The following is a 144,179-nucleotide window of genomic DNA, read 5'->3' as shown; positions in this document are numbered from 1 at the left end:
TTTCCATGGCAGCAATACCCAGAGCCCATAGCAGCAAAGGGCACACCTCCAGTGGAACTGCAAAATCCACATATATAACCCTGCGGAGCCTTGCTCAGTTTTAGCTACTTGCATTCCTCTACTGCAGATTTGACTGCCAAACAAAGTAAATGCGAAGGCAAAACCAGTGCTTAATTTGAGCGAGTGTTTTCCGGTGCTTGGCGCAAGTGCTTACTGGCAACACCGGCTCTTATGATAGTCTGCCACATGGTAGCACTGTTTGTCTAGTTTGGAAATTAGCACAACAACAGTTGTTTATTAATTCAACATACATTACAAATGACTAATAACTATCGCCAAAGCCATTCTTATAGATTTGAGGGTCTGGAATAGTCAGAATAGTCAAACTTGTAGGAGTGTGATGACATGTAGATGTGTTGATACTGTAACTTGCAGCACTGACAGAGGCATGGGGCGGTGCTAATGGAAGTGTACTCCTGACAAGGGCCCTGGCATTTCTTGTTTTACAAATTAAGCATGGGGCCAAACAAATTACATGGCGCATTCCCAACAATTGCCTGACCTCACTCTAGTTCTGATTGGCTCCGAGGGCTGTTAAGGCCCCGTCATCCACACCAGAGTTGAATAGGGACATGGTTGTCTTCACTAAGTTAGCATGAGCACGTTGCAGCTTGCCTGCTGCTTTTCACACATCACTACACACCTTTATATTTGCAATAAGTTCAATGACTGCTTTCACATGAGAACTCATCACTGTGTTCATTCTCTGCTTCTTCCTGGGATTTTGACTGAAAACTATGTGCAAGGTCGAACAACATTGCCCCATGTTATTTTGTTCTGGCCAGACCTTAGCTCTGAGACAAAACATACTGATGCAGCTGTTGTTTGGACGGCGTACTTGTGTTTTTAGTGAGGTACACGAATAGGTGACACACACTTTGAGAAGGACCTTTCGAAGGAGAATAGCGAGACAGTACCTATGATGTGGATCTACTTTCTATAGTCTAAGGTATGGGGTCTGCTGCCAAAGCCCAGAGATCTTCTATTATATGATACTACTTCATCTTAGCAAAGGGAGGGAGGTGAGGCACTATAGATTTTACTCCATTGTCTTTTTATGATGACATCTCCCTTCATGATGTATGGACTAGCTGCTATGCTGACTGTAATTATACAATGCATTTTCCTGCTTGTTGGGGCACATATACTGATGTTAGGGCACATTAGTTCAAATAAATATTTCAAACTGTTTCATGTCTCTGTCAGATCTTATTGTGGACAAGTACAAGAGTGTGAGCGAAAGGGTGTGTCTTGTTACTGTGATTCCTGAGAGATCTGGGAGTGTTGTGTTCTGGGGTGTCTAATCATTTGTTTCTCTGTGAGTAAGTAGGAGAGCAACTGAGACACTATAGCTTGTCGGTCCTGGGATCGTAGGTACTAAGGTGGTAGGAAGACTCAGCCCCTATACACCAAATTCCCATATTCCTGTCCACAGTTCTATATTTGTGCAGAATCCCTGCAACAATTTTAATCATTTCAAATTACTTGTTTTAACTCAATTATTTTAGGAATTTTAAGATATGTGTTTTCATGTACTTATTTATAAATTTAGCGCCTCTTTTCAACAAAATCCATAGCGAGGCAGCACAAGCCATTTTGCTGTGGTGAGCTGCATAATTTTAAATGCACAGGGAGGCATCATATTTACAACAATGTGATGTATCCCTGTGCTTTGCCCTGCACTGGCGCACAATTGGCTGCCATACGCCAATGCAGGTACCTTTGTAACATGGTGCAGGGTGCCTACATTGCGGGTATGATTGTTTTTGTGCAGGAAAAGATCCCTTACAGCACAAAAACAATCACTGATATTGTTTTCCTCTTTCTATGCATGCATTCTGCAGCACACATCGAAAGCTGGTGTGAGCAGCCTCTGGGCCTCATTTTCTTGGCCATGTGCTGTGACTGGTCAAAGTGGCTGGTCTTGTGGACTAAGCAGGCAGTTTTAAGCATGTATCTCCCATCAACAGCAGCCAGTTTTGAGAGTGCAAGATCGGAGTTATGTGGTCAGATTAATTTCACAGCTGAGACAAGGCGACCAGTGGCATGTATTGACTCTTTCATTGGAGCAATGTGAGATTTAAACTTGAATGGCATTCCCATAGTCGAATCTTGAAATGTATTACCATTTTCAATCTTGGGTTTATAGAACGGGTTTGACATCCTTGATACCTTTATGCTGGTGGTTTGCTAATCATTTTACCCCATTAATGAGGGTAAGGAAATGTTGTGTTATGTTCACAGTGAATTATAGGGATTTGGAGTTCGTAGCCAGGCTGCCATGGAAGTAGCTTGAGACTAGCCATTCTTTGGTTCTCTTTCAGATGCATTAGGTTGGAGGAGAGGAAACTCAGGGTCTGATTTAGATCTTGTCAGTATTACCCATCTTGTCCCAAAGCAGTGATCCCAACTATTCCGTCGGACTGATAGCGGTCCGCCGACCGAATTTAGATGTTACGCCAAAAGACAGGTTCCTGCCGCCACATTGGTCTCCTCTTCTAGCTAGCAGTACTCCGTCACCATCAGGCCAGTGGGATTGCGCCAAGCCGATTTAGATGGTCCTGTTGTGCTGGTTGTGTCCTGGTGACACAGTCCTGAGGTTGTATGACCTTTCAACGCATGCTTTTACCACGCATGCCTTTACAACGCAGGTATTACAACGCAAGTCGTTACAACGACTTGCGTTGGGGGGCGCTGGATAGTGGAATAGTTTAATTTTCTATTCCAACTCCAGTCCCCGTGGATAGCAAGGAAGGTGTTGGATAGGAAATTTAACTATTCCCTATCCAACATTTCGTTGTAAGTCCTGCGTTGTAATGGTAGTGCGTGGTAAAAGTTTTGTTGTAAACGATGCTCCGCCAGTCCTGAGAGACTCACAATACATATATATTGTGAATCTGTCAATATGATTCGCTTTAAAAAAATATAAGGCTGTGCGACATTGTTGGAAATTAAGACTTCGCATCAGTGGAGCACTGGATGTTTTCCTTTCCTGACTATACAAACTACAGAAAAATAAAAGATGGAGATCAGATTGGAGTGAGCGATTATCACACGGACAAGGGATGAGGCCATCCTTGGAATACGTATTAAAAGCGTGCCCAGCATAAAAGAGGTATAATTCAATCGAAACCTCAGCAGAAGGTATCTGTGCTGGGGATGCATTACAAAGGATAAATATGTATAGTCAGTTGTGTTTATTCCTGGTGCTAATAAATATTCATTGACCCTAAATTTTGTGTAATTGACTCCTCTCTTGCTCTAATATGTTGATCCAGCAATAAAGCTTACAGTTCAGACCTTGAAATGATTGTGCAATAGATTATAGTTTGGGAAAAATAATGGAATACAAACTGCTCTTAACAAATTGAAGCCACTTTAGTTTAGATGAACCATCAAGTTTTAGGCAATCTCTCAATATCATGTGATAATTTCAACTCTTCCCTTCCCCACACCGAATGCCACAGAAGAGGTGGTGCCGAATGGATCTGATCTGTGATAAAAGGAACATCCAGTTTGAGGTGGGAATTATAAGAGGAGCATTACTGGGGAACATCTACCAATCATTTTTAAAAGTGATCCTCAGTTCATTGTAAAGCGGAAATGCTAGTGGTTGCTCACACAGCTGCCCCATCAGTGGCGACTGATGTTGTTTTGGCTTCATATATCTTTTCAATTGTGACCATTGGTTTGATCCAAACTTTTTCATGAACCTAAAATAAAGCCCCTTTGCTTTTTTTCCATCAATATCCCCCTATTTGCAACCATATTTTGACATGTGTTTTTGGAATCAAATAATACCCCCAGGTAACAAAAAGTATCCACCAACTCCAATTTCCTCTCCTCAATGTGCCACCTAGAGAGTTATTTTGGTCTCTCTCCTGCCACAAGTACAAAGGATTTAGATTTGTTTACTCTAAAATTTAGGTTTTTCATAAATCTGGTGTATGTCTCTATTAGACTCTGAAGTGCAATGCCAGTCCATGCCAGCAGCACTGCATCATCTGCATAGAGCAATAGGGGCACCGGAGTAGTATTAATGGTGTGAACATCATTAGTAGACCCAAGAAAATACATCAGTAGTAGACCCAACCTAAGCGGTTTCCATACCATTTGTGTATAATGAGAATAGGAAAGGGGCGAATACGCACACCACGGGTCATGCAAAAGTGTTTTGCACTTTCACCCTCTCTCTCAAAGCGAACACAAGCTGTAGCAGCAGTTTACATCTTGCGGATTAAATTAATTTCTATTATAGACCATTGTTCCACATGGGCCACACAGTTAAATGCAGCTGACATGTCCACAAAGGCCATATAAAGATAGCCTCCCTTGACTGCGGTGTACTTGGCAATTAGCAGGTTTAGGTTGAGGCACTGATCAATCGTCCCTTTTCCTTTTTTGAAACCGTACTGGGTTCGAGATAAAATATTCCTTTCCTGAGCCCAAGCCTCGATTCTATTCAAGAGCAGGCGACCCATTCATTTTGCTGTAGTGTCTAGAAGTGATATTGGCCTATAGTTTTTAGGTGAGGGCTTATTCCCCTTTTTTATAAATTAGAATAATGACTGACTGTTTCCTAGAGGAAGGGACACTTGTTATGGCTACCGTATTGAAGACATTGTTAAGAAGCGGGCCCATAACTCTTGTTTAGTTGAATAGAAATGCACTAATACCCCATCAGGGCTAGGTGCCCTGGGTGTACTACATTGGTTCAGGGCAGTTTTTATTTAATCAAAATGAAAAAATAGATTGATTTCAGATGGAAAAACCAAGGGCCCAGATGGCAATGGGGCACTCTCCCCAGGGAGTACAAAAACCTCTTGAACGTAAGCCACTAAGGCCTCCTTATTGCCGTATGTGTCAGTAGCAATATCTAATTCATCTTTAAGAAATAGAGCATTAATTATGAGCCAGAAGTGCCTGCTGTTCTTTAGGACTGCTGCCTGGTTACATTTTTGTCAGGCTTCCTCTTTCAGGACCCTCATCCTATTATCTCTTGTTGCTTTATACACAAGAAATAGCAGTTTTAGCAATGCCACTTCTCTTGGCTTTTCTCTCAGGGCAGAATGAAGATTCTTGATGGCCTTTGGGCAGGCATCATCAATTCAACGTGCTACACCCAGTGCTTTGCAAGCACACAGGCGGAGAAGACTGCTGTGAAATTTGGCTAGGATTTGATCAAATGCTAGTGGGGTTTCCATAATTGATGGAACAGACTCTAAGCAGATTGAAATTGTCTGGGCCTTCTTAGCAATGATATTAGACGTAAATTTAATTGTATCAATTTTTCCACATTTCAGCACTATCCCGTTTTTCTGTGTAATTAAAGGCTTTGGAAATCGTTTTTCAGGGGAAAGTGTACTAGAGCCCCAAAAAATTTGCAGCTAATTGCAGCATGATCAATAAATGTGTAGAATTTGGTCTCAGTGTGGACAACCTGATTACTTAAAGATTCAGAGACCAGGCTATAATCAATAGTAGAATTAGAGAACCAGGAGGAAAATGTGTGATCTACCTGGCCCGTATTGGTGACAATTGAATTTATTACTTCTAGCATGTTGACCACTAATTGTCTATTTAATGCCTTATCATAATCATTATGAAGAAAATGGCAAATTGGGTCCCCAAGGCCCTCAACCAGTCCACAGACTGCAGAATCAGCTATGTTGCAACTGTGAGGGTTAAAATCGCCCAGCAATATTATGTCAAAGGAGCTATGAAGAGCTTTCATGAGTTGTTCTATATCTTTCTCAAGTGCATCTATGACTATGCCCATGTTACCTGCAACATTTTTATTATAAAAATTACTTAAGAGCCAGTCCCTCTCCTTTTGTGCTTCACATAAAAGAAAATGATAGCAGGGCGAGGTCCTAAAAAATGCGATTACCTTAATCCTTGCTGTGGTAGCTATTATGTTGCTCAAACGACCGGCTCTGGATTGCACCGCATCTGTCTGAAAGGTATGATACCCATTTATGTTAATCTGCTTCATTTGCCATGTTTCCTGAAAACATAGAACATCAGATTTGGTCACATGGATAACCAGGAAATTACCTACTCTCAATGTAGTAATTTCCTCCTGAATGGGAGAGGTACCAATGACAACCTGAAGATTGTTTGTGTGGAGGTTATTTAAGGGTTCAGAAAGTCAGTCACATGTTTCAATATCTCTTTTTAATTGAGAAAGATGGATTGACTAGCATATGTCTAGAATTGGGAAAAAAATTGGGGTGGTTCTCGCTTGCGAACTACAAATATACCTTTGTAGTTTCTAAAAAAAGCACAATGGCAGAGAAAATATCTGAGCACAAAATGTGGCGTATCAGGCAATATATTCAATAGGTGCTCAACTAATCATTGGCTATTAAAATTGACAACTATGCAGTCCCCTCCGATAGATTTTAGACCATGACCCAGCCAATTTACTCGTCTGCCCTTATTGATATGTTTGCATAACTTTGGGTTCCAGATATGGAACTTAGACAGCCATTGTAAAACCTTGTCCATCAATTGCTCCGTGGATTCCTGCTAATTCAGCTTCTATTCAGGGGTACTGGCCAGGATAATAGCAAAAGGGCAAGCCGCAGGAGGCAATTCTAAGCTACTGCCCGGTGCAATGTTTTGAGTCTTATGAGAACTCACTGAACCATGGACTGGAACAACAGCAGTTTCACTCGCTTCATTTCCATCAATAGCAATTTAATTTAAAAATTCTTTATTTCAGCCTCTGTGGCCATAAAAGCACAGAGAAAAATAAAATACAGCACAGTTATACATATGAATCTTACAAAGATAAAATGTGTCTGCATTACAGAATTTAACAAAATTCTGGATGTATATATTAAAAAAGTACTACTTAAAAATACACATTTTATAACATTTAAAAAGGAAATAAAATTATGAATACGTTTTATTTACAATAATAAGCTTACATTATCCAATTTACCCGGATTTTAATATGGATAGTGTGTCCTTTTAGGGAGACCTAGTAGGTGCCTAATAAAAGAGTTCTCTTTCTTAGAGAGGGGATCAGATGGTCGATGGCCCCAGATTTCTGCTCCATATCGCTCCCCTACCTTGGGCCTTGTAAATTTCCATTGCTGGACCGACCATTTTGTGGATGCACTTCCTAGACATCTTTGCTCTGCCCCCGGCTTTCTGAGCCAGCTTTAGTCTAGCCTTCTTAATTTGTGCATTCCACTCCATTTCATCAGTGAATGTTATGCCTAAGTAGTCAAAGACAGTCACTTTCTCAAGTGGTTTCCCATCTAAAAGAGGGTTTGGTCGTGTGGTGTTACCTGCATTAAAAACTATAAATTTAGTATTTAGTGAATTTTTCTTCAAATCCCTATTTTTCCAAAATAGATGGAAAATATCCAAAGCCCTCTGTATTCCCATTGGGGACCTGGATAATAAGAGGGTATCATCGGCGAACATCAGGGCCGGGACCTTGTTGTTCGCCAGCCTAGGGGCAACTGTGTCCTTTCCAGCAGTCAAAACCTACACCAGACTATTGATAAATAGGCAAAAGAGTGTCGGGCCAGCACGCACCCTTGTCTTACTCCTCTGTCTATTGCAATGGGATCAGTCGGCTCACCGTTTTTACCGTACCTAACATGGGCGTAGTTGTGTTTGTGGTGCCTCTTCATCTGGTAATAGAGGTAGGGGGACCCCCAAATCTAATAATATGGACCACAATTTGTCCATAGGGACCAGATCAGAGGCCGTTTTTAGGTCCACAAAGATCAGATATAGGCTGCCTCCCTCCAAAAGCACTGTCTTCCAGTACAGAAGTTGCAGCCTGAGTCTCTGATCTATTGTGGACATCTTAGCTCTGAAACCTACCTGGTAAGGGCTAAGTATAGAATGTTCCTCCATCCAGCTTTCCATTCGATCCAATAGCTCTTGTGCATATATTTTTTGGGTGACATCTATGAGGCTTATTGGACGAGAGTTAGCGGGGAGGAGTGGTGAGCTCTTTTTATGAATTGGGATAATCTCCGCCCCCAACCATGACAGGGGAATCGGCATTCCATGTAGGATGGCGTTAAACAGGGTCCATAGGTAAGGGGCCCAGATATTAGGTTTGTTGCTAAAAAGGTCACCTGGGATCTTATCTAGTCCTGGTGCCTTTGAGGGGGATACCCTTCTCAATGCACACATTATCTCATTCAGGGAAATTTCTATGGCCGCAGAATTATGGGACTGCAGGTAAGTACACTCTAGTAGCTTGTCCTGCTTCTTCCTCTTCCCTTGCATAGAGGGCTTCAAAATGGATCTTCCAGATTGCTGCCCCCAAATTTGGTCCTGTTGCCAATTTACCCTCTGTGGAGCCAGTATTGACTAAATTCCAAAAGGACTGCATGTCCCTAGAATATAAGGCAGATCTCAGGCTTTCCCATTTGTCTACCTCCCACCGTTTTTTTGCTGTATTAATGATGTTTTTATGACCTATCCGCTTGTCTTTCAACATGGAGTGATCTTTAATTGTGATAGCTAAGACTAGCGCTTTCTTATATACCAGGGGGATCTTTTTTCTTAGGTTTTGCTAAATGGAAAAAAAAGTTTGCCAAATCACACACTAAGCCTTGATGCTCGGGCAGTTTCAGAGGCAACAATATGACTAGATTGATTAGTGGCCTCAAGGTAAGGGATGACAATTTGGTAAAGGGATGATACCTTTTCCTTGGAATTGCAGAGAGCCACGCATTTAACTCTCCTCCTGCAGTTAGTTAAGAGTGGCCTGGATCCAATTGGGTGCTGATTCACATGAGTATCCATGGGACAAAGCGTTACCATCTATAAAGTCAAGGCGTTAAGATCGTTATCATGACGGGGAATAACCTTAAAATCAATCACCCGATGCCAGGATTTTGTGTCCAACAGGATATAATCCAGAATGGAGGAGCAGCCCGGTCTGTTGTAGGTATGGTTTTCCGGGAGTCAGATTTAGTGCGCCCATTACAAGCCCTAATAGAATGAGTCAGTGCAAGTGTATTCATTTGGAGTACCAATGCTGGTCTTCCTCATTGCGTTGTCCCCAATTAAGTCTTTCAGGGGTTCATACTGGCAGTAGAAATCACCAGCGAGAACCACCAGGGTATTATCTGGGATAGTGTGCAAAAAACTCCTGTCTATCGCTAAGTGGGCAGGAGTAGACATTGATTTTAGCAACTCTGATCTTCGTGGGAAAGGTCAGAATGACACAAAGTATATCTCGTGAAGATGTCTCAGCCTGTTTTGCAGTGCAACCCAGATGCACTGCAATCCATGAGCAAATTCCTCCCGCAGGTCTACCCCTTTCCCCACTGGTGGCTGCTAGGCAAAAGGTTGCATAGCCTAGTCTATGGGTGCCCTCCCCGGCCCAGGCAGATATAAATTGCATGAGTGAGGGCTCCCCACTCTGGATTTCCTAATTACAGGTAAGGCCTGCAATATTCCACAATAAAACATGAAGTTTAGATAGATTTCCTAGTGGCGGATTTGCGTTAGCAGTAGCTGCTACAATCGGCTTAGGGCTATTCCCATTCCCACCAGACTTAGTGGGTATAATTGCTGTGGTTGACTGCCCATGGGCTATAGATATTTGCACAGAGTTCAATGATATAGGTGGTGTGGTATGGTTATGGGAAGACCCCTCCATCCCCTCATTTTGGATGCTTTCCTCCCTGGCAACCCTCCTTACTCACCGTATTACTTTCTGTCTAACGCTAATGGAAGTCTTGTACAATTTCCTCCCATTCGGGTGGTTTCCCCGATAATCCTTCTGCAAACTTAGCTCTGATTTCAATGGCTGAGATGGTTTTAGTCAATCAACTTGTTCCAAGGGTGCAAATTATTTACAAGCGGGAGATTAGAAAACAACGAATTCGGTTGGTCTTGCCCCACAATGGAATTTTGCTTGCGCCAGTGTCTGGGTCCTACCTCGCAGACTGTCCACGAGCTGCTTTCTGGGATAAGTCTCGGGGGATAAAAATACCCCAATGGAAGGGGTCTTAAGCCCCTTCATGACTTTGATGGATTCCGATTAGGAGGGTCCTTACAACCTGGGGATTGATTATAATAATGTTGCCAGGTATGTGTTTTATTTTTGGGCCCAAAAATCTTACCCTGCGGTTAGATAAAATCTCATTTTCATCTCTATAAGAAAATTGAAGTTGATTTGACAGCCAGAAAATACATTTGTTTTTTAAGTCATAGTGCGATTCCTTTTGTCCTTTTTTGAGTTCTGGGACTTTAGCTAAGATCAGAACATATGGCATGGAATCTGGGGGGGGAGATTAATACACGGTAAGACTGGGCTACCCTCTAGTGCCTCTGTTCTTAGGTCCTGCCCCACAGGGTGCTCTATACTCTAAGCCTGGGTTCTGTGTATTAGGTTCAAAGTGGGCTGTTTCTACAATGGGTCTTTATTTCCTTTGTTTCCTACCATCCTCCCTACCCCTTCTGGGCTCTTGGCTTTGTAGGCTAGTAGCCTCACTTAACTTGCTCGATATATTTTTGTGGGCGACCCCATCATCCCTATTTTTCTGAATTTGCGGGGGCAGGCTCAGGATAGATTCCAGGGCATGGTCTTTTTCCTGGTGGGCAGGGGAGGCAAGAGACATACATTGGTAATGTGGGACATCTACCCTAGAGTCTACTATTCCCATATAAACATCTAATAAGGATGTGAGTTTGTCAACCCGAGAAGTCAGAGTAGTGAACTCCTCCTTAATTATATTTCTAATTTCCGAGTGTAGATCCCATATCAAATTAGACACCCACAATGGTTTTTCTGTGCATTAGTTCACATCCCCGCCTGACACTTCCCTCTCCAAACCCCCATTTTTTACATGATCTTTAGTGCCCCTTTTCTGAGCCCTCCCAGCTTTCGTAGCAGATTTAATATTCCCTCTCTTCCATGATCCAGGAGGAGGATCCTCAATATGCAAGATCAAGGGGGGTACTTTATGTACCAGGGCCCGAGTCCTAGAATGGGCCCTAAAGGAAACTGATTCTGCAGATTGTTGGGCTGGTAATATTTCTGGGCTACACAGGGGAGGAACTATTGATAACCGTCTTTCAGTTTGTTCAATTTAATTTGTAACTACCCCTATAGCCCCCTAAAGCATCTTGTCAATCGAGGTTGGCTGATGGCTTGTTGGCGATTGCACAGTTAGTGATGTTTTTTTCCCTAAACAGGTACGTCTCCCCATTTTTGCTGTCTAACAATGATGTATTCTTTCTTATCAATATCCTTTATAGCAAATAGCAGTACAGTACTTGCGGTGGATAACGTCCAGCCAAGGGCTGCTGTGTAGAACACAGGGCTCCCAAGCAGGAGAGGATGCATCCAAATTAAAGAGGCATCAATAGCAATACAGTTACTAGCAGTCTCCTCTTGCCCCAGGTGGCTGCCTCCTGACACAACCGGAAAAGACTTCAGAAAGTTATTCGTACCTGTTGCCTATTGATGTTTCCCAGGGCTTCCAGACTCCATGCCTGAATGGATTGTAATGGGGGAGTATTCACCAGAGTGGATGAAGTTAAATGGATAGAACTCTCCTGCTGTGGTTGTGTTGAACGAAGCAGATTTTCCCCAGATATCCTCAAGCACTGCTTGGCGTTAGTCGCCTCTAGTTCAATCATAGTTATCAAATAAAGAGGCGGGCGCTGGAAATTGGAAAGCAGGAAACGGATTTATTCTTCGAAGGAAAACACGTCGGGACTGACGAACAGGGCGTCGTTTCGAGGTCCTCTAACTGCATCTCTGTGGCCTGGCCTTTTATATACAGTTTTATCTCTTTATTGCAGTGTAACACATTCCTGACATTACTTTGAAGCATCATAAACCATCTTTGGAATCCCCGCTTCAGGCCCGTTCCCACACATATCAACAGTACTGTACCCCCACCCCTGGTCTCAATAGGTGATTGCTATCGCCCAGCTGGGCATTCCGGCAGGAGCTGAAATACGCACAATCGGTCGGATCTCATGGGGTTGTGGCATTGATTAATTCCGGCTCCTTTGATGGGAGGCGGAATCCTACTGTTCGGCGGCAATAAACTGTATCCGCCGGGGTTGGTTATGGCCTGGGATTGGATCGAACAGCCAGGTGCAGGGGAGGAGATTATCGAAGGGCCCGTTTGTGCGCAAGGGATGAAATGGCATGTGGGCTCGACACGGGAAGTGGCTCCGGGGCAGGGTCGCGCTGAGAATGCTTTATGACTCTAGCATGTGTGCTTTGGGGCTGCCAGCGCGTGGGGGATGATTGCGAGGTCGGGGAGACGTGCAGGCGATCGGCAATGCTACGAACTGGCCACAGTGTCTAAAATGGCTGCCGCTTACGCGCTCGCAAAGGCCTAAGTGGGACAAGATGGCGTCGGTAATGTTCACATCGCAATCTAATATTTAACAGTTGGGATTGGGATTGGCTTGAATTTTCCTTATGCAATTTTCCCTGCCCCAATTGCACATTTGCTGATTCAATATTGTGAAGAAGCTCTCCTCAATTTTGGACAGCCTGGTCAATAGGGGCTCTAAAATGCCATTGAGTATCTGTTCCAGCTTTTGGCAGAATGCATCTCCAAGGAGCGATGCGTTTATAGTGAAGACAGGCCCCGTGTACAATCCTCTAGGTGAAGCCATGGGAGTGTTTTTGCACGTCTTTGTGGGTTTAGCCACAGGAGCTATTTTAGTCCTCCTCCTCTTCCTTTTGCCCCGGGGTTCCGCTAAGGGGCTACCAGTAAGCCTAGGAGATTTGGGGTCAATAGGCAGAGCCGGCATACTGGGTGCTGCATTATTCATAATCTGCTCTTTTGTGAAATCACTTGTTGAAAGGTCAGGAATTCCCACAGGAAATCTTACCTCTTCTAGAGAGAGGCAGCGCTCTGTTATCACAATTTCCTTAGAGAGCACATCCGCTGCTCTTGTCAGGAAGGAATCCACTGTGTTTATGATTTTACCTCTCGGCTTGAGTGCTCTCAACCTCCTTTTCAACATGCTTTGAATTAGAAGTGCCCAAAACAAATCAATTTTTAGAAGAAGGAATTAGAGGGGTGGCCCAGCCCAGCCTCCTCCTACTGGTGCTGAAGGGTGTGGACGGGCCCGCCCTTGGGCCGGGCTTTGCCCTGGGATGGCCGCAGGCCGGCGCCAAACTCTACAAGCACAGGAAATGTTGGAAAGACAGTCCCCCGGCGTCTAATTATGCGGCACCGGAAGCAGCAGAATCATCAGCGGCCACGTCCATCACGGGCCGGCGTCGCTCTGTTAACTGCATTCCTCACCTCCACAGGCGCAGGAAATGTAGGAAATGCAGTCCCCCGGCTTCTAATGATGCAACACCAGAAGCAGCAGAGTCATCAGTGTCCACTTAGTCATTTGACCAGAGACAGGCTGTAGGCACCAAGTTGCTAAAGCAAGAAAACTTCTAAAAGCCAAAACAACCTTAAAAAGGGGGTTAGTTTTACTTCAAAACATTTTACTGAAGCCCTAGTTAGTCAATACACTGGACCTGTGTGTTCATATCATAACTTCTTTAGCACAAACCACATTAATTAAGCAAATCAGTAATAATAGTGAAACCTTGATAACATACATAAGATAAAAAGAATCTTGATGCTTTTCAACAAAAAAAAGCATTTCTAATACATTTGTACATTTAAAGACACACAAGACTTATTTAGACCAGTCCTAATTTGATCCAGAGGCTCATATTCTGGTACCTGGAAACACCTGACTCACATAACAGGCAATCGGGTTCCAAGCTATCTATTATGGGTAGAAGATGATGACACAATTTTAATCTGCAGTCCATATAGATTTATAGTGGCTGGACTCTCTGATAAAACGAGCAAACACAGGTCATTAAGGATTCTCTTCAGGGCTTTTGGGCTTATTATGGTGCTTTTAGTTCTATAAAAGAATGTACATAACACAAATTTATAATTTGTCCTCACCAACCTCTCTCATTGAATTTACGTAAATCTGCTTCAAAGGTGCATATTACCTTATATCTTCAAAAGGCAACTAATCCCAATTAAAATATTGTTCGGGGCCGAGGTGATAGCTGAGTTTTCTTGGTGTATCACCACATGAGTTTCTCTATCTGAACCTTAAAAAACAAATTATTGTCACTACATGGCCTGTATTTTATCTGAATGTTGTCTGAAAACATGCATATAAGGCGAGGATTTGTAAAGTCCGGAATTCACATAAGCAAATTCTGTATTAATGTAAGATATATACAGACCAACGCTTCATCTGAAATTTCTACAACTAAGGGCCCGATTCCAATCTTGTTCGAATGCTTTCCGTACAACTCGGATTAGGGAAGTCCGACCGAAGGAGTACGATGCATACGTATGCATCTGGATATGATTCGATCGGACCACCATTGGCTTCAATGGGAGCCTGTGTTCCGAACATGAACACAGGCTACCATTGAGGAAATGGATGGTGGGGATAACCTTGCACCCTGCGGCGGACACTCCATGCTGCCTGCCACACTGTGCATGGTTGGGAAGAGAGGACCTATGAGTACCCCATGGGCTCAAGTCGGAAGGCTACGGGCCCCCAATGACAGATTCTGGCAGCCATTTTCTTCTGGGCAAACCAAACCGGAAAGGCTGTTCAAATCATTAATCGTACTCGATGGCTCAGAAACCAAGTTCATAGAGCAGTACCTTTCGGCTCTGGAAAGGGTTGATTTCTCCAAAGGCCTTCCGGAACCGATTCGGTCAGCCTGGATGGTTTCCAGGTGTTGTACTTGGTGGTCGAACTGGGAATGAGTCTGTTGGAAACAAGGTTCAGTATCGGGTTCGGCAAAGCCTAATTCGGTTCGGAGCCCTTCCGACTGAGGCCGGACTCGACCCCTAAGAATTTTAGACCAACATGCACAAGGAAACTGCTTTTAATTAGCAGCAGATTAGACGCTGGGTTCGCCCTCTCCGTAAAGGGTGAATGCCTCAAGTGCGTGATTGAATTTTTAGAAGTAAGAGGTTCGGCTCAAGTACGGGACAATTACTTTGTTTACTGATATGCACGACTTGCTTGGACCTCCATGTTCACTGCGAAGCGGATGGTGGAGAGGCCCAAGTGCACGTCCATTTTTGAGGAAAAGGGAAAGGCAATCAATTACCTATTGGTAGGTCAATTATATTTTGGTACTTGTAGTGAATTTGAGCTGACCGTCTGGTATTCTGATGTTATAGCTTGTTGATTTCTGACATTTCGTTGAGACCTTGACTTACTGTGTTGAATTTCATGAGAAATAAGCCTCCTTTTTCATCAATAGGGCAAAAAGCAGGAGGTCAAATGCACACTCAGAACTCTTAATTAAATGCCAATTGCGACAAATTATTTCCTTGAAATTATTAGTTTGAGGGCAGAAGGTGGACACACATGCCAATATGGACAATGGAATCTTGTGCTTTTTGATGAGTAATTCTTCTCGTGGTGTAGCCCATGCATGTTTCATAGAATGTTTGAGGAGCTGGAAGGGATACTCTCTCTCTTTCCATTTCACGCGAAACATCTCAGCGTGGTGAAAATTGTCCTTTTTTCTGGGGCAGTTTCTTCGGATCCTAAGAAATTGTCCAACAGGGAGATTCTCTCGTTGGTTCCTAGGATGCAAGGTGCTGTTCTTATTGGTTGGTTTTCAATGTAGTGTAGTCAATATGATTTTCTCATTCCAAAAATGTCAGACAAGTATTGTCAATGTTCATGCTGAATTGTATATCTGGGCTTCTGTTGTTTAGCCAGTTGACAAATTCCATCAATTGTTCAGCGTTTCCATCCCTTAGGCCAGAAAAAGGATTGTTAGTATAAATGTATTTGTACTCAAAGAGTGCCATGAAAAGGCCTGCCATCTCCATTGCAAGGGGACATCCCATAACTGTCCCTTTTCTTTACAGGAAGAATTGATCTTCAAATGTAAAATAGTTCCTTTTGAGCGCAAATGTGACTAGCTTCAAAATAAATCTGCTGAAACCCAATGGGGCATGGTCTTTTGTATTGTGCGATTGGTTCTAAGATGGAATCACACTCCGAAACAATCAGTTGACCTCGGGGGGTTTGGGCATCTTTGTGTAACTTAGGTAGGAAGTACATCACAGGAACCCGTGGGGTCTTTTTTGCAAATATTCAAATTCTCGCGGGCCAAGACCAATCTTTTCTACGAAACCATCTTGGAGGATTTTAACAAGCTTTTCCTGCATCTGTTTTGATGGATCTTGGGGAAGCTTCTAAAAGTGAAATTTTCAGAATTGTCATTTAGAATACCACTTCACCATGAATTTGGATTTTAAATTAGGAATCCAGCGACACCAAACATGAACCAATCATATCTTCCCATTTGGAAATGATGCCTATAGAATGTAATAATGTAATCCCAATATTTATCTTATGAGAGATATAGACCTTGCACTGGTGAAAGACACATTTTTGAGTTTTTTACCACCAGGACACGCAACACTTAAAAATACATGTCCTGCGTTTTAAATACATTGCACCCTGCCCTCTGGGCTGTCCTGGGCCTGCCCTAAAAATACCTTATATGTTTTAAAAAGGTTGTGTTGGGTCTGGCAAGAGGTTTAACTTTCTAAGTCGACATGGCAGTTTAAAACTTCACTCACAGGCTCTGCAATGGCTAAGTTAAGGGGCTATTTAAGTGGATGGCACAATTAGTGTTGCAAGCCCAGTAGTAGCGTTCAATTTACAGGCCCTTTTTACATGTAGTGCACTCTACTGGGGACTAATAGATACATTAAATATGCCAATTAAGGGTATACCAATCAAACCATATTTAGGGGAGTGACCACAAGCACTTTAGCACTTTTCAACAGTGGTAAAGTGAACAGAGTCCTAAGGCCAGCAAAAGAAACAATCCAACAAATTTGGAGGCACGTGGGCAAAATGTTTAGGGGGAAGACCACCCTAAAGCTGCCATTCATATGTGAGCATTTTTTAAGATATGACTTCAACAACTCTAGACTTTCCCATCAAGAGCCATCCGATCATTCAAGATGCAGAGTGACAGTCTTGAATGCCGCTCAGAAGTCAAGTAGGAAAAGCAGACATGAGTCTCCATTACCCATGATTGTAAATGCATTGTCAGGTATTTGTAGAAGTGCTATCTCAGTTCTTCAACCTTCTCGATACTCTGATTAACACTCATTAAGCAGATTAGACACAGCTCTCAAGGATTTTGGCCAAGCTTGGGAGTAACAAGGCGGGTGGTAATTATTGTGGGCTTCTGGGTCATCAGTTGTTTTTCTAAACAGAGGAAAAATGTGCCCTATTTTTTGTCAGTCATGAAAAATGCTTAGTTCTAAGAAGCACTTTATAATGTTAGACCATTGAGACATTAGGGTGTTGCACATCTCTTTATCTAGATTGACAAGTAGTGGGTTATGGAAGAGACTAGAGGGGTTAAACTTAAAGATGCTACTTTTTTAAGTTCAGATTGGGTAGTGCCTATAAAGTCTGAACAGATTTTAATGGATTTGCTAGGAACAGTGGAACTAGTATTAATGGCCTGTACAGGATGGGATGCTTTAAAAGTTTTGATTTTGATATTCATGGAATGTGCAAATTCTTCACATTTCTTTTCTGGTTCTGAAGGTTATTTAATGGTAGTGGATGCTGCTTTTGATTTGACTGTTTCAAAAAGCTTTCTAAGTCTATTTTCATCTGACTCGATCTGACATCTATTCGACTGGGCTTTTGCTTTGAAGACCTGTTTTTAATTGAGTTATCTTGTGCCACGAAGACGGTTATTGTTTCCACTGGAAGGTGTTTGTCACCATGATCATTCAGGCAGCCTGAGGTGTTTTTTTTCAATTTAATTCTTGGTATACCATTGATGTGCTCTTCTCTTAAACCATTTTTCTCTAAAGGGTACAACATCATCTTTTTTTTAACACATTATTGAAGTGAGTAGTCACTTTGCTTACTTCCTGGTGTTCAAAGGCGTGGGAAAGCATGGTTGTTAGGCATGCTTCCAGGTCATGATAGTCGATGTGCATAGTATGGAGTCTAGATGTCTGTTCACTTGGATAAGGCACATGTCCTAGAAGTGGAGAAGGTGAGGATGAAAGGGACTCTACAAGTTTGCTAACTGATTGTTCAATCCCTTGTCATCTCACACCTGGATTATTGCAGCATTTTCTAGGTGAGCGTCAAAATATCTATCTTGTACTAACTACAGGTCATTCAAAATGCTGGTGCTTCTTTTCTCCCTCCTAAAATTCTGTTCTGCCTCTCAGCTCCTAGGCAAGCTCCACTGGTTTGCTGTTGAGAAGTGTATGAAGTTTAAAGCTCGAGGGGCTTATTTCTGAGCCCTTGCATCACTTTTGCGCCACCGGTGCTTCACTTTTTGTGACGCACCAGCTGCGTACAAAATGCACCATGTTGCGTCATATTTACACAGAGACGAATCTAGGTAGATGCGTCACTTTTTGAACCCCTCCACCACATTATTCCTGCGCCATGTATAATGTATGCAGGGTGGCGTTCCGACGCAAGTAAGCCTCGTAGAAGTGGCGCAGTAAAATCTACGAGATTTCGCTGCACCACTTCTAGGACGCGAATGCATCAATATCTTACGCCTGCCTCACAGCAGGCATAAGACTGACGCAGGCCTTTCACATGGGGGTTGCCCCATGTGAAAGGACACTTTGCTGGAGTTGCGTCACTTTTGTGACACACCCCAGCAATGCGTCACTTTTGCGCCAACAGATATGTCGGAAATACTGACGCATCTTTCACTCCTTGCGACATGGTGCATCATACACTAAATATGACGCATCTTTGGTGTCACGAAGAGGGCGCAATGAAAAGCGACGCATCAATGTTTTCATGCAGCGATGCGTCACTTTTCATAAATGAGGCCCCTACTCTTTTTCCATACAATCCTCTATAAACAAGGAGTACCAAATCTTGCAGACGCTCTTTTTGAGTCCTGGCTCTATCCATATGAAACTCTATGCCGCCTCCACTAGAAAGATTCAAAAAAGCTTTCGGAAGCAATTAAAGATCTGGTTGTTCTCCTCCTAAATCCAGCTTGCTTTTCTTTTTCACTGCTGTCATCCAACCTGTGACTAGCGCCGGGAAGCCCCCTTCTGGTGGAAGCCGTGCACTCTAGAAATCATTTTAACATAACATTTGTAGATCAAAGTCAACTGCAGCTGGATCTGTAATGAGGATGATTTCTTTTTCCACTATAATCAGATCTAATGTGGCCCATTTGATATTCAAAGAGCATTGGGTCAAGTCATTCTCAGTTAGGAATGATAAGACTTGTCTTTGGTACCCCCCAGTGGATGCTGGAATCCCCTAGAAATATACATGCTGGTGGTTGGACATTATGAGTTGTGCTATCGTGAAGTCCATAAATTGTTCCTTAAATATTTTGTCCTCCCTTGGAGAGAGGTAGATAATGTTGAACCTGATGGATTTCTGGGCCCCGAATTTCAGATCTATAGCAATGCATTGATAAGTTGCGAGAGAGTGTTCCCGGACTTGTTTACAGGCAATGAACGTTCCCTTGCCTGTTCAAGCATGTGATGAAATACATCAATGGAATAAGGAAATCCATGACCGTGAGGAAGTACTCATTGAGACATGTTTCTGTCACTATCATAAGACCTAAATCTGAATTTGAGAGAGAATTTGTGATTTCAATGTTATGTTTGATTGTGGATCTCTGCATCATGTAGTTTTTATTTCAGATTGTAAGAGAAGGTGCGTTCATACAGCGTGGAGGTGTGGAGATCTTTCCTGTAATGTTGTCTTGGAGAAGCTCTTTATGTCCCATTTTGGGATGACATTTGCTGCTTGTACCAAACTAACAAGGGCAAATTCATGTAACTTCACAGAAACCTGTTTTAATTCCAGCCACTACTTCAAGCTTGCTTTATGGTAGCTAAGCCCCCTTTCAAAAGAAAACAGAAGCGTCTTTCCCTTTAGGTTAATATCCCTGTTTTTGCACCTTTGTTTTATAGATTGTTCTCCAGATATGAATACATTACAAAGAACCTTTCACTCGAACTTATTTGTATCTAAGTCCTCTAACTTTACATTAGTGAAGAAGAAATCCCCACTGGCCTCAACATGCTCAAAATATTTTTAAGAAATTTACATTTTCTTTTTCCGGAATTCCTACATACAAATTCAAAACATTCCTTCTCCCAATTCTGTCCTCACTGTCTTAGATTTTCTTAGATAATCCCATTACCACGTGGACACAATGCAATTTCATCCTTTCCACTGCTATCTCACACACTTTTCCTCCTGACCCTTCTTCATGCAATGTATTCATTGCACGTGAACATATACATCCTCTTGTTTATGTCCATTAAATAGTAATTTTAAAAAGTTGGATCAGTGTTCTATGGTAAGTTTTGTTTAAGTTTGAAAACTGATGGGGTTTGGACTTGGAGGAAGGTGCACATCTGGATAGCTTTTTGTTTACAAGCTTGAAAAACCTTACCAGCTGTGATCCAAGACTATGTTCAACAGGTTTCAACACCACAACGCCGAAACTGGGAAAAGGTTTACTGAGCCATTCTCACGACAAAACAATGCATCAGGTAAAAGACTGGGAAGTACTACCAAGTACAGTAAAGTAGAGCACTGCATGCTTACAGTGTGGGAAGACACTTTTGCTTATGTGCAGTTCGTCTGCTCTCAACTAAACTTCGATATCACTACATTGCATGAAAAACTAGTCTTCCAGCCTCCACCACAGTGGAATGCAGCACTGATGCACTGCCACAGTGGAACACAAGCCCAGCAACCAAGCGTTGTTCTGCCACTGCAGACGACTCTTCAATCATCATCAAAACACTTTATTCGATTAATTAAAATCATAAAAGACAGGCAATATCATACATTTCAAATATATACAATCATGATACGAGCAGTCCAGAATTAAAAATCAGAAGTAAAAACACCTTTTAAAATCAATCAGAATTACATATAATCGGTACTTTCTTATTTGTAGTCCGCATTGCAGCCACCAAAAAGCTAGCCACACAGAAAATAATACGGGTATTACTTAACATCTGTAAATAAATAAGAGCTGGTCTAATTTGTAAAAAGCCTGCTTCTCTTAAAATCGGTTACAGATATTTTTCCCTACTATCTGAATAGAGCCCACATATCATGGTAAAGTACAACGTGTCTTGGGTTGAGGTATTATCGCAGTTACAGGGCATACAACAGTCTTGGTTACCCCAAGATAAACCAGAACCCAAAGAGAATTGGATTATGTTAAATCTAAATCTAATCAATAAATATCTATGGTAGGGTTTTGAGACGATTCTCAGGTACGGCTCCAAGGAGGGGGGAGATAATAACACATTGTTTGCTCTAACTACTGTTTTTTTTAATTCCCGCTCCTCACGTTCCATCCATGCCATGTCTGAGAAGTAGGACTTAATCCACATCACATCTGCCTTTAGGATACCTCCTGGTGAGGTGCAAAGCTCTGGGCGACCGAGGCGTAAAAACGTCGCTCTTAAATATTCCAACCAGGGTACTTTCTTGGCATTGTGCAGAGCTATTATATCCCTCAGGATCAGGTGATTCAGTGTGATTTCCTGATTTAGCCAGGTTTTAGCCAAGCAATTCAGTGGGGCTACCTTCAGTTTGTCTGTTATATATCCCAGCCCTACCTCCGAATGGATTGAAAAAGTAGGAGTGGACTGGGGCACTGTCAGTAAGTATCTCAGAAATTTGTTTTCAACTACTTGAATCCTATCCTGCGATACATAACCCCACAAGGAGGAACTGTACATAGCAATGACCCTTTTGCTGCAACTCCATACTCAGAAACAAGAAGAGAGAATGGCTGCCAGATGAGTTTGATTGTTGCCTAGCAACTAACTTCATGGTTATCAACTGAGTGCAAAATGATAAAGCCACCCATCAACATCGCAACTTGGAAATTACAGCTATGAAAAAAGCACTCAGGGTGATGCATACACCTAAAGAAAGATAAAATCCAATTATTACAGCACAATTTAAGTGACAAATGCAGAGTAAGACGTGCACACCTTTGCAATGAGTTATATAGATATTATTTGAATGCTATTCAAGACACATCCATGAAGATTTGACAAGAAACATTGACAATATTCTATCTAGAGCGGTTTTTAGGCTACACCCTATAACAGACACCTCAAGTGACTAACAAGCATATGATTCACTGTGACACTCTCCTTTTCCTGTGAAAATCTACATTATATGCATAATTTTACCAACTTAAAGAGATACTTACCATCTTTAGTAGCAGCAGTCATTGTATATCATCATGCAGTATGTAAGTCAATCTCCTCCTCAGCCACCAGACAGGGCACCTGTATCTTTTGAGGGAAAGAAAACAGTGTTACTTAGTAACCTTGAGGAAATATTAGTGTTCCAAGGGAAAGTTTATGTAGCAATCAAATGTCTTAACATTCTAGGCTGGTCTCATCAGGGCATTTTTTCGACATAGTTATTAGACAAGGAGCAAAAGAGCAATTATTAGTGATCAGAGAAGAGAACCTTTGATGCTTGTTGATTAGATACCCAAGAGTGTTTTCTCAGGTGTTGGGGAAAATATCTGGTTTCAAACATAAGATTAATGTGAAAGCAAGAGCAATTCCTGTAAAACATTATGAAGTGGGTCTTTTAGCATTCATAATGACCTTGAGAGAGACATTGAGAGTCTTCACAAGAGAGGGTTCATCCGACATGTATAGTCTTCTCTGTGACTTTCACCATTGTTGGTAGCACATAAGAATAACAGTGATCTCCACATGCATGTGGATCTAAGTAGTTTAACTGGCGAAATTTGGGTAGACTCTCGCCTTCTTCCTACTATAAAAGAAATTTGGCCACTTTAGAATTGGCAAGGTGGTTCTCAAAGCTCGATTTGGCATCTGCGTACCATCAAGTTGAACTAGTATCAGAGTCTTGACATTATACAGCTTTTGTATCTCCTGTTTGATTGTTTCATTTTTGCTGCATGTCTTTTGGGTTTGCTTCATCGGTTTTTCAGTGAATGAATGAATGAATGAATGAAGTAGCATTTAAAAAGCGACTTGTTACCCGAAGGCATCTCAGCGCCGACAGTAACGCAGATACCGATGCCGAACATATCAAGGGAAAAGGAGAGTTTTCAATTGCTTATGGAAATTCAGGTAGTTTGATTGTGTACGAATATGGAGGGGGAGGAGGTTCCACATCTTAGCAACATTGTATGAAAAAAGGCGACCTCCGGGGGGCAAGATGGCGGCCGCGTGAAAAGTGCGGGCGTCACTCTCTGGAGTAATATGCTGTTAGATTCGGAGAAAATGGGAAAAGACCGAGAGTAATGAGGTTTTTGAGGCCCTAGGACATCCAGTATCGGATATATTGCGGCCGCGTGAAGAGTGCACTCATCTACGGATTACATGTGGCTGGACCCGGGACGCCAAAGATTCTGGCTACGCGCTGTCAGACTGACGGCTTTGGAGCTCCGTAGCGGAGCTCACCTGTGGACCTGGCGGGCGTGGTCTCCCGTGAAGCCCGACTGGAAACAGGACTGCCTGCTGAACGCCGAACTCCTCGGAACTCACAGCAAAATCATGCCGCCTCGGAAGAATGGTGCTCCGCTGGTGCCTGTGGTTAAAGCACCCGGAATATCTCAGGGAGATGCGGCATCCACGGGGGCTAAAAAGGTGGCCTTAATAAAAGAAAAGTCCTGCATTCCGGACAAGCCCGATAAGCCCGTGGGAAAGGCAGCGGTGAGTAACAAGAAAGGGGCTTTGCTGAAAGGGAAATGTATTGAAAAACCTCCAGCAGCAGCACTAGGTGCTGGGGCCAGAAATGACGGGGCAGTTACCACTCAGGCATCAAAATCTGGCAATATTCGAGGCAAAATCCCCGTGGTCCTGGGATGTGTTCTTCTAAGCCCATAAATACTAAAACTATGACTAATTCACCGTCATTCACTGCCGGCCTTCCTCCTATCTCTACTGCTATACCCTCACTGGAAGATGGTAGTGAAGAATGCAGTGACCCTACCAAGCTCACCAGGGAGGAAATTGGGATTAAAGATCGTCAGTCGCTTGAGACTCCTGTTACCCCTAATGTCGTCATTGGAATTGATACCGTTAGGGACCTGCCTCAATCCTTTGCTTCAATTCTGACTCTGCCTCCTTTTTCCGAACTCCAGTTGGAAGGCGGTCTGACACAGACCTCGGTACAGGTAGTATCGCCGATACACACGATGGGGAGAGTTTTTTCTCTTTGGCAGAGGAATCAGAAATGGAGGGCTCCACTGACTCTGAGAGTCTGGCGGATACTTCAGGAGAAGATAGTGGGAGCCCACCCACCACCGCGGATACCTTAAGAAGGGCTATTCCTCATCTTCGTAAAGTCAAGAAAAATACCTCTGAAAGTCAAAGGCGATGTGGAAGCAACTGCTCGGAAGCCAGTAATAATCTACAGTGGGACTACTCTGCGGCTGCAATTAGTTTAGCTGGCACGGGCGGCTGTCCCGACTCGGGGGCCGCAATCCGAGGAACGGGGTAGTGAACCTTTACAATCTCCCTCAAATGCTCAGATCTATGCGATGCTCAAATCTATACAATCTGAAGCGTGCCAAGAGCACAAAAGAGCACAATTAGCAACAATGAAAATTCAGGGGGCCATTCGCAAAAATACAAAAGCTTGTGCAGAGGTGATTGCCAGGACTACAGCCTTGGAAGAGCGTATAGTGGGTTTGGAAGAAGGGCTTGGGACTGTTGAAGTTAAGATATCAGCTAATGATGAAAGATATACAGATGTACTATGGAAATTGGAAGATTCAGAAAATCATCTTCGGAGAAATAACTTGCGTCTTCTAGGGATCGAAGAGAAAGCTGAAGGTGAAGATATAAGGGGATTTGTATTAAAATTGTTTAAGGCTGCTTTTCCGGAGCTTTCTCATTAGTCCTGGGAGACCGAGGTACAAAGAGTCCACAGATTCCCGCTGTTTTTTAAAAAGAATACTGGCCCAGACATTAAACCTCGTGCAATATTAATTTTTTGGGGACATTTTTTGTTGCGCCAAGCTATTTTTGAAAAAGCGAGACCAGACTCTAAAAGATCGGCGGAAGGCCATACCTTCTTTGTACGCCCGGATTTCTGCCACGCTACGGTAGAGAGGAGGTGGCGGTTGCGAATGCTGATCACTTCATTTAACAAAAAAAGGGTGTGAAGTCTACTTGATGAACCCTGCAAAATTGAAGGTTATTTATCAAGGGAAGACCAGAGTGTTTGTGTCAGAAATTCAAGCGGAGAATTATTTAAAGGAACTTGCTGATGGCTAATTGTGTGTGTTGCTGAATTTGTATATTTTGATATCTGTATAGCAACTGATGTAGGAATTCTTTACATAATTGGCGCTACATAATGTCTCATATTTAGATTGCTTTTTTTTTCTCCTGCTTGTCCTTTGGGAGTGTTGAATTTCCGATAGGGCCAAATCTGTTTTCTCTTCTTTTCTATTTTTTCTCCTTTTATTGTCGGTATAAAAGGATCCAGGGAGTGACCAGGGGCACAGGATACGCGGGAGGCATCACAAGGGTCTGAGGACCTTTTTTGCCTGGTTGTTGGGGGGAAGGGGGCGGGTTTGGCTGGGGAGGGTCGTGTGCAGGGGGGGAAAGGGAGGGAACGAATGGAAGCTCTATGGGGGACAGGAGTAAATGTTTTTTTCTTTTTCACTTAGGCTCACTTTTAGTCTTTGGAGCTATATTGTTGGAAATTTCTTTTGAGGGTAGTGAATATTAGGATAGCATCCATAAACATCTTTGGATTAAATGATCCAGTCAAACGGCATAGATTTAGAGAAGATATCCGCTTTCTGAGGCGGATATTATTGGCCTACAAGAGACCCATATAGAGTCAAACCGCCATAAACTCCTTGAATTTGAAGGATTCCAACTGGCGGCTTGGACAAGACTGGAGGCAAAGACCAAAGGGGTTGCTATCCTTATCCGTAGGGGGGCTGTAAATATAACCCGTTCTTTGGTGGATGAGTTTGGACAATGGGTTATCATACACCCAGAATTTCAAAATCTAACCTTTTCACTCTGTTCTTCATACGGCCCGGTGCTGGACTATCCTGCTCTTTACAATAAGCTTAATCTTGAATTAGCTGGGTGGCCATCCCCGTGTATCTTATGTGGGGATTTTAATATTAATATTGGGTGTGAGCTTGCTATCCAGCCAGATCTTGGATATGTAGGTCGTAAGCCAAAAGTTTATAAATCTTTGAGGCAGCTCCAGGAACTTCACGGGCTGGTGGATACATGGGCTTTGTTTAGGAAGCAGGATCCAGGGTTTACTTATTATTCAGACCCTCATAAAATTCATTCTAGATTAGATTATTTTTTTATCTCTTCTACTTTGGTACAGGGGTCCTCAATTTTTAAATATCCGAGAGTAATGTCGGATCACAATCCCTTAGTTTTGGAGGTAAATATTCAATCTAAGTCTAAGAAACGGAATGTTTGGACATTTAATCGAGGTTTGCTTAAAGATAGACACTATGTGGAAGCCATGTCACTATGGATTGTAAGATTTATTAATGAGAATATTGGCAGCACTAATATTCAGAATGTCTGGGATGCACTCAAGGCAGGGATTAGGGGGGAGACCACTCGTTATGGCTGGGAGAGCCAGAAAAGGGAGAAAGCTAAGTTAGAGCAGCATTACGGGAGACTAGAAGAGGCTGAGAAAATACTTGTTAGTGAATTATTGAATGGAGGAAATGGTGATCGGGCACAAGTTCAGATTATAATTATTAAATCAGATATTGTCGCTATCTCCCAGGCTAAAGCTGCTAGTAAATTCCTTGCCTGGCGCTCTAAAGTGAATGAAAATAATGAAAGAGCTGGGCAAATATTAGCTGCAAGAACAAGAGAAAAGATAGCTGCCACACGAATATTGAGTATTTTGGATCCAGAGGCTGGGCTGGTTACGGATGAAGAGGCTACCGTTTTTGCTATTCAAAAATTCTATCAGGCTTTATATGATGAGGATATTGAGGATAATGGTGAAATACAGATGGGGATCCAGAGCTATCTTGAGTGCATGGCTATGTCGGCTGTATCAGAGGACGAGTTGAATATGCTAGATATGGAGATTAATATTGAAGAACTTGGAATGGCTATAGATTCAATCCCGAGTGGCAAGGCAGTAGGTCCCGATTTTTTGCCCGGGGAGTTCTACAAGACTTTCCGTACTCAACTAATTTCGGTAATGCTTCAGCTTTTTATTGGTGTTCAAAATGGGAATGCCCCCCCGGTTCTTGGGGGAATGCGAGGATAGTCACTTTTTTAAAAAAGGGAAAGGACCCCAGAGATACCGGCTCTTATCGCCCAATCACTCTGATCAACTGTGACAATAAAATATATTCTAAAGTGCTAGCCAATCGATTAGCTGGGGTAATTAAAAAGCTGGTTTCTCCGCTACAGCATGGCTTTGTCCCTGGCCGGGAAACTATAAAACATATACGTCGCACCATCACGATGTTCGATTATACCAAGGTTACAGGAGACCCTATGGCTGTGGTTCTGCTTGATGCGGAAAAAGCTTTTGATAGGGTCTCCTGGCCTTTTTTAAGGGCTGCATTACAGCATTACGGCATTGGCGACAAATTTATCAGAGCTATCAAAAGCATGTATGTCCATCCTACGGCCCAGGTTTCGGTAATGGGGAATCTATCAGCGACAATTCATATACGCAGAGGAACTAGACAGGGATGCCCATGCTCCCCCTTATTGTTTACGATTTATATAGATCCTTTAATTCGGAAGATCTATGATGATGCCCTAATCAATCCTGTGATATCCAAAGGGGGAGCAACTAAAATCTTGGGATATGCGGATGATTTCGCTATTTTAACTGATTCCCCTCAGACTGCTTTACAGCGGATAGGCCTCCAGACATCTCGTTTTGGCGCATTATCGGGTTATTTGCTTAATGAAACTAAAACTCAAATTATATGTAAAAATAAGGCTAATTTTATAGACCCTCGTATTATTAACGATGCAAAATATTTGGGGGTAGAGATTACCTCAGAAATTGACCAGATTGTTGAAATTAATCTTAAAGCACTAGTGAAAAAATTAGATTTCGATGCTCGGCGGATCAATAATCTACCCTTAACTTTAATGGGTAGATGTAATGTGGTGAAAATGTCCTTCTTACCAAAGATTCTATACTGTCTTAGAGCCATTCCTGTATTGATCGATCCTATTTGGTTTAAAAAATTAGATTGGATAATCTCATGGTTTCTCTGGGCTGGTAAACGCCCCAGACAAGCTTTGAAATTTATGACATTATCCAGAGAAAGGGGAGGCTGGGCAGTACCCAATTTTCAGATGTATTATTGGTCCATAACACTTCAACATATAGCACCGATGTTAGGTTTTGGCTCTCTAGACTGTCTTGATGGGTCGATTTATCATTTAATAATGGGGGAGGAGGCACAGGGTTTTTATTTAGGCATATAGATTTAGCTTATTTTAAAAGGGTTAGGTTTAAAACTCTTCTTGCAGCATTTAAAGTTTGGACGTCGGTACCAAAAATGTTTTGCATTGGGCGGTTGCATGTATATACACCGTTTTCTATGAACCCTCTTTTTCCTGAAATTTTTAAGGATGCCTATTTCAATGAATGGTTAGCTAAGGGGATCATTGGGGTTAGGTATATAATGAAGGATGAGAGACCTTTGTCTTTTGAAGCAGTTAAAGTTAAATATGAACTAGGAAATAGACAGTTCTTTAAATATTTACAGGTTAGAGATTTTTTTTCTAAAAGGTCTATCTCTTGGGAGCGTATTCCATTGGTAGAAGCTATTAATGGGAATCAATCAACCATTTCTTCTATTTATAAACTATTGAGAAATAGGAGACCAGATGATTTAATTAAGCACTTTACTTATTGGGAGAGAGGGCTCCAAGCTAGTCAAGGGGCCTATGAGGATTCACTTTTTTTTAGTTCATCCGTCTTTATCTCCGCTAACCTGCAGGTCTAATGCTACAAAACCTGGTTTAACTTGTATATAACACCGTCTCGTATTCATAAATGGGGAGGGAATGTAGGTAGTAATTGTTCCCGTTGTGGGGAATTAGCTGCAGACAGTATACACATGTTTGCCTCCTGCCCCTCTCTAATTCAATTGCTGTGTAAAATGGAACAACGCCTCAGTCAAATTCTGGGTTTTACAGTTGTAATGTCTTCTCAGTTAATAATGTTAGGGGTGTCTGAACAAAATATGTCAGGATCAGAACGCAAGCTTTTATTTGCAGCCATGACAGTGTGGAGATTATGTTTGGCAACAGTATGGTTTGATCCTGTACCGCCATCGATTCATGTTTGGTTTAGTAAATTCCTATATATTTATAAATGGGAAAAATCTGTATATAAAAGGAGAGGGCTTAGGGCTAGGAGAGAGGGAGAGCGAATTTGGAAACCTCTAAGGAACTGGATTAATTCAGAGCAACAAGACTCCTAGCTCTCCATTATGGTTTCTGTTTTACTCCAAAATTCATATAATTTTTTCTTGTCTTTATGGGCTATAAATGTAACACTGTTCTTTTTTCTTTTCTGTTAGTTTCCCGGTTCCCTGACTGGACCCTCCGGGGTGGGGTGGGTGGGAAGGGGATAAAATTTGGTAAAATTGTGGATACATGACATGTATGGAATTTTAAGGTTGTTTTTTTCTTGTGTTTTTGTTTTTTATGATTGGTTTACATGCCATGTTTCCCAATAAAAAATGTATTAAAAAAAAAAAGAAAAAAAAGGCGGCGTCCACTTCTGGTCCGTTTTATTTTTGGGACTGTTACCAAATGCTTACTTTCTGATCTCAAGGTTCTATTGGGCCGATAGGAATGGATCATGGAACGAATCATCGGGGATCCTTCTCCAGAAAGTGCTTTATGTGCAATCCACATGGCCTTAAACTGGACTCTCTCCTGGATTGGGAGCCAGTGCAGAGAGGCCAGAGTAGGTTTATTTGAGAGACGTCTAGGATTATTCAAGGGCAGACGAGCTGCGCAGTACTGTACGGGCTGTAGTATTTTGGTCGTAGAATATGAAGCTCCTAAATATAGAGCATTGGCATAATCAAGCCGTCTCAAAATCAGTGCTTGTACTAGCAGCCTTCTGGCTGTGAAAGGTAACAGGGGGAGGATCTTTCTAATCATCCTCAAGAGGCCATAGCAGCTGGCTGCTACTTTCGGGGCTTGTTCCCTAAAATCAAGGTTATAGTCAAGCCAGACCTCCAAGCTCTTGATATATTTTTTCGGGGCAGGGGGCAGGCCCAGACAGTTAGGCCAAAATAAATCTATATTGGGAGGGGCGTAATTACCGAGGAGAATAACCTCAGTCTTCTGCCCCATTAAGCTTCAGACATGAGCTATCCATCCATCTGGAGACTTTTTCTAGGCAAGGAGCTATGCCGGGTCCCGAATTGTCATATTTATTGAGGGAAACAACCAACTGAGTGTCGTTGGCATAGGTGACAATCTGAGCCCCAAATGGAGTAACTATTTCTGCCAAGGAACTCATATATATATGTTAAATAAAGTGGGGCTCTGTGCTGATCCCTGACGAACTCCACATGTAAGTGGCAGTTGTTTTGAAGAAATTTCATCATCAAAGACTGAGAAGAATCTGTTTTCCAAGAAGGACTGCAGCCATTTCAGGGCTATTCCAGTCACTCCTACATTCCTGAGTCTACTAATCAATAGATAGTGATTCACTGTGTTGAAGGCTGCGCTGAGGTCTAACAGAATAAGTGCTGTGCAGCCTCCACCATCAATGATTTTCCTAGTTTCCTCCACTATCGACAGAAGTGCGGCCTCTGTGCCCTGCAGTGATCTGAATCCTGTCTGTGAGGGATGGAGCTGGTTGTTCTTTAAATAAAGGAGAGATTCCCTTAAACTGGACAAAGAAATACTTAAGCTAAAAAGTCGAAAACAATACCAAGATTCATGTGTATAAAAAGAATTCTTACAGTTTATTGATAATGCAAACAATTAAAAAAGTGGACAGTAAAGAGACCACTCACCACTTATTAAAACAAGAAAATGACAATAAAAGATACACTTAAATTTCAATATTGACCAGCAAAATTGAAACAAAAAGACAAAAAAAAGTAAGACATTGGATTCGTACAATACTGGGTGTATATTCGTACTCGTATTTTTGACACCTAAATTATGTATTCTATAATGTAGTATATCAACAAAGATGTCCGAGTTGTGAATTATACTAAATGGTGGGTCGACGCGTTTCGGTGGTTTTCCACAATATTCTCCACCTTTGTCAAGACTACATATAATATCTGTCGTCGTGTAGGGGTCAATAAAATCACCCTTAGGGTTTGCTTTTTGGAAATTGATGGGTATCAATTGTGATCCAAATCCAAATGCGGTATATCAAAGAGATTTGCTAGCTTCATGCATCCATTTAATATCGTAAAGTCTGGCTAAGAGTAAAATCGTCCTGGTGTTGGGACATTAAACGTTGAATGTGGGCATTCCGAAATAATTAAGCCCCATAAAGCGTTCAGTCTTCTTTCCTTGAACTATTAAAACCCAGAGGCGCCTGTGTCATGTCCTTGCGGTATGAGCTTATGGTCCTCGATTCAAGCGCAGAGGACTGCCTACTTCTCTGGTTGTGTAAGGCCCGTTTGGTTAAAATGCCAGGGGTGCTTTCATCATGTTTGTACGATGAAAAGGGATATTTCCCTGATAAGAAGCGAGATACTGCCTTCTTCTCTGGTTTACCTGGTTGTTCTTTTCCAGGAATGCAGAGAGGACTGAGTTCACATGCTTCTCGGCTATTTTACTTTACCCGGTGGCAGAGATATAGGTCGATAATTTGGCCATTCTTCCAGGTCCAAACTAGGTTATTTTAACAGAGCTTTGACCATCGCCTATTTCCAAAGCGGGGGCACAGTTCCCCTCTGAAGAGAGGCATCGATCAAGTCCAGTATGACCGGAGAAATGGTCTCAACGATCTTATTTAGAATGGTTGGGGAGGCTGAATCTGTTGAAGGGCAAGATTTTAGGTGATTCAGAATCTTCTACAAGGAGATTCGGTCTAATGGGGGAAATTCCTCCAACAGGTCCTGTTCCTTTACTATGTCTATTGGTGGTTCCATCTGTTGGTCTATTACCTGAGGAAAGTACTTATAGACAGTTTGTATCTTGGCAGAAAAAAATTCTGCTTTCTAGTTACACTGAAGTTGGGCGTTGTCTAAAAGGGAATTTGCCGCCGATACGATTCTATCTTGGTAATAACAACCTTGAGCGGATTTTATTTCAGATTTGTAGAGTTTTATGGCTTCCCTGTATTTAGCTTTATTGGCGGTTGAGAAGTCCTTTCTCAATCTCCTTTCCATTATTTTACATGTTTGTTTGAGTTTCCAAGGTTTTCGTGAGTACCAGGGGTTTCTATTGGTTCCTGTTTTTATATGTGTCTCTTTTTTGGGAAGAACAATGTTGAGTGAGGACTCCAGCCATCTACTGAAATTGTCATTTGCAATAATAGGATTTGGGTGGGATATTGGTCTGGTGTTCTGCAAATTTGTCACCCATAATTCCAGTGGAAGTTTTGACCAAATGCGGATCGGCTTTTTAGTCGCTGGGGTACTAGTATCCTGCACAGCCCAGGTAAAATGGAGTAAAAAGTGGTCAGACCATGACAGTGGAATGGGTTTAGAGACCAAACGATTTTGAATGTTAGAGAATATATACTGTCCAGCAAGGGGTTTTCAGAGTGGGTTGGGCCAACTACTTTTTGATTGAGCTAAATGGCTGCTAACCCTTCAGCCAGTTCTGACATCATAGAAAATTGTGTATTGTCAAAATGCATATTAAAATCTCCCAATAATTTAAAATTGGGAAGGGAGCTGGTGAGGTTGGCTATAATGTCTGGCATAGTCTGACAGAATTGGCCAAGAGGGCCTGGAGGACGATGTATTAAAATACCTGAAAAGGTACAAACATCGGATAACCTGATCGAAAAAGAAATACTTTTGCAGTCGGGTATGAGATTTGTGGTAGTATGGCCCTTAAATTCACTTTTGTGAATAATGGCAATACCCCCTCCTCGACCAGCGTCTCGATCAACCCTATGAATTACATGGTTGGATTGGAGCACCTGTACAATAGCGTAATCTGTCTCTTTGTTCAACCATGTTTCCGTTAGGAATAGTATATCTGGTTTCTCATCTTCTAACATGAGATGGATTTCTAATGCGTGCTTAGGGAGGGAGAGACAGACCTTTCGCAAAAAACTGAAAACGCACCTATTCCCGAAATAACTGTTCCTCCTCCCTCCCTCTCCGTACAGGATAAACAATCTCCTTACAGCGCGGGGATGCCCTTGGGTCACCAGGCACTATACAAATCGCTAAAATAAATAAAATAAATAAATAAGTAAAAACATTGAAAGCTCCTTTTTAACAAGTAGGATATCAGGGCTTCGAGAGGAGGGGCAGAGTTTAAAACCACAGCAAGGACATTGTGTGGTATTGTTATCAGGTAACATGGAGTGCATACACTTACTTCTAGGCACTTCTCTGTAAAGCTTTAACTGCTTGGTGGTTTAGTAGTACCTTCCATTATTTAAACCGGCAGGATTCCTGGCAATAGGTCCCGGTCGGGCACAGACTGGCGCAGACGGGCTTGCCATTGGCGAGCCATCGGCGCGCCCGCTGCGCTGTCCTGCCATCGGCTCCTAATGAGGCCGACTGTGTGTGTGTGCTGACCTGACTAACAAATTGTCTTCCCCCAGAGCATTGAACACAGCTCCTTGTGCAAATATACAGTCAATATTCAGGTAAGAACAGTTAAAAAACTTAAAAAATTAAGCGGTCACCAGCAACAACCTTATACTTAATCTACTGGGTATTTGGTATATGCGCTACTGCGCGGCTGCGTCATCGGCTCCTAAAGAGGCCGACTGTGCGTGTCGGCGTCACGGAGCTAGAGCACGAGCTGGAGCCAGAGCTAGAGCTCTGACCTGACTAACAAATTCCTTCCCCCCAGTGCATTGAACACAGCTCCTTGTGCAAATATGCAGTCAATATTCAGGTAAGAACAGTTAAAACTGTTTGCGTCACTGGCTCCTAACTAGGCCGACTGTGCGTGTGGGCTTCACGGAGCTAGAGAGTGAGCTGGAGCTAGAGCGCTGACCTGACTAACAAATTGCCTCCCCCCCAGAGCATTGAACACAGCTCCTTGTGCAAATATGCAGTCAATATTCAGGTAGAACAGTTAAAACAGTTTAAAAACAAAGCGGTCAACAGCAACAACCTTATACTTGATCTACTCGGTATTTGGTATATGCGCGGAAGATTGTCCACATGTTTAAGGGGATAAAAGGCGAAATGGCTTTTTAGGATGATGTGCTCGTATATGCACAAGATCGTGCAGCACTTGACTGTATCTTAGAGAAAGTACTAACAATGATACAAGATGAAGGAATTTTACTGAAAAGAGAGCAATTCAGAAATTCAGTTTCCTCAAGGGCAGGGGTGGATTTATAAATTCAGTTTCCTCAAGGGCGGGGATGAATATATAAATCATGTTATATCTGAAAACAGCATTGAGCTCTGAGTGGTGGAATCAATACAAGAGGCTTGACTTCCAAAAGATAATACTGGACTGAAGTCTTGTTCTTTGTGAATTTTATGTTTCGTTCATACCGAACTATGCTTGTCACTCATGTATCTGCTTAATATGGTAGCCAATGTGTGTTTGATTGAGTAAAAGAAAACTTGCTCACCAGTAAGGGTCCGAGCGTATTTGACTCTTCCGTCCCATGAGTTGTAACAGTGGATGCCAGTGCTGTTGGCCTGGGAGTGCTTTTTTTTTTAACAAAAGAGAGTTAAGGAGGAACTCATAATAGGATTTGTTTCACAGGTACTAAGAGAGTCTGTGATAAAAAGATATTTATTAGCATACAAGTGTGCTATAGCTAATTTGGCCAAAAGCAGGAATCCAGTATTTGTAGTAATGTAGTTCTTAAGCCCAACCCATTTATAGTTAATGGTTCAACATTTGTGATAAATATAACTACACATATTGCTTGGAAATTGAGCAGGAGAGTTGAAAACCTTTATATTTACTTCCATGATGATGTATAAACGAGATATAATTTAGGAAACCTAGGGCTAGATGTAGGTAAATAGGTTTTACCGATTCTAAAATACCGAATTTTACCGATTCGGTATTTTAGAATTGGTCAATCCTATCTAGGTAATTAATCGGTAAAAAATACCGAATCGTTAAGATTCGGTATTAACCGAATCGGTAATTACCGATTCGGTATTTGGCATTCATTCTTATGGGCCTGGAGGCACATAGGAATGAATGTCAATTACCGAATCAGTAATTCCTGATTCGGTAAATACCGAAAAATTCAAGGGTGGCAGGGTGTCATTTTGACACCCTGTTGCACCCCTGATTAGTGCTGGTGTGCACATGTGGCATACATACATGCCCTAAGGGCATGTATGTCTGTCACATGGCACAAGTGTAAATGCACATTTATGCATTTACATAGGAATTCCTTATTTACCACCAACTAATAGTTGGTGGTAAATAACGAATTCTTAAAGCCTAACAGTGCTTCCTACATCTCATTTACTGATTCGGTAAATACCGAATCGGTAAATGTTGATTCAGTAAATACCGAATCGGTAAATACCGATTCGTTATTTACCGAATCGGTAAAATAGCCTCCTACATAGGAAAAGGCTTTTACCGGTCGGTAACGGACGATTTCGGCTGTTACCGCCCGGTAAAAGCCTACCTACATCTGGCCCCTAGTTCTTGTGTATATCAGTCCTGATTGTCCAAAATAAATCAGAAACCTGCACCCACATGTTTTCAACCTTGTGTGTGAGCAAATCTCAGACATTTTCAAATTCACTAACGTTTTGGTGATGGAGCACCGCTGGTCCGGATAGGGAAGAGATGGGGCGGGGGTCTCCCCGCCACTGCTTAGGAAGGAGGGAGGGGGGCGGGAGAGGCAGGGGGGTGCTGAAGGTGTGGGGTTAAAGTGTTGTTAAAAAGAGATCCAATTATGCAATTAATTGAGAGATCCGAATCTGTGATTACTGTTACATGCACAAATGGTAGATACATAAAATGTTATTATCTCATGCAGCGGGCACAATCGCTATGTTGATTGCTAAACTAGCCAGAAAAGTGTTGGTGTTCAGTTCAGAATGTACACTAGCAGTATAGTGCAGACATAAAGCTTCAATAATTTAGTTTCCATTCTTTACAAGTGTATAACTAATGGTCTAGCAATATTCAGCTTTGGTTATAATCTGGGAGTAAGAAAGATAAGACGATAGTGAATAATAATCTGAAGGTAGTCTTTGTTCAAAGTTAACGGCCTTAATAACAAAAGGAAAATGCGGGCTATTGAAGTTTGGATCAAAACAGAAAGCCCATCAGTGATCCTAATCCTGGAAAATCATATTTCGGCAGGAAAATTTGCGGAATTCTCTGTGTTTAAAACCTGGGAAGTATACAGGGGCTCCTGAGGCACCACGATCTTTATGGGGAAAAGGCTAGATGTTAAAGTGGTTCATTTTTCCAGCGATAAAAATGGAATGTGGTGCTGGGAGAGCTGCCTGGTGGGGTTAACATGCCTTAAGTTTGTTAGTGTCTATGCGCCAGTCGAAGAAAATGCCATGCCCTATGTGGAGGTATTCCAATCTTTATTACAAAGTCCTGGTGAAGTAATTATTGGGGTGGACTATAACTTTTTGCAAAAATTGACTCTTCAGCTTATTAAAAAGGCTGTTGAAACGAAAAATCTTTAGTTATCCATAAATATCTTAAAATCCTACGTGTCAGGAGGCGCTGAATCTGTCTCACTGTGCCCGGAGGTGTGAGCGGGTGTGCCCAGGACAAGCCCGTCAAAGTCCGAAGGAGGCTGGGCTACCCCTTTGACCATTGTTTCGCCGTTGTGCAAGCAAGTATATTCATTGATTACCCGCCTAAGGATTAAGGTACTGTTTATTTCCATCTGACAGTGGTAATTTTGCTACTATATTATCCATTCGGGACTTTGCATTTGAAACATCTCTGTGTGCCTTTTTCAAGTCCCAGAATAGAAAAGCAAAAGGATAAGGAAGATGGTGCGCAGGCTATAAAGCAAAAGCTGGCGAAGAAGAGTAAAAAAGCTGTGACCAGTACTGAGGGGTATAAAGAAGGGGGCGGGGGGCTACTTGACCGCATTGACAGTATTTTTTTCGAATGTGAACGTAACCTCGTATCTCATACATCTTGCACCCAGCACACAGCACGCAGCCCATATACAGTATCTTTAATGGCCATAACATGGGACCTTTCAATAGTGAGAAAGATGGGAAAGCACAGACAGTTGTTTATAGTTCTAATTCGGACATAGTTGAAAATATAGCCATAGAGGGGGTAGGGACTGTAGATGACCTTTCCATCTTTCAGTGTAGTAACAGTTACGCTCCATTCCAAGATAGTGTGGCAGGGTATGCTCAGACGTGAGTCCCTTGCTCATTTTGCCACTGTATTCAAGCAAGCCGGGCTGAAGACGGCTGTAATGCAAGAAACCGGTCCTCGGAAGCTTGTTAGCTTGTTTCTGGTCTACGGAAGGCATGGCTTGGCAGTTCGGGCTGGACTGTTCCTATGAGGCACATGGTCAGACTGATTTGCATATAGCCATGTCTGAACTGGGGTGGCAGAGTGGGCTAAAGAACGGTGATGGATCAAACCCAGATCTTTTGACTGGGTGTGAGTGTTTGATTGGTTCAGATGCTCCGTCCATCACCACCCCCTTTTGTACCACTCCAAGATACGGCAGAAACTCTTGATAAGTCATTTGAAAATAGTAGCGAGCCAACCAAAGAGGGGCTCAAGATCAAAAGACGAATAAAAAGCAAGGCAAATTTAACAACTAGTCCCACCCCCCATAGAAGGGGGGAAAAGGACCATTGCAGACAAACCATAGATACACAGACAAAAAACACGCTAGTAGCGATCCCCCTGTGCCGAGCTCACTATTAGCGCAGTTACTGAATCTGACTAAAGAAATAAAAGCACTTAAGGTAATTGTGGATCATCTTTCCGAATCCTTCAATAGGGTGCCTTAGGAAGTTCAAATACTAAAAGATACATCAGGATGTGAACCGCTTATCATGGCATATGACTCTGGAGGGCAGCACAACACACAACCACTGGCAGAGGGTCCCTTGGTCATTACTAATGTTGCAGGTGGTGATAGCGCCAGCTGCACAAATCCAGGAAGGGCTAAAGGAGCCCATAGCGTTCTGAATGGGATGGGGGGGGTGGACAAACCAAATAGGATGGTGCACCTAAATCCTCTAGTTTCAAAACTGGCAACGGTCCCATCAACAAGCACCTCTTTTCCTCGAGCCGATGCAACCCAGATGTTCTGCATCATCTCGTGCGTGAATTCACGCCCAAAGAGATATCTCAGAATTAAGTTCTCATCATGGATTGAGGATCTACAGAATCTCAATTTCTCTCTGCTGCTTTTAAAAATACACATTGGAACACTCTCCCCTTGGCCATTGGCCATTGTGGGGAGGGTCTCCTTGATCAAGATGTCTATTCTTCCTATTCTTCCGCTGTTTAAATTCTTATTTTTGGCTATCCCATGTGTTTTAACTGCATCCTTTTTTAGGGTTTATCAACCAACAAACAATACTGCAATTAAATATACAACTTGACAATGGTACGACTACTAGGAGCTCAGTGCGATTAATATACAGGTTTGAACAAACAAAAAAGTAAGGAAAAGAAGAGAAAACGAAAAACAAACCCCTTCCCATCCTTGTTCACTGTAGTGACCATAGATCCAGTGCTCAGACATGCGTCGCTTCGCGTTGGTCCACTGAGCTATTGGTTTCTGGTAAACGTAATAGGCAAAGGTAGTTGGGACATGTGAATTCACGGAACTCCTGAGTGAGCAGTGTTAGGAAAGGCTGTCAGAGATTTCTAAATGCCGAGCCCCTTCCTGCCAGTTTTAGGGTCTGCATCCTTTTTTAACAGGTAGAGTCCATTTTCATATTTTTTTGCTGCGAAGAAAAAAAATCACCCGGGATTGTATTAAGCACTTTATTTTCTGGAGAAAGGTGGGTTGGCGCCCCCCAATCTAAGAGATATTTGCATATTTTGCACAGTACATGTCCAGGTTTAAAGCAAAACCCCACATTGGAATATTTTTCAATTTTTTTATGCAGCTGATTTGTACAGAATATCAGATAGATAATGTGATAAAAATTGTAAAATCACCCAAAAAAGTCCGATATAAGGTTATGCAGTGGTTATTTCGGAAATACAGGTATTCTTTTAGAAAATATGCTATTCCTTATATTGACACCACAACACCCTGTCAGAACTTGCTATGGAATCCGGGACTAAATTACCACCGCAAATAGTCCAAAAGTGGGAAAAAGTAGGGTTTAGGAAAATATCAGACTTTCTACTGACAGAAAGATGGCTTACCATTTCAGAAATACATAAGGTAATTCAAATAGATTTTCTCCTTCTTGGCTCTTATAGAATGCTGTATAAAGTTTTTAGGATTTTGGGCCAGATAAATTCTAGTAAAAATACGGTATTCACATTACTTAAAATTGACAAAGATAAACATTCTAGTGAATGGAATAGATTTCTGGCTTCTTTAAAAAGTCCAGATCTTACTCAGAAGGCAAGTGAAAAAAGGGGAAAACACGAAGGGCCCGATTCACAGAATGAACTTAAGACTCAATCCTAAACTTACTACTATTTTGGTATTCACAGAATGCACTTATTACATTTGGCATTCACAGAATGAACTTACTACTTTTGGTATTCACAGAAGTTAGGATTTTGTCTTAAGTCTGTCTTAAGTCTGTCTTAAGTCTGTCTTAAGACAAAATCCTAACTTCTGTGAATACCAAAAGTAGTAAGTTCATTCTGTGAATGCCAAATGTAATAAGTGCATTCTGTGAATACCAAAATAGTAGTAAGTTTAGGATTGAGTCTTAAATTCATTCTGTGAATCGGGCCCAAAGTTCTGGAAGTACCAGCTAGGGTGTGGGAGGAAGTGAACAAATTTAACTTTAGCATGCTAAGAGGAGCCAATTGACGGCGGATGTTATTTTTTAGTAAATGGCTATTATACAGAACCTCACAATTTATATCACAAGTTAACCCTAACCTGCCGAGTTACTGTTTTTGTTGGCTCATGGGCCTGCACCCAACTGGGTTAATATCATCGAACAATGACCTCTTATTCAGAGGTTCTGGAATTAAGTATTCCTATATCTGGAGACCAAATTCCAAATTAGACTGGTATCTAGCACCTGGTTGAACATCTTGGGATACGATCCAACAATCTGCCTAACCATCAGATGGGCAAAATTTGTCGATGTCATAATGCCGATTGATAGAGCCCTCCTGCTCCAAAAATGGTGCACACAACAGGTTCCAACAAGAGGGCACTGGGTGCTAAAAATTAAGCAAGTCAGAAATAGCGAATACAGCTATATGCAATGCACAATGGGGGGACTAAGAAGTTTGATAACTTATGGGGGTGGGTTTTTGAGTACAAATAAGGGGCTTGACTGCCATATTGCTATTTTGCACATTTTAGCTCTGGATGCACTTTACGTACTCGGCACTGTCTATCTTAGGAGGTTCCTAGAATTATATATTTCATGTCTCTTTTTGTCGCGTGGAATTTTTTTGGCTAGTAGCATTTTTCTGCCCAACCTGGTATTTATCGTGTATGGTGTATTAATCGATGATCAGTGCATGAATAATATTTATGAATAGTACCCAACTGATGTATTGATATGTATATTTTGGATCTCAATAAAAACAACAGTCTAGATAAGACCTGAAAACCTGTGGCAAACAAAGGTTTCCAGGCGTACTCTGAAAAGGCATTTGTCATTACATTTCTGCATAAAAAAAGTGTCTGTGGAGAAACACTTCCCCCTAGGCACCTATGATCCTTGGGGCATGTTCCTTTTCACTGCCCATCCTGGATAAAGGTTCATACTTGTATGAGATAGGAGTAAATCTCCAAACTTGTCCATGTTAGGTAGCGGTCAGAGGAGATTTCATGAATAGCAACAAATGTGTAGGTTCAAGGTAGTCACAAATGTAAGAGGCATTCCTGGTCTGTACTGCCCTTCCACACATTCTTGCTCATAGATTTCGTTACATGAAAATAATAGCATACTGTAGAGCTGTGTGAGTCAGAAATGACAAAACCCTTTTGGCTCTTGATGGACTCCGTAGACCTGTGATGTAAGTGTGAGGGTGTCGGGAAGTGAATGGAAGTTTAGAATGTTAATGTTTATGTTTACACACTGATGAATAACGATGTGTAAAACTACCCTCTGTGTGTGGCATAGTCATTGGCGAATGGTTAGGCAGGGGAGGATGCTGCATCTGGCAACGAGATAGGGGATAACTAACCTGAAGTCCAACAGTGCTCTCTCAGAGAGTTTGTCGTGGTGCAGCAGACTGCTCGTCCATGTCAAGTGTGCCTCAGTTGTAGTGCAGAATTGGCATAGGCATATGTAGAGTCTTCAGCACAACTCCAGCCTTTATAGAGCATTTGAAGACAAAGAAAGTGTCTACATCTCATTGGCCGAGAACTGAATGAGTAGGCTTTGAACAGAGGTACTGTGTGCTATGTGTGCCTACTATGCAACTTAATGATATACATCGACTACGGCAATGTGCTGCTCTTAGGCACTACGGAAAAAAACCTAAGACGAATGCAAGTCCTCCAGAATACTGCTGCTCGGTTAGTGTTGAGACTCCCCAAAAGAGCAGCATCCAGTCCAGCCCTGGCGTCACTACACTGGCTCCCAGTCAGAAAGAGAGTGCTGTATAAAGCACTCCTAATCTGCCACAGGATTGTTTGGCATAAAGCACCGTCCTATCTCTCTGACTTGGTTCAGATCTATGAACCTACTAGAGCATTACGCTCAGTCGGAGTAGGGCTACTAAAAATTCCCCGTGTCAAAAAAGCAAAAATGGGTGGACGCTCCTTCAGACGGCTGGCAACCAGCAACCGGAACAAACTCCCGGTCAGCTTAAGGCTAGAAGGATCTGAAATGCAGTTCAGGAAACTCCTTAAGACCCACCTGTATAATAACTAATCCTTCTGGCTAGCCCGCTTTCTGCATCTTTCTCTCTCCGTAGCGCGGGGACACGCCGAGATGGCGTCACCAGGCGCTTTATAAATCCCCTTTATTATTATTATTATCGTACGGAGTGATAACATGGAAGACGGATACAACCAGTCTTTTTAAAGAGTAGCATATAGCAACAGCTAAGCATGAGTTAAAGATGCAATCAAATGTGCTGCGAAGCAGAGATCAGCCAGGTGTCAAACAGTATGAAGAGATGCCTAAACGCAAATCCATTTAAACACAAAACAATTGTTTACTTACCAGAGCTGAGTAAGGACAGTCATCATACCACCACACTGGGTGGAGTGGCCACAGAGGAAGAGCCGGGGTTGCGTTTACGAAGCTGTCCATATTTGTAGCGGTGCACCACTAAGAATGTAGGGTGGGGCTCAGAACAACTCAGCAAGTCAGTGAAGATTTAAAGCCGAGAGAGGTGCTTAGTATCATGAAAGTATTCAGAGGCCACGCTTTCTGTCATTATCAAAGACGATCCTGAGGCCGGCATGTCGCAAGGCCTCAGAGATAGTTTACATAAACAAGATTACCAAGTAGCTTCAGAAAGAACCTTACTTTCTACATCAGGAAGATTTACCAATGGTTACGATGTCGTCACCTTCTTGAAACCACCATCACTATTCGATACCGCCAAAAGCAAAATACTGGTGACAGATGACCTGCTTGGATAGAGACATTTGAAGATTTCATTGATGCAATAGAAGAAGCTGATAACAAAATGATGATCAAATATCTTAAGAACCTTGCTAGTGAAGATGTAAAAGAAGTCATAAAGAAAATGCCACAAGCTGATAAAAATTACATACAGTCTAATCAAAATAAAAGCAGCCTTGAATCTCAAGTTCAACCCAGTGACAAAGATAGATTGCAAAAGGTAGTTTCTCAGTTAAGAATGACAAAAAAGTGAGTGAAACCATCGATGAATTTGTTGAGTGACTGGATATCCTCATCAAACACAGTAAGCTCATTGCATTTAATGATGAGGAAGCTATACTTCTCAGAGTTATTGATGGATGCCTGTCAGATTCCTTTCGATGACGAATGCTGGATGACACTCTTAACGTGTAGCGAGTTCTCATGGCTGCCAGGGCTGAAGGGTGTGCTGATTGACATGCAGCTGACATGGAGGCCAGAGGTGCCCAAAGTGAGGCAGTCAGGAACATGAAAAGTAAGCCAAAACACTAGGTAGAGGGACATATAGTGATGTTGTCCCCACCAAAAAACAAGTTGTGCGACACGGTTAGGTTGTTGTTTCTACATAAAGGCCATTGTTGCCCCATTGCACAAATTTGCGATGGCTGTGGGAAGGCGAACCATTTTGTGATGGTTTGCAAAGCAACAGAAAAGTTAAGTGTGTCGCAGTGCGAAGACAATATGGTTGCCCGTATTCTCCACAACCGACTTTCGACACACGCCCACAAGGCCAAGTGACAACACCCTGTGAGGCAAATTGACACCTAACGAAGTTGATCGTTATCTAAATCATAGTTGAAAAGTTCTTGAGTATCAATATCAAGTGAAGATGAAGATTATGTGTGTACCAATACAACAAAGGGGCAGCCTGAAAAGGCAAATAAAGGGCAGGCAGGCAGCGGAATCAAGGACACTTCAACATAAAGAATAAGCTGCCCGAACAGATACACAATGGCTCTGAATAGAGTCCCAATTTTAGATCATCAGTCTTGAGCCCAACCAACCAACAATAGTTAATACATCCGAAGCAAGTAGGTAGACACAAAAAACTTCATGTTTATTTGGCTTTCACATAAATGTAGACATTAAATTAGAACACAATTACATTAACATAATAAATAGTCAGTGGATTCAATCCAAATCCCACACATCCCTTCATTCAATCCTATCCAATTCACACATGTTCACACATTCATTCATCCAAATCATATCAAATTGCAATTGCCAGTTGTTAAATATGAATCCGGTCCCGTGGAGTCTCAAAGGAGCATAGAGACTCAGATAGCAAGGTTGCGGGACAATCTTGAAGCGTCAACACGCGTTTCGGTGTATGGCCAGATCTTGGGCCACACCTTCCTCAGGGCACAAAGCAGTCGGGAGAGAGGAGAATTTTTTTGAGAGACAACAGCACAATCTGTAATTAAGAATTCAAAAATGTATAAGTCCTCTTCATGTTCATCATTTTCTCCTTTAAAAGATCAATTTAATAATCAATACATAATTCATGTTTATCAAATGTATCTGGTCATAGGTAACGGGCTCAAGACTGGAATATAAAAGCAATATTTCATAGAAAATTTCAAAGAACGAGGGAACCTGGGATCTAGACGCTCCAATGACAACAACATAGTATAAGAGAGACAAATATGAATCATACACGACTTACAGAACTAGTTTGTACACAAAAGATGTGAAAAAACATCACATTGTCACAAATTTGGGAAACCCCACCCCCAATCCCCAATGAATCATGGTCCCACTTCCATACTCCCTCGCAAGATAAGTTAAAGAGTTACTCTTTTTTCTTTTTTAATAATAAGCAAAGGGAGAAAAAAGACAACCTTATTTCAAAAAAGAAGTGTGTAATGTTGATGTTCACAGCAGCGAAACGTGCACATGTGGGACTGATAGCATGTGAAGGAAAACATACATCAAAGATGAGTGGACATGAAAAAGCACCAACATCATTCAAACATTGTTCGAAGACTACCCTTATTATAAACAGGTGTTCCAAACCTTTCATTATCAACAGAGGTGCTTCAAAACATTATGCCTGAGGAAAAATACAATGAACTATGTTTATTGCCCTGACTTACGCCATCGTAAACTAAAGTGTTCACATGGGCTGCATTAAAGCCCTTAAAAAGTCAAGGTTCTTTTGTAGCCAAGCTGAAACACAAGAAAGCAAAAGTACAAGCCCCTATTCATGTACTTCAAGTTACGGCGCCCACGGCGTGTTTACTTAGTTTCAGCACAGCTGTTGATATGGGACTGATATCCGTGAACTATAACGTGAATGCTCATCACAAAATAGTATGTCAGTTCCCTTCATTGTTTCATGGGTTAAGAAAACTCAAGACCATGAAAGTTCAATTAAACATTAATGAGGACATCCGTCCTATTACTCAATGAGACAGATAGATTGCATTTCATTTGCAAGAAGCAGTTCAAAAATAACTTGAATCATTACTTAAACTTAATATCCTTGAGTAGTCTGATGCCATGGGTTTCTCCCACAGAGGCAGTACCCAAAAGTGACAGTGAAGGAGCTGTACACTTCTGCGGCAGGCTAACAAGGCAATTGAAAGAGAGAGACATCCAGGGGGGGAATGGCTAGCCAGCCATCATGGCGGACGTGATCTGTTAGTGCTTCATCCTTAGACCCCTATTTCTCCTGATAATTCTCCTCCCGAGGTGTGTCCCACATCCACGCTGTGTGGAGACGGTGTGAGGACGTGGCGGGGAGCTCGTGGGGCTCGGCAGTCCCCAGGTCGGAGCTGTGGCAGCGGGGCCCATGCACAGACAGAGGCAATGCGGCCCTGGCGGAGGAAGTCACGAAAGGTGCCCTGGGATCAGGCGACCGTTGGTGAGGCCTGCGCAGCTGCTGGAGTGCTGCTGAGGGCGCCGGACATTGCTTTGGGCCCGTGCGCCCCTGCGAGTTAGACCGAGTGGTGCCCCCCGGAGGATCGATAGGCCCCGCGGTCCTGCGTTGCTGGCAGCCACCGCTGGGCGAAGAGACGGGGTGCGACCCTAAGCAAGAGGCGGTTGGTGGGCGGCATCTGAGCGCCTCGGACGAGCCTGGGCCTGTAAACTGGGCGGGCTGACACGTTTGCTGTGGAGGAGCCCTGAAGATAGATGCCGAAGTGCGGGACCGTGCAAGCGGTGAGTGCGGCTGCCCTCAAGCCCTGATAGAGCCTGGGACGTGTGCTCCCTGTGGCCTGGGACCTGCGGAGACCAGTAGACCTGCCCTACCTGTGGCGCCGCCAGACTTCTGAGGTGAGGAGCAGGACCCGGGGTGGCCGAAGTAGGGCCAGCAGAGGTGCCACCACACGAGGGTGGGTGCCCCAGAAGACGTCTCGCGGCGCCAGGCGAGGATGCGGCGGACAGGAGCGTTGCTGACGGGGCCTGAGCCTGCAGCCTGAGCAGACTGTCACGGCTGCTGTGGGGGCGGGGGGCAGGGGCTTGAGCTGGAGAAAGGAGCAGCTTTGGAACGGGGCAAGGCGGCCCCTGAGACCTGCCGGAGACCGGGCCCTGCACCGCTGAAGGAGTGAGGCTGGCTGCAGGCACCCCGTGGAGAGGAGCAGGACCGGGGGCAGCCAAGAGAGAGCCCATGGAGGTGCATAAGTACTGGGGGAGATTGGCACCCTACGGCAGTGGCAATAACCGTGGTGGAGCTTAGCTGGTGTGGTGCCCGGGGGCACGGGCGAGACTGTTGCTCCTGCACTGGCCCCTTGGGAGGTGGCCCGCACCTAAATTTTGGCGTCCCTGCAGCAGAGGCACGGCCTGCGATACCGGTGAGGAGCCAAGCGAGCGGTGGGGAGGAACTGGAGAGTCCGCCCCCCGCAAACTGGAGCTGGCGGTCAGAACTCAGGGCTCATATGAACTAGAGGTATCACATTGCACCTGGCAAGGAATCTGAGTGTGCAGCCTGCTAGGGCCAGATTTGTGGCATTGTGGCCTGAACATTTACTGAGCGGTGTGAGGGAAAGGCACACTGATGAGGACTATGTGACTGTGGCCTGGAGCGTGGGTCCCTGGGCGCCATGTTAGCGATGGAGCCATTTTGAAAAACACTGCAGCTAGAGTGGCATCCATCCAGTGCGAGAGATACGTCACCTGCAGAGGGGGCACTTGCCGGCCAAAGAGGTCCTGGGTATACTGTGTTCCCCTCGTTGTGGTACTGCAGCGCCCGCCGGCCCGAGGGCCCCGGTGGGTCGACGAGGCGACACGAGTGGGGTGATGCCTAGTGACGGCGGAGAAAACGTAACACTCCTGTGCTGTGTGGGGGAAGGAGGGCTGCCACCAACGTTGTCCCCGAGTTGATGTCAGGCGATCCGCGACACGGATCCAGACAGCGGCGGTGTCCCCCTCAAGGAGGGAGCTCCTCCTCTTGCTGTTGGCACGACCCCCAGACTGGTGGAGTGACTCCCCTCCCCTGCTGTTGAGGAGCGACTCAGACAAGGAAGGCCCATGGCTGACTGCTCCCACCTGCCTACACGAACACCCGCGGATGCCTATGGCGCAACAACTGACGATGGGCCGGCTGCGGGACAAATCGCAGAATAGATGGCAGAAGGTGGATGGTCTCGGCCCTCTCCCGGGGCATCAGGGTAGCACCATGGAACCTCAGGCGGCGGCCCTTGTGGCAAAAATGGACTCTGTGCTGGCAGCAGTGGAGCGGATTGGCACTACCCTGGAACAAACAAAAGTGTCGCTGGAAGCCCGGATTGACAAAGTCACGTCAGACCACTCTCCTTTATGCCGACCACCGTAAGCTGGCGGAGTCGGTTGCTGTGCAGAATCAGACACTCCAGGAAATACACCCTGTGGTGCAAAATCACACTATAGCGCTCCAAGACATGATTGATCGGGTTCACGTGCTTGAAGATCGCATGGAGGATGCAGAAGGGCGCTCCTGGTGCAACAATGTCCGGTTGGTGGGCCTCCCAGGGAATGAGGAAGGGGTAAACCCAGAGCAGTACATCGAGAACTGGTTGCGTAAGTTCCTGCCTCGGGGGGTGCTGTCACCGCACTTTGTGGTGAAAAGGGCGCACAGAGTACCAGCTCAGAAGCCCCGGCCGGGGGCTCGGCCTCGCCCGTTCCTCTTCAAACTCCTTAACTACCATGACCGCGATGTGGTGCTACGCGAAACCAGGAACCTGGGGAACCTCACGTGGGAAACAGCCAGGTGATGTTCTTTCCGGACGATACACCGGCAGTTCAGAGACGGAGAAGCACTTACATGGCGGTGAAGCGTCACCTGCAGGGACTGGAGTTGCCTTACTCCTTGTTGTTCCCCTCCCGCCTCTGCGTGGTCTCGAAGGAAGGTGCCCGATTCTTTGATGCCCCATCAGATATATGTGACTGGCTGGAGGAGACGGGTCAATGGAAAGGAACGCGACCCACAGGTCCTGAGGAAAGTGGCTGGCAGGAGAGGAGATCTAGACGACGTAGGCACCGGGGGACTCGCCGGGACACAGGCCTTTGCCCAATCGCGCCTTGCCCAGAGAAGATACGAATGGAGCGACAGGAAGCTCTTGAGGATGTGGTGCAGTGAGCAATGTCACCCACCTGGAAACGCAGGCACGAAGTGACCCAGGAACAAGTGGTTCGTCATCTCCGTCCACTGTGTTCTCCGAAGACCTGAACATGCCAGAAGTGACACCCCAAACAGCTGACCAGATCATGTGATTAAGTAGTGCCATGGGCGCCCCCCAAGGCCCATGCCGCATAGCATTCTGTACACTGCATATCTTCAAGCTGCCCACGCGCACGCTGCTGAACTGTGTTATACGCTGAGCGCGCCATTTATTGCCTGATGTAATGTATGAGTGCTTTTGGGGCTTGTCTTGCTGATATGAGGCCAGGGCGCGCTGCGTAGATGTTGCGCCTCCGGGCCTCCGTGCCAGTGGTCCTCACCGAACCTGCACTACTGACCAATCTGTGTTTCACTACACACCTCGTGCGAACACAGGAAGCTTCAGATAGGGGCACAGCAATGATTGGTTGCTGACATCACATGCACCCCACTAGCCATCAAGCTGGACTAACAGTTCATTACTGGTGGTTCATATTGAGGTTTGGACGTATGCCCTGTTGGGAATTCGCCCCACTAGTTGCACTGTTTGCAGTTGTTTTTAAGTTTCTAATGCGGCACACATACACTCCCTTCCCGGAAGGTACACTTGTCTTCCCCCCTCCCGAGGTGGCTCCCCTGCCCCATGCTGGTGTGACACACCCGGACACATGACGCAAACTAACATAGTGACTTGGAACATTTGTGGTATGCACACCCCGTCAAAATGCTACTCCATCTTTTCCTACCTGCAGAGACACATGGTTGGGATTTCCCTCCTGCAAGAGACCCACATGACCCAGACAGAACTTGATAAACTCCGTAGATGCTGGAGGGGGCAGATACCTGGTACGGTCTTCTCTGCACATGCACGGGCACCCTGATATGGGTAAGGGCGGGCGTCCCCTTCATTTGCAAGGAAACAAACCGAGAGGGCAGGTATTCACTGGTGAGGGGGCAGCTGAATGGTCAGGAGGTCCTCCTAGGATCGCTTTACGCCCCGAACACAGACCAGGCCTAGCACAGTTGACCCAGGTCCTCCACCCATACGCTGGTCTTCCCTGGCTGCTTGGCGGGGACTTCAATATGGTGCTGGATGTAGAATTGGACAGGTCCTTCCCTCCCCTCCGGGCTGCTGCAGTAGTGTCCAATGCGCAAGCGTTCCAGAGCTGGCTGTCCCATTGGGAGCGGCTTGACATATGGCGTGTACAGCACCCATTAGAAAATGTCTATTCCTACTATTCGTCAGTCCACGATTTGCATGTTCGGTTGGACAGAATGGTGGGCACCCGATCCCTGCTCCCACTTATTGTGAAATCAGAATACCTGGGGAGAACATATTCCGATCATAACCCTCTGTGGTTTCAGATTACTCGGGAGGCAGACCATCCTACCGTCCCCACGTGGGGGCTGCAGCCTGCTGTACTGGAGGATGCGGAATTCCGCTCCTCGTTAGGCACGGCCATCCTCGCTTACTTTGATGCCAATGAGGGGACTGCGAGCAATACCATGGTTGAGTGGGATGCACACAAAATTGCTGTTAGGGGGCATTGCATGGGGGCCACGTGGAATATACACAAAACACTCTCTACCTCTCTGACGCACATGGAAGCTACAGTATGAGCGGGAGGGGGAAGCCACGGGTGGGCATTCGCGCACGCTAGAAAACCTTCGCACCAGGCACGCGGCGCTCCTGGAGAGATTAAGATGTCACAAGTATGCAGCACAAACAGCTACAACGTATGCCAGGGCGGACAGGGCAGGTCGACTGTTGGCTTGGCTGACACAATGGGAGGGACATGGTGCCCCGATAGGAGCCCTAACTACATCAAGGGGAGAGATGGTGTACACGCAGTGCGAAATTCACCGAGACTTGACTGACCACTATACACAGCTGTGTAGGGCTCGGGGCATCGGCCCTAGGCACATTTTGGAGGGGTTCTTAGGCTCTATCCGCTTACCTGTGACCTCTGTGGAGCAGAAGGACATGCTTGGTGCACCCCTTATGCTGGAGGAGGTCGGAGGTCGGAGAGGCAATTCGGTCTATGGCATGAGGGAAGACCCCGGGGCCGGATGGCCTGCCTGCCGAATACTAAAAAGAAAAGCACACAGGGAACTCCTGGCGCCATTACTCCACAAGGTATACGCTACGGCGATAGAAGAGGGCACATTCCCCCCTCTATGCTGGAGGCGTTCTTGGTTTCCCTGCCTAAGCCTGGTAGAAACCCTACAGTCCTTGGCTCATATCGGCCGCTGCAATGCTCAACGCAGACTATAAGGTCTTCGCTAAGATACTGGCGGAACAATTGGCACCGGTGGTCCCTCATTTAATACACACGAACCAAAATGGGTTTGTACCAGCGAGGTCCACGTCCTTGAATCTCAGGAGGTATTTCAGAGTGCCAGCTGAGGCCTCGAGGGAATGGCCTAAGGCGGGGTGCCTGATCTTAGACCTAGAGAAGGTGTTCGATTGCCTAGAGTGGGGTTACCTATCGACTGTCCTGATGTGCTATGAGCTTGACCCCAAATTTTTGCAAATGGTTGATCTTTAATACAAGAACCCCGTAGTTCGAGTGCGGTGGGCCGGGGCACCCGACAGGGATGCCCCCTGTCCCCGCTGCTGTTTGCGCTGGCTATCGAACCCCTGGCTGCGGCCATGGCGGCGACCAGCTTGGGGCCCCTTAGGGGCAAGTGGGAGATGGACTTGGGGAGGCCGCTCACCGACAAGGAGTGGGAAAGGGTCCTTAAAAGCCCGGTGCGCATCCCCAGAAATATGCGAATCCGCCAGATTCAACTTTTCATTGGCCTACCTTACGCCTGAATTGATCAATAAGTACTTCTGTCAGACTGATGCGTTCTGCCCCAGATGCTATGAGTTAGGGGCGGGATTTCTGCACATGCTGTCCTGGGTTGGGCACTTACTGGAGCACCATCAGCGAGCTGCTAAGAAGATGCACAAACCGCACTATACCCTTTGATTGGCCCAAGTATATTTTGCACCATTTCAGGAGACCCTCCAAGGACAGGGTAGCGTCCCGCTTTCTGGACCTGGGGCTGGTGGTGGCGAAGCGCCTACTCACAAGGAGGTGGAAGGCGCATGACCCGCCATGTGTACGGGCGTGGACCTCCTCCCTCCAGGCGTGGGACTGGGCAAAGTGGACAGCCATATGCAGGGAGGAGACGTTGGGGCTCCAGAAGGAGCCCATAGCGGAACGGTGGGAGCACATGCTCACTACACTGCAGCGGCTGGCTGGGGAGGAAGACACGGATGGCGCGTAGGGGTCAGGGGACGCACAGGGGGATGGGAGCATACCACAAGTCGCTCTCCTGCCGACGTAGTTCGCTATACACAGTTTTTTGCTCCTACGAGACACAAGGGCAAACACGCGCGCGCAGTTGAGGCCCGAGGCCTTGATTTAAATAAAGGATATCATGAGCTGGAACTTGAGGAGAATTGCCGGGATAATACAACCTTTTCTTCACATATTGGTTTGTTCCAATATAAAAAAAAACTCAATTTCAGTGTGCCATCTGCAGCAGAGCTTTTCTATGATGTCATTCGACGTATCATACAGCCTGTCATGAATGCTTTTAAATATAGTGATGACATATCGGTTTTCGGAGCTACTCAAATGGAACATGACAAAGCTGTCACACAAGTGGGCTATTTGCTCGCTGATGCTGACTTAACTTTCAATGCTGATGAAAGTGAGTTCCACAAGACAAATTAAAAATTCTTTGGCCAAATCTTTTCTGATGGGGGTATGACAACCGATTCAAGCATTATTTACTGCCAATCCCACAAGACATTTCCATGTTATGTTAATTTGTTGGAATGGCCAGTTACTGTTCTAGACACATAAGACTTTGCCACTGTCAGTGTTCTGTTAAGAGACTTTACGGCAAATAATGTTTACTTTTTCATTGGTCACATGAGTGCGAGCAACACTTCAAGAAAATTAAATATGCCATAGAGAACACCACTCAAATGGCATATTTTGATTCACAACTTCATACAGATGTTGTTGTTACAACTAGCCCTGTCAGGTTAGGCGCAATCCTTGCCCAGCATAGTGGACACCCAAATCTGAAAAGACATATTGAGGCATATGCAAGTTAACGTTGTCCCAAACTGAACATGCTTATACCTAACCTTAGAAAGAAAGTTTAGCAGTGGTATGGACTTGTTCTTATGAGCAAAGCCTTTTATGCTAGTGACCGATCATCAAGCATTGTTGACCATCTTTTGCAATCCAAAGGCAAAACTGACTCCTCGCATTGAACATTGAGGTCTGCAGTTAGGAGAGTACTACTTCACAAATGTGCACCATCCAGGGAAAAATCAAAACCCTGTTGACTATTTCTCAAAAGTGCCATTGCAATGCCCTGGTACCCCTTCTAAGACAGCTGGAGCTTACATACATTTTATTCTAAAACCAAGCACACCAGCTTTCATTTAGTTTCAATGCCATGAGTCAAGATGATGCCATGTTAAAACTGAAAGACATTCTTACCCATCAGCCCTGGAACCCGCACTCTCATTCTCATACCAGTGACAGTGAGTACCTGAAGTTCAAAAATGTCAAAGATGAACTGTGAGTTATTTAAAAAGGTATTATCCTGAGAGGTTTGAGAATTGTTATTCCTGGCAGTCTGCGACAACAGATAATCGAGGTGGCCCATGAAGGACATCATGGAATCATTGTCACAAAACGAACTCTCCGAGACTGATTCTGGTTGACTCATCTCAAGAGGATTGAAAGAGATTTGAAGGCCTGTCATCTATGCAACTGATTTTCATTGAAAACCACTCAACACAGTTTAAACATGTCAGAGTTGCCAAAGCATGCATGGGAAATAAATTGCTGTTGATTTTGTTTTCGATCCTCTTGACAATCGGCATCATTTGATGGTGTTTGTTGATGAAAACTCCTATTTTCCATTAGCACAAGATATTTCATAAATCACCATGGAAGAGGTGTGGCGCCGCGGCCAGGGCGACTGACTCCGGAAGCTGGGGATCACGGTTCGATCCCTGGCACCGGCGGCAGATTAGTCCAGCACCATGTGACTCTGGGCAATAGCTTGCTTAATCTTCCCGACGGCCCCCAGTGCCTAGAAACCCTAACGGGTGATTGTGCGCTTTACAAATGTGGATTATCATTATTATTATTATTATTCAAGAAAGGGTCATAGAATTAGATGCCACATGGGCTGACCCTGTGATTTTAAAATCTGACAAAATCCTTCCAACTGGAGAATTCAGAGATTTTATCAGTCATCTTGGCCCAGATGTAGGTAATAGCACATTACCTAATGGTAAATACCGAATTTTACCGAGTCGGTATTTACAATTCGGTAATTGCTATGTAGGTAAATGATTCGGTAAAAATACCTAATCGGTAATATTCGGTAATTACCGATTCGGTAATTACAGAATCGTTATTTGCCATTGATCCCTATGGGCCTTGAAGCCCATAGGATTCAATAGCAAATACTGATTCGGTAATTACTGAATCGGTAAAATTACCGAATTTACAAGGGGGACAGGGTGTCACTGTGACACCCTGTTGCACCCTTGTTTCTGGCTTGTGTGCCATGTGGCACACAGACATGCCCTAAGGGCATGTCTGTGTGCCACATGGCACAGGGGTACATGCACAGATGTGCATGTACACAGGAATTCGTTATTTACCATGCAATTGTATTGCATGGTAAATAACGAATTCTAAAGGCCCTGTAGCACTGTTAGAAGTGCTACCTACATAGGAAAATACAGATTCGGTAATTTTACCGAGCGGTAAAATGACTGATTCTGTAAAATTACCGAATCTGTAAGTTTTCAGTGCCCCTACATACCAACGTCAAAATACCATCGGAAAAGGCGAAAATCGGTATTTTTGCCCGATTCCGACCGGTATTTTGACACCTACATCTGGCCCCTTAATGTGAAGCATTAGAGGAAGAGGACAACTATGTGGCCACAGACCAATGGCATAGTCTAACATTTCATGAGTACTTTGAAGAAAGCTGTTTAACGTTCTGTGTTGGAAAAACTTAATCTTAAACATTTGAAAAAGAACGCTCACTCAACCTCAGAGAAATCCCTGTGACCCTGATGTTCAAAAGAGCCATGACCACCAAGTTACCTGAGTGGAACAACCATAGATCTCCTACTGAGGAAGTTGTTCAAATCAATGACTTGGGTTGTAAGAAGAAAATGAAGCCCTATGCTGATAAGCGACGACATTCTAAAAATGTCACCCTCACGAAAGGAGATCATGCACCAGCCTCGAAAGAGAAAATCTGATGCTCCCTTTGATGCTGAACCCTTTCATGTCGTGACCAGCAAAGGACACATGGTGACTGCCGAACGTCCTGGGAAGTCCATTACGCAAGATTCCTTGCACTTCAGACATGTGGCCATCGCTCGCCGAGCATTGATGTCAGCAAAGAGACTGGGTATAAATGGACAGCTGAAAATCCATTGGCTGCTGTTTTATCAATATTGCCAACACAGATCACCTATGACATAAGTGTTAGAGCGTAGTGAAGTGAATGCAGGTTTAGAATGTTGAGTTTACCTCTATCTGCTGCTGAATAAAGACATGAAAAAACTACCGTCTGTATGTGGTGAGTGCCCGGGCTGGGGAGGACGCTACACATATGTACTTTCATGAGTGCAAAACAACTTTTGAGAAATGCAGAAATCATTTCCACAGTCCAGCTTATAGGTGTAAATTAAACTTATTTTTTTCTTTTTTCTTGTTGCATCTAATTAGTTTAAATAAATACATACTTCGTTGTACATGCCCCTGCCTTTTATGCTAATGAGACATGCAATACTTAGACATAATTCCCTCTGTTTAGGGGATTAATAGTGAGCATGCATAGTTGCCTTTGTTTGCTAAGATTACAGAAAATGGTTCTGATAGCCATGTTGTTGCACAGAAACTGTCCAGCAAATAGCTGTTAAATACCGTCACTCGTTTCATACATGTTAACCATTAGGCAATATTCAGTTAAGGCCCTGAGTAATGAGAAACAACGCATGAACATCCCACATAGGCACATTTTTCTGCATCTTTTCTACACTTTTGTTACTTTTGGTATCGTTTGACCTCCTACTAATGGGGCTTTTGCTACGAATGAAAAGGCAAACTTTACATTAAATGTTGCCATCCCTTTTCTAATATAAAACTGCTATAATTTAATACCAAATGTAGTTATTTCATTGCCCACAATTGCAGGGTCTTCGTCTCTTGTGTTTCCCGTCCAAATTCTCAGCTCTTGCATTTTTTAAGTTACTTTAATTCTACAAGTGAGCTGTGCCTGTGTGAAAACGTTGTTTATAAAATTAAATAAAACACGTTGAAATAAAAAAAAAGACAAATTCTAATTCGGATAACGTGTTTGCAGGCACCCTGCAGAAAAGAAGCTGAAACACTAGCTTTCGAGTTGACGACAATATTCGGTCCATTTATTTTCATGCCATTAACACTACATTCTTCGCCTTAGTCTCACATTTGGCTCGCGTTGCATTATCCAAAAGAGAAAAAGCTCATTCATATTCAGAACACGGCCACTCTAAATTTCAGGTTTTCAAAAGTGGCTTCAATTAATTCATCTCTAATGGTTTTTGCTTTTCGGAGCTCTATCACATGCCCGCGTGCTGACTTTTGTTTCACTCATTATATTAAAAATGCCAAAGTGTTGATTTTCGATTATAACAAATAGTTCACCTTCGTCGGTTTCTTGTTGTACAAAAACGACACATTCTGCAGCCCTCAAATTCATTTGTTAACACATTTATACATTCAGCAGTCATCTGTTCCACCCTGAGCTTTTTGGTGGTTTCGTGTTTGCTGTCTTCTTTTATCAGGACTAATGTTGTGCGCCCCTCTGTCCTTGTCCTGAAACACTCCCTTCCTGCAAACTCTTTCAGTGCTTTCAACATGAGGTTTCCACTGGTTTGACGAACCTAATGGGTTGGGCTTTGTGATTGTGGGTCTAATTTATGAGTGGCGTGCTTCACTTTTACGCCGCCGGTGCGTCACTTTTTTGTGACGCACACGTGGCGTAAAAATGTGCATTGTTGCACTATATTTACAAAGTGACGCTTCTAGGTAGATGCGTCACTTTGTAAACACCTGTGCCAGGTATAATGTATGCAGGGGGGGCATTCTGACGCAAGAAAGGGTCATATAAGTGACGCAGTGAAATCTATAAGATTTCACAGCGCCACTTCTAGGACGCAAATGCATCAATATCTTACGTCTTACGTCCGGCGTAAGACTGACGCAGGCCCTTTCACATGGGGCTTGCCCCTTGTGAAAGGACACATTGCTGGAGTTGCATCACTTTGGTGACACACTCCAGCAATGCATCACTTTAGCGTCATACAGATACATCAGAAATACTGACGTATCTGTAACTCCTTGCGACATGATGCATCATGCAGTTAATGTGAAGCATCAATCATGTTGCAAAGAGAGCACACTAAGTGACGCATCACTGTTTGCACATAGGGATGCGTTACTTCTCATAAATGAGGCCCTGTGTGTTTAGAGTATAAAGATGTATTTTGAGTTGTGGTGCACACAATTCAAGCATTTATATTAGAGGCAAAACAGGAACTAATTAGAGCCTAATCTGATCCACAAAGTCATGTCTAAGCCAGGAGTAGGACACATCTGTGTGAATCTGGCCCTATCTCTTGGTAGCATGTAGGAAGTGAGCTCTACTTAACTAAGCACAGAAATAGGTCCGCTGGGTGTCATGTCTTCCTGGCCTCTTCTCCTGTACTTATTTATTCATTTATATTTACCCAATTGTGTAAAGAACATAGGTGGTCCAAGGGCAATAGAGTACTTTACTTAGTAACACTGTCATATTTATTTATTTCATTTTGTCTTGCGCTCTGACTGGTGACGGATTGACTCTCCTTTGTGCTGATAGTGTTGAGAGAACAGAAGTTCTTGAAGATTGTTGAAGCCTTACTTTGGATAAAACAGCATCCAGCTTGTGAAGGTTATTGTAGAGTAGGAAGAAGTTTCAGATCCACTCTTCAGTGGTGACCAAACTGCCCCGGAGGGGTCCCGCCTCTACTTGATGGATTGGGTCTGGAGGTAATCCTAGAATTTTCCTAGATGGTTAGGGTGGTTTCTTTCAATATGAGGCTTAGCAAGAGAGTTTTAAAGTGGCCAGGATATGAATAGTATTAATTTGTGGACATATTTCACACCATGTGGACAGGTTTTAGTTCGCAGGGCTTTCGGTTACATCTGGTTCAAACAAGCAGATACGCATTACTGGATCTCAAGTTTGCTTTGGAATAAACTTCTGGCCAAGCTTCAAATATGCTACCTACATTTTTTTATTTTTGTCTCTGCAGCACTGGAAACCAATAGAGATTTGTAAGGGTGAAACGTCACTTGTGTAGTGTGACCACGTGCTTCTCATTTTATGCTTTTAACATATCAGCATGTATTATCGTGTAGGTCTCCTAACATATATTCTACGTGATAGTGGTGCTTGCCTCGACAACAGTACTGAACTGTTTCTGCTGATTGAGGTCCATCCAAAGTGATATTCCTTATAATATGGGTGGCTAACAAATCGGCTGCCAAACTATGGCATTAATAAAAGTCAGTTGCAGCTAATTGTAATACTGGGGTACAGTCCCAGCATCTGCCAAATGTTTCAGGTCTTGATATTACTAGCTACTCAACTCCAGGTCTCAGGAATTGAATTTAAAAAAACTCGACTACAAGTCCCAAAATGCAAAGAAATAAACTGGACTGATGTAACCAGTCTCCCATAAAACTGGTAAACTAAACAACTGTGCAGACACATTTTGCCTGAATTACTTGGGAGACTGCCTGATACTCCCTGGTCAATCTTTCTAGTAAGTCAAATCTTTGCTCTGTCATTCCCCGACTACATATGTAGCAAATATGAGAGTGTTCATTCAAAATGTGCATTGGTTCGTATGGAACTATAGGGTTGTATGGTGCTTTATATGGCTAGGGATCGCGACAACCAAAGCACAAATAACACAAGTCTCTTGAGTCTCATCCTGAACCTCATCACCTTACTCAAAGTGATACAGTATATCAGCGAACCAGCTCACTCAAAGGACACAACCTGGAATTTGGTCTTCTCAACCTCTTGTATGATTCACTTCAAACCACCAATCAGTTCCATCACCTTGCATCAAGTCCAACCAGAACCCCAAGGTCATAAAAGAGAACACGTCAAACCTTCTGCTGATTCTAAGACTTCTCCATTGACATCCTACAATCTGCCCATGCCCATCACCAGCAGCATCTGTCATCAATACCTTTCTTAGAAATCTCAACTCATTCCTTGTAATGTAGGTTAGCACTCTTGGCTCAATGAAAAGCAGAAATTGCAAAAAGAAACCATTAGCTCCCTGGTATTCTAAAGTGAGCTATTCCTCCTAGAGATGACAAAGTTCTTGTTTCTGGTTCTAGATCTGTGCCTGACGCCAGACCTGAATATTCTGCCAGAATTGCCTCTGCTGCTGTCTTGCCCTCTGGTCCCACCGACTCTAATTACTCCATCGTCACCACCTCTGTCTGCGGTATGCTGCCCTCTGTTGATTAATGGATCCCTATGGGCAGCTAATTTTGCTGCTGCCTGAAATGTCTAGGTGATGGTGGGATACACCTTTGCTGTGGATGCCCCCGCTATGCCATTAGGACTAACTCCTACAAACTGTTGCTGGAAAAATCCGATAAACAGATCTTACTTCTTGATAGATTTGCATAAAATTGCCTTTGGATGTGGGGTAGCTTATCCTTGCTTGGTGTGCAGGACTGCTAGTGTGTGCTAGTGTTGAAAATTAATCAGAACAAGTCAGGAAGTCTAAAGACAGTAAAGCAAAGGATCATCCAAAATTGTAATTTCAATTGACCAGGGTACTCTCACGAGAAAAAGGCCAGTTGAAGCAAAAAGCTAAAAATGATATAACATTGACCTAGTATTATATATACAATTTCTCCCAATTCAGATCAATGCAAAATCAATATCTGACAGAAACTTGTTATTCTCTGCAAAAACCTATTTATTGTGCAGGGGTCCTGATCTTCTTCTCAAGAAAGTACAGGATGGCTTTAAAGGGGAGATATCATTCATATACACAATACCAACTCAATTATTCTCACAAAATCCTGCTTCCCTTGAAAAGGTTTAAAAATGAGGTTATAGTACTGGAAAAGTTGCAATATGCAACATTGAGCATTATGTATTGCTGAACTTTGTAAGGCCATGAAACGTTTGCAATTAATCCAATGCTATGGGAAGCTTCAGGAAAATAGACGACAATATTCATATCTGATTAATAGTGAGTGCAATTGTGATTACATATATAGAAGTCAGAATATCTCTTCATAGTTATATATGAACATAATACAAACAGATTTGTTTTAAGAGCTAAAACAGCAGGGCTTTGAAAATGTACCAATCCTTTGGGCCTTAGTAGGCCAGACGTGTATCATCTTGGGCTTTGAGCACCATGAAGGGAATGCATTGAGTATTTTCATAGAAAAGAGTGAATGTGACCTTGTAGAAAACATTCTTTTCAAATCACCCTATTATGAATTCCGTCTTTCATCTCAACTGCTGTTCATAGCGCATCAGCAAACGGGCTATGCACATTCCATATGCAGATCTCAAGCCGATCCATGGCTGCTCCTGGACTAGACTGGGAGATTTTGTCCTGGATGTGTTGTACCTGCAATGAGACACTTTGATGACCACCCTTTACCGTGAGTGCAGGGTAGGCAAGCAGCTTCAACTACAACTTGATTCTTTCCTGACTGAATTCCAATTTATGGCATAATTGTTGCTTTAGAAAAAAAGCAAGATGAAATATAAAACTCAAGAGAAATGGTGCTAACTCCAGTGCATTAGAGTAGTTAGATGCACACACTAAAATGCTGATTCAGAATAGAATGGCATTAGATTACAATTTAGCAGCATGGGCAGAGTGGTGTCAGAAAACCCTATCAGAGGGGCATGCAGGGTTTACTGGGCCCAACCATAGGGGTTGAGGCCTTTTGCTGTTGATGCCCCTGGGCCCGACCTACTACAGATCCTGGGCAACTGGGTCAAGAACCTCTTCTGCACTTGACTCTCAGTGGTAGACGGGAACACGCAGTCTCAGTCTCCCTCAGGGGGAATGTGAAGATACAGATTAATGAACAAGGCTCAATATACAGCAAAATGCTTACATTTATAACCAAAATAAGTATTTTGTTTCTAACTCTACTCATTGAAAGGAAGGTTACAGTATTCACAGGCAACAAAACATTTCCCTCTTGATGTCGGGGCTCTAGTGTTTCATTGGCAAGTTCCTGTTCCACCCCGTCCTCACAATGAGATCGGGTTTTTTCCTCTTCCCTGGTGGCTGCATCCAGGGAATGATCACTAGCAGTCTCTCAAGGGTACACTTTGACTCTTCAAATACAGTCAAAAGTGTTTAGCGTCACAGGGCTTACAACAGATAGTCCCCCAGAGCCCAGTAGACCCGTAACAAGTCTTACCCGCTCCAGCAGTGAGGAAGCATGCAGCGTCTTGGAGGATGACCCGTCCGTGGACACTTTCAACTGCTCTGCTCCTGCTCTGGTGAGTCGCTGCACATGGAGTTAGATTTGGTACTCAGCAAGCTTAGGGTCTCTCTTTATCCTACGCGGTTGTGCTCAGCAGCGATCAGAGGTGTTTCTGCGCTTCTCCCGTGGGGTAGCACATTAATGATCCATGTCTACCTACGGAAACAAAAACCAACATTAGGGAGCTAAACAACAGTACATTTGGGCAATCAGGGCACAGGTACATTTCCATTGCCACGCAGACAACTTTTCCCACTCAACAGGGGAATTGTACTATTCTAGGTTCTGCATGTTGGACCTATCCTACCAACACCACCCTCAGCATACATGAGCAAATAGACCACATTAGGAATAGCAGTAAGAACAAGCTTCAGATTGGAATAGATGTCTATCTCAGCGGCATCTGAAGATGGCAGGGCAGAAATTTTGAGTACTGGGGAATGAAAATATTTGAAACAACAATTACTATAGGAGAGAGGATGTGGTGCAGCGGCTATAGATGCCAACTCGGGAGCTGGGGAACTGGGTTCCAGTCTCCTGTGATTCTGGCCAGATCACACATTCTCACCCATGCCCATCAAAAGCGCCTGCATACCCTCACAGGTGATAAGCCGCACTATATAAATCAACTAATTAACTAGTGTTTAAGTTGTGGTTTTTCGTATCTGCTAAGACAATTAGTAATGTGCACCATCCTATGAACTTGTGCAAATAAAGGCACTGCCAATACTTTTCTGCTTGCTACCTTTAAGGACGGTGAAGACAGTGATAATGAATATGTAAAAGCAGAAGCTTGGAGATTATTCCAACAGAGTTTTTTTTTTTTTTTTTTTTTTTTTTCAAAACCTTTATTGAAACAAACAAAGGCGAATAAGGGTGAACAGGTAGTCTGGTACAAATCATTAAGTGCATGTATACATATATATTCCAACAGAGTTTTGCATCCCGGAACAAAGGGTGTCTGAGAAAACATAACTGTGAATATCTGTTGATTTAAATATTCATGCTTCCTTAACATGTGCATCACAACTAGGGGCGAGAGTAACTCATGTAATTTTGAGTTTTGTAAATCCGAAAAGTTACAGTGGAAATACGTGTCATTTTTCAAAATGCATCTCACACTAACAAATTACTGTTTGCTGTAAAAATACAACTCGAAAATGTAATTTTTTGTTGACATCTAAGTTTAAGTTCAAAATACTGCCACACACATTTAAATTTGTAATTTTGCATTCATGGTCTGCTTAGGTAAAAATAAATCTGAAATGCCGCTCACATTCAAAAACAGTACATCTCTCATTAAAACAATTCTCCGAAATTCAGAAATGTGGTGTAATGACATAATCTCTATAAATTGCCTAAATTGTCTTATGCAAAATTACCTAAATGATGCCAATTACTCCGGCATGATTTGTATTTTGCCTAGGCCTAATCACAATGTGCACTGATATATTACACAATACAATTTGAATATTTTTTTTGTAAACTTGAAGTGTTTACCAGCCTTGCTACAAACATGCTAAGCTTTATGATTCCCATTGCCCTAGAAGACATTAAATTTGAGGTAGTACATCAGCACATCTCCTGTGCTGTGATATATTTTACACAATGAAATTTGAATATTGTTTTTATAAACTTGAAGTGTTCACCAGCCTCAATAAACATGCTACGTTTTATGATTCCCGTTGCCCTAGAAGACATTACATTTGAGGTAGTACATCAGCTCATCTCCTGTATCCTGTAAAGAGTAGAATCACTTTCAACATTGGCAAAGAGAAGTGTGATTTTAGAATAATAAATAATTCAGTGGTATGTCTTTACCTTCGATTCATATACTTCTCATATTTTCTCTGTGAGATTTTTTTTTAAATTACATTTCTACCACATGTGTATGCTCCACAGATTTGTACTGAGAAGAAAAGTGTATAAGAACCATTCAAAATTGCATACAGTGAGAGCTCTGGTCAGTTGAAAGACCAACTGTTGCCTTATTATGTGCTGTGTATTTTGCTATTTGTTTACCTAACCCCAACATGTTGTGTTTAACACCCTTTCAGGTTGATGATCTTTCTACGTTTCTGAGAGTGGTACACACCTCCTGGGTATCCTCTGTCATTTTATGCAGGAAGGTTTTTACAAAGAGCCATTTAGCAAAGAAACCTTACAAGGTATCAGGATATTTGACTAAAAGCTCTGCAACTTAATTGTAACTATTTATTAACGCCGCATGAGATTCTTGGAGGAATATGTTGTGTTACTTACCGGTAATCTTCATTACCCTGATTAAGGTTCTCCGTATCCCAGTACTTAGACAAGTGAGGCAATCCTGCCTACCAACAGGCTAGTCTCAAACGCTAGAATTTCTTTTATGTTTATTATATAAACCCCTTCCTCCCACCGCCATACCTGTTATCGACAAGACTGGACACGACCACAGTGGGAGGGAGGGAACAGGAGTGGGACGAGGAGGACAGTAATCGGGGGTAATGAAGATTACCAGTAAGTAATGAAACATTAGCCCTCATATGTCCTCCTTGTCCCACTCCTTACACAATTGAGGACCTCAACAAAAAAAAAACCACCAAGAAAAATGCATGACACCAGGAATTCATGCAGGAAATAGAAAAGTTTAATCAGATACATGATTAAATTACAGCCGCATTCATACTGCCAATGACAAAATTGTCCACAGAGGCTTGCAAGACATAAGACAATGCTGAACAAAAGTATGATGGCACTGCCAGGTAGCTGCCCTACATGTCTCATGGATAGATACACCAGCTTCCTCAGCCCAGCCTCAGCCCAGGAAGCGGACACTAACTGTGTCAAATGCCCCTGGATATGAGCCTTGAGGTAGCAAACCCACAGACTTATAGGACTAGCAAAGCGCCAAACGCACCCACTGACTGATGGTGGAAGTAGACATCTTCTTCCCCTTAGCTACATCACCACAAGAGACAAACAGGGCAGGAGAAAGACCAAAACTCTGGGAACGCTGGAGGTAAACCTGAAGGGCTTTGTGATCATCCAAGGTAGAATGAACAAGAGCATCCCCATCCCCAGAAAATTCAGGAAAAATACACCTTCTGCTGCAAATGGAACTTGGAGGAAACTTTAGGGAGAAAAGCAGGGTCAACCAGCAACACCGCCCTGTCCTGCAAGAACTGCAAATAAGGAAAGGGAACAAGCAAGGCACCCAACTCCCCCGAATGCCGAGCAGAGGTGATGGCCACCAGGAAGGTCAATTTACCACAGCAAATCCACCTCCATTAAAGGCTACAAAGGGGACAACTGGAGACCCCTCAGAACAATTGGCAAATCCCAAAAGGGCACAATCGCTGGAGTGGCTGGATGATGAAGCAAAAACTCTGCAGGAGCTAGGCCACCAAAGAAGCAATACCCTCCAAGGATGCCCATGAACCCCTACACACCCAAACAGCAGTCCACTGAGGAGACAAAGTAGAAGGGGAAAGATCTTTCAAAAAGACATCCCTTTAGAAACTCAAGAATAGAGGTCGGATCGCCAACCACAGGTACCACGCCATGAGTGGTATACCAAGTGACAAAAGAACCCCAGTGTTTACTGTAACTCTTAAGGGTTTAAGGCCTACGGGAATGCTGAATATCATAGGCAACCAAGGAAGAACAACCCAAAGACTCCAACATCAAAGGTTCAAGGGCCAGGGCGTCAGTTTTAACTGACAGAGACAAGGCAAGGACAGAAGTGGGAACTGAAGTGAAGACGGAATCATGAGAAGCTGGACAAACCCGCCCCCAGACAGCCTCATCAACAATGGGAACCAAAGGCGGCGAGGCCAAAAATGAGCAATCAGAAGAACAGACACCTTCTCGACCCGAATCTTCTGCAGCAACCTCGGGAGGAGGGGAATTGGGGGGGAAGGCATACAAAGGCCCGTGGGCCAAGTATTTGAGAGAGCAGCCACTGCCCAAGCCTGAGGACATACCAGCTTGGAACAGAACCAAGGGTGGAGGAAGTTGTGCAGAGAAGCAAAAAGGTAGATCCAAGGCATCCTGAACTGAAGACAAAAGTCCCAGAATAGGGGAACAGACAGATGGCACAGAATCGAGGATGGAAGGTTGCGGAAGGTTGCGGTCCCAGTACAAGAATTGGCTTGGTAGTTTGGTTTGCCCTGTTCCCATCATGCACTGGGACAGGAACAGACTAATTTGCATATAGCCAAGTTCTGAGCTGGGATGGTGCAGTGAGCTAAAAAACGGTGATGGATCAAGCCCTGATCTTTGGACTGGGTAAGAGTGGTCTGCTTAATTCAGGCACTCTGTTCATCACCACCCCCTTTTCTGAGTCAGCATGAAAGTTCAGGTGACCCTGGATTTAAACAGCCCTCAAATCTGATAGGTGAGACTCCGCCCAGGCACAAATCATGGAAGCAAGCAGATTCAGAGGCATGCACTGGGCCCCCACCTTGGTGGACAAGTAGCACCGAGCCACCAGATTGTTCATACGAACCAACAGATTTTCCCCCTAGAGCGGAACCTGAAAGAACAGTATTGCTTGCCAAACGGCCGCCAACTACCGCCAATTGGAGGACCGGGTGCTGTCTGCCCGAGGTCACTGTCCCTTGCCCTTCAAACACCCCAATGTGGCTCCCCCTCCCTGCAGACTGGCATCAGTTATCAACAACAGGGGAGGAGGAAGCTGAAAATGGACCCCCTTTTGCATATTGGAGTGCAAAGCCACCAGCCCAAGTCCTCAACCAGAACAGGGGAGAAAGGAACCAGAGAGTAGTAATCTGCATGGTAGGGGTCCCACCAAGACAACAGAGGATTCACCAAAGGCTTGAGGTGCAGGCGAGCCCAGGGAACCACAGCTGTGGTCGCAGCAATCAACCCCTGGACACGCAACTAAGCCTGAGCCTGAGCAGACGGACATCGCAGCAGGTCCCGCAGAAGAAGCTGTAGGAAAGAGATGCGAGCAGGAGTTCGAAACACCACCCCCAACAAGGTGTCAAAAAGTCCCCCCATAAACTGCAGTCTCTGAACAGGGACCAGATGACACTTTGGAAGGGAGGAAGCAGAGATCAAACAATCATCAATATAGGGAAACACAGAGAAACCTTGAGGCTGTAAAACCCCCACAGCAGGAGCCAATACCTTGGTAAAAGTCCCAGGAGCAGTAGAGAGGCTGAAATGCAACACCTAAAACTGGTAATGGACCCCGTTCACCACAAACCACAGGAATTGCTGGCATCCAGGATGGACAGGGATTGTGAAAATAGACGTCTTCCAAGTCCAGAGATGCCGGAAAATTGCCGTCTTGGATGAGGGGAATTATGGACTGCAAGGTTGTCATCCGAAAGTGATCCAGCCGCACCAACTTGTTCAGATCCTTGGGTTGTATGCCAATACAACGCGGTTGTTACACCGCACTACCATTAAAACGCGGGCTTTACAGCGCAAGTCGTTACCACGACTTGCTCTGTAGGGTGCTGGACTTAGGAATAGTAAAATGTACTATTCCAACACCAGCCTACATATAGTAGGGAAGGTGTTGGAATAGTAAATCTACTATTCCTTAGCCTAGAGCGCCCTCCAGCGTAAGTCGTGGTATCGACTTGCGTTGTATTGCCCGCGTTGTAATGGTAGCGCGGTGTAACAACCGCGCCGTAATAGATTTTCCCCGATCCTTGAGATTCAGAATCGGGCCGTACGACCCATCGGGTTTTGGGACCAAGAAAAGTCTGGTCTGGAATAAAAACCCAGAGCCCCTTCCGCCTCTGGAACCCAGAGAACAGCGTCCTTCGCCAGCAATATGTTCACTCCTGACAACATAGCAGACCTTTTCACGAGGTCTAATGACAACAGGGTAGCCCGATAACAGGTCTGAAGAAGAGAGCTCCGGAATGGAATCTGGTGCCCCTGACTGATGACCAACAGGACCCACTGGTTGTAAATCAGAGTCAACCAACGATCCAGGAATAAACAGGGCCGAGCCCCCACTTTGGAATAGTCACACCTGCCCAGCACCCAGAGGCTGCTGCTGAGGCCGGGACTAGTAATGGAATGTAGCCCCCCGACGAAAGGCCCGTCCACGAAAGGGCTGAGAAGAGCAGATAACACCAAGAAAGCCCTACTTACGGAAAAAGGACTTCTTCTTCGGACACACTGAAAAGTCTACAACAACTTCTTCTCTTCCGGGGACGGCTGCAACACCAAGTTCAAATCGTCCCCAAAAAGCCGGGGACCCTCAAAAGGCAGTTTATGAAACAAGGCGTTCTGAGCAGTCTCAAGATGCCAAGGCTTTGTCCACAGAGACCGCTTACCAGCCACCGCTGTCCCAGCAGCTGAAGAGAAGTCTGAGGAGAAGGCCCACAGCGCATCAAAGTGACATTGGACAGAAACTGCGCCAAGACCTCCATCTGTGCCAATATAGGAGTGGGATGCCCCTGTCCTGAATACGGTCAAACAACTTCTCAAAAATCCTGAGACGCAGCATAGGAACATTTCAAGGCCATCAACACCTTCTGTTCAAGTGGATCAGCAAGGGAAGCCTCCTCAGAAGACAAAGAAGAGGAAGAAGCCACTGAGTACAAAATAGAATTGACCATAGGAACCTGAAGAAATTAGACATCTAACTCCACTAAGTGATACCTCTTGCCCAAAATGCGAGGAATCCCCTGCTTGTCAACCTCAAACCATTCCTTAGCCAGAATATCCTTAATGACATCATGTAAAGGCAAGTCATCCACCTCCGAGGTACTATACTGGGAGTAAAAACTATCATCTACTAAAGATTTAGGATCAAAACCCAGGGCCTCACTAATATGGGCCAACATGTCTGAAAAAACTTTACCCTGGATATAGTTCACCTTATGGGAATTGTCCAAGCTCCAATCCTCTACCCATTTAGATTTCTTGGCAGAAGGATCAAGCAGTGCAGCTTGACCAGCAGAAATAATCAAATCCGATCTGGAAATCTGCAACAGGTCATCCGGCTGCAGGTCCTGGACATTATTCCATTTGGAAAGAGACTTGGCAGGCACTGGGACAGAATCCGTATCCCCCATGGCAAAGGCTGAAAGTACAAGAACCAAACAAGAAGCAACAGAGAAAGAGGAAGTGCCCAGCAACTCCCCATTAATATCGCCTCTCAGCAATCAAGTCCCAAAATCCACGAGAATTGAATTACCAAAAAGACAGCCACTCTGCCTCCCCCAGCACCACATACACACTAGACTTGGCCACGGAAGCCGGGTGCTGTTGGAAGCCATCAGCACCGGAACGGCCCGTCAACCGAACGCAGAGAAAGCTCCCTGCCCTAGCTAAGCACATGGGCGGGGAACGCGTCAGAAAACAGAGCAGGGACGCAACCAACCGGAACATCGGTAACGCTAGCGTTATAAAAATCACACACCAAATAAAAATAAATAATGAAAAGGAACCACTCACTGCATCGCAGCCCTGACACGGATGAAGAAAAACCAGAGCTCTGGCAGCACGTTGGACAGGGAAAAAAACAGACTGGGTCGAGGAGGACAAATGAGATGGTAATGTCTCTGATCCTACTTATAGAAATGCTCTTGTATTAGTAATTGCCAGGACTCTAATATTGCAAAAACATATATATGAGAACCAATCTGCCAACATAAAGTCCAAGTTCCAAAGGCATCCCAAACAATCTCAACAAAAACCCAAACAATGAGATGAACTCACGACATTGCTGCTTTGCACCATTCTCTTCATGATCTGCCCTTTCCTACGACTTCAAAAGGGGAACATCCTTTACAACGCAACTGTTACAACGAAGTGCCTTTACGACGCAACTATTACAACGCAACTTTTACAACGACTTGCGCTGGGGGGCGCTCTAGGATAGGGAATTGTTTCCAACACCTTCCCTACTATCCATGGGGACTGGAGTTGGAATAGTAAATTAAACTATTCACTATCCATCGCCCCCCCACGCAAGTTGTTGTAACGACTTGCATTGTAAAACGTGCGTCGTAAAGGCATGCGTTGTAATAGCATGCGTTGTAACGTCATACATCCCTTCAAAATGATGATCCCATACTGACTAAACACACACTTAATGTTGGGCGGCCAAAACTACCTGACTATCTAGCCAGTGAGATCGAACATTTGGGGGCAAATCAATACATGTGCAAGGATTCTCCATTAGGCGTTCCACTAATTGATGCATCCCTTTCAAAGCAAAACCCTTGTGCTTCAGAAAAGTTCCAAAAATAGGACTGGTTGGACAGGCTTTTGAATTACATATCTGATGTGAGATCTGGTAGCTAATGGTGAACCATCAGAACGAGCACTGAATGACCAGATTTCTAACCCTTTTCTTCCTCCTGCCATTTTCAGACATCGAGGAAGAACAGAGAAAGGAATATGATGTCAGTAAAACATAGCTTACCAATTCCATTAGGACAGAGTCACATTTTCAAAACAAACTGGATGTCGATGATTGAGCTGGGATACTGTATCAGGAACATGTGTCGCCCACGTATTTGATGTAAACTTTAGTCCAGGAGATATGCTTTAAATTGTCATTGCATGCTGTTACATGGCATATAAACCCAACTTTGAGCAGTACTGAGAAGTGCATGTCACACGACCTGAACATTGGTGCCTGCATACCTATTATTAATATGGGCAGGCACAATCCCCAATTTTTAACATGGGCAACATGGGCATGTACCACCAGCACTCCCGCGACCCCTGCCTCCCACAGCGTGGGACCTCTTTACTCCAAGGAGCGTGGGGCGGCATACTTCACACACCCGTTTTACTAGCCAGTACCTAGGGCTCACTATTGAACAATACCAGCGATGCATGTTATTGTCGGCTGGAAGGGGCTGCGCACAGGTGAGAGCGGCTCCAACATTTACCTCTGGTGCACCCACCGTTCTTCAATACGAACTTTGCAGGTAGTGTCCCCAGCACTATAGTTAAGCCACCCCAGAGGGGCCATTGCTCAGAAAGAAGGCATTAGGTCAAATAACCGTCCGCCACATGACACAGCAATGGTGCGCAACCGTCCGTTCACCCCACACGTGCCTCCGCTCCCCATCAACCATCACAGCAGTCTCAACTTTTGAGGCTTATATAATGCTATTTAAAAAGGGTCTAGAACTCATCACCAATGATCAATTTTCTACTCGTACCTCAGGTCCCCATTAACCATCACAGCAGTCTCAACTTTGGAGGCTTATATTGTCCAATTTCATGCTGTTTCCACTGGTTCCAGGACATAACTCATCACCAATAATAAGTAATGGTCACGATTTTCTACGGCCACAAGGATGCAATTTGATAACACTCCAATTGAAACACTAGCAAAGATCATGGGACAGAGCTTGCCCACCTTGTCCACATTAACACTGCAGTCTTGTTAATTTGACTTTACAGGTTCCCTCAATCGCTAAATCAGCGATCATCCAAGCCAGTCACGGTTGGGGCAGATTAATTTCTCAAATGAGATGAGTCCTTCTGTTGAGTGGAGGGAAAGGGTCATATGCGGTGGTAGTATAGAGGGGGGAACACCAACACTCCCCCTTGAAGGACTATCCATCACCATTGAGTGTATCATCACATAGCTATGCCACACATCATTTTGATTATTGCATGACTATTAGCTTATGAAATTGTACATACAATGACCACATCTTCTTGACTACAACTATCTATGTTGTCTACAACTGTGTCTAGCGCGAATAACTACCCCCTACCTGATTTTGTTCCCCTCTTCCCTTCCCCTTCCCCTTCCCCTCATTCCTTTCTCCTTGACGGTGTCATGGTTCACTATAACTTAAGAGACCTTGCAACACAACCTATAATTGTTTGTTTTTACTTTCTCCAGGTGCCTTTCTTCCAGCAGGTAGACAATGTTTAACCTCTTTCACTAATCACACAATTGGTTTACTCTTTGAGTCCAGACTACAGGGGACATCACTTTTTTGCAGTACCAAATGATAACCATCTCCTGTGAGTAGTAGATGTAATGTACGTCCTGCTGAAATGCCTAGATCATTTTGGACAGTATAGGGCATGAAACATGTCGACCATCCACACACTATGCACAATAACTCTAGCAAAGAGCCCCCTTGTGGGCCCGTTGGGCATTGCAGCGCCAGCCCAACGAGGAGCTGCCCAATGATGAAGCATCACACCCCTCGGGGTGTGTGAGGGCCCTTGCTCTTTATTGGAGCTATCCCAGTGCTAGTACTCACTGTCTTTCCAGTGCCTAGTTTACACACACTTCCCTCTTCCCATCTCTTTCTCTCATAGGTCTTTCTCTCATAGGAACAGCATACTCCTTTGGGTTGCACTTTCAGTGCCTATGCCATTTTAGCAAATGTATTTGAAAATTGTGCTTTAAAATGCACTATTTTAGTTCAGTGTTTAAAATATTTTTTAATGGGGAGTTATCCTCCAGGAGAGGTCTGGCGTACTTACTTTGCTTGCTCCATACAATTCAGGGGAAGTATTAAGCCCGAACATTCAAAGATAAAGTCAGCGACTTAATGTAGGCAGTATTTTAAAAAGTCTTATTTTATTTTGTCCTACTAATTATGCAGTTATTATGGAACTTCAGTGATGTCAATTGTAGTGATGTCAAGGTCACGTGACATGCCTCCCTGGACAAATTCAGGGTCAAGTATCATATGATGTCATTTCCTGTGATGTCATGAAGGTCAAAGGTATGTGATGTCACATTACCCTTACATTTCAGTAAATTGACACCCATAGTATTCCTGTCACAAGCCTAAATGTATTGCTTCTCCATTAGGAAATCATTTTTTGTCATGTAAAAATAAACATGAGAGCGAAGAAACAACTAGCTCTGCAGCAAATAGTATTACGTTTCTTCCGGAAATATTCACTTCAGTACGTTGCAATTTGCTCACTTACAGCTTACTTTTTGGTGTCCCCAAATTCTGGAATTCTCTGCTTATTACTTTTGACCATGTGTATCATCTACTAAACCACATTCCACATAGGTTTCAAAGCCATTAGCAAACATCATCCCCTAGTTCCCTCTCTCACAAACTATTTGCTCTATAAAGTCCAGGAAACTTGTTAAAATGTTTATGCCGGAAAGCACAGATGAACACATTACGTAAACAAAAACCAATGCACAACGTTGAGACACAACATAATAGGTGAGAATTTGTGTCCCTCACTCACCAACTGTTTGCTCTATAAAGTCCAGGAAACTTGTTAAAATATTTATGGGTGAAAGCACAGATGAAAAAAGCATGGAAACAAAAAATGCAGAACATTTAGACACTGAAAAAAAGAGAAATGTGGGGGAGGGTCTAGGGGGCAATGTTTAAAGACCAGATTCACTCCAAACCCCTACATATGAACTGTCTAACTACGGGGAGTCAATCGGTCTGTCAAAAGTAACAAATGTACCTCCAATGCTAGAGAATACCCAATTCACCAGTTTTCCACAACTTGCCCAATACCTGGCTTAAGACAAGTTTCAATCAGCCCACCCATTTGGCGGAACTTCGTCATCTGGAAAAATCACGAGAGATGGGTCATGTGTAGCCAAAATTAGGTCTAGGGCTAACATACACAGATGTTAGACCGCATACTCTCAAAGATCTCAGCCGCTGGGTTTGTTCAAGATGTGTGGAAACCGATGAAGTGCAGTGCAGGTGATGAACGTGAGTGAATTAAAAGTGACTATCAGGACAAAAAATATGTTTATTAGGGATTGTCCTAATGTCAACTATTAAAAACCGCCTGATAGTTTGAAATAATTGAACTATCACTAGGCAATAAGTGAGGTCGACATGTTTCAGCCGGATAGCTTACTGGCTCGGCTTTCTTCAGGACCGTATGAAAACAAAGTGCTACTGCAAAAGAATACCATAAGTGACAAAATCTTACTTATTAGTGTAGTCGTTGAAAGAAAATGAAACAGTGGTATCTGACCACCCTACCAGACATGTATCCCATGTATGTGTAGTTTTTCGAGAATTATTTCTTCAATTCTAGAAAAAAGGAAGGTGCTGTCAAAGGAACCATTAGGCTTGAAACGGTGAACAGAGTATATACTTTTTGCATGGAGGTACACATACATTACTGAGTCAATAATACACTGTATTTGACTATGCCCATTCGACGCATTTGTCTATTTAGGGGGGTGAAGTTCTTAGTAATTACAGAAGTTATAGGTACTCACCCAGCTTTCTGTGGGAGTAAGCCTCACCTCAACCGGCAACTGCTCGGTGGCGAGGCCCCGCTCTAGAGGTAAGAAAGAACACAGGGGTAAAGGGTAATCGCATTATCCAACTTGTGTACCCATTGTGTCCCCAAATCACAATATTAAAACCTTAATAACAAAGACCCAGAACCATGAAGTTCAACACCACTAGCGGCCGCTGATTGGCATCGACTGGAATAATTATAGAATACATCTAAAAACATGACCTAAGGTCTAGTCTCATTATTTGTTATATGTCATGATGTTTGCTGACCTCTGGAGTAATTACTGAATACATCTAAAAACATGACATAGGTCTAGTCTCATTATTTGTTATGTGTCATGATATTTCCTGACCTCTATAGCAATGGTAATGTCCTGACTCAATGATCTTTATTATAAAATTGCCTTCACGGATTAATAGAATGAAAAAGTGTATAGAGGAGGTTTGGCTCTGTTATGCTCTTAATGAAGAGTCTGTGGTTGAAAAGTTACTCCTGAGTCAAATTCTGAGGTTGAGAGCATTCGGGAGCACATGAAATGAAGTAGTGTACCATCCAAAATTAGATGGTGATAACTTGTACCTTCTATTGTTAAGAATACCTCTATCTAATGGGATCCAAAACCAACAAAACATTGCTAACAGCCAAAGTAATTAAAATAGTTCGTGGCTACTCACCTATCCGTCGGTACCCCTTCGCGGTCTGCGAACAGTGTGGGAGGTACCGAGGATGGTTTAGCCTCCCTACTTATAGTGGTGCTGAATGGCCCAATTAGTTTGCAACATCCAATTTGGCAGGCCGAAAGCCCGCGAAAATATCTCAGAATGTCGGCATGTCTCTGAAGTAATTAGCTATTGGAGCAAAACGGCAGCCTTGACGCATGCTGAATTACGTGATGGTCTTGTGCGAGCCTGAGACACTATCCGGGCTACTCGTCCCTACTGCGCACGCGCTCTAGTGTCAGGACTGATCTAGTATTGCACTTATGGGCACTATATTTACGCGCATGCGCATTTGTTGAGGCAGAATTGGCCTATGCACATGTCTAAGTTTAAGGCAGCGAACCAAAGGGCAGCGACAGCACAAGTCGCCGAATTACCCGACGTGTGCTGCAAGTGTCCAAAGGATCGTTCTCGATAGCCCCACTTCGTATGTAAATCCACATGGCTCTCTCAGTCCCTAACTAGATATGTGCTATCCTGTTCCTTGTTATAAAAAGTGAATGTTTGTCACAGTCATGTGATACATGGTGTTGTGACACATCTGTTAATCCAAGACTGTTGATACACAGGCTCTGCCTTATTATTATCACACAGAGGATAAATTTGCATCTCTATGAATTTGTTTGCAACTCTATGAGGTTTATCTGTTATGCTCCCCACTAGATTCTTATCATCTCTGACAAAGGAAAGACTGTCCGAAGGTACAGTATACTTCATGTAAAGTTGATATGGTCGGCAGTGTCAGAGGAAGGGAGTAAGGGACGTAAGGCCCATCACAATACCCCCAGCAATGCTTTGTTCAGATTCTAGATTATTGTCATAAGAGAGGCCATTGTTATATGGTACAGATCCAGGTCAAATCTGTACCCACGGAATGGTGTCGTTCAAACCCTCTGTATCTGTACGAAGTTTGAAAATCCATCTTTGTTCCCTAATGAACAGGAAACGAGAGATGTCAGTTATATGTTGAGGAATGATCGGGTGTTTAAGGACCACCCATCTCATGTCATCCGCTAGATGTTTGGCACTTACAAAGTGATTAGTAAAGAAGGTGGATTGTTTGTTGCAACGTATGGTGCTTTTATGCTCGCTGATTCGTAGCTTAATCCTGCGAGTGGTGTGCCCTGCGTACCTCAGTGAGCACGGGCATGTGATCATGTAGATCACAGGATCTGTGTTGCAGTTTGTGTGATTTCGCAGTATCCATGGATGATCAGATCCAATGTCAATCGATTCAGTTTTCGTGGTTTGAGGGCATACGCTACACGACCCACACGGATAGTGGCCACGTACTGGGGGCAGCCTCCAGAGCGTGTTGGGTTCTTGTTTCGACTGTTGTTTAGGTTGAGTATGCACAAGACTATCTCTCAGACTCGGGCCTCTCTTAAACGCAAACAGTGGTCGTGGGATGTTTTCTGAGGCGATATTAAGAATACGCCAATGTCTGCGTATTGTCTTCTGAACTTTATTGGACAATGTGCAGAAGGTGTTTACAAAAGTGAGCCTCTTAGTTGCAGGTTTGGTCATACTATGGTCAAGTAGGGCTTCACGATTGACATTGGAAGCTCTCTTCCATGCCTTTCGTACCAGATGTTTGGGATACTCGCGGGCCTGGAGTTGTATTGACAGATCTTTCGCATGTTTGTTAAAGAGTGCTACTGTAGAACAGTTCCGGCGTACCCTTAAGAATTGTCCTATCGGGAGGTTTTCTCGCAAAGCTCTTGGGTGGTGGCTGTCAAATGTAAGTAAGGAATTTCTGGACATCGGTTTTTTAAAGAGTTCACACTGTAATTGACCATTTTCGACGAAGATGGAGATGTCCAGAAATGACAGTCGGAGATTACTTTGCTCGATGGTAAATCTGAGGAAGGAGTTTTGTTTGTTAAGCCAGGTATGGAAGGCCTTGATCTCATCGGCAGAGCCTCGCCAAACCACCAGAACATCGTCAATGTACCTCTTCCAGAGCAACACCTGATGGAAAAACAGGTTGCTGTGGTTGAGGACACGATTCTGTTCAAACAGATGGACGTATAGGTTGGCGAGGCTGGGCGCAAATACGCTGCCCATCGAGGTGCCTGAGATTTGCAGGAAGATCTGGTCTTCGAAACGTAAAAAGTTTTCCGTCATCGCTATCCTTGCACATTCCATAATGAAATTCACTGGAGTGATACTGTCAAGGTCCCTATATCAAGTAGACTTCTGATGGAATCAAGAGTCTCTCGTTGGGGGATACATGTATATAATGATTCCACATCAAAACTAGCTAGTAGATCAGTGGAAGCATCAAATTCAATACTTGGTAGAATTCGGAGTAAATCCGCAGTATCTTTCAAGTAGTGGGCATCTTAGTCCCTAAAGGTCGAAGAAAATAATCAACAAAAGTAGACAAAGGCTCCAATAGTGAGCCAATCCCGGAAATGATGGGACGTCCTGGGGGCGGTCGCTGGGCCTTATGTATTTTTGGCAAACAGTAAAAATACGGCATGACTGGATGTGTGGTGATCAGGTACCTAGCCTCATGTGGTGTGATCCAGCCCTCAGCATCTGCTTCTTCGACCAGTTGTTTAATCTCCAAACTCAACGTAGGGGTGGGATCTGAATCCAGTCGTTGATAGGATTTGGTGTCTGACAATTGTCTAAGACACTCTATGCGATATACTTCCAGATCCTGCAGGACAGTGGCGCCCCCCTTGTCTGCTGGTTTAAAGATGATCGAGTCATCTTGTGGGAGACCTTGGAGTATCAGTCTGTCTTCTTTGGAAAAATTGTGGTACTCGTTATCTCGTGTATCACAAAGTGCCATTACATCATGGGTCACTGCTCTCTCAAATGTTGTTACATGAGATGGGACTTAATGTGCGAGAGGAGTGAAATTTGACTTAGGACGTAACCGTGTATTGTCAGTTCCTGTTTCTTGCATAGCATTATCATTTTCTTTATTCTTAAAGAAAAAATGCAGACGAATTTTCCTAAAGAAACCTTCCAACTCACACCTGAGTTTAAAAGGGTCTCCGGTATGAGTCGGGACATACCCTAGTCCCTTATTGAGAACTCTGTTCTCCTTTTCTGTCAAAACACGGGAGATAAGATTGACCACTAGGTCTGTCTTTCCCCCGTCTGATTGGTTGTTTGCTGAAGGCCTCCCCTGCTCCTCGTGTTGGGGAAGGATGGGTCTGCCTCCCAATGGACTATTGGCATTCCTCTTCTTCTCCCTCGACTGCGGCCTCTGCCCTGGCCTAAAAAAGACTGGTCCGTGACAAATTGTTGTTGTGGAGGGTATGGTTGCATGGGTGGCATGAAGGGGGGTGGTTGATAACCCCAAGGTCCTGGTGGCCACCATTGGCCTTGGTTCTGGTAATAACCCTGCATTCCACATCTCCTGTTGGACCTGCGTGGCATTACTCTGCCTCTCGTGTGTGGTGCCCCAGAGTTGGATGAATCTGAGTCACTGGCCTCTGGGTCTGAGCCCGATGTTGAGTAATTAGACCCATATCGTCTTCCTCTGTTGTTGTATTCTGGCGCTACATAGTTCTCACTAGTGTAGGGATAGATTTTCACCAATGAGAATTTAGCTATGTCTTTTTTAAATTTGTCTATTTTGTTCAGAAGTATGTTTTCCCTGAATTCTCTGTTGGTTTTGTTAGTTTCGTCCATTTGTTTCTTATAAACAGTCCCTTTAATTATGGTGATAATCTGTCCTTCAAGGACCTGGATTTCTATGAGGATGTTATCTGCCTGTCGCTTAGCTGTACTTATTATGAGAATTAGCCAATCGCGGGTGCATCGCCACCCGATTTGTGACCAATCTCTCAAGAAAGTCTTGTCAGTGAGAAACAGTCTAGGTGTATTAGTTACAATCAGGCCTGTGGGGGCACACCTACCCCGTAAGTATTCCGCCATGATCACTCCATGAATCGATGTTCGTGAGTGGGATTTCTTTAAGTTCAATAAGGTAAGCCAGTCATCTTTCGTGCCTGATGTTGTTTCAGGTAAAGAGTCCAAAATACTCGGGTTATTGGACAGGATAGTATTAAGGACTTCAGCGTCGAATGCCAAGCCTGCAAAGTCCGCCATAGTGGAACAACTCAGATCGGGTCAATGAAAAAGGTGAGCGTACAAAATGGGCTTATAATTTCATATTAAGCCTCTAAAAAGACCCGCAGCCATAGGCTGCCCTAGAAACTGAAGGAAAAAAAATGTGGGGGAGGGTCTGGGGGCAATGTTTAAAGACCAGATTCACTCCAAACCCCTACACATGAACTATTTAACTACGGGGAGTCAACCGGTCTGTCGAAAGTAACAAATGTACCTCCAATGCTAGAGAATACCCAATTCACCAGTTTTCCACAACTTGCCCAATACCTGGCTTAAGACAAGTTTCCATCAGCCCACCCATTTGGCGGAACTTCGTCATCTGGAAAAATCACGAGAGATGGGTCATGTGTAGCCAAAATGAGGTCTAGGGCTAACATACACAGATGTTAGACCGCATACTCTCAGAGATCTCAGCCGCTGGGTTTGTTCAAGATGTGTGGAAACCGATGAAGTGCAGTGCAGGTGATGAACGTGAGTGAATTAAAAGTGACTATCAGGACAAAAAATATGTTTATTAGGGATTGTCCTAATGTCAACTATTGAAAACCGCCTGATAGTTTGAAATAATAGAACTATCACTAGGCAATAAGTGAGGTCGACATGTTTCAGCCGGATAGCTTACTGGCTCGGCTTTCTTCAGGACCGTATGAAAACAAAGTGCTACTGCAAAAGAATACCATAAGTGACAAAATCTTACTTATTAGTGTAGTCATTGAAAGAAAATAAAACAGTGGTATCTGACCACCCTACCAGACATGTATCCCATGTATGTGTAGTTTTTCGAGAATTATTTCTTCAATCCTAGAAAAAAGGAAGGTGCTGTCAAAGGAACCATTAGGCTTGAAACGGTGAACAGAGTATATACTTTTTGCATGGAGGTACACATACATTACTGAGTCAATAATACACTGTATTTGACTATGCCCATTCGACGCATTTGTCTATTTAGGGGGGTGAAGTTCTTAGTAAGTACAGAAGTTATAGTTACTCACCCAGCTTTCGGTGAGAGTAAGCCTCACCTCAACCGGCAACTGCTCGGTGGCGAGGCCCCGCTCTAGAGGTAAGAAAGAACACAGGGGTAAAGGGTAATCACATTATCCAACTTGTGTACCCATTGTGTCCCCAAATCACAATATTAAAACCTTAATAACAAAGACCCAGAACCATGAAGTTCAACACCACTAGCGGCCGCTGATTGGCATCGACTGGAATAATTACAGAATACATCTAAAAACATGACCTAAGGTCTAGTCTCATTATTTGTTATATGTCATGATGTTTGCTGACCTCTGGAGTAATTACTGAATGCATCTAAAAACATGACATAGGTCTAGTCTCATTATTTGTTATGTGTCATGATATTTCCTGACCTCTATAGCAATGGTAATGTCTTTACTCAATGATCTTTATTATAAAATTGCCTTCACGGATTAATAGAATGAAAAAGTGTATAGAGGAGGTTTGGCTCTGTTATGCTCTTAATGAAGAGTCTGTGGTTGAAAAGTTACTCCTGAGTCAAATTCTAAAGTTGAGAGCATTCGGGAGCACATGAAATGAGGTAGTGTACCATCCAAAATTAGATGGTGATAACTTGTACCTTCTATTGTTAAGAATACCTCTATCTAATGGGATCCGAAACCAACAAAAACATTGCTAACAGCCAAAGTAATTAAAATAGTTCGTGGCTACTCAACTATCCGTCGGTACCCCTTCGCGGTCTGCGAACAGTGTGGGAGGTACCGAGGATGGTTTAGCCTCCCTACTTATAGTGGTGCTGATTGGCCCAATTAGTTTGCATCATCCAATTTGGCAAGCCGAAAGCCCGCGAAAATATCTCAGAATGTCGGCATGTCTCTGAAGTAATTAGCTATTGGAGCAAAACGGCAGCCTTGACGCATGCTGAATTACTTGATGGTCTTGTGCGAGCCTGAGACACTATCTGGGCTACTCGTCCCTACTGCGCACGCGCTCTAGTGTCAGGACTGATCTAGTATTGCACTTATGGGCACTATATTTACGCGCATGCGCATTTGTTGAGGCAGAATTGGCCTACCCACATGTCTAAGTTTAAGGCAGCGAACCAAAGGGCAGCCACAGCACAAGTCGCCGAATTATCCGACGTGTGCTGCAAGTGTCCAAAGGATCGTTCTCGATAGCCCCACTTCGTATGTAAATCCACATGACTCTCTCAGTCCCTAACTAGATATGTGTTATCCTGTTCCTTGTTATAAAAAGTGAATGTTTGTCACAGTCATGTGATACATGGTGTTGTGACACATCTGTTAATCCAAGACTGTTGATACACAGGCTCTGCCTTATTATTATCACACAGAGGATAAATTTGCATCTCTATGAATTTGTTTGCAACTCTATGAGGTTTATCTGTTATGCTCCCCACTAGATTCTTATCATCTCTGACAAAGGAAAGACTGTCCGAAGGTACAGTATACTTCATGTAAAGTTGATATGGTCGGCAGTGTCAGAGGAAGGGAGTAAGGGGCGTAAGGCCCAACACAATACCCCCAGCAATGCTTTGTTCAGATTCTAGATTATTGTCATAAGAGAGGCCATTGTTATATGGTACAGATCCAGGTCAAATCTGTACCCACGGAATGGTGTCGTTCAAGCCCTCTGTATCTGTACGAAGTTTGAAAATCCATCTTTGTAACCTAAGACATTCATGCTCAGTGCCAGCGCCGGAGCATTCATTCACTGGATCAACGTTTTAAGACGTTTCACAACGTGCCAACATCATCACGTGACGGACGTGCAGCCATTTGAATTGGGAAACACAGCATAATAGGAATTACTGTGATTATGATATCTGTCTTTTTTAAGGATTGTTGGGTTTTAGATCTACTCGAATCCTCCCTCAATTGCTTGTTCACTTCACCTTTGGTGCTGGGATCTGTCTGTATTGAGCATTCAGATTTTATTTTTGGATTAATTTAAAGCAAAGGCAGATACTTTGCCAGATACCTTGAGAACCGTGTATTTGTTAACTGTCTGCGATACATTTTAAGAGTATGGCAAATGCAAACAATGGGTGCAACAGCCACCTTTTTATAACTTCCAGAAAAACCGCAGATGTTATGGAGAAAATGGCTCTGAATTTTTATAAATGATATGGTAGCGATTGATGCCCAAAAATATGATTCAGTTAGATGTACTGCTTTGTTTTTTAATCCTCTCGGTGATGCTGGGCAAGAAGTTTATGATAAGTGTTAGACCTGTCTGCCCTTTGGGTGGTCCCTCCTATTTATTATTTATTTTTATCCCCTTTCTGCCCCTCATATCCCTTAATTTTTATGTCCACTGGATACTTTTGTGGTGTTGACCTGGGGGATAGATGCTCTTTTGCCCTCATAGTTTTTTACCTAAGGCCTAGGTGCCTTTTCTAACTAAAATTCATCCAGACCTACAAAATGGTGGATAACAACTGCCATAACTGCAACACCTGAGGCTTGACCCATAGGGAAGAATAGGAACCCTCTAGAACCTTCTGGTCCTTTCTGGACCTCCTAGGGTCAGCCTATTTAAGGACAGAACCAGGGCGGCCATTTTGGAGTGAGTTGCTGAGAGGCCAGCTAGGAGTTTAGACCACAGGTCAAGGAGGACAGTGCGCTGAAGGCGGGTTGATGGTCCTTTGGGGCTGCTATCCCCTTCTGTTGATACTGCCCCATGTGTGGATCTGACCCTGTCTAGGTCCTCAATGACTGAAGGCTGCCCCGGGTCCCTCAGAAAATAGGAGCTGCAAGGCGCCCCGATTCCCACCTTTCTCGCCACCCCCAGCGGTGTTTACAGAGCGGCGGGGGGCTGCAGGTGACTACCTCATCATTGCTGAGTGCACATCCCAGCTGCCAGCTCGCCAACTGCCCAGCGTGGAGGTGAGGGGGCTCGAGGAAGTCCCTAAGTGGTGGTGTCATCGGTTCCGCTGCTGCGCGGAAAGAAGAGAGCAGTGTTTGCCCTTAGCGCAGGCTCAGCGGTAGCGTGGCCGAGGGGAGTGTCCTAGCTGAGGGAGCGGCCTGTCGTGATCTGCTGGTGGTGAGTGACGGCGTCCCTCTCCCGCGCAGGACCGGAAGCGCAGCCTCTCACAGAAACACCCTCGCAAGTGAGTAGTTCGAGAGAAGACACTACCGGAGGCGCGGCGGTGTCTCTGCACGGCGCAGGTCCCAGTGGTGAGTCAGCCAGTGAGAGGAGCAGCCGGGGAGCCGACAGAGATCTTCCTCCTCCCGGAAATCCGTCGCTCCTGGGCCCTTTTGACTGTAGAAGGCAAGTAGGGTGGGGATTGAATTCTCCAACCGGCTGTGGACCCAGACCCCCCCCCCCCACTGACTTCATCAACCAAGTGTGAAGTAAGTAGGAAGAGGGAAGCTGGGCTGGCTTAGGAAGCCTTCGTTCTCTCGAGGAAGAGGGTCCAGTCGAACAGGAGGTGGATAAGGAGGAGAGAGAGAGCCTTTGGAAGGAAACTGACAGTACTATGAACTAAAACAGGCGGAAGGGGAGGTTTATGTGCTCAGGTGCTAGTCAATCCAGACGGGGTCTAATCTAAGGAAGAAGCCACGGAGGATAACCTGAGGGAGGTGCAATCTGCATTCTTTTAGACAGAGGCAAGGGATCTTGGGTAACAGCGCCTTTTGCCTTTATGAGTAGTTTTACCTAAGGAACTTCCCCCTTGAATTGAGGAAGCTTCTCAAGTAAATCAGGGCTTAATCACAGAAGGTTCTTGAGCTGTGAACTGAATTTCAGTTATAAATCGAGTGTGAGGAGAGAGTTGAGGGATTCATATTGTCTTGATATTTGCCTCCCCACGTTGACAACTGTTGAAATTTCCCTTCAAGTCATCTATGTCAAAGTGAGCCTAGAATTATTGATCTGCTAGATAAAAACGTATTGAGTTGATAAAGAAACTTTTACTCGTGGAAACCAAAGGTTACCTGAATTTACATAGTGAACAGCTGGTGCTCACCGAGAGTCTTTGTATTGAATTCTTTTGCTTGTAAATCGAGTAGTAATGATTTTTCTTCTGTAAACACTGTCTATTGCTGATTCCTTCTATGCAGAGCTAAATTTATGTACTGTGGTTAAAGACAACTTTTATAAAACAGCTCGTATTTTTCCAAATAGGGTGTAGTGTCCTTATTTTTGAGTGGATGGATGTTTGGTTACTGATGAGTGTGGAAACCGATGAAGTGCAGTGCAGGTGATGAACGTGAGTGAATTAAAAGTGACTATCAGGACAAAAAATATGTTTATTAGGGATTGTCCTAATGTCAACTATTGAAAACCGCCTGATAGTTTGAAATAATAGAACTATCACTAGGCAATAAGTGAGGTCGACATGTTTCAGCCGGATAGCTTACTGGCTCGGCTTTCTTCAGGACCGTATGAAAACAAAGTGCTACTGCAAAAGAATACCATAAGTGACAAAATCTTACTTATTAGTGTAGTCGTTGAAAGAAAATAAAACAGTGGTATCTGACCACCCTACCAGACATGTATCCCATGTATGTGTAGTTTTTCGAGAATTATTTCTTCAATCCTAGAAAAAAGGAAGGTGCTGTCAAAGGAACCATTAGGCTTGAAACGGTGAACAGAGTATATACTTTTTGCATGGAGGTACACATACATTACTGAGTCAATAATACACTGTATTTGACTATGCCCATTCGACGCATTTGTCTATTTAGGGGGGTGAAGTTCTTAGTAAGTACAGAAGTTATAGGTACTCACCCAGCTTTCGGTGAGAGTAAGCCTCACCTCAACCGGCAACTGCTGGGTGGCGAGGCCCCGCTCTAGAGGTAAGAAAGAACACAGGGGTAAAGGGTAATCACATTATCCAACTTGTGTACCCATTGTGTCCCCAAATCACAATATTAAAACCTTAATAACAAAGACCCAGAACCATGAAGTTCAACACCACTAGCGGCCGCTGATTGGCATCGACTGGAATAATTACAGAATACATCTAAAAACATGACCTAAGGTCTAGTCTCATTATTTGTTATATGTCAGGATGTTTGCTGACCTCTGGAGTAATTACTGAATGCATCTAAAAACATGACATAGGTCTAGTCTCATTATTTGTTATGTGTCATGATATTTCCTGACCTCTATAGCAATGGTAATGTCCTTACTCAATGATCTTTATTATAAAATTGCCTTCACGGATTAATAGAATGAAAAAGTGTATAGAGGAGGTTTGGCTCTGTTATGCTCTTAATGAAGAGTCTGTGGTTGAAAAGTTACTCCTGAGTCAAATTCTAAGGTTGAGAGCATTCGGGAGCACATGAAATGAGGTAGTGTACCATCCAAAATTAGATGGTGATAACTTGTACCTTCTATTGTTAAGAATACCTCTATCTAATGGGATCCGAAACCAACAAAAACATTGCTAACAGCCAAAGTAATTAAAATAGTTCGTGGCTACTCAACTATCCGTCGGTACCCCTTCGCGGTCTGCGAACAGTGTGGGAGGTACCGAGGATGGTTTAGCCTCCCTACTTATAGTGGTGCTGATTGGCCCAATTAGTTTGCATCATCCAATTTGGCAAGCCGAAAGCCCGCGAAAATATCTCAGAATGTCGGCATGTCTCTGAAGTAATTAGCTATTGGAGCAAAACGGCAGCCTTGACGCATGCTGAATTACTTGATGGTCTTGTGCGAGCCTGAGACACTATCTGGGCTACTCGTCCCTACTGCGCACGCGCTCTAGTGTCAGGACTGATCTAGTATTGCACTTATGGGCACTATATTTACGCGCATGCGCATTTGTTGAGGCAGAATTGGCCTACGCACATGTCTAAGTTTAAGGCAGCGAACCAAAGGGCAGCCACAGCACAAGTCGCCGAATTATCCGACGTGTGCTGCAAGTGTCCAAAGGATCGTTCTCGATAGCCCCACTTTGTATGTAAATCCACATGACTCTCTCAGTCCCTAACTAGATATGTGTTATCCTGTTCCTTGTTATAAAAAGTGAATGTTTGTCACAGTCATGTGATACATGGTGTTGTGACACATCTGTTAATCCAAGACTGTTGATACACAGGCTCTGCCTTATTATTATCACACAGAGGATAAATTTGCATCTCTATGAATTTGTTTGCAACTCTATGAGGTTTATCTGTTATGCTCCCCACTAGATTCTTATCATCTCTGACAAAGGAAAGACTGTCCGAAGGTACAGTATACTTCATGTAAAGTTGATATGGTCGGCAGTGTCAGAGGAAGGGAGTAAGGGGCGTAAGGCCCAACACAATACCCCCAGCAATGCTTTGTTCAGATTCTAGATTATTGTCATAAGAGAGGCCATTGTTATATGGTACAGATCCAGGTCAAATCTGTACCCACGGAATGGTGTCGTTCAAGCCCTCTGTATCTGTACGAAGTTTGAAAATCCATCTTTGTAACCTAAGACATTCATGCTCAGTGCCAGCGCCGGAGCATTCATTCACTGGATCAACGTTTTAAGACGTTTCACAACGTGCCAACATCATCACGTGACGGACGTGCAGCCATTTGAATTGGGAAACACAGCATAATAGGAATTACTGTGATTATGATATCTGTCTTTTTTAAGGATTGTTGGGTTTTAGATCTACTCGAATCCTCCCTCAATTGCTTGTTCACTTCACCTTTGGTGCTGGGATCTGTCTGTATTGAGCATTCAGATTTTATTTTTGGATTAATTTAAAGCAAAGGCAGATACTTTGCCAGATACCTTGAGAACCGTGTATTTGTTAACTGTCTGCGATACATTTTAAGAGTATGGCAAATGCAAACAATGGGTGCAACAGCCACCTTTTTATAACTTCCAGAAAAAACCGCAGATGTTATGGAGAAAATGGCTCTGAATTTTTATAAATGATATGGTAGCGATTGATGCCCAAAAATATGATTCAGTTAGATGTACTGCTTTGTTTTTTAATCCTCTCGGTGATGCTGGGCAAGAAGTTTATGATAAGTGTTAGACCTGTCTGCCCTTTGGGTGGTCCCTCCTATTTATTATTTATTTTTATCCCCTTTCTGCCCCTCATATCCCTTAATTTTTATGTCCACTGGATACTTTTGTGGTGTTGACCTGGGGGATAGATGCTCTTTTGCCCTCATAGTTTTTTACCTAAGGCCTAGGTGCCTTTTCTGACTAAAATTCATCCAGACCTACAAAATGGTGGATAACAACTGCCATAACTGCCAAACCTGAGGCTTGACCCATAGGGAAGAATAGGAACCCTCTAGAACCTTCTGGTCCTTTCTGGACCTCCTAGGGTCAGCCTATATAAGGCCAGAACCAGGGCGGCCATTTTGGAGTGAGTTGCTGAGAGGCCAGCTAGGAGTTTAGACCACAGGTCAAGGAGGACAGTGCGCTGAAGGCGGGTTGATGGTCCTTTGGGGCTGCTATCCCCTTCTGTTGATACTGCCCCATGTGTGGATCTGACCCTGTCTAGGTCCTCAATGACTGAAGGCTGCCCCGGGTCCCTCAGAAAATAGGAGCTGCAAGGCGCCCCGATTCCCACCTTTCTCGCCACCCCCAGCGGTGTTTACAGAGCGGCGGGGGGCTGCAGGTGACTACCTCATCATTGCTGAGTGCACATCCCAGCTGCCAGCTCGCCAACTGCCCAGCGTGGAGGTGAGGGGGCTCGAGGAAGTCCCTAAGTGGTGGTGTCATCGGTTCCGCTGCTGCACGGAAAGAAGAGAGCAGTGTTTGCCCTTCGCGCAGGCTCAGCGGTAGCGTGGCCGAGGGGAGTGTCCTAGCTGAGGGAGCGGCCTGTCGTGATCTGCTGGTGGTGAGTGACGGCGTCCCTCTCCCGCGCAGGACCGGAAGCGCAGCCTCTCACAGAAACACCCTCGCAAGTGAGTAGTTCGAGAGAAGACACTACCGGAGGCGCGGCGGTGTCTCTGCACGGCGCAGGTCCCAGTGGTGAGTCAGCCAGTGAGAGGAGCAGCCGGGGAGCCGACAGAGATCTTCCTCCTCCCGGAAATCCGTCGCTCCTGGGCCCTTTTGACTGTAGAAGGCAAGTAGGGTGGGGATTGAATTCTCCAACCGGCTGTGGACCCAGACCCCCCCCCCCACTGACTTCATCAACCAAGTGTGAAGTAAGTAGGAAGAGGGAAGCTGGGCTGGCTTAGGAAGCCTTCGTTCTCTCGAGGAAGAGGGTCCAGTCGAACAGGAGGTGGATAAGGAGGAGAGAGAGAGCCTTTGGAAGGAAACTGACAGTACTATGAACTAAAACAGGCGGAAGGGGAGGTTTATGTGCTCAGGTGCTAGTCAATCCAGACGGGGTCTAATCTAAGGAAGAAGCCACGGAGGATAACCTGAGGGAGGTGCAATCTGCATTCTTTTAGACAGAGGCAAGGGATCTTGGGTAACAGCGCCTTTTCCCTTTATGAGTAGTTTTACCTAAGGAACTTCCCCCTTGAATTGAGGAAGCTTCTCAAGTAAATCAGGGCTTAATCACAGAAGGGTCTTGAGCTGTGAACTGAATTTCAGTTATAAATCGAGTGTGAGGAGAGAGTTGAGGGATTCATATTGTCTTGATATTTGCCTCACCACGTTGACAACTGTTGAAATTTCCCTTCAAGTCATCTATGTCAAAGTGAGCCTAGAATTATTGATCTGCTAGATAAAAACGTATTGAGTTGATAAAGAAACTTTTACTCGTGGAAACCAAAGGTTACCTGAATTTACATAGTGAACAGCTGGTGCTCACCGAGAGTCTTTGTATTGAATTCTTTTGCTTGTAAATCGAGTAGTAATGATTTTTCTTCTGTAAACACTGTCTATTGCTGATTCCTTCTATGCAGAGCTAAATTTATGTACTGTGGTTAAAGACAACTTTTATAAAACAGCTCGTATTTTTCCAAATAGGGTGTAGTGTCCTTATTTTTGAGTGGATGGGTGTTTGGTTACTGATGAGTGTGACGCAAACTTAGCACATGTTCCTTGGAGTTAGGCCTTCCCACTTAGTGCCAAGCTACCTTATGTGACTTGGGATTCCCTAGGTCCAACAATATGAAACTGAGACATGGGATAAATACACAGAATCAGTAGCTCACATAACCAAACAGTACTCTGATGAGCCATCTTGTTATGTTAGAAAAGCACACATTTTTCAAAAGAAAACAGAAAATGGACGAATCAGTGAAATACTATTTAGCTGTACTTGTATCTAAATGCAAATATGGCAGTGATTTCGATGTTTATCTCAGAGATCAGTTTGTGTTTAATTGCACCTCAAAAAGTTTCAAGAACGCATTCTGAGTTGTAAAAATCCCACAATCTCTGAGGTCATGTACATCTCTAAGAGAATAGAGTCATCTCTATATTCCACAAAAGCCATCTCTGAACAAACTAGAGGCAATATAACTGTGTCATGTGTCAATTTATATGATGAGCCCAGTGTATATGATGAGCCCAGTGTATGTGCTTTGTTTAGGAAAACAAGTCTGCTAGACCTCAGGACAATAGAAATTCTAGTAATTGTTTTAGGTGTAGTTCAAGTAATCACATTAGTATCGTATCAATCCTGCATGCACCACAAAGGGAAACATTTAATTTATGTAAGAAAACAGGACATATTCAAGCTGTTTACTGTAGTGTAAAAATGAAAGACAGTCAAATCACATGTGATGAAAAGGATATGTGCAGATGTGTGAGTAATGTGTTAACTTTCGATATAGGAATGGTTCATAGACATAAAAGATGTTCAAACGACCTATTTGTTAACTGGACATAGGTAATGTGGTGTTGAATGTCATGGCCGATTCAGGTTCGCTGATCACTACTTTCAGATGCAATGTTTGAGAAATATTGGTTAAACAGGATACTACAGTCTAAAGACATTAATCCAAAAGCATTCAGGGAGTATGGCATTATTATGAGAGGATACTTTCGAGATATTTTAAAGTTTAAAGGTAGAACATTCTACACAAAACGTTATTGTGTCAGAAAAAGGTAGGGACATCATGAGCTGGCAATGTCAAGGTAAATTGGGCAGGAGACTTAAACCTAGCTCTGATGAACCAGTGGTTTTGGGTGAGATGCCTACATTAAGTGTAAATACTTTCATGGCTGATCCAAACATTGATAAGTTGTTAGATACGTTTTCACAATTCTTTAGTTAAGAGATAAATTCGGTCAAAGATTTTCAACACAGAATTGTTCTAATGCCGGATGCCAGAACTGTGGTGCAAACAGTTAGCCTAGTCCCAATTTCTGTTAGGCAGGAGTTAGTCATTGTTGGACAACATGTACAAACAGAAAATTATTACACCTATACAGTCCTCAGAATGGGTTGCTGCAGCTGTAAACACAAGGAAAGAATCTAGGGAGATTAGGTTATGTGCTGATCTCAGAGCTCTCAATAGAAATAAAGTTGTGAATTGTCATCCTCTCCCACGCAGTCATGACATGTTAGCAAATTTGGGTAATTCTCAATATTTATCGCCAATATATCTGCATATTATCAGGTTCCATTGGCTGAAGAATTGCCTAGTTTGACTACTTTTGTAACTTACCAGTATTCGTGGATGCCTTTTCTTCAGCAATCTAAAGCAAGCATTTTTTAGTGTCTAATGAATACACTTTTTTTGCAATAAAATAGGAATTCAAGCTTTCCAAGATGGCATCTTGATCTATGCTGATGGTGTATAATCTCACAACAAAAGAGTAGAAGAAGTCCTAGGTACACTCATGATTAGTAGTATGACTATCAATAGACAGAAATGCAGTTTTCTAAAACAAAGAGTGTTTTCAAAATAGTAAAAGATCTCTCCAATCCAGACCGCACTAAAAGTAAGATTACTACAACACAGGAGTTATGTGATAAGTTAGCGGTCTTCTTTGTGGAAAAATTAATAACATCAGTGATGGCCTCAGATCAGCTGAGACAGATGAAGTGTAAAACCCTGGCAGCACTTACAAGGGCTCACCACCACAGACTCAGAAGGAGATAGGTTCAGATAGAGAACAACCAGCTAGTCTGGGTCATTTTGATATGCCGTCAGAAGAGCAATTTAATACACTAGCTTTAAGCATCTCCTCAGGCTCCCCAATGGACCAGCTACCCCATAAAATCTGGAAAGAAATAAAGACACTTCTTCCTGCCGCTTCCGCAAATTTGCGAACAGTCTTTAAGCAGCGGATCTGAACCAGTTTGCTGAAAACAAGCAATTGTAACACCCCTGCTGAAGAAAGCCACTCTCGATCCCCTGAATCCTAAAAACTACAGAGCAATCTCACTTCTACCATACCCTGTGAAGATTATAGAGCGTCTTGTCAGTAAATCACTCTCAAAGTTCTTGGAAGACAATAACAAACTAGAGTATGCATAATTCGGTTTCAGGCCAGGACATGGAACGGAAACAGTGCTGGTGACTGTCCTGGACAAACTTCGAATGCGAGCAGACAAAGGACAACAAGTCATACTGATCCTATTAGATCTGTCTGCCGCATTCGACACGGTCAGCCACAAAATCCTCCTGAAGAGACTGAGTGATGTGGGGGTAGAGAGTATGACACTACAGTGGCGTCAATCTTATCTGGCATACAGACAACAGGCAGTGTCAGAATCCAGCAGGGCGTTCCGCAGGGCTCAGCAGTTCGTCCAATTTTGTTTCACATCTACATCAGTCCTCTGATTGCTATTATTAAATCACACAAAGTCAGCTTGGTGAATTATGCAGATGACACCCAGCTCATCTTGTCACTGGAGGGGAACCAAGCAACATCTTTGGATAACTTCTATGCATGTATGCAGGATACTGCACACTGGCTTAAAGAGAATTCTCTTCAATTTTTTTGATAAACAAATTTGTATTGATTTTACCGAGAAAAAATAAAATAAAATAATAAAAACCAGCCAATCACTACAATACCACATTCTCTTCAATTTAATGGAGAGAAACCCGAAATAGTCTGTTGCACCTCTAAGAAAATCCCATGTCCACTTCTGATACATTTTTGGCCATTATCAGCGGACAAGCCACTAACATCCTCCAAAGCGGTATGTAATCTGGGAGTAGTAATTGATGACAGACTGAGCCTAGAATCTCAAGTTAACAAAACAGCCGGAACTAGTCTCCCCCTCATAAGGGCGCTATGGTAGATCCTTTTGATGCTGCCAGACGCAACTAGGGCACAAGTAGTCAGAAGCGTGATCTTGAGTCGGCTTGACTACTGCAATGCCTTGTTGCTGAAGGCCCCTAAGTATCTCATTGAGAGACTGCAGAGATGTCAGACAATGGCGGCTAAGTTAGGCCTCAAGTAACCACCTAGATCATCAGCATCCCTGGCTCATAGTGAACTTCACTAGCTCCCCATGACGCAGAGATTTTGGTTTAAGTCACTGTGTGTTGTCTCTAAGGCCATCAAAGGAATGGGGCCTAAACAATTGCAGCAAAAGTTTAATTGGTATGTCCCCAACAGAAATCTGTGTTCGTCTTCAGCTAAACTATTAACAGTACCAACGTTTAAAAGGACTAAATTGGAAGGTAAAGCCTTCAGCGTGGCCGCCGCCCGAATATGAAATACACTACCTTACCGCCTTAGATAGACAGAAGATCTCTTGCAGTTTAGGAAGAAAGTAAAGACCTGAATTTTTCCCACTGTCACTGCACAATGTTGTTGTTATCAGTTAAGCATTTAAGGCATTTTCCGTGCACGGCTTGTTTAGCGTTCTTAGCACCAGTATGCCTGTTGGGTGATAGTGCACTTTATAAGTCCAAAATACAAATACAAATATAGCACTATTGATCGGGAGGAACTAGCTTGTTCTTAAGCTGCGAGAAATGTAATATGTACATATGGCGCATGCATTTTGATCTCTTTACAGACCATAACCAACTAATTTACATGTTAAATAATAGCTCGTCAAACAAAGCTTCATCCAGGTTGATAAGACTGCTATCACAGTTGCAAGGTTTCTATTTTGATGTTAAGTATATATCTGGAGGAAAGAATATAAGGGCCGACTTTCTTTCAAGGTTGTCTGTGGGCGATGTTCAGGAATAAATGTTGAATCATGAGGATGAAGATGATTGTGTAATGACTGTGGTGGATGCCACAGACACATTTCATATTGATAAGAAAGAGTGGAATGAGAGTTGTGAGAAAGATCAAACATTGTACAGAGTTAAAGAGTTTATTTGTAAAGGATGGCCAGAAAACAACATTTTGACTTCAAAATGAAGAGATTTTCCCAAATTCCTTCTGCACTTCACTTAGTGAATGACATTGTGTTAATACACGATTGTTAAACTCCACCTTATGGTCTGCGCCACAAAACTATTGCAATTGCATTCTAAAGGCATTTAGGTATTTCAGTTACTGTTCGCAGTATAAAAGAGCACTACTCCTGCCTTGGAATTGATTCACAAGTTAGACCATTTGTGGAAAAGTGTAAGGAGTGCTTTTGTTCTGATAAAAATTGGAATGTTAATGTCCCATCCCTTACTCCTATGCCTCGGCCTGAAGGTCCCTGGGTGAAAATTGGTTTAGATTATGCTGGTCCATACAATTTATTGAAAACTGAATCAAAGTATTTGATTGTGGCTGTGATTTCCTATTCAAAGTGGACGTATTTCGCGCTTGTAAAGTCAACTGATACACACAATGTGAAAATATTCTTGCAGAAAATAATGTGCATTGGCGGTGCACCTAAATCTACTGTTACTGATAATGGTAAAATTTTATATCGAATAAGATGCTTGAGTTTTGCAATAAATATGAAATACAACACATCAAGGGTTCCAGTATATAGCCCGGCTTCCAATGGTCTAGGGTCACTTTCTTATGAAAGCATACAGACTGCAATTTCTAGCAGCTTGAATGTAATCGAATATTTAAGTCAAAGTTTGGAGTTACAATATTACACCACACAGTAGTGAACCATTGTACAAAGTACGCAGTAATGGAGAGTCGAGTAAATGGTCTTGTGTAAAGAATGTTGATGTGCATATGGGTGATTGGGTTTTAATTAAAAGGCCGTTCACTGTAAAGAAAGGCAAGTGTACGTATACCAAGTCAGTAAAGGTAGCTAAAGCTTCTAAAACTGCTGTGCTATTACATGATAAAGGCTGGTGGCATAGAGGTTCCATTATGAAAATTAAAGAGAAGCAAGCTCACATTTTATTAAAGAAAAAATGAAAGCTTGTTGATGGTTGAGGATTCCATTTGTCTTGATGTTCGTTCCTCATCTAAGGAGAATGGTGGTGTTGGTTAGAAGGCAGATGGAGTAAAAAAGACACTTTCCGCCATCCCCGCTCAGCATATTGCATTTCCCCTTTGCCACACCGCTGCCAGGGAATGGCTGATGGTCGACCGCTGGAACGACTTTGAGAGTTGTAATCCGGTAGACCGCCATATGTGTGTCACTGCGAGGGCGGCAGTCATAAGACCGCTGCACTCGTAATTAGGCACTTAATTCTCATTATTGGATTGAGAATTATGGGCATTGAAAAATGTATGAGAGGGTGGTCATCTGTGTAAAAATTGGATGGGAGGTATTCCATCATGCATAGAAGGCACTCCGTCTATCAGCTCCTTGTGTTTGCTTTGTTCGCCATAAGTAGGCAGGTCCCTTGCTCACTTTGCCACTGGATTCAAGCTAGCATGGCTGAAGAGGGATGTTTCCCCGAATGCTTGTTTCTGGTTCAGGTATGGCCTGGCTTGGCAGTTCTGGCTGGACTGTTCCCAAGAGGCACAGGGTCAAGACTGATTTGCACTTAGCTGGGTCTGAACTGAGGTGGCAAAGTGAGCTAAAGAACAATGATGGATTCAACCCAGATCTGTGAATGGGGGTGAGTGTCTGAAAAGTTTCAGCACTTCGTCCATCATCTCCTTGTGTTTGGTTCATACAGGTTTTAGAGCCATTGAACACTGTTAGCACTCACGTTAAGCTACCGCACACATCCAACTCCACCGTCTCATGAAACATTTTCTGTTTGGACCACAAAGTTAATTTGACCAAGACTTCCTCTAGGGCATGGATTCATAGAGTTTCACTCTGTTTTCCATCACTTTATGGCTAAGGATATAGTCATGTGTAAATCTAAGTCAGAGCTATTCAAACGTAACTAACTTTGGGTTTAAGAGTAAACATTAGAGCAAAAATGTTGACTTTTTTCTACTTTTTGATGATAACCAAATTAGGCCCTTGATGTCAGTATGGAGCATGCAGGTTCACTCCATTAATGAGGAGGTGAGTAGAAATGGATTTGCAGATGATACTGCATTTGTGGAGATGTAACAGGGAGGGATTAGGCTGAAGATATACTTTAAACACCTCAATACCTGTAAATACCTTAATATTGCTAAAATCTCTCCTCCAGGCCCACTTCTCTTATTCCTGTACTACAGCAATTACAATTATATAGCAAAGAGAGATATTTACGTATCCATGCTAGATGACTAATCGGTCAAAATAATAAACACTTTTTCACACGGGTCAGCACAGAATACCCCATGGAGTGGACCACGGATCCAGTAAACTATCTGGGGATATAGGTACACACAGACCCTGACACAATAATTCGGGAAAACTATGGCCGCGCCACTCTAAAACTTACAGAATCCACAGAAAAGTGGATAAGGCTCCCACTGTCCCTTTTGGATAGAATTGCCATAATAAAGATGATGGTATTGCCCTGCTTTTTTTTTTTTTTTCACAAATATACCCATTGTACTGACCTTACCCTTTTTTTAAACCATCAAAACTCAAATGATGAGATTGGCCTGGGCCGGGAAAAGCCTGAGAGTCAAATGGGAAACGGTTACCAAACCATATGCTGAGGGAGGACTCAACGCTCTGGAGTTGTAAAAATATTACAGGGAGGCCCAGGTGCTGCATGCTCCCTATTAGCTATACAGACCTAGTATCCTCCCTCTTGTATATATTGAAAGAAACGCGGTGGCACCTGACCTAGCCCGCTTTCAAGAATGCTCATGAAAGATACAAAGGGCACCCCGCATGTGTTAGATCTGACGGCATGCACTAGTACTCAAATACAGAAGATGGCCAAGTCGCAACAGATTAAACTTATGTATACACCTAAATGGCCTATCGAATGGTGCGGATGGATGCCTCTGTGAGGGGAGAAGGTGGTTAAGCAAACACTGCATAAACCACCAATTGACCTGTTTCACAGTGGAGAGTTTAAGACATGGGAACATATACAGGAACAAACCCCACAAGTCAGTGCATTAGATGCATTTAATTAACCGAGGCTGTGGCAGGCCATGCACGAGCCATTAGGAGATGAGTTGGCAGAACCCTCGGAGTGGAAAATATTAACATACCTACTACAGTCTACAAGCTTGCAAGGAGGTGTTACGGCATTATGTGCACTGAGTAGAGTGACTCGGGCTATCCCCTTATCAAAAACACAGCAAGACTGGCATGCGGAACTAGGGGTGGAACTCACCGAAGCGCAGTGGGCCAGATGCTGCAGTGACACAAAGACAATTTCACAAAACGGGAGGCATAGACTTATACACTACAAATACTTACAGAGGGTATACTACACACCCGCTGGGTTACATAAATATGGCTTGCTAGACACAGATAGATGCCAGAGATGCAGTATGGCAAATGCAGCATTTATACACTTAGCAAGGGAATGCCCAGGGATACAGTATTTTTGGAAAGCAGTTTATAACACACTTACGCAAATACTGACTACTCCCATCCCAGAGACGCCACTGGTAGCAGTACTGGGATATGACAAAGACATACCGAAAGGGGGACGTAGATTGGCGGCTATATGCATACTATTAGCGAAACGAAGAATCGCTATGAGGTGGATGTGCGGCCCTTTGCCCGAAGGTCACGGATTGGCTGACTGACTTAGCACACAGCTCAACACACACAGATAATTACAATGCCCCCATGCCGGAAAAGTGCAGGCCTAAGGAGATATGGGGTCCATATAAGGAATACATGATAAAAAAAGCTTCGGACAAGGAGGGCATAGCATCACCGGGAACAGCTGGAGGTACTGAAACAGAAGGTAACATACCTGTTGAAATGCAAATGATTGAGAATTCAAATGTACTGTGATACGTCAAAGGTGCAACAATTCAGTAACATTGAAATTATCGCCTGACTGTTAATTGAAAAAGTTATAAATAATGTTTTTTTAAAAACATTTTATTTTTAAAATATTAAACAACTTAAGCATTGTGAGTTTAGAGACGGCTCCCTTAGAAAACTGTCTGAAGAAAGATTGTTTACAGACCTGGCCACATCCATTCTAGCCACATAGGCAATTTATTCATCCTTTTGAGTTCACCAGATAAAGAAATGTGAGGAAAAAGGGATATGAGAAAGACATGGTTCAATGGCTCCATGAAGAGTATACCTGCCTCTCAATCCCAGCTTTACCCCTTGACTGAACTGTATGATCCTGGGTAAATGCTTTTGTCTCCCTTTTATGATGGTGCCTACATGAGATTGAGTGCTGAATAAGGAAATTCACAAGGAATGAGCAGTCTGTAGTGAAGAGCAGGCACATGCCAGAAGGAAACCTGGCATCCGTGTCTGGTTTCAATTATCTTTTACGTTTGAATAGCTTTATTAGCAATGTTGTCAATGCATAAATATATAAGCAATATATAGAAAGAGTTCAAATACAACAATATAATAAAGGAATTGGCTGATATCCGAAAGTAAAGAATAATAATAATAATGGAATTTATATAGAGTGAAAAGAAGGGGGAAGAGGGGGCAGAATAGGGGGAAGAAGGGCGAGGTAAGGGGACGCTAATACTATGGTATAGAGAAATACAACAGAGAAAAACATACTAGATTAAATACTGTACATGAATAAATAGAAAATATTGAATGACTAAATATGTAACTTAGGTTAACAGGGTATATAATAAAGAACAGAGATAAAATCTTTCAATGGGGTTTGAAATTCTCAGACGTTATATGAGAAGTATTTTTTTAAAGAATTAAGTCGAAATAGGTGGTAATGGGCAACCAAAAGAGATTCCTATTTATGATTGGTTTGCATGAAGAGGAGAAAGCAACATAAAGTCTATGGAAATGACAGAGAGTATTCCACCAATGTTGAATGGAAATTTTTGAGAGATTTTTCCAGTGAAAGTTTAAAGTCTCTTTTGATCTTCCTCCATGTGAACATGGTCTTTTTTATCTAATGCTTGCTTTGGCCTTTCAACACATCTCCTTTAACTGGAGAAAATCTCACAAAACTTTCCATTCAACATTGGTTTCAATTATCTTAATACATTGATGAGAAGTGTAGTGTGTTTTTGACAGGAATGTTTTCCATTAGAAGTAACACGAAGGCAAACTATTCATTGTTCTACCTCACATTTAGTGTAACTTAAAATCAGACAGATTTCAATATTGTTGTATAGGAGTCATTGTAGGTGCATTGGCTTATGAATTGTTTTTGCCACAAGGCATTGCTTATTTATGTTTGCAACAGGGCTTTGTTTCTCTGAATTCCTTAGCCCTGAGATAAAAAGATGAGGATATGAAAACTCAACAAGACTCAGGCTTCATGTTTCTCTTTCATCCTCTCTTTTTTTGAAGGGAGCATTTCTCCTATTTATCTGTCTTCCTTTCCTGTTAATAGGACAACCAGCTAGTTCAACATGCCAATAGCCTTACAAAATCATAATATTAGGGTGTGTTCCAGACAGATGGCCTGTCAGCTCGCCTCTCATTAGGTAATGTTGCCAACTGTTTAATATGCCCTTTGCTTTAGTCCCATGCCGATTGACAACCCAAGTTGTAATGAATATCTTGTTTATTGTTATCTCTCATGTTGTTATAAAGATCTGTATATGTGGATTTAAACCTTTCTGAACAATGGTACCATATTTGCACATTAAAACGCCTACTACGGAGAAAGGGCGTGGCTTCACGTGTAAACGGCAAAACCGTTTCTATCGCATACACGTGTTGGCATTTGAACCCCACCCAACATCGCCTATACAAGAAAGCCGGGAACACGAGCCGGCGCTTTTGTTCGTTTGTTCTTCCCTCCTCATCTGACGATCCAGCTTTCCTACTTCTTGAGCCAACTTACCTGATTACAGATTCAGCGGCTCTCCTCTTCAGGGGTTCCTTCCTGCTGCCTTGCTCCGGCTCCGCTTTCCTTCCCCGCTTCTTCCGGTCTTCCTCGTCCGGCTTATCTACTCCTCCCCGTTCCTTCTGGTCCTCGGCAGCCGTCGATCTCGAAGGTACCTTCATCTGTCCTGAATAAAACAAAAGAGAAAGAACGGTAAGTTCATTCCGATTCAAACAAAAACCAAGTAAGTACATTTTCGTAATATTTACAAAGAAGAATCTACGCGCATTGAGATTCAGAACTGTATTCGAGGTTTTTTACTTCAAGACTTTCTACATTTTGTTAAAAAGCCTGTAATTTCCGAAAAAGAACTCGAAGACTTTATATCAGAAAGGTCGCAGATGGGTCAGTTGTCTTACCGAAAAAACAGTGAAGCAATTTGCATATGAAATACTGGACAAACAAGTTTTTGCCCTAGTAGTGTATATTTTGCATAATAACATTTAAAGACATTGTTTGCAGCAAGAAACGTTATTGAAGAATTCTTTTACCACATGATTGGTTATCACGAACACAATAGTAAAGTAAGCAAGGACAATATCATATGTGAACAGGAGTATATAAAACTGTGAATATGCATGTTATATTTGTTCTTTTTTCTTTAAGTTTGTTATAGGAAGCAGAATCGCTATCTCCTGTAAAACCTTACCTGGTGAAATAGGAAATCGCCAGAATAGAGAGGTACAATGTTTATTGTGAATTTGTTCTTTGATGCATAGACAACAGTGAGATTATAGCAGTTAAGTAACATAGGTGTTCATTGTTCCCTGCTGAAGACGTTCCTCGCAAGACAGGCACACGTGCACAAGTGAGAAGTCAAGAGGAGCAGTGTTTCTCTCTTTTGTTATTTTATCCACTTCCCCCTTCCCTTGGACTTCTTTTTCTTTCTGCATTGTTCGTTTGACGGTGCAGTGGGAATAGAGGTTTGAGAGAGGGTGTGAATAATCATCACGTCTTTCTGGCAGAACTACCTGGATGTTCAGGTGAGTGAGGACTTAATACATAAAACAATACCAGCTAGCTTAATTACTACTTGAACTAAAGTCTATTAATATCAGAAAAGGTTGTAACTGGTATTATTGCTATCATGAATATGTTCTGCCAATAGTAGTCATGTATTGCAATGAGGACCTCCCAAAACAGAAAACAAGATGTAGCAGTCTGGGGTAGCAGACCCTGTCTATAACATTCACAATACTTAATATGAAAGAATACACAGAGCTGGAGCTGCCAGTTTTACACACTTGGGTACCTTTTGCCTCCCTCCTTTCAACCAGTAACTGGTTTGGTGCGTCCTGCAGGATGGCATCAGATGATGAATAGTTCCACTGTCTTACATGAATCCAGTGATGTACACAGGTGATGGCGGCTCTCCTTCAAAAATCTGTGGCAAATGGCAAACCTATTAATGAAAGCCATGCAATCTAACATCATTAGATTCTTTTTTTATCTTTAAAGGTTGAACAAATATATCCTTTACTCTTTCTTGCCACATCTGTACACAGGAGACCTGCAATCAAACATCTACCTTACCAGTGACATGTATGGCAAGTTGGAAATGAAAATGCCCTGCCTCGAAACAGAGCACATGAGGCTGGAACTGGTGAGCAGGCTGAAGCCTCTTCAGAGGTCAAAATACCACATGCACAGAGCCAAATCAGGGAGCACTACAAACGTCCTGGTAGTTCAATTTGTTCAGAAGAATCAAGATTGCAAATCCTATAGGATCTTAATTTGTTAAAGGGCCCATCCAATGACAAGAAAAACATGTCCTCTTACCTAAGCTTACCTAATCATAGTCACCAACAATAAGGGTTCAGAATGTCCTGTTTTATGACGCAATCTGGTTACAATGTGAAACCAACTGTGATAACATTCGCTAGATGACCCTTTTAAAGGTTAAAACAGAACTGGATATATGGGGCCTTAGTTATGAGCCTGTGCGTCACATTTACGCCACAGTTGCGTCACTTTTTGTGATGCTGCGGTGGCGTAATAATGCACCACGTTGCGCCAGACTTATGAATTGTCTGGGGGCGGGTGTCCGAAAAGTTTCAGCACTCCGTCCATCATCTCCTTGTGTTTACTCTAGGCAGATGTGTCATTTCGTAAACCTCTGCGCTACATTTTACCTGTGTCAGGTATAATGTATGCAGGGTGGGCGTTTCCTTGCATCAAAGCCTCGTAGAGGTGGCGAATTGAAATTAATAAGAATTCAGTGCGCCACTTCTAGGACGCCATTGCGTCAAAACCTTACGCCTGCCTCTTGGCAGGCGTAAGGGTGACACAGACCCTTTCACATGGAGCTCGCCCCATGTGAAAGATCACATTGCTGGAGTTGCATCTGATTTCAGACACACCCCAGCAACGCAGCACTTTTGCGGATACAGAAACGTCAGTAATACTGACATATCTGTTAATCCTTGTAACATGATGGGCCGAACTGTAAATACGATGCATCCATGGTGCGCACTGAGAAGTGTTGCATCGCTGCTTTGTCGCTGCGATGCAACACTTCCCATAAATGAGGCCCATGGTGTCCCTGTGGAGAAATTTGAGACCTCATGTACAATTAGTCCATTTGTAAAAACTGGTCACAAATTGTGCACCGACTTTTTGCAAGTGGAATAGTATTTCGAGAATTGACTTTATGCAAATAGGTCAGTTCACATAATTCCGAATCGCAGGAGGTCAAAAAACTCCTTACAAAATAATATTTGCGAACGTCACAATTTGTAATACCCATGCAATTGGGCACAATCACAGGAATTGTCTCCTGCAAGCATTAACAGGGCATCATGTCTGTGAATTTGTTTAAATAAAGACATCCTTTTATAATGCAGCTTGTTTTCCTTAAAGGAAACGGGTCTATGTTTAAAACATAAGTTTTCTTTTTGTAAAATGTTATACTGAGAGCTGGCAGTCCCGTGGACCATGGTCAACTCACAAAGAGAAAGTGGTCTAAATGAGACCCCTTCCTCTTTGTTAATCAGTTACCACCTAAGCTTGGGGGGTCAATAACTTTACAATCTTTTACATGGGCAAAACATTGATATATCAGGGTCAGGATGGCTATTTGGAACGGACGCCCAACAATGCAACTTCAAATTAGCAATTTCTAAGCCCATTTCGTAATTTCAAAAAGTACATTTAAAAAAGAATTTTAGCATTCTGAAAACCCTTTTTACATGAGGCACTTGGACTCCAAGAGGAACATTTTTCGAAGGAGAAGGTTTTACCCTTTGCTGCACTTTGCATCATCAAGTCTAGTCAAGTCAGGGATATTTGTATTGCGCACATATCACTCCAAGAGTCTCATGACACTTGCAGACGGCTCTGACAAAGATGTAAGATAGTGACTTAATTTTCAAAAAGGGGTTGGCCTAACGGCTAAGGCGCTCGACCTCGGACCTGGGGATCTGGGTACGAGTCTTGGTAACGACGCCAAAAACCCCCTGTGATTCTGGGCAAATCACTTAATCTCCCCGTGCCTAAAATGAAAGTGTGTCCTCATGTAACGTAACTGGTGCTATGTAAAGCGCTCTGATAACTGATTCGATTCGGTTCTAGTTCGCGCTATATAAAACTCTGCAAAAAAAAAAAGTCTTCAGCTTTTTACGGAAACAACTGTGTTCGGGGGTGGTGCGCAAGTGTAAAGGCATCTTATTCCAAAATATCGGAGCAAGAAAAGAGAAAGATAGACCCCCTTTCCTGGCAGCATGAATTCTATGGGGAGTAAGCAATGCCTCATTGCTGGATTGTGGAAAAGTAAATTTTGCCATGTTCTGTGTCCCTACGCCTCATCCATCATATGTTATGTGTGCATGACCAATATGCATATGTTATTCCCCATGTCCGATTAATGACGCAATTATAGTTGTGTCCACCTCTGGTATGCTAGTTTCCAGTCCTCGTGAATACTACGAATATCAGGCCTATGTAAAGTTACGTTGCCACGTTTCTCAGTATGCACGTTATTCCAGTATAAAGTCCCCGTTTCCAGGCCTCAAAAGGGCCCGGACATCAGATTCAGCTCCTGTCTCCTGAAAAGCCTCGCTAAGGAGCGATACAGCCCCCACCTGTATCCTCGACCCTTCACTTACTTCCTGCCTCGCAGTGCCCGGTGCAGCTTGGCTCTGCCTCTGAGTCTGCCAAAAGTATGTTATAGTTCCAGCTATCAGTTCAGTCCTCCTTCTCTGCATTCCTAAGCTACTGAACTGCATCAATAGTTTCCGTCATTGTCTAGCCTTCTCGTCTCCATGTTAGAGAAATACTGCATTTACTGGTCATTTAATATTCTTCATCACGCACTACCTGTAGAATAATGCATGGTCCAGTCTTAGAATCAAGTTAGCTTTTCCCCTCATGACTTCTAGTTTATATCAACATGTTCCCTAAACATCAGATACCAGATAGGGTTTAGGTACATGTCGCTCCGACCCTCCAGACTCTAGTCTCTGCTCCTAGCACAGAGTTCATAGCCCCCAGCTTCTCCTAGTAATACGTCATTGCCAGTTTACGCGCACCATTAGGTTAGAGGTCCCGGCTCCTTAGGTAGCCCCCTCCTATGTTTCCGCCCCATTCATGACATATTCTGTTACGTTTGCACCACATGTCTATGTATACGCCCAGTTACACCTCTTTTCACTGTTATCTTTCGCGACTGCTACGCGTCACGCCTTCTGCTCCACCCACTGCTACGCCTACTGCAATGTAATACTATGTGTTTGCGCTATGTATATAAGTTGATGTATTGTTATTAAAAGTTAGCGCGCTCATCCCAGACCAAGCCCCAGCAGCTGCTGGGTCATCCTATGCAGGTTGTCCTGATCCTGTCCTTATGCTGTAATAAACCTGCAGAAACTCCTACTACCTCGAATCTTGACTCTTATTTCATTGAGCTATCTGTTATTCATTCATTCATCCAAAAATAGATCCGGTATTATTTATTTATATACCACATAATGGCGCCCGAATAGGGACTTGCCCTTTCCCCACGCGTCGCTGAAGCCACGCCGACCCCCTGACCCTCTGCAGTCGTGACGGAACCATACCGTGCACTGGCAGATATTTCTGCTCCAAGTATCCCTCAGGCCCACGGAGGGGACGGAGGAGGCGGTCCAGCATCCGAACGAGACGGTGGAGGAACGCGGCGAGTCCCGACCAGAGCCCAAGCCGAGAGTCCAAGGTCCGAGGTATCCGGAGGCCCACCTGTAACTGAAGTCCGAAGTTCGTCGTCCGTCGTCCAGTCCAGTCCGAGGCCTTCCGTTCCGTGCTGCCCGGTGAGTACCATTGCTGGGGTAGTATCTAGACAGGACCAATCTAAATTGACTCCTGGTCCGTGGGTTGGTGGTGCCCAGACTCACAAACGAAGTGTTCACCTAGGTGGATACGGGTCTTGATGCGTCCCTTTATGGGACCGGTATGTTCCGTACTGTTACAGCAGTGCATCCAGTAATTCTAGTCTGTTCCGTTCTCGAGAAAATTCTTGTATTTCTGCTCTCAGTATTCCAGGTAATATTCTGTTCAAACTGTTATTTATAATGTTCTTCATGTATTTTAATGTTGTGGTATGAGTGCGACGTGATTTTGTGTTTTCATTGTGTATTGTATTGTGTCCAGATTACAGTTCAGTCATGCCGCTCTTTTCCAAGTTACGTCAGTTAAAAACTAGAAAGGGTTTATTAGAAGAAGCAGTTCCTGTCCCGCCTAGGGACAGTCCAGGTCACTTTATGTATCAGAAACATGGCATAAGCGCCATAATGTATCTAGATTTATGGGTAGAGTATACCAAACAGTTAGAAGAAAAGTATAGATGGCCCGTATCGGGTACATGGGATGCCGAATGTATCATGCGAGTAGAAGAAGCATTATGGAAAAAGAAAGCCAGACAGTCACAGAAAGATGCCATCGAGTTATGGCGTAAGGAAGCTCATAGAAGAACGGAAAAGGAAGTCAGAAAGTCAGAGTTAAGTAGAGAATCCCAGGAACGAGCCCAAGAAAGAGAATTAATCGAGATAGGTGAACAAGTCAAAGCCGAACAGTCAGACAGACAGAGGCATGCCCTCATTAAGGGTATGTATCCTCTTCTTGCCGAGGGCTTGCCAAAAGCGACCCCAGAGACATCCAGTAATTTCCCGCCACCATTAGTTCCGACCAAGCTACGTCACAAACCGACCGCAGCTGATATTTTTATTTCGTCCTATTTGGACGACACAGTCCCCGAATATGCAAATCCTGTTCGCGCTCCGCCAGTCCCTGTAAATCAGGCACTTCCCGCTCTTCCAGACACCGGAGTACCTGCTACGGTACCCCCGGTCCAGCCAGCATTTCAACTTCCCGCTCCGCCACGAAGAATGTCCGTCGATGACTCCAGTTTAGGGGCCGCAGGAGGAGGTCCTCCTCAAACCCCGCCGCCACACAAGCGTTTAACGTTAGCCGAATTACATGCACAAGCATTACAGCGTACGCCTAGGTATCAGTCTGTTGCAGAAATAAGAAAATCCCTTGCCGAATGTTGCTATGATCCAGTCCCAGGCGAGGATAATATGGTTTTATATTCATTCCGCGTAAGAAAGGTGGCCGAGTATCTAGTCACCTTACCGAATATGAAAGAAGATCTAGACAGAATATATCGTTTCATCCGTACAGGGGATGATCCAGAAAGCATTGGCGAGATTATGTCTCAAAGGAAAGCCGAGATCCAGCTCATGATATTAAAGTTCCTGATCAATTGTCTAATAAGAGAACAAGACTACCCGTCTAAAGATTCCGCCGAAATGAGAATCCTGACAAGGTGGAGTGATAATATAGCCGAGGGTAAGCACAAGACCGTCGGTGCCATGGAGAGTATGTACAAGAAAATTCGTAAAGAAATAATAAGGTTACACGACCAGCGTAAAGCAGCACAAGTAAGCGAGAAAGAGAGTATCTCTGATCCTGAAGAGGAAGAAGACGAGAATTCCGCCAGAATAGCGTATGTAGGAAAATCTAGATTTCCAGATCGCCATTTACGTCTAGAACGTAAGTCTACTTTCCATCATCCAGCACCAGAACAAGGTTCTCTAGAACAAGTATTTCAAGCTACCGATCACATTCTGAAATCACGAGTCGGTTACAGTGAATTAAGTACTATGCACGAACAAGAACTAGCTCGATCAGCAGTCCGATGGATTACTGATTCTACCACTTTTCCAGACGAAATAGTGGCACAAATGTTTCTGAAATTGCCCCCAGCCGAGCAACGACTGGTGGGTATGTATATGATTCAGTACCTCATTACTTTGTATGAGGGTCAACACTCTGATCCAGGTCCGTTACATGATATCCTGAACGAGTTACTCCAGTACAAATGGAGAGGTCTAGGTACCGATTTAATTAGTGTCATTCTAGAACAGCGCCACAAATATAGAACGTTTTTGAACCCGCATTTTGTTCATGTCTCGCCCCCAGAAAGTAAATCATTTTACATAGACAGACAGAATCCGTTACGAGAAGTCCACCCAGTCCAAGGGGCGGGTGGCGTAATGCAACGAGTGTTTGTATACACTCCGATTTCAAAGATGGAACTTCTTGAAATGAAGAAATTAATTCCCTGTCATGACAAAGATCCAGCAGGGTTCCATAGAGAATTAAAAGACATGCTCCGTATGGGAGAATACACTTACCCAGACATCATTAAAATGTTAAAGGTCCTGTTACCCGCAGGGGTGTATGAAAAGCTAAAGGAAAAAGAATGGGAGGTGGGAGAGAAAAAGATCGATTGGGCAGCTCTAGAAGCTGAAGACAAGGCACGAGTACCATGTACCGGTCTTGGAGATAAATGTAAAGAATTACCAGAATTACTGATTCAAGTTTTACCCAGATTATTGACAACTAGGAAGGAAGACTGGGATGCAATCTCAGCCTGTAAACAGAAACAAGATGAAGATATTAGTGATTTTTATTCTAGATTTGAAAAATGTTTCAGTATTAATAGTGGTCTCAAGACAAGTAGTGAGTCATACCCTCATCTTTTTGTTACCAAATTAGTCGAGAATTCAAGTCCACAAATTAAAAATCGAGTTTTGAAAGTCGAAAGCACCTGGCAAGCAAATACTCCGTCCCAGATGCTCCAGATGCTCCAGTATCACCAGAATAGAATCAGGGAAGAGCAAGAACACGAGAGAAAACGTATGAAAGACACGAAAATGAAAGTGCTAGTTGCACAATCTGTTCCTCAAGACAGTCAGAAGAGGGGTCCGAATCAAGCCAGTCATCCTGCAGCTCCCGTTAAAGGGAACTGCAATTATTGTAAACAGCCAGGTCATTTTATAAACGAGTGTGCAGTTCTGAAACATAATATAGCTACTGGTAAGACTAAAGAAAGACCACGTCCGCCTAGACAAGAACAAGTTCCACAGATTCTTCAGCCACAGAATGCACCACAGACAGTTACAGCTCCGCAGCCTATTGCTGCAACACAGCACGTTACATCGCAGATGTACCAGTATGCTCAGACAGAGTATCCAGAATATCAGCCATATTCATGAAACAGCCTAGAGAGGGAGGTAGGCTTGCCTCTCATCGAGATACCTGTAGATCAAGAGGGTCCCTATGTTCACAGTCAAGTATTAGGGAAAGACAGAAAGTTTTTGATCGATACAGGGGCAAGTAGGACCACAATTAGTCACGCCGAGGTTCCAGGGGCTCCGCTCTCAGGCTCAAGAAATGTTTCCCTTGGATTTTCAGGAAAGCCAATAGTTAATGAGATATCAAAGCCAGTCACTCTAGAAGTAGGTCCATTGTCCCGCACTACTGATCTGTTACTTACTAAGTCATGTCCAGAAAATCTGTTAGGCATTAAGACACTGAAAGAGTTAGGTGCAGTTATTTGCTGTTCCCCAGAGGGAATACGTCTGTTCCTACGTGACTTTAAGGGTCACTATGTATTACGAGATTTTGATTCCAGATTGTCTAATGTTCCGCAGCACTTATGGGCGCAAGGTCCAACTGATGTAGGTTATATGCAAATCACACCCCATCGTGTGACTCTCAAACCAGGTGTAGTGTTACCCCGAATCAGACAGTACAGGTTGCCACCTGAGGCTGTAGCAGCCTTATCCAAAATTATTGACGAGCTCATGGCTCAAGGAGTAGTTGTAGAAACTGACTCCAATGTATGTAATTCTCCGATCATTCCAGTCATGAAACGTACTGATCCAAATGCACCCCCAGTATATCGATTAGTGATTGATTTACGAGAGCTTAATAAATGTATTATTCCTCAGTACCCAGTTGTTCCAGACATTTCTTCCCTGTTAACAGCCATTGATTCCGAAGCCACGTTTTTCACTGTCATTGACCTCAAGAATGCATTTTTTAGTGTTCCAATTCATCCAGACAGCCAGTTTCTTTTCGGATTTTGTTTAAATGGAAGGAGCTATATGTTTACACGCGCTCCTCAAGGTTTCACAGAAAGCCCTAGTATTTACAGTCAAGCACTCAAGAGACAACTAGACAACATTCACATGCCAACTGACACTGCCCTACTCCAGTATGTCGATGATCTACTGATCACAGCCCGTTCTGAACGTGACTGCGAGCGAGCATCACTTACAGTTTTGTATTTTCTAGCCGAGATGGGGCACAAGGTGTCACCTTCGAAGCTTCAATTCTGTGTCCAGCAAGTGGTATACTTAGGACACTTGCTGTCCAAGAGGGGTAGGCAGTTGACACCAGACCGTATCCAGTTAATAGCGAGTCTTCCCCAGCCCAGAACCCAGAAGGAGGTACGTGCCTTTATCGGCCTTACTTCTTATTGTAGACAATGGATTCCCCAGTATGCATTTCTAGCCAAGCCACTGATACAGTTAACGACACAGGAGGCAGCCGTATCGACTGTCCTCCCTTGGACATCTGAACATACACTTAGTTTCAACGAGTTAAAGAAAGCTTTATGTCAAGCTCCAGTTCTAGCTACACCGAACTACAGTAAGCCTTTTACACTTTTCGTTACTGAACGCGAAGGTACAGCATTATCTGTTCTCACACAAGATCAAGCAGGACAATCCAAGCCCTGTGCTTATTTTTCGAGCACATTAGATCCAGTCGCCCAGGCGTTGCCTGCGTGCCTCAAGTCAGTTGCAGCCACAGCACTAGCAATCAGACAAAGTGATTCCATAGTTTTAGGGCATTCCCTGACAGTACAAGTTCCACATTCAGTAGAAGTTCTTTTAAACCGAACACAAACACAGCACTTGACAATTGCACGTTTAACAGGTTATGAATTGACACTGTTCCAGCCACACATAGAAATCAGACGCTGCAACGTCCTGAATCCTGCTACACTGTTACCATCAGTTAATTCAAATCCAGACCCACATGACTGTGTGGAAGTAGTTAATATTACGACAAAGCCAAGACAAGACCTGACAGACATTCCGTTACCAGATCCTGACCTGACACTTTATGTGGATGGTTCATGTATGAGAACTAGTACAGGAGAACTAGTCGCAGCATATGCAGTAACTACTGACACCGAAGTTATTGAAACACACCGTATTGATACCCTGTCCGCTCAAGCAGCAGAGCTAGTCGCTCTGACACAAGCCTGTATACATGCCAAGAACCTGAAAGTTAATGTTTACACAGATTCACGTTACGCATTCGGAGTTGTACACGACTTCGGAGTGCTCTGGCAGGAGAGAGGTTTCATGACTTCTCATGGAACCAAGATTCAGCATGGTCTCCTTATTCAAGCCCTGTTAGATGCCATACATTTACCGACATCCATTGCTATCATGAAATGCAAAGCACATACGAAAGTTACAGACATTATTTCCCAAGGTAATGATCTAGCAGACCGCACAGCCAAGCTTACAGCACAGACTCCAGACATTCCAGTTAATCAGACACATACTCCAGATCCGATTACATGCATGACAGTTAAGGACCCTACACAAGACGTCATAGATATACAGTTACATGCTACCCCCGATGAAATCAAGAAATGGTCTGAACAAGGAGGGGTCCAGACAGATCAAGGATGGTTAACGAAGGGTAGAGCCACATGGTTTCTCCCCGACTCTATGGTTCAAGTCATTATCAATACCGCACATAGTCCAGCACATTTAGGAGAAAAAGCTATGTTAGACAGTATCCAGAACATATGGTTCAACAAGCATTTACGAGCTGCAGCCAAACAGAAAGTCCGTACCTGTATGATATGTTGTCAGTTTAATCCAGGTAAAAGTGTCCCGGTGGAACAAGGTGGTTTCCAGCCCCCTGACCACCCTTTTGAGGTCCTCCAGATGGATTATATTCAGATGGAGCGATGTCGAGGTTTCAAGTATGTCCTTGTAGTAGTATGCGCTTTGTCCAGGTGGACAGAAGCATATCCAGTCCCAGATTACACAGCCGCGACCACTGCCAAGCAGTTGGTTCGTGAATTTTTCCCTAGATATGAACTCCCTAGAGTCGTATATTCTGATAACGGTCAGCCATTCTCCTCAGAGTTAATGAAGCATGTTTCCCTGTTGTTAGGGTACCAGTGGAAGTTCCATTGTGTACGCCATCCTGAAGCAGCCGGTCTCGTAGAGAGACATAATCAGACTCTGAAAATCCGCATTGCCAAAGTTTGTAAAGAAAAAGGTGTGGACTGGTTAGTAGCTCTGCCAGTCGCTTTGTTTTATATGCGCATGGTCGCACATTCCAGATCAGGTCTGTCCCCGTATGAGGTCGTATTCGGCCGCCCCCCTAACATGTGGGGTACTCCTAGACCCCGAAGTATTACTGATGTTTCATGTAATATGCTGACAGATTACCTAGCTTCCTTGATGTCTGCCCTCAACTCATGTCGTTCACAGGTTGCTGCCGCCTTTCCAGACAATACCGAGGTGGCACCACATGAAATCGTTCCAGGCTCCCTAGTGATGGTCCGGAATTTCGACAGATCAAGTCCGCTGGAACCACGTTGGAAGGAGCCACGTCAGGTCCTCTTGACCACCCGTACTGCCGTCAAGTTGGAAGGCAGAAAAGGATGGGTCCATCTTTCTCATATTAAACTTTTTAAAGGATTGAAACCGGTTTCTAAAAACATTTCCAAGGATTCCCAAGATTCTAAAGACTGCCAAAACATTGTTTTAAAGGACTGTCCCGCACAAGACATTATTACAACCCCTCCCTTGTTAGAGAAAACTCCGCAACAGGAGTATAAGTTAAAGCTCAGGTCTAGCAAAATAAGTCAGTCAGTTTGATTGTATAAGTCCTCCCCTAGGTGAAACGGTTAGACTGTTTCTGACATGTATAAAATAGACCCCCATAGTGAGAGAGTCAGTAATAACTCAATTCAATGTATCGTTTTTCTGAGTTTCGTATTATTCATCAGCATTTTGATTTCCTGCACCAGCTATGCATTCTATTTGTATTTTCCAGTTCCTCATGTAAATATGTCTGCTAATGCTACAGTAGAGCACACGTTTAGTGATCTGCCTCCTCACGAATATTCATACCGCCTCGCTATGCGCAACAACACATTTATCCGTATGTTACATTATTCACACCAGACCAGCAATGCCACTAATTGTTGGGTGTGTGGTCGACTCCCCCCTTTCCAGACGCCGAAGGGAGTTCTGCCACTCTTTCCTTATCCATTCTCACACAATGGTTCGTGTGGAGCATGGTCCACGTTAACGTCATCCTCAACAGATATGTCTTTTCTTAACAGTACATGTTTTCCAGACAAGCAAGGTCTTCCCCACAGAACAGGTTTAGATCTAGAAAATGAAGTTTATAATTTAGGTAATTATTCGTCGAATTTCATGGTCCTGAATGTTCAGTCTGATACTACTCCAGACTTACCTGCTATTTCAGTATTACCTGTCAAAGGCGAATTATGTGTCCGTAGTTATGGTTCCATACATGTAGGTCATAGTGACTGTACTACTGTTATCCAGTATAGTGACAGTGGGAAATCTGTTTTCAAAGCCTCACGTCATTCTTATTTTATTTGTGGTCAGACCGCATATGTCCGTCTGCCCCTCGATTGGGAGGGAACCTGTTACATTGCTTTCCTACTGCCACCTGTTTTCCTAGCCCCATCTGATTATCACAGAAACACACATCTAGTACACATTAGACATAGAAGGGAGTCCCCAATTGTCGATTATACTGAAACTACTCTAGAACAGTATACAGATTTCAATAAAGGTTTCTTCTTCTTTGTAGGACCTGTCCAGAATAGTAAACTGATCCGTAGGTTAACAAGAACCCTTGAAGCTGTAGTAAATGAGACTGCCTCTGCTCTAGGTAACCTAACCGAAGAACAATCTGCTATGAGATTCGTCGTTTTGCAAAATCGTCTCGTCCTTGACGTCATACTGGCCGATAGGGGCGGGGCCTGTAGAGTCATCGGATCTAGTTGCTGCATTTTCATTCCAAATAACGCGCCGTCTGTTTATTCAGCTATAACCAGACTTCATAAAATCGCCCATCTGTTACATCAAGATCCAGGCACCTGGACATGGTCAGGTTGGTTCTGGAATATAATTTCCGCATGGGGATGGAAAGTCCTGTCCTTTCTAGGTATTGCAGTAGCGATCATATTTAGCTGCTGCCTCTGTATACAATGTGGCCCTGCGATTTGCAGCATGTGTGCTACCTCTTGTATTCCTAGTCCCAAGCCCCGTTCTAAATCCCGTTCCAAGACAATTCGAGACGAGCAAATGGTACTGTATGAAATGATAGATGGTATCATGAAAATTGATGTTTCCTGATGGAAACGTAGTGACAAGGAGGGAATGTGGAAAAGTAAATTTTGCCATGTTCTGTGTCCCTACGCCTCATCCATCATATGTTATGTGTGCATGACCAATATGCATATGTTATTCCCCATGTCCGATTAATGACGCAATTATAGTTGTGTCCACCTCTGGTATGCTAGTTTCCAGTCCTCGTGAATACTACGAATATCAGGCCTATGTAAAGTTACGTTGCCACGTTTCTCAGTATGCACGTTATTCCAGTATAAAGTCCCCGTTTCCAGGCCTCAAAAGGGCCCGGACATCAGATTCAGCTCCTGTCTCCTGAAAAGCCTCGCTAAGGAGCGATACAGCCCCCACCTGTATCCTCGACCCTTCACTTACTTCCTGCCTCGCAGTGCCCGGTGCAGCTTGGCTCTGCCTCTGAGTCTGCCAAAAGTATGTTATAGTTCCAGCTATCAGTTCAGTCCTCCTTCTCTGCATTCCTAAGCTACTGAACTGCATCAATAGTTTCCGTCATTGTCTAGCCTTCTCGTCTCCATGTTAGAGAAATACTGCATTTACTGGTCATTTAATATTCTTCATCACGCACTACCTGTAGAATAATGCATGGTCCAGTCTTAGAATCAAGTTAGCTTTTCCCCTCATGACTTCTAGTTTATATCAACATGTTCCCTAAACATCAGATACCAGATAGGGTTTAGGTACATGTCGCTCCGACCCTCCAGACTCTAGTCTCTGCTCCTAGCACAGAGTTCATAGCCCCCAGCTTCTCCTAGTAATACGTCATTGCCAGTTTACGCGCACCATTAGGTTAGAGGTCCCGGCTCCTTAGGTAGCCCCCTCCTATGTTTCCGCCCCATTCATGACATATTCTGTTACGTTTGCACCACATGTCTATGTATACGCCCAGTTACACCTCTTTTCACTGTTATCTTTCGCGACTGCTACGCGTCACGCCTTCTGCTCCACCCACTGCTACGCCTACTGCAATGTAATACTATGTGTTTGCGCTATGTATATAAGTTGATGTATTGTTATTAAAAGTTAGCGCGCTCATCCCAGACCAAGCCCCAGCAGCTGCTGGGTCATCCTATGCAGGTTGTCCTGATCCTGTCCTTATGCTGTAATAAACCTGCAGAAACTCCTACTACCTCGAATCTTGACTCTTATTTCATTGAGCTATCTGTTATTCATTCATTCATCCAAAAATAGATCCGGTATTATTTATTTATATACCACAGGATCTGAGCAATCTGCATGGTTGATACCAGCGTAGCTTCTGCGACCGGTATTTGGGACCATTTCCATACATTTGCTTATGGGTCAGGCACAATATTTTGAAAAGAATTTGTTTTTCACTGGAAGCCAGTGGAGGGCTCTTAGACTGGGGGCAGAGGAGGATCTTTGCGGAAGGTCAAGGACCAGCCTAGCTGCGGTGTTCTGCCGGACCTGGAGCCTGTTTAAAGGTTTTCATTAATTGAGAGAAATAGGGCGTTGCCATAGTCCATTCTCTTTATAAGTCCTTGTATTAATGGTTTTCGGGCTTCAATAGGGATCCATTTAAAAACCTTCCGAAGACTGCGCATTATGCCAAAACAGGTACCGATTACATGATTTATTCTTGACAGTTGGTTGTCCATGTATACTCCGAGATTGCAGACCATTTCCTTGGGTGTGGGATAGGGGCCAAGATCGGATGGCCACCAATCATGAGTCCAATGCTCAGTAGCCTTACCAAAGAGCACGATCTCTGATTTGCTACCATTCAATTGGAGACGGTTAGTCCTCATCCACCTATCAACATGTGTTATACAGTGTTTAAAACACTGCTTGGTTTCATTAGGGTCCGGGCCCAAGGTGAAACAGAATCTGGGTGTAATCAGTGTAAGATATTACACCAAAACCATAGGCCAATGGGGTCATGTACAGATTAAACAACGTAGTTGCGCATTTTTGACGTAATGTGTAATTGTGTAATGTGTAATTGTTATCATTCTCTGTAACATTGTTTAAGCGAATGTAAAGCGCTCTGATACCTACGGGTCTAGCTAGCACTATATAAAACTCATTAAATAAAATAAAAATAAATAAATAAAGAGCCCTGCGGTACCCCCATCTCGACCAGTCTTTCACAAGCATTGCATTTGCCGATCTGCACCGTGGTTACACGATCCAACAGGTAGCTGTGAAACCATTTCAGGGCATTTCCTCTGACACCTATCTCCCAAAGCCGCTGTATTAAAATGCTATGGGAGATGGTGTCAAAGGCGGCGGACAGATCAAGCAGGACGAGGATAACTGATTGGCGTTTATCTAACGCCAGTCTGATATTATCAGTAACCTCGATCAATGCTGACTCCGTACTGTGCGCCTGCCTAAACCCAGACTGTGAAGGGTCTAAGAGTTCATGGCTTTCAAGATGGGCAACAAGCTGTTTGTTAACAAGAGATTCTAGTGCCTTCCCGAAGTAGGGGAGTAATGATATGGGATGGTAATTAGCAAGGAGTTTGGGATCAGCCGTTGTTTTTTTCAAAATCGGTCTTACTCTGGCTGCTTTCCATGTAATAGGAAAGTCCGCTTCCGCAAGTGATTTGATAAATAAGCCAGTTATTCTTTCCAGTAATGCTGGGGCAATAATGGAGAAAAATTTGGGTGCAATGGGGTCAGAGGGGGAGCCCGACTTTATCTTCTGCAAGACGGAGGCGACTGACTTGCAGTCACATTTTGCAAAATCATTCAAAAAATTAGATGGGTTAGGTAGTGGGCCAAAGAAATCTTCACGATTGGGGCTATTATTTTGAGATGTAAGAGAGTAATGAATAGCTGTCATTTTTTTCCTCAAAGAAATTAGATAGGCAATCAGTCCAGTCTTGAGTGGCAGATATTAGTGGCTGATTGCGAGGAGTAGTGAATACCTTCAGAATTTGATATCGTTCTTTAGAGGAATTCTCTGCCTTATTTATTCGATCTACAAGGAATATTTGTTTTGCTAATTTTATTTCCTTCATGTATTCATGATGCAAATTCTTATAAGTTTTACGATCGGCCCAATTCTTACTTTTGTGCCATTTTCTCTACGCAGTTCTGCACGAGAGGTTCGTAATTCTTAATCGATTGGTGAACCATGGGGCAGTTCTCATCATGTTCTTAACCTTACTGAAAGAGGCAATTTTATCTAATGCAGACAGGATAGCATTATCAAGATGTTTTGCTGCTTGGTTTACACTGGCTTCTGGGCCTAACTGATCATGGCAGAAGTGCTTTAAAAAAAGGGGCAAGGTAACTTGGCGCCATGGCCTATGCAGTGTATGTTCACTTTCCTGACCAGTTTTTTTTGTGTTTGTAGGAATACGGAATTTTAATAGATAATGGTCAGTCCTTAGTAGCGGAGTTGGGGGCTCCACCGTTATTTCATGCGAGTTTGAAAAGAGAAATCGAAAGTGTGACCTGCCCAATGTATAGGACTTACGACCAGTTCGGCAAGACCAAGAGAATTCATATTAGAGATCAGTTTCTCAGTATCCGAGTTTGATGGTATCTCTGCTTGAAAATTAAAATCTCAGATTAGGAGAAAATTATCTTAGACTAATACATGTGGCGCGATGATCTCTAATAGTTTGTCAGGAAAGTCTCCTTTTGCTCCTGGGGGATGATAAATTAGGGCCCCTCTCCAAGGCTGCCAGAGATGCCGTTGATCTTAAAGATATTTATTTCTGCATGATTGTATACAAGACTTTCTAGAACGGTGATATTTAAATCCTGTGCAGAGGCAATTAATAGACCGCCTCCTCTCACCCCTTTCCTGTCTATTCGGGTCACTTTATATTGCGGAGGAAAGGCAATATGCACATCAGGGGAAGCGCTTTGGTGTAGCCAAGTCTCAGTAACAAAACAGATATCAGGAGTGATCATATCTAAAAGGCTCCATATTTCTAATGAATGTTTGGGGATGGTGCGGGCATTAAAATAAATTGCACTAAACTTACTCAAGGCACTGAGCTGATTTGAGCACGAGGATGCAATGACCTCCTTAGACCTAGGAAAACTAATTGGGCACGTGATTTCTGGAATGCTAAGTATTTCTGTCACCAGTGTATCGGAGATTTCAATACGAGAGGTGTTTAAGTGATTTAGGGCCAGATGTAGGTAGCCAAATACCGGTCGGTAACGGCCGATTTCGGCCGTTACCGACCGGTATTTGGCTTTTGACATGTAGGTGGCAGAAAACAGGCCATTTCGGTAATTTTACCGATTCTGTAAATATACCGGTCGGTAAATTTACCGACCGGTATTTTTACAGAATCGGTAAAATTGAGATGTAGGTGGGACTCTTCTGAGTCCCACAAGCCCTACAAATTCGGTATTTTACCATCAAATTCAATTTGATGGTAAAATACTGATTCAGGTGTGCATGCACGTGTGCATGCACACCTGTGCCATATGACAGGCAGACCTGCCCTTATGGCAGGTATGCCTGCCACATGGCCCCCGAACCTTTTTTGGGGGTGCTAGAGGGTGTCAAAGTGACACCCCCTGCACCCTTGTCAAAATCGGTATTTACCGATTCGGTAAATACCGACCGGTAATGCCCCATTCATTCCTATGGGCTTCAAAGCCCATAGGAATGAATGGGACATTACCAGTCGGTATTTACCGAATCGGTAAATACAGATATTTACCGATTTGGTAAAAGGAACATCTGGATGTTCCTACATCTCCCCCCTTCTTATTTACCGATTCTTATTTACCGAATCGGTAAAATTCGGTAAATAAGAATCGGTAAATATTTCCTACCTACATCTGGCCCTTAGTTCTTTACTTGAGTACCTGAGATGGGCCATGATTACCTCTGTACCAGGACTATGGGTTTCCAGATGCAGAGATGATGAGTGCAGGGGTCCTGGCGTCGGGCAGGCGCGGACGGGTGCAGACGGGCTTGCCTTCAGTGCGCCGCCCGCGTGCCGCTGTGCGCGTCCGGGTCCTCCTCCGGTTTAACACCTTCACTGCAGCGGCTATTCCGCCGCAGTGCTACGGGTTTGGGGCAGCCACGCGGCGGGCGCATGCTGGTGACGGAACCGCTCCGTCACCAGCGTCGGTTGAGCTGTGCTCGTGACGGAGCGGTTCCATCACGGCCCCGCCCGCTCAATAGAACGCTCAGCGCAGGCGCGGAATCTGCGCCGCGCATGAGCGTTCTATCGAGCTGGGCGGGCCATGACGGAACCGCTCCGTCATCAGCACAGCTCAACCGACGCTGATGATGGAGCGGTTCCGTCATCAGCGCCAAAGGGGTTAAGTAAGGAATGGCAGCCATAACGGACCTCGGTCATGAGCAGCAGCGTGGAGTGAGGCGGTAGAATGAGGCACACCAACAAGTAAGTACAGCAAAAGGATTGCTTTAAAAATATATGCACATGTGTGTTTTCTCTGCAGTTCTGACCGCGCACGTGAATTCAAGTTTAAATTAAGGCTCACAAAGTTAAAGACAGTAAGTTATCTAATTGGCAGAGCGCCGCTGTGCGCGTCCGCGCCCTTCTCCGGTTTAAGTAGGGAATGGCGTGGATGATTACCATTTATTTTTAACAAGGTGTCTTTAAGTAAAGACGTGCCTTTTCACAAAAGAGAAATACTTAACACCTCTCAGAAAAGAGAAAGGAAATATCTGAAGTGCTGTAATCTCACTTACAGAAAGGCTCCATCACACTAGTAATATGAGGCTCACAGAATTGCACTGCCATAAACTACCACTTTAGACGATGATAAACACTTTACGAAAGGTTTAGGTTGGTGATAAATTGTGAATGTGTCTTTCTATGTACCAAAAAATGCATGCAGAAAATAAGTACACAGTGAGGAAGCACGTTGTTTTGAAAGCCTGGAGAGTGGGGTCAGTATGTAGCCAAAATACAGCTGCTGACACTCTGCCATAAAATGGGCATGCATGTCTTCTGTGGTGGGATTGGCTGGCTGTATCGGTACATATTATAGCCTTAGAGCTCGACGTATTGGGCTCTACCCGCCATTAAAGGCCTGCTCCAGAATTTGGTAAGGACTTGTGTAACAAGGGAGCTGGCTTTTAATAGCCGTTAGGGCCCAAAATGGAGAGCACTAAGGCTATTACAACATTCAGCCCCTTGAGGACAGAAAGTTCCAATTTGTAAAACAAAGGCCTCATGGAGCCCGAGGGGGTTGAAATACACCCGGGCTCTCCGAGGCCTTTGTTAAACATTAGAATGTTGATGCTCCGCTTCTACCAGCCATTAGAAGCCCGGAGTACTCCATTGTCTTAAATGGAGCGCTCAGCATTCCAATGTTCTAAAACTGGATGGCCTATGCATGGGCCAGAAAAGAGAGCCTATTGAGAAGAGGAGAGAGGCAGAGTTTGCACATTATATAATGGGCATCATTTAGCTGAAAGAAGATACAAGACCCCTGTTGAGTCTAACAAGCCTCTAACTCTCTTGTTGAATGTGTGCCACCTCTTAATAGAGAGCCAAAATATGTTACCTTTAAAACTGTGTAAAGAATGCTCCCGCAGAACGAGGTGTCTTAGCATTTTACAAAACAAACAGCGTTGTCAAGCACAGATAGGTCGCATTGCCAGAAAATCAAGATATTTTTATTACATAAAAGGAAGGGAAACTATAGAAACTAAAGAACATTTCAGGTTTTTTTCACCATGAATTATTTCCTTTTCACCATGAGTAGAGTGTTCAGGCCTCGAGGTTATGAACATTCTCTGAAACTTCTCAGAATTAGAAAATATACAGATAAACCCTCAGACTATTTAGGGTTTCATTTAAACCCATGCTCAAAATGGGACAAGTTGGAAGAGGCACAGCGCTTATAATCATCATGTAACAAGCCCCTGTTCTAGGCATTACCCTTTTAGACATGTAATGTGCGACTACAGTGATTTGGAACAAGGCAGTCCTGGGGTATGTGATGGATGTGATGATATTGTGAGTGCGTATTGGCAGTCAGTAACCATTACTGGCAACCATACAGAAGCTCGGTGGAGGAGTGTGGCTCAATGGTTAGAGCGGCAGACCCTGATGCAGAGGTCTGGCCTGGGACCAGGGTTCGATTCCCGCCTCGGCGGGGTCTCGGGCTCAATTTCCTTGGACCTGTTAGTTCTCGCCTCGGTGCCTATTCTAATCACGGGCCCCACGCTGCAACTCTGGGCAATAGCTTGCTTAGCCTCCACACCGGCCCCAACAGCGCTATGGATGCCTGGCTTCACCCTGGGGGTGCCCAGGAGTGGACACTTCACAGGGACAGCCAGGAGGGGTTCCACAGCGGTATGAGTATCAGCGCCAGGAAGCCGAATAGGCGACACCGCAAGGTGACCGTCTGGTGACAGTGCGCTCTATAAGTACCATGACATTACATTACAAAGATGCAGCTTTATTCACAGCGACTCTGAATGGCTGGAGGTTGGGGCAGTTCTGGTCACTGCAGCAGAAGAATTTGCTAATCCAACACGCATATCCCACCAAAGGCCGCTATGCAGAGGATGCACAGTGTCTGGTCGCGGAGCGGCTTCTGCAGGGTTTGTTGCAGAAGCGTTAGAGTGGGAGGGGGCATTGGGCCTGCAGTGGGATGTTTGCATAGGTAAGAGGGCAACTGTGATAGCTGGAAGGTTCATATCCTTTTGGACTGCAAGGTGCACTCAACCCAGAGAGATGTGTTTAGGTAGTGTAGAGGTGGATAACCATACTGCGACACGGTTTTGAGGATTCAGAGGATTAACAGGAAGGAAGTTCAGAAATTCACTGGAAGTACAAGGGAGCATTTGGAAGAGAAGCACAAATAGGGGACAGGAAAAAGGGCACAGTAATTTCCACAGTAGACAAAGACATGAAGGGTAGCTGGTGGTTGATCCCAGCAGGGACAAGCTTGCTTTGAGAGTGTAGGTATCCTATCAGACCAGGCTGAGACCCAGTGAACATGGGGCAGTAAGATTACCCAGATAAGTGAATTTTAGGAAAGAAGCAGCATAAATGGCAATCAATCAATCAGCGCATTTCTAGAGCACATAGCTACTCGAGAAGAGTTTCCCAGTGCCATCATTGAAGGAAGGGACAGCAAGAAACAAAAAAAAAATTGTTTTTCAGCATTCTACGTAAGTCCCAAAAAGACGTGAAAGTCTGCCAATTTAACAGGAGAGAGTTCCATAGAGCAGGAACAAGAACAGCAAAAGTCGTCCCACCCTGCTGTACACTTTTATAGCGAGGTATGGTAGCCAAGAGCTGATTTCTGGAGCAAAGGTTTTACTCGGGAGAATAAAATTGCACAACTGCCCTAAGATAAGGGGGGCCACCACCATATTGAGTTTGATTCATAAGGCATAAGGTTGTAAAATGGATGCACTTCTCAACGGTCAGCCAATGGAGAGAGCAGAGGTGAGTAGCGACAGCGGAATGCCTGAGAACATGACAGTGCAAATGTGCTGCAGCATTGTACAATCTGAAGTCTCTTCCAAAAATGTTTAGGGGCACTTAAACAGAATATGTTATTGTAGACCAACCTAGATGGAATCAAAGCTTGAACAACCGTTTCTCATCCTGACAGAGGGAGGAGCCAAAGAATTTTGTAAGGCACTTAAGTAGCCAAAAACAGTGAGCTGCAATTTAAGAGATGTGAACATCCATGGAGAACTTTTGGTCCAACCAAAAGCCTAGGTTCTTAACAATCGTACAAGGAGTGGGTAACAGTCCAAGATGAATGAGCCACCATTGAGGGCCCCAGAGCAATTCACCATCAAAGAATTAAGTTTAATCCATTTTGCTACGGCTGTAAGACAGGGGCGAAGATTGGTCGCCCCATACCTGGTGCTGAGGATTACAACAATCTGGGTGTCATCAGTGTACGCGAAAAGAGAAAGGCCATAGCCCACAACTAGGTCGCCAAAGGGCTATCATAGATGTTAAAGAGTGTAGGACTCAAAGAAGAGCCCTGTGGCACAACGTACGGACGAGAAAATGTAGAGGACTCATACGGCTTAAAGAAGACACAGAAAGTATGTCCTGAAGGAATGATGAAAGCCAAGAAAAGGCAGAATTCTGGATGCCAATATATGACAATTAACCAAATAAGATACCGTTTTCAAAAGCTGAACTACGATCTAAAAGAATGAGAGCAGCAGTGCTTATGATCTATTCTTTCTTGATATGCTCTACTCTTCCCAACAGAGCAGTCTCTATGCTAAAGCCAGAGTGAAATCCCTACTGAGAGGGAAGCAGTAGGCCTTGGTTCTCCAGATAGATTGTGATATGGGTGTTAATGTGCTTTTCTACTACCTTAGCACAAATTGGTCAGTGCAAAATTGGACGAAAATCTGCCCAGACTTTTGAGATCTAAAGAAGGCTTTTTAATTACAGGGTCAACCATAGCATGTTTCCAGACTGGCAGAACTCCACCTTCCTTAAGGACAGAATTGAGGATTTTCAATAGATGAGGGTAAAGCATATTGTTAATCTTCCTCCTTTGCTTAGGAGAATGGGATCACAGGGGGAACCTGAGTCTAACAAAAGTTCAAGTGTAGGTAAATCTATTAGATAAAACTTAGACAAGCTTGGATTATGAGAATTCCTTATAACTGCTCTCTTCCACACATCTTCAGAGGATGCCAAAGAGGAGTAAATGTCAGCTATCTTATTATAGAAGAATTTAGCAATGCCCTCGCAAATGGACTGAGAAAGAAAACCAGGTTAAGAAATGCGCAAAGGATCTAACAGAGATTAAAAGATTGCAAAAAGATCCTTAGATGAATTATGGGTGTTAAAGATCTTATTAGAGTACTAGTGTGCCCATGCTTTGCGTCAGGCTTTTGAGTACAACCTTGCAGCATTCTTCATTATAGTTCTAGCTTCCTCGGTGTAGGTCTTACACCATGCTTTTTACAATATTTCTTCTTAAGTAGTAGTGGAAAAACGTTAAACCCAGGAGCAGGCACCCAATGATGTTTAGGAGATCCTATCTTGCATGGCAGGATACTATCAAAGGAGACATGAATCCATGGGTCTATAGCAACACCATCCTTATTAAGAATGTCCATAGTGATGGGGCATTCCCCTTGCACATTGGTACTGAACATTTGTACATTCAATTTTGCACATAGTTTGTAATTTTTTATCAGGACAGATGCAGCCTGCCTTATCACTTGAATTTGAGGTGATATATGAACTGCATAACGGTCAATCCAGTGTAGAGGTAAAGGTTTAGACACTAAACAGCAGTCCAGATTAGAGAAAACTGGGTCGAGAGTACACCCCGCAAAATGGGTTTGAGTTTATACATAGGCCAGTAGATCAATGATACAAAAGTCCTCAGACAAAGTGGTAGCCAGACCATTGTTTGGGCTCATCAAAATTAATGTTAAGCTTGCCTGAAATATACAAATTAGCAAAATGTATAGCAGAAGAAGCAATAGTCTTAGCTATCACTGGAGTCTGTCTATTCGCAGGGCCAGGGGGAGATATAGTAAGGCTCATGACATACTATATTTCTCTGTTAAGTTAAGGGATAATATTGAGCCTTCGCAATCAGTCACATTTAAGGGTTCAGTGTGACAAATAAAAGTAGATTTAAATATCATGGCAAGTCCCCCTCCTCGTCCTCCGCTACAATCTTGCCTTACAATTCTTTTGTGTTCTGGAACGGCCCAAGAAATGTCAGGATAGGATGATTCGTTACGCCAAGTTTCAGTAAGAAACAGTGAATCAAAGTTATGTTCATTGATAAACTCAAATATTTCGAGAGAATGTTTGACCAGGGAGCAGCAATTCAGCAAGATAAACCGAAAGTTCAGTAACATGTCCACTGCGGTCAGGAAAGGAGCTGTTGTGCGAGTGTTGGATGTCAGAATGCCAACCACAATAAGGGCATCTATTCATGTTTTCTACAAGTTCTTGTGTGTACAAAGAGGCAGAGTCCTAGAGATGATGGAGCATTCCCTCCTATTAATACTGAAGAGCTTGATACAATAATGACCCAAGTCAAATCTGGATCTCCGGATGACCTTATTCCTGTTAAAATCTTAACCCCTCTCCGTACCCTGATTGCCCCCTACATTCAGGATATTATCAACCAGTCTCTTAAAGAGGGAAAAGTACCAATTGAATGGAAAAGAGCAGTGGTGAACCCAATCCGCAAGAATGCGGCCCTCCCATGGACGGAGCTTTCCAACCTCCGTCCTATCTCCCTTCTACCTTACTACAGCAAGATGGCCGAGAAACATGTCAACGCACACCTGTCCAACTACATCGAGGCAGTGGGCGGCCTAGACCACTCACAATCTGGTTTTAGGCCCAACCATAGCACCGAATCAGCCCTTCTGTCAGTGACAGATAACATCAGAATGTCACTTGACAGAGGGAGCTCAGTGATTTTGGTGCTATTGGATTTGTCCGCTGCCTTCGACACGGTGTCGCACGAAGTTCTTCTCGGCCGTCTGAAGGGAGCTGGAGTAGAAGGGACCGCCCTTGCGTGGCTGAAAAGCTTCCTCGAAGACAGACAACAAGGTGTCAAATTAGGTTCCTACAAATCTGTCTGCAGGAAGCTCACCAAGGGGGTGCCACAGGGCTCATGTTTAAGCCCCACGTTATTTAACGTATATGTGGCCCCCCTGGCAGAGATTATTAGATCTCACGGGTTCTCACCAATCTCTTACGCTGACGATACTCAGCTGCTTTTCCCCTTTCAAACAATTACACCTGCAGTCATGCAATCTTTCCAAGACGGTATGAGAGCGGTGGCAGGTTGGATGGCCCAGAACTTCCTCCAATGCAACGTGACCAAAACTGAGGTCATGTTGTTTGGAGGGGCCACCCTGCTCTGGTCCCCGGAATGGTGGCCACCTGAGCTTGGACCTGTCCCAGCGCCTAAACAAACCATCAAAAACCTGGGGGTACGCCTAGACCAAACTCTGATCATGAAAGATCACGTCAGTCAGGTTGCGGGAATGTGTTTCCGTACAATTGGTCTTCTACGGCGTATCTTCCCTTTCCTACCAAACATCCATAGGAAGACGCTGGTTCAGGCACTAGTCCTTGGACGGGCGGACTATTGTAATAGTCTACTCATTTCCGCCAACCAGGAACAACTTCGCAGACTGCAGGTGGTACAGAACACCGCGGCAAGACTTATCCTGAATGCTCCCCCCCGTACCCCTTCCCGCCCCCTCCTTTCCCACCTTCACTGGCTCCCAGTGCAACAGCGGGTTCAGTTTAAACTCTGCTGCATCATGCATAAATGTATCTACGGGTCTGGTCCCAAATATCTGAAAGATATTTTCTTTCCCTACTCTCCTGGACGCACTCTACGCTCTAGCAACATTATGTTGCTATATGTACCTAAAGTAAACAGAGCAAGACAGGGTGGCCGTGCCCCCTCCCTTAAAGGTCCAATGCTGTGGAATTCCCTCCCCCTCCAGCTAAGACAAACTTCTAACCTTCTCAATTTCAGGAAGAAACTGAAAACTTACCTATTCACACAGGATTAATTTAGCCTCCCCTCTACCTTTTCCGATTTATAGTTGCTGCTTAATTCACCCAGAAGCCACGCGCGGAGATACCCCTTCGGGGCTGATTCACGCGCGATACAAGACTATAAATAAATAAATAAATAAAAAGTCTCTGGGAAATACCTCAAAGGTTCTGTAGCCCAACATCCAGAATTGCCGTCCAGTAAGGGCTCTGAATCACACCGGGCAACTAAGGGGCTCAGAAACAGCACAGGCAATATGGGAAAAAGTGTCTGTGGTCTTCCTGGGACAAGAAGACCCATTTAAATACAATGCCATCTCGGTGGGACATTTGGTGAAAAGGGTGTGCCTAATCCCCTCTGGAGATGCTTGGGACCATCTTAACCTTCTTCCCTGACTAGTGAGCTTCAATGTCCAATCAGGGCCCCCAGAGCTATGATTAATGGTCTCACCCCGTTTGAGAGAACTACAGTTAGGATTATGATCACTGTAGGATCTACATTTAATTTTAACATCTAAGATTTGGGAAAAATTGGGTGGTGATACAAAAAAAAGTCTATAAAGGACGCACAGCCTCTGCCATTAAAGGTCAGGACCAAATCATCCCCTCCGGATGGACACAATAATCCAGAGTGAAGACTAGATTGGATTCATCAAGGATAGAGTTTAATAGATTCTCTTGCAGCAAGTGGTGAAAGTGCAGGCCCCTAGTTAAGCAGCAGCTCTTAGGCTCCTGCAGCAGAGAAATAGGGACCTTGCATAGATAGCAGTTAAAGTCTCCTTCTAACATAGTGTAGGTAGATTCCCATTTAGACCCATCCAGCTGGCCAATAAAGGAATCCAGGATGTGTACGTTTTCTAAATCCTGAAGGGAACCTTTGGGATTATAAAAGTTAATCAACAAGGTTTTTTTGGTACCCTTGCAACCAAAAGTAAGAGAGCTTGTAAAATATAGGAACCAGTGTGTAAGATTTTAACAGCCTCTTGGACCGCAAGAGATATAAAAACAATTGAACCACCTTTTGCCAACCCCGTTCGAGATTCAAGTGCTGGAATACAATCAGACTTATACCTCTCCAGTTGACAGCTAGACAATGCCCAGGTCCCCTATAAATACATAATTTCAATTTGTTTCACATAATTACTCCACACTGGGTCACCCAGATTGGGTTCTAGATCTGCAATGTTCCAGCTGATAACCCTGAAGTCTTTGAGTACCCCCTTTAGTAGGTGGAGTACAAGTCCCAAGTGAGCATCTCTGAACGGGTTCAGGTGCAGTCAGTCAATCACATGTGTCCAGGGGGTTTAGTGGCAGAAACCATTTTGAGGTGTCCAGCACAAATGATATCAAGTCAAGTCAAGTCAGAATTTATATAGCGCACTACATACCCAGAGGGTCTCAAGGCGCTTGAGGAAGGGGGGAGGCTTATTTATCGAATATCCAGGTTTTAAGCTGTTTTCTGAAGGCTAGGTGGTTTTGAGTGAGGCGAAGGTGGATGGGAAGGGAATTCCAGGTTTTGGCCGCTAAGTAGGAGAAGGATCTTCCCCCCCATGGTGGCTTTGTGGATGTGCGGGACGGCGGCGAGGGCTTGATTGGACGACCGCAGCTGGCGGGTGGGGGTGTAAAAGGAAAGGCGCGTGTTGAGGCAATCCGGTCCAAGTTCGTAGAGGGCTTTGTGGGCGTGGGTGAGGAGACGGAACGTTATCCTTTTGTTGACGGGGAGCCAGTGCAGGTCTTTCAGGTGACTGGAGATGTGGTCTTTGCGAGGGATGTCTAGTATGAGTCTGGCTGAAGCATTTTGGATGCGTTGGAGTTTTTTCTGCAGTTTTGCGGTGGTACCGGCGTAAAGGGTGTTTCCGTAGTCTAGCCGGCTAGTAATCAGTGCGTGGGTGACCGTTTTTCTTGTTTCGGTGGGGATCCAGCTAAATGTTTTTTGAGCATGCGTAGGATGTTGAAGCATGATGATGAGACGGCATTGACTTGTCTGGTCATCGAGAGTGAGGAGTCCAGGATGATGCCCAGGTTCCGTGCGTGGTCAGTCGGTATGGGGGCTTTTCCTAGGGCCGTTGGCCACCAAGAGTCGTCCCAGGCGGAAGGGGATGCACCTAAGATGAGGACTTCCGTTTTGTCCGAGTTCAGTTTCAGACGGCTGTGCTTCATCCATTCGGCTACTTCTTTCATTCCTTCATGTAGGTTGGTTTTGGCGGTGTTTGGGTCTTTGGTGAGTGAGAGGATCAGCTGAGTGTCATCAGCGTAGGAGATGATGTTGAGGTTGTGTTGACGTGCGATGGTTGCGAGGGGGCTCATGTAAACATTGAAGAGGGTGGGGCTGAGTGATGATCCTTGCGGGACGCCGCAGATGACTTCGGAGGCCTCTGACTTAAAAGGGGGGAGGCGGACTCTCTGAGTTCTTCCAGCGAGGAACGAGATGATCCAGGCCAATGCTTTTCCTTGCATTCCGATGTTTCTGAGGCGTTGTATCAGGATGCTATGGCAGACTGTGTCGAAGGCTGCAGAGAGGTCAAGGAGGATGAGGGCGACTGTGTCTCCGTTGTCCAGTAGAGTTCGGATGTCGTCTGTTGCTGCGATGAGGGCGGTCTCGGTGCTGTGTTTGGCTCGGAAGCCAGACTGTGAGGAGTCGAGTGATTTGTTGGTTTCGAGGAAGGCGGCGAGTTGATTGTTGATGGCTTTCTCAATGACTTTGGCAGGGAATGGGAGGAGCGAGATGGGGCGGTAGTTTTTGAGTTTGGTGGGGTCGGCCGTGGGTTTCTTCAGAAGGGCGCTGAGTTCGGCGTGTTTCCAGCTTTCTGGGAATGTGGCGGAGTTGAGGGAGCAGTTGATGACGTCTCAGAGATGGGGTGCGATAACGGAGTTTGCTTTGTTGAAGATGTGATGGGGGCATGGGTCTGTAGGGGATCCTGATTGGATGGAGTTCATCAGGTGAATGGTGTCTTCTGTGGTGATTGGGTTCCAGTCAGAAAGGTTATTCGGAAGAGGCACAGGTTCGGAGGTGAGAGGGGTGGACTGGTTTACGGGTAGGTTGTCAAAGCTGTTATGAATGTCGGCGATTTTGTCATGGAAGAATGAGGCGAGGGAGTCGCAGAGGACTTGAGAGGGGGTGATGTCGTTGGAGCTGGCGGTAGGGTTGGTGAATTCTTTGATGATGTTGAAAAGTTCCTTGCTGTTGCGAGCGTTGTTGTCTAGTCGGTCTTTGAGTGCTGATTTCTTGGCTGTCCGGATTAGTTGGTTGTGTTTGCGGGTGGCGTTTTTGAAGGCGGCTAGGGTGGTAGTGTTTGGGTCTTTTTTCCAAGTTTTCTCAAGGGAGCGACAGAGCTTCTTGGATTTCTTAAGGTCATCGTTAAACCTGGGGGCGTTCTTGCTTCCTTGCTTGATTTGGTGTTTTTTCAGGGGTGCTAGTTTGTCGGCGGTTTGGGTTAGCCATTGTGTGAGGTTTATAGCGGCTTGGTTAGGGTTCGTTGAGTAGGCAGGGGGTTTTTGAAGAAGCGATGTGGAGATCTGGTCGATGGTGATTTTGTTCCAATTTCTTCGCAAAGTTGGTTGAGGGTGGTTGTGGGTCGTGGTCTTGTTATAAATGAAGTGGACGCAGCTGTGGTCCGTCCAGTGGAGGAGTGTGGTGTGAGTGAAGGAGATATGCTTGCTGGAAGTGAAGATAGGGTCGAGTGTGTGTCCTGCGTAATGTGTGGGGGTGTTGACAAGTTGTTTGAGTCCGAGATTAGCGAGATTGTCCAGAAGGGTGGTAGTATTACTGTCGTTGCTCTTTTCCAGATGGAAATTGAGGTCTCCCAGTAGAATGTATTCTTCCGAGGGGAGGGCGTGTGGGGTGATGAAGTCAGTGATGTCTTCGCTGAATTTTGTACGGGGTCCTGGTGGCCTGTAGAGGAGGGTGCCTCTGAGTGTGGTCTTGGGGTCGGTGTGGATCTGGAAGTGAAGGTGTTCGGCGATGGTGAGGTTGTCTTCTGAGCTGGTTGAGACGCGGATGGTGTTCTTGTGGACGATGGCGATGCCTCCTCCTGTTTGGATGGTGCGGTCCTTACGGATGATCTTGTAGCCGTCCGGGATGGCTATGGTGATGTCTGGAGCTGAGGAGGCATTCATCCAGGTTTCTGTAAGGAAGGCGATGTCCGGAGAAATGGTGTTGAGTAGATTCCAAAGGTCGATGGTGTGTTTGTGAACCGAGCGGGTGTTGAGAAGGATGCAGTTAAGGTGGTTGGTATTGGATCTCTGTTTGGTGTTTGAGGGTTTGGTGTGGGTCTTGATGCAGGAGAATTTGCAGGAGTGGCAGGTGAAGGGTCCATGGATGTGTCCTGGTGCTGCTTGGGCGCAGTTAGGGAGTCGGCCGGGGTTCAGTGATAGGAGGGTGGAGGCAGTGTAAGTAATGCGGGAGGGGTGGGTGATGCGGGGGCCAGGGGGTCTGGCGCTGGGCGCGGTCCAGGCGCGGACGGGCGTAGACGGGCTTACCTTTGGCGCACCTTCGGCGCGGCCGCAGCGCGTGGACGCTGCGCGATGGGACATTTGTCATATATGGATAGTGGAGGGGGCGGAGCGGGGGAGGGGCAGCTGGGAGGCGGGAGGTGGGCTGTAGGTGCTGGTTAGGCACAACAAACAAAATGGTGGGGGGATCGAAATTCAGCCTGGGCGAGGTTGGGGCGCAGGGAGGAGAGACGCTGAGGGCAGTGGCACAGGCGCAACTCTGAAAAGAAAAGTGAGTAGTATCAGTGTCCCGTTATTCTAGCTCATGGGAGGGGGAGGGCTAGAGTCTTGGATTTTGGGACACATAATCCAGCCTATAAAAGAAGCCTCTGGATAAAGCTGAAATGACTGCGCTCATCATTGGTCTGATCGAGGACGCTCCCGGAAATAACAGATCTGCTAAAAGTAACTATGTCACAGTCTCCTGCAAAGGGTTTTCGGGCACTACTGATCCAATGCACTAATCTCACCTTATTGATCCAGGCCTCATGGTGCACTCCCATAGTCATGTGAACCTTTGACCAGAGCGTCATCTTATTTTTTAGCTGTAAATAGTTTTCTGCAGACTTAGGGTGTTACAGAGTTAATGGTGGCATTGGAGGGCTTGGGCTTGTCAGAGGAATCGCTCTGGTGAGTAAGGGACCGCTTCTGGAGGTAACTCCAAAGTCAGTGTGAAACCCAATAGCCACAAGGCCAGAGCCAGTATTGAGTCAATACGCTGGTGTAAACATAAACCTAAGCATGAAAGATGAACTCCGCCTCAACGTTAACAATTTTTTTCAGGCAGTGCCCTGACAGCTGAAGACAGGTAAGTTAAAATAGATCACTTATCCCAAACAGTTCTGGGTGCCAAACCATGCTTTTCCAGTGAGGTCTCTGTAAGAGGCCAGGCATGACAGTGCCTACAGGCCTACCTGGTGGCGAGTAGCGCAACACACAACAACATTCGGTGTCTGCTCGGTTAGTGGTCCCGTGTGACCCTAGCCCTATAAACAGAAACAGAAAAAGGTAGGCATCAAAATGTCAACACATAAAGTTTCTGACCCTCTGGCTGGGCACAGGCACAGGCACAGGCTTAGGCTTAGGCGGCAATAGGTAAAGTTAATTTCTCAGCTCTCCAACCAGATCACATTCACCGCAGAGACTGGTATCGGTGACACTTATCGAGGGCCCCACGGGGAGTTCCGGGGACAGTCCGTCTTGTCTGCTGGATTCCGGTGTCACCCCTCCCGTCGACTGGGAAGGAGGCATTGCACCCTGGCTGCACACCATGTTCCAGACTCATCGCCACTCTCCAATCCTCTTTGTGGGGTGCTTGCATGGGCAGCATCGACACGTATGGCCTTGAACCAGGACACATTCATCACCACTGTATGCCGACCACACTGGGCTGTTATCATCGTGGCATTCACCCGTTTCACCGTTCACACCTCTGGCTAATGGGGAGTACAAAACTTCCCCCCTGAGTGGCCATCTTGAAGCACAAGGATGCCTACATGCAGAGCCAGAGTCCTTGCTTGCCAATCTTTGGTAGCCTTCTCATTTGTTGTCTGTTGTTTCTGTTGGGCCTTTTCAATGTCCAGGCTGGGTGGCAACCACTCAGTGAATGATGTCACACAGTGTCCATTTGAGCAGCAGAGTGGCAGGGACACATCATGTTGTGGAGTGAAGGGTTTCTCTTTATGCCTGTAGGAATTGAAGCAAGTCTCTTCGGAGTCTTAGCGTTGATCCACTCCGATCCGGAGGGCTCGATTCAATGTTGTCATGAATCCCCCCTCATTGGCTTGGGGCATTGGGGGGGTGATTCAATGGTGTTTGATTGCCCCTTATGCAAAACAAATCATGAAAGTCTTAGCCTTTGGATGGGGGTTTATTGTCAGACTTGATCTCTCCTGAAAGTCCGAACAGTGCAAATGTTTTTTCAAGTATGGGTTGTACGTGAACAAAGGCGGTGGATGGCATCAGTTCAACTATGGGAAATTTGGAGAACAAATCCATGATTTCCACACTGTTTTGCCCATCTGGGAAGCTCCCAAAGTCTATGCAGACTTTTGTCCAGGGCGTTAGACATCGCTCTTCCATCAGCATGGGCACACGAGCGGGGTCGCTGCTAGTGATTGTGCAGGGATGGCAGCGTTGGATCTCTGCATCCACCAGTTCATCCATCGAAAGCACACTTTTGAGCGTAGTCTCGCCATGCTTTTCGCCACTCCTTGGTGGCCCTAGTGAGCAAGCGCGACCATTCAACTGCGGGGGCTTTTCAGGATGGCTCTCCTCTGTCCCCTTAGAACTAGGTCTGATCCACTGGTGCTCAATTTGTGCTGCACTCTCCAGAGTTAACGGCGCACGTTCTGTTCATTGGCCACCAATGACGTGGAACCGTCAAGGAACCAGTGCCATTGCCCTTGAGCCAGTGTCTCTTTCACCTTTACAGGTGTGACATCCGCGGCACTTCTTATATCTTCTCGAGTGACTGCTACTGGTCAGGCGTTGATCTCCACCATGTTTATGAAGCATTCTGTGCACTCTTCATCCATCATTTTTCTCCTGGGTGACCTGGTGATGGGTGTCTTGACAAGCAGTTGGCTGTATTGTCGGCCCCCGGTCTGTATATTAATTTGGAGGAGTATGCCTCGAGCTGTACAGCCCATCTCTCTATCCTCAGTGGTGCCATGCTGGATGATCCATTGAACAGAGTTAGAATTGGTTTGTAGTCAGTCACCACTTGAAATTGGTGGCCGTAGAGGTAGAGGTGAAAGTGTTGGCCCACCGACCTGATGGCCAAGGCCTCTCTTTCTATGTGTGCGTAGAGGGCATCCGTAGGAGATAGTGCCCGACTGGCATATGCGACAGGAAGACAGGTCCCCTTGGCATTCTCTTGTAGAAGTACTTCTCCAAGTCCTACAGGGCTGGCATCCACAACCAGTACGGTTCTCTTCCTGGGGTGGAAGTAGACTATGGTGGTTTGGTCCAGCAGTGTTTTCTTGATTTTGTTGAAGGAGGTTCTTTCCTTGGAGCCCCACGTCCATGGTATGCTGGTCTTCTTGAGCTGGAGCAGGGGTTCTGACACACGGCCAGACTGGGGATGAATCTCTCACAATATGTTACCATGCCAAGAAAGCTCCTTATCTCTGTCGGGTTCTGTGGAACCGGGGCATTTCGGATGACTTTCGCTTTTCGTGAATCAATTTCGAGTCCTTCTCGAGAAAAGATGTAACCGAAGAAATCAATTGAACCCTGGTAAAGTGAGCATTTTTTCCGGTGCAGGATGAGGCTGCAGTCCACAAGGCATTGGAGCGTGGCCCGCAGTCGGACATGAAGTCCTCAAGGCTCTGGGAGTATATGAGGATGTCGTCGCTCAGGTTAATTACTCCTACCAGGCCTAGGAGGGTCTCCTTTATCACATTCTGGAACACCTTGGCTGCTGATGAAATGCCGAAGCAGAGCTCTGTGCACCAACTCTAGCTGGTGGTATCCTGAGTTCAAGACTAGTTTGGAAAAGGAAAAGCACTGAGCGCCGTTCAAGTCTGCTACAATGGCATCCATCATCGGGGTCACTTGTCTCTCTCTCTGGACGGCCTGGTTGGGGAGCTTTATGTCAACGCATAGCCAGATGGCTCTCGGCAGTTTGGGCTTTGGTGCAATCACTAACGGGGAGACACGGGGTTGGGACCTGACACCTTTTTGATGACACCTTGGTTTGCTAGGTCCTGTAGCTCCTTCTCTACCTGTGCCTGAGTGCCGCTGGTTTGTTGGTTTGAGCATCATTTTGTGATCTTTGAGTTTTCCCAGCCAACTGGAATAGTTGTGGAAACTCATTTGGTACGTCTTCTGCATGTGTATCATGGACTTGCTTTGCAAAGAATATCAACTCTAGGTCTTCTGCAGTGTGGCATTTCAAGCAGCGTCTCCTTCTGTTCTTCCATTACTTGGAACTAGGTTTTAATGGAGTATTCGGCACTGGTCATGTCGACTTTGTCACTCCCAAGAGCAGTAAGTGTACGGTACTGCCGTAGGGGTATATCCTGGCTGAGCTGGTAGTGAGGGGTGGTCGAGGGGATAGCTTTTCATACTGGCTTGAGTCCATCATGTTCATGGAAGCTCCTGTGTCTATCAGGGCTTTAACAGTGGTGGCATTGACATGCATGGGGCACATGGGTGGGGGACGTTTCTTGCGATTTGACCGCCCGGCAAACAAGATTATGAAGACGTCATCATCATCATCTTCATAGTGGGCAGAAGCTCCTCGTACACAGGATGCTTCTCTGGGGGGTCCTCTAGAGTCAGGGTGACATAGGGTCATGGTACGTCCTCTTGGTGTGCCCCCTCTGGATCACCCCTCTCCTCTGCGGCAGACACTGGTGTAGTGATTGATCTTGCAGCACTTGGAGCAAGTCTGCCCTCTTGCTGGGTACCGTTCTTTTGACTTGTGGTCAAAACCTCAATATACACACTTCCCAATGGGTCTACTAGGCAGGGTCCGCATGTGTGCTGGTCCGGGGCACCATTGCACTGCATCCACTGTCTCTTCTTTGATGGGGATGGCCTTTCGTGATGGGGTAGCGGTATTGCTTCGAACTCCGGCGGCTTTCATTTCCTCCGCCCGGCTTTCAGACAGTTCATGGGAGCGTGCCAAGATGAGGATCTCATCCAGGGACTGCCCGGGGTGGCAGAGCATTTGGCGTCTCAGCATGACAGACTTGCAACCCTGTATTATTTGCGCGCTGATCTCTTCCGGTTGATCAATGTTCGTGCAAGCCTCCTTAACCTAGTGTAGAACATGTCCACCATCTCTACATCTATTTGCCTGGCTTGCCGCAGCTTAAATCATTCATAGTCCGGGTTCATTTGGGGGTCGAAATGCCGGTGAGGGCAGCGACCACCGTGTCGTAGTCATTTTCATCCCACGTATCCTGTAGTGTCTCAAAATGTTTGTAGAGTTCATCACCCCCGAAGTGCATCAGCAAAAAGCGCTTCACAGCCCCATTAGTCTCTCTCTTGCCTCTAAAGTAGTGGTTGAGGCGTCCTAACCAAAGCTTCCACCTAGAAAAGTAGTAAAGTTAGACTTTTGTTTCGAACTTTATATTTGTGAATCTGGTTCAATATTTTGGCACATGTTTCATTTTTAGTATATACACTGATTTTGTTCCCAAGTTTCACCTTTTCACTTTCTTCAAGTACTCTAATGTACTGCTTCTCTACTGAAACATCTAATGATGGTCCAAATAGCAGAGTTAAAAAATATTGTCTACTTGAAGTGTAAGAAAATTCTAATTTGAAAATTGTATTTTACTGATGCACCCTACTGAGGTGGTACAACGTACAACTACTTGATAGTATTGCATACATAGATCCCTTTATTTTCTTCGCTAATATTGTGGTAGTATTGATTGCCATCCCGGGTTCCACAAAAGCTTATAAATTTATAAAATTTCCCTGAGATCCTGATTATGAGTCTTGCAGTCTGAGGACCGCCAGACTCATGGTGGTATGGCGTTGGCGGTCCGACTACCTGATTACGAATTGGGCAGTCTGACCACCTTGGGACCGCTGGCATGGAACTGCCGTTCCCTGGAGGTAGCACAGCAGATCAGAGGCCACAATATGCTTGGCGGAACCACCATGGTCGAAGGGCCCCTTTGCTACCATCGCATATGCATGCACACAGGGGGTAATATCATGTGCCCCCCTGTGTGCATGCACATAGGTTCTTGCACAGCATTGAGTCCATGCCGTGCAGAAACCTTGTTGTGTAGTCCTATTGAGGTGCCTTTTTCAAAGGCACCACAACCTTTGAAAGAGGTACTGCCACGGAATCGCCGCACTGCTAGCCAGACAGAATACTTAAAAGTCATATTCTGGTGGGTAGGCGGTGGTGCATTTCCGCAGAGTGGTGGTATGGCGGTTTGCACCACTGCGCCACGCTGTGCCAAAAGTCACAATCAGGCCCTAAATGTCTTTGTATGAGCTCTCAAAAGTACCTTGAAGCATTAATGAAACCACATTATGAGTTACAGCAATCAGTACAGATTGATCTAGGAGGCAAATAGGGAGATTTGCCTTCAGACAAATGTCTCTAAAATGATAACAAGAGAGACCATTCTATGGCCCCCCCCCTGCCATGAGACATCTTCCCCTTCGAGTCCCTACCCTCCCGACCCTCCTCCCTCTCACATTACACCAGCCCCAATAATACATTTACCTATTCAGACCCCCCAGATTATTGCGGCATGGATTAGGAAATTTTGTGGCACAAAAATGGAAATTTAGCGAGACACTATTACATTTTTTGCGGCATTTTGCTGCACCTTATTATACTGAAATGTAATAGTTATTTTCTATTAAAAAGGGAATCTGCAGTAAAAACACATGCACATAGACTAAGCACATTCTGCTGTACCTACACCTGCTTCTGTATTTTCCCACATTCAGTGTTGGACTGTCAGCACCTGGCCTCAGGTACATGGGGCAGCATGTGCTGCATCTGAAGCTTTAGAAGAGCAGCTTACTATATGGGGCATTAGTAAATTGAAAGGCAGTCTTTGGAATTTCTGAACACTAACGAAAAGCAGTTAACATTGAAGGCTACAGAAAGTTATTTGCTGGCCTCCAACTGTTCCCTGTATGTAGTCTGCTGTGGGACCCCAGTGATAATAGATGTTACACATTCATTGCATCAGCACTCACAATCAAAATGCTGCATTGTACTCTGCTTACCAGATGACCAAATGGCACCAGGAACAATATTTAACAGTACAAGACTTTTCTTGCCAGAGGTCTTGCTTCGTTTCAGTGGGGCCAATAGGACTAACACACCCGGAGGCGATGATTTGTAAAATGAAAGATAAGCCATGGGAACTGATTTCCCCATGACATGGAGTCATCTGGTGACCTAAACTTTGACCAAAATTATGCACGGCAAGAACATACAAAATACAGTTGAAAAAAAATAAAAGTCTCGCCGAGACCTCCAGATAACTGTTCTTTTAAAGACAGCTTTCTTTGAAATCAAGTAGATGTGTTTTTTAATAAATGACAATTGCCCAGGTGCGCATTTCCCACTTAAAGGCAATTCCCTAGGGTCCAGATGGATTAAAGCATTTGTTGCCACTTTGGCTCTTCATCTGAATAACAGGTAAAACAGACAGGCTTAAACATTTGCCTGATTCTTTTAAAATCGATTTGTTTTTCAACTAAAAGAAGTCTGCTGTGCCTCATGAGTGTTTGTGGAATCCTTCACTTGTCACACCCACGGGCTTTTACCGCAAGCTGAGGCCCCGTGAACATTCGGGAGGCTCCGAGCCAGAGGCGGCTCCTCCATTAGGGCGGAGTAGCGCCGCCACACTGCTTTCTCGCAGTGTGAGAAGCAGATATATAAAATGGTATTTTGAATACCACTTCTCACAGTGCGAGAAAGCAGAAGAGCATGCCTGGTTGGGAGCTGGCAGGTGGGCGGGTCGGGGAGGAGTGACTTGCCCAATGCTGTGGTCCCTGACTGTTTGGTCGGCCCTCTGGGGCCGACCAAACCAGTCATGCGCACTCTGTCTTTTCTCTATGTTGGCTGCATGCAGTCTACATAGAGAAAATTGTAATGTCAGCACTCCAGCTGACTCACGTCGCGTGATGACGTGACGCGATCTCCGCCATTTTGTGGATGCGTGCGCATCCACACACAGAGAGGCGCGAGTGCCGGAGCCCGGAGGACAAGCGGCTCGGCGCTCTCTGATTACTCTAGTAAGAAATAAACCCCTTAACCCTCACAGCAGTGTCCTGTCATTTATGGGGAACCAAAGTAACATTACAATGGCGACGAGGATGGGATAAGAAAAAAAAAACGGGAAAAAACTGACACAATTGAGCACCGAACCCAGCCAGGAGAATACCACAAGACCACCACATGGTGCATGAGAAAGCTGCATCCAAACCACAGGAGGGGCATCAGAGAGTGCGACAGAGCCCATAACACCCACACGAGGAGCCGAATTGGGCACAGAAAGGACACAGAGGGCACACAGAAGAACGCAAAGGACCCCCACAGCACAACATACCCTAAGGGCAGGAGCACTGGCGACCTCAGGGAAGAGTGAAGGGGAAGAAACGAAAAGCCCCCAGCTGCAACCAAGGAAGCAGGAGGAAGGAAGCGCACCGGGCAGCCCCAAGGGCCAAAGTGAGACTTCACCGCCTGGAAGGCGCGAAACCATGTGCGCACAGGCGTCTTCGGCAACGGCACCCGTGCCCTTCCTGCCCAAGCCAGGAGAACCCCTCATGAGATGGGAAGACTGGAGAGACTACATAGACAACTTCATTGAAGTGCTAGAAGACGAAAATGAGAAATTTACAAGCAAAAGGAAGAAACGGATACTATTTGTTAGAAAAAACCAGAAGTGTCGCACCGGGTTACGTGCATATTTTTGAACCACACATTTTTATATCATATTTTGATATAAAAATGAGAAATGATTATAATTAAAACAAAACAAAGAAATATATCGCAAAAAGAACTTTAGTAGTATTTGATTTATTTGTTCAGCGTTCACTTGTGTGGTTCAAAAATATGCACGTAACCGGTGCGACACTTCTGTTTTTTTCTAACAAGTACAGTTTCCTTGCCAGGGTTCATTCTTTAAGGCAGGGGCCCCTTTCTTCCACATACAGAAACGGATACTATTACACAACCTGGGCCCGGAGGGGCTCAGAGTATTCAAAAACCTAATACCCAAACATCGAGCGACTACCGATGACGACGTCTACGCCCACGCGATCGAAGAATTGAACGAACACTACAGACCAGCAGTATGTGTCTCAATTGATCGATACAATTTTCAACAGAGAAAGCAAGAAGCCGGGGAATCGGTGGAAGAATATGTGGAGGCATTGAGGAAGCTAGCATCCACGTGCAAATAGGATGCATTCCAAGATGAGTTTATTAAAGACCAAATTGTAATGCACACCACAAGTAAAGCCTTCCAGGATAAATTATGGGCCAGCGGAGATGCTACGCTGAAGGAAGTCATGGCTACAGTAAAGAAAGCAGAGTTGGCATGACGATGTGCGGAGGCGGCAAAGAAAGAGACGGTGGCCAGACCGATGGTGAACAGAATAGAAGAGGAGGAGCCCCAAAGAGACAGTAAGAACAAGGGGGCCCCACAGAAAGGACCGAACAGGTGGCAGGGTAATCCAGGTCCACCGGGAAAACAAACAGGAAGCGGCAAGAAGGCCTGTTACCAATGCTGGAGCATGGCACACAAGGCCTATGACAGGAAGTGTCCAGCGTTTCGCGCCAAATGTATGTTCTGCGGGATCGTAGGGCATTACGAGAAGGTGTGCCGCAGGAAGTCAGCCAGGAGCGTGGTGAGATATGTAGACCAAGGACAAGAGGATCCCGAGGGGAGCAACCACGAGGAGGAGGACACGGTACTCTGCATCTACGACCAAGTACTATGCGTGGATACCAAGAGATCGAGCAAGCCGGTGCTGGACATGACGATCGGTGGAGTGCCAATAAGCATTGTGGCAGATACGGGATCGCCCTACTCAATAGTCCAGAGGGCGGTGTGGGACGAGACATTTAAACCACACTTGCGCCCAGAGCTAGAGAGGCTGGATATAAGGCCCGTCACGTACAACGGAGACAGCATTCCCATGGTGGGGTTCAGGCCATTAAAGTTTAAATTTAGAGGACGCAGCGCCTACTGCAAACTGTACATCTCAGAAAAAGGACCATCGGTGTTGGGGTGGTTGGACCAGGGTGACCTGGGCATCAAACTAGACCCGTGAGGAAAGGTTCAGATCCTACTCACCGAACCAGAAGGATGGCCGGACTTGGACAGATGGAAGAGGGAATACCCCAAGGTGTTCGGAGGCTCAATGGGGAAACTAGAGAAGTTTGCGCACAGGACTGTACTCAAGGCAGGAGCAGAACCAGTGTCCAACAAGGTGAGGAATGTGCCCCTCGCAGTGAGAGACGCGGTACAGGTAGAACTGCAAGAGTTGGAAAAAAAGGGCATAATCGAACCCATCCCGTGTGCCGAATGGCTGGCACCACTAGTGGTGGTGATGAAACCCAGTGGGAAGGTCAGACTATGTGTGGACCTGCATGAACTAAACAAAAACATCGTGGTGGAGAATTTCCCCTTGCCACGGATCGAAGAAATGTTAGCTAAGACAAGAGGAATAAAGTGGTACTCCACCATTGACTTAACCTCAGCATACCACCAGATCCCAATACACCCAGAGAGCAGGAGGCTGACGTCATTCATCACTCCCTTTGGGTGCTACCAATTCTGCCGTATGCCGTTTGGGCTGGCATCAGCGGCAGCGATGTTCCAAAAACTGATGCACCAATTGTTCAAGAACATGGACGGCATCCAGTACTTTCAGGATGACATCCTGGTGATGGGGCGAGACAGGATAGACCACGATGCGAAACTCACCAAAGTGCTGAGGGTACTGGAGGAAAAAGGCCTAACTGCAGAGTGGGAAAAATGCCGCCTAGGCATGGAGTCAGTGACCTACTTAGGACACGAAATTGGACTGCAAGGAATCACGCCCAAGACTGAGAACGTGAAGGCGATTTGTGATGCACCACCCCCCACCAACAAGGAAGATGTCAGGTCCTTTTTAGGCATGGCAGAATACTATAGTAAATTCGTTCAACATTTTGCAACAAAAACCCACCACATGAGACAATTAACGAGAGAAAAGGTAATGTTCAACTGGACGGAAGACGCACAAAGAGAGTTTGAAAGCATAAAGATGGATGTGGTAGGAGCCATACCCCTACAAGGTTACGATCCCCAAGGAAGAACAGTGCTCACGACAGACGCCAGTGACAAAGGACTAGGTGCTGTGTTGATGCAGGACAGAGGTCAAGGAGTAGTGGAGACATTGAGCTTTGCATCCCGCACACTGAGTGACACGGAGAAAAAGTTCTGCGTCATTGAAAAGGAGATGTTGGCGGTGATGTGGGCAATGACAAGGTTCTGACAATTCCTATGGGGGACGCGATTCCAGTTGAAGACTGACCATAAACCATTGGTGAAAGTACTCACCTCCAGTGGGCATGCCAGTGCCACACCCAGAATTTCAAAAATGACGCTGAAGCTTTTAGAATACAGATACGACGTGGAATATATCCCGGGCAGCCGGAATAAAGTGGCAGATTACTTGAGTAGGGCGGCAGCCATGGAAACGGAAGAAGAAGACAAATAAGGTGGGGAGGAAATGGTAGCCCTGATGGATGACCAAGAGAGGGTCATTAGCAACCAAGAGTGGAACGAGGCCTACAAGGAAGATCAAGTCATACAAGAGGTGAAGGGGTGCATAGTGAATGGCTGGACAGACAAGAAACACCTGAGCGAGAATCTACGGAAATATTATGAAGTCAAGGAGGAACTGTCAGTGGACGATAAGGGAGTGTTCGCATACAGGGGGGGCACGGTCATCCCCCCAGCAGGGATAGTCCCAAGACTGCTGGCGATACTCCATTGAGGGCATCTGGGGATCGGAAAAACAAAACTACAGGCCAAACAGGCATACTGGTGGCCAGGCATGGATTTGCAAGCGGAACAATATTTCAGGGAGTGCATCCAGTGCCAAGAAGCGGACAAAACGCTCAGGCCTTTGAGACCGGCGCTGGGAAAATTTGACTCCCCGAAGAACCCGTGGGAAGAGTTGTCCATTGACATCTTGGGCTCAATCTTGGACGGACACTGAACCCAGAAGTATGTGTGCGTCCTCATAGACCGATACTCCAAGTGGCCAGAAGTGAAGGTGGAAGAAGTAATGGATACAGAGACGATTCTAAGGTTTCGGAACGACACGTTCGTCAGGGAAGGCATTCCCAAATCCATCCTGAGTGATAACGGTCCTCAGTTCACCTCAGAAAAATGGACTAAGTTCATGGAGAGAAATGGCATCCTCTCCAAACACACCTCCATATATCACCCGGCAGGTAATGGACTAGTAGAACGCTTTAACCGGGTAGTGATGGGATCTGTGCAAGCGGCGATAATGAGGGACAAGGACTGGGAGAAGTAAATATGGCAAATGATCTGGGCGTACAGAATCACCCCCACAGGAACAGGTACAGCCCCTTCCAAATTCTGAGGGGCCGAGATCCCTTCACGAAGGACAACAGAGTATGGAAAGAGAAAACAGTAACCAGCAAATGGTCACCGGCAGTAGTTCTGGCAAACTTGGAGAGAGCACAAGCGGTCTACGGCAAGTATTATAACTCACGCAGGAATGTGGGAGACACTGGATTAGAAGAAGGTGAATGGGTGAGAGTCAAGCTGGCGGTAATGCAAAGGAAGGGGGACAGCAAATACAGTAGAACCCTCCAGGTCAAGGAAGTGTATGATAGAGCTGCTCTGTTAAGCGATGGCAATGTATGGTCCCAAGACCGTATGGCGAGATGCAACAAAGTACTACAGTGGAACCACGGTGAGCAGGAGCTGGAAGGGGCAGTGGAGCCCAATGAAAGAATTGAACTCTCCAACCTGGAGGTGGACATGGAAGATGGAGACCGGTACGAGGAGTAGGGCAGCAGAGGTACCCCCAGAACGGAAACGGAGAGGAGTGCAAGGAGGTCGATGGGGAGCCCAGCTGAACCGAGCCATGGAGAAGGTAGTGAGGAGACTCATGAGGGAGAAGCTGCAGCTGCCCCGGTAAGACAAACCCAAAGGGGGAGAGCGGTGGTGAGACCATCCCGGTTCCAGGACTATGATATGAGTGATGGACTGTAAGTTTCATGTTTGTTTTGTTGGTAGAAAAAGGGGAGATAGGTAATGTCAGCGCTCTAGCTGACTCACGTCGCGTGATGACGTGACGCGCCCTCTGCCATTTTGTGGATGCGCGCGCATCCACACACAGAGAGGCGCGTGTGCCGGAGCCTGGAGGACAAGCGGCTCGGCGCTCTCTGATTACCCTAGTAAGAAATAAACCCCTTAACTCTCACAGCAGTGTCCTGTCATTTATGGGGAACCAGAGTAACATTACAAAAATGGCCTCCCCATAGACGCCCGGCTGTACGCCGACCCTACCAATCACAACGCTGCCATTACAGCCTTGTGATTGGCCTAGTGGAGGGGATGGAGGCTGCCTGTGGTGCTTCCTGTTCAGGAGAGCAGCAGGAAAATGCGGGACCCGGCCAGGAGCTGAGGCGGCGCGGGCCCCGGGAAGGTATGTTTTTTTTTAATTTACATTAAACCTGTCCTGCCTCCCTCCACGAACCTGTGCGACCCCGCCAACAGCAACTCCACCTGCGAATCATGCCTGCCGTAACTGCTCTAGGCACCTCTGTTCACCTGGGTCAGCACAAAATGTATGAGACCATGTGCTGGGATCTGACAGGGGCTGTCAGGCCAGGGGGAAAAAACTGGCACTCTTTCACCGGGATCTCAAAGACCAGCAATTTTGGCTGTGCCTTCCCAGCGGCTGCATAAGTGGCGCTGAAATGGATGACCTGCGCTGATACCAAAGTGTACTTCAAATTGACTCTTATTCACTCACTCACATGTGGTCTTGTACAGGTCACTTTAATACACAGACAGCCTGTTATGTTCTCAATAGCTTGCGTGATCACTTACACATCTCCAGTACACTCCCTCCTACCAGCCACACTTTACTGCCCCTAGGCACCGGCACACCACACTGTATGGTGGCACGTAATGACGTGTGTGCGTACAGCCAATGAAAAGTAAAAACATTTTTGCCGTCTGACAGAAGACTTTTTTTTGCAACCAAAATTGTAAGTATTGCATTCATCAATCTCCTTAGCTGATTTCGCGAATATTTTGTGAATCGCGAAATGCCTGAGCGTTCCCCATTGCTCAGAACAGGTGATACATTTGTGCATTAAACCCCTGGGAATAGGTAATACCATGCAGAATCCTGCCAGGCAATTCTGGGCACACAAATTTGTTCCCCATTCGGAAGGGGTAAACTTGCAATAGCATGATATTCGCTGTGCACGGATGCCTTTTGCACCCTGCTAGATCCATGCAGCTCATAATCGGAGAGACATTTTAGTTCAGTCATTACCAATGTAGAAATGCGCTCCTGTGAGCTCTGTCACTGGACCTTATCCCTGTGACTTGTAAAATATGTGTCATTTTGCTCATATGAGCAGAGAAGGTTTGTATTAAGAATGAAGTTTCGACTCAAAATCGCTCATACCAACAGCAACTTTTCACAAGTGATTTATCATGTGACGCTCCTATGCAACTTAATTTGCATAGGCATGGCGATGCACAAGATGACCTTGTAAAGCATTGTAGCACCCTAAAGAAACAGAAACTTACGTGGAAATAGAACTCCATCTTGTGAACAGAATCCATGTCATACAAAAGAGATAAGTAAGACAGAAATAGACAAACCAGAAAAAATATGTGCTGAAACCCAAGTTTCAATACCTGGGCTAGTGACAGGGTGTGGGTTGTGACTGTTGGTAAAAAGAACACAAAATGTTCCAGGAATAACCTACTGACCTTATCACTTAGCTGAACATATATGGCCTCCAGGGAAGTTAGTGGTTCACTCACATATAAATAACCTACACTCACAGTACAAACAGGATGGTGTGACTTTTATGAATAGCAGATGTGCTTGTGGTGAGCTGTGGAATGTGGCTGGGAGTAAACCATTGCATTTAAAAGCCAGAAGAAATGTATGTAAGGTATGCCACTCAGATTTGCTTTGAGACTTGGTGAATGTGTCTTTGCATGCCACACTGCAGCAGGTTTCCCTTCTGTAAATAAAGGTGATCCTAAGAAACCAAGATGGAAGACTGGCATGGTTTTTGATAGACAGAGGAAGACAAAAGACCACATTTGACATTGGCACCCCGGATGGGACACTTATTGTGGTCAGCCTGCCGGACCTCGAGGGTCAAGCCCACCCTCTCCTCCATCGCTGATTGAAGAGCGCTCAAGCAGGTAAGCAGATACCCTTGTTGTTCAAGAAAGCGTCCGAATACATTTATGTCCTTTATAAAATGATTTTTTCCCTCTTGAGGTTCATGGAAGGTGCAAAAGACACATTCTGAGTGTTGTAGGGTGGACTACTAATTAGTCAGACATGACTAAGAATGTCAAAGTGTCTGCATTAATTAATAATTAAAAATGTC

General features: G+C 44.4%; 1 long non-coding RNA gene across 2 annotated transcripts; it reads right to left on the bottom strand.

The window, feature by feature from the left end:
• Positions 1-44,036: 44,036 nt before the first annotated feature.
• LOC144752039 (uncharacterized) lies at positions 44,037-98,453 on the bottom strand. Of its 2 annotated transcripts, XR_013594013.1 has the most exons (8): positions 98,293-98,453; positions 83,968-84,029; positions 83,726-83,776; positions 79,227-79,288; positions 78,985-79,035; positions 73,395-73,456; positions 61,145-61,366; positions 44,037-44,414 (listed from the first exon to the last, which is right to left on the bottom strand). It is a non-coding gene; the product is annotated as an uncharacterized LOC144752039 (long non-coding RNA). The 2 variants fall into 2 exon arrangements; XR_013594012.1 differs by lacking the exons at positions 83,726-83,776; positions 83,968-84,029.
• Between the last annotated feature and the right edge of the window lie 45,726 nt (positions 98,454-144,179).

This window comes from Lissotriton helveticus, chromosome 4_2, assembly GCF_964261635.1.
Source record: "Lissotriton helveticus chromosome 4_2, aLisHel1.1, whole genome shotgun sequence".
NCBI lineage: Eukaryota > Metazoa > Chordata > Amphibia > Caudata > Salamandridae > Lissotriton > Lissotriton helveticus.
Note: the sequence above shows the minus strand (reverse complement) of the source record. Positions and strands in the feature narration are given on the sequence as shown.